This window comes from Athene noctua, chromosome 1 (genome assembly GCF_965140245.1).
Source record: "Athene noctua chromosome 1, bAthNoc1.hap1.1, whole genome shotgun sequence".
NCBI classification, from domain to species: domain Eukaryota; kingdom Metazoa; phylum Chordata; class Aves; order Strigiformes; family Strigidae; genus Athene; species Athene noctua.
This window is the reverse complement of record NC_134037.1, coordinates 190,563,511-190,680,626: the sequence shown is the minus strand read 5'-3', so window position 1 is coordinate 190,680,626 and position 117,116 is coordinate 190,563,511. Positions and strand designations below refer to the sequence as shown.

At 41.1% G+C, this 117,116-nt stretch overlaps 2 protein-coding genes across 8 annotated transcripts; one reads left to right on the top strand and one right to left on the bottom strand.

The window, feature by feature from the left end:
• Positions 1-3,010: 3,010 nt before the first annotated feature.
• Positions 3,011-77,976, bottom strand: SLC9A7 (solute carrier family 9 member A7). 5 transcript variants are annotated; one of them, XM_074908073.1, is made up of 17 exons: positions 77,603-77,976; positions 43,727-43,926; positions 42,325-42,402; positions 41,529-41,605; positions 40,424-40,536; positions 38,965-39,070; positions 38,547-38,688; positions 34,476-34,581; positions 34,023-34,111; positions 33,797-33,910; positions 31,285-31,396; positions 29,779-29,932; positions 20,748-20,807; positions 15,933-15,996; positions 13,327-13,409; positions 9,925-10,030; positions 3,011-4,111 (listed from the first exon to the last, which is right to left on the bottom strand). In XM_074908073.1, the coding sequence occupies exons 1-17, from the start codon at positions 77,868-77,870 to the stop codon at positions 3,863-3,865; spliced, it is 2,121 nt and encodes a 706-aa protein (XP_074764174.1). In that variant the 5' UTR covers positions 77,871-77,976; the 3' UTR covers positions 3,011-3,862. The 5 variants fall into 5 exon arrangements, with proteins under 5 accessions (XP_074764174.1, XP_074764182.1, XP_074764199.1 ...); XM_074908081.1 differs by having other exon boundaries at positions 34,476-34,589; positions 38,558-38,688; XM_074908098.1 differs by lacking the exons at positions 15,933-15,996; positions 20,748-20,807 and adding an exon at positions 24,647-24,677.
• A 243-nt stretch (positions 77,977-78,219) lies between these two features.
• RP2 (RP2 activator of ARL3 GTPase) lies at positions 78,220-113,437 on the top strand. Of its 3 annotated transcripts, none has more exons than XM_074908136.1 (6): positions 78,220-78,306; positions 101,442-101,544; positions 103,986-104,651; positions 106,255-106,369; positions 107,541-107,626; positions 110,840-113,437. In XM_074908136.1, the coding sequence occupies exons 2-6, from the start codon at positions 101,542-101,544 to the stop codon at positions 110,921-110,923; spliced, it is 954 nt and encodes a 317-aa protein (XP_074764237.1). In that variant the 5' UTR covers positions 78,220-78,306; positions 101,442-101,541; the 3' UTR covers positions 110,924-113,437. The 3 variants fall into 3 exon arrangements, with proteins under 3 accessions (XP_074764237.1, XP_074764220.1, XP_074764228.1); XM_074908127.1 differs by lacking the exon at positions 78,220-78,306 and adding an exon at positions 95,520-95,598; XM_074908119.1 differs by lacking the exons at positions 78,220-78,306; positions 101,442-101,544 and adding an exon at positions 95,385-95,598.
• Positions 113,438-117,116: the final 3,679 nt, after the last annotated feature.

The window sequence follows — 117,116 nt, the reverse complement described above, 5'->3', positions numbered from 1 at the left end:
CCAAAAAGCTTGCATCCTTGGAATAGGGCTAGACTTGGTCAAGTACCAAGTATGTGATACTTTGTCCTTGTTCAGTCTTTATCAGAAAAGGTATCTCACACTGTACCGTTCCTCTGCATAGCAAACACGTAACGTACAGCGTAAACACACTTGTCGTAGAGTTCCTCCTTTCTGATAACTTGAGATCAGAGTATCAGAGCTAACTAAGAAGCCACTGCAAACAGCACTTCAAACACCTCTCACAAAAAGCATCCTGAAAAATCCAGCGTTACGCCTGTGTTTGTAGTGAGGCTGCTATGGTGGTACTGCTCTTAGCAGTCACAGGATCTCCTCACAGCTACTTGAATTGATAAACTGCCAGTAGTCCCATGGAAGTTAAGAGAATTTGCTCTTTTGGACAAAACGTGCAGTGTTGTACAGCTGACTCAAAACATGGGAATTTCTCACACACACTGAATTAACTAGCAAGCAACGCACAAAAATACCAGTTTTCTAGATTTTTTTTGTGTTACTCCAAATTCTGTAAATGAGAATCTTTGCAGTTTCCACCTCCCACCTAGACATTATAGATGAACACACAGAAGGATTTAGGTACCTTTTTAGTCTGTTTAAATACCATGTTAGAGCACTGCTTGTGGATTGCTGTGGCCTTTAACACAAATAAATGAAAGACGCATTTGCATGGGAATTCAAGGAACTGCAGAACAGTCCTGCCTTCCTGTCAAGCACTGTGAAGCACTGAAATAAGATTAGGGACTTCATTTTGCACATGTCCAGGGACTGAACTTTGCGAATTCAGGTGAAGATTTTCAGCAGTAAGTTGACAATGCAGCAAACAAAAACAAGGACAAATCACTCAGTCCCAAGTACAAGGGCAGGCACATAAACTGCAACATCCTATCTTAGTATAGCAGTATAGCAATACATTTTGCAGTGAAGACCATAATCTTACAGGTTTTCTTTTTCTAGTTTGAAGAGGATACTTATATATATCAATTGCTGTTCATTACAGTCTTAAACTGTGTTTTCTATTCAAAACCTCACACCAAGTTTATAAGAAAATGCATATTTGCTGGTATGGTTCAGTTCTTGCCAGCTCAGGACCTTACTGGAAAGGAACTGAAATTATTAAACTATTCTTTCAAAGGGATACACACAGGAAAAAAGGATCTATTAGACAGTTGGTGAAATATGCAGTGTTTCAGGACAAGGAGGGGTTTTTTTTTGGTTTTCCCACTTTTTCAGTAAAAGAGTCCCTTGGGAATTTGGTACAAGGATTAGTGTCAGTAGTAAGAAGAGACTAGATGTTTTAGCTTACCTTTTGTTGGCAGTGAAGTCCAATTTTGGAAGGAGACTTAAAATGGAAAATAGATTTTTAAAAAAATCAAGGAATAAAATTCATTGTTGTAACATGAATAAAAATTAAGCCTGTGTATATGGGCCTCTCCTCAGCAGGTTGCATAAGCCTTAAGTAATTTTTGAATGTGAAGTTAGACTATTATATTCCTCCCTTCTCATCAATGATCCCTCTATTTTGGGCTTACTGGTGAATTTCATTCAAAATTTTTGCTATGGGAATTGAAAACACAAACAGAGAAGCATCTGTACTGGGATGGTTTATTGATGCTTTCAAGAGATTCAGTCTTCCTGAGGAAGTTAACAAAACAGAATTTCTACTTCCAGAATCTGTACCTGATCTTTCGTCCAAAGAACGGATCTCTTTCTGCATAAAGCTCTCTTTCAGCCAAAGTGATATGATAAGCTTCAGCTTCAAGCTGCACGTAAAAATTTGCCTCACTGTATTAAGTCCATTTATTTTGGGTAAGTTTCACTGTCTCAACCTAAAATTTGGTTCAGCTAATAATTCTAATTGTTGTAGAAGTCTCAAGTCCTCACTCAGCATTGACGGCATGATTTCCAAAGACTTGTCCAAAACGAACACAACTGTATTTGTAATTTAGGAGGAGTCTTACTTTTTCTGCTGCCAGCGCACTTAAAAAAAGCCATGTAAACACCATGGATCGTTACTATCAGCATTACCTTCCTTGAAAGCAGAGGAGAACTGAAAAGGAGTTGCTCTGCTCAGATCTTTGTCAGGGTTTGTTACTTTTCACCATTTAAGAACAGAGCTCAGACTGTATGCATCTTCCAACTTCTCCACAAAAAGGCTTCTGGTTTCCTCGTGTCTCTTTTCTTAATAGTGTCACACAGTCATTACATATCAATGCCCTTTACAAATTTACCTTGGAGGGACAGACAAGGAGGTAGATCATTCATTAGAGAACACATTTGAAAGAAAGCAGACTGGACAATATGACTGCAATGTTTCTCTGCAGCAGTAAGTTCTCGTACCAAAGTTAGCCCGTTAAGTTTAATAGTTAAGGAAAAACAGAGTAGGTATTTACTCACACACAATTTTATGAGGGGAACAACTGAATTGCAGCAAGAAAACCACACTTTTTAGACAAACTGAGATTACATCACATTAGTGGGCCACAGAACTTTTTAAAAAAATAAACCTTTTGAGACATGAGAATGAAATCACATTAGCATGCTTTAAATAGCTGAACTGCTCTTCAAAGCTTGTTTTCAGCTATTGGCAAAGACAATGATATCTCCTCGTTTGGAAATTAAAAAGCATTTAGCAATAAGTTAAAGCTAGCCTACATGTAAGTGGGCTAAATACTAGGCAAATATTTTTCCCTTTTCACATTTAACATGATACTACAGTTCATAATTTCTGTAGCTTATGTGTTGTTGTGCAACGCCCTACTGAAGTTTCACATCTACTCTCCAAAAGAGAACAAGAGTAAACATCTTTCTTTTAGGATAGTCACAAATGGTAAAGCCAGTAGTATTTGTTTGTCTGTTTAATTAGATGTTTGCTGTTTATCATACACAAGAACTGTAAGCAGAGTCCATGGATTCTTCCGAGCAATAGGAAACCTCATGGTTCCATGCGAGTTCAATACTGCCTCTTTACCCCACCCACCCACCCCCTCCTCCTCCTCTTATCTGCTGTTTTCCCCATCCCAGGATACATTTCCAACCATCTTCATCTGATTTTAAGAATCTTAAGGGAGAGAAAGTTTTACCTCATGACTTCTACCCAAGAGAGCCTGGCTCTGGGCTTGTGTTGGGTCAGGTAAGTCTCAGACCACAGGAAGCTGTATGTTTTTCTTTGAGGCACTAGAAGTTAGGCTAATAGGAATAGTCAAGTTGTCCAAAGCTAAAGGGACAAGTAGCTCTCATTGCCTTCCTAAACACATGGCCAGTGAAGTAATCATCTTTTCCCTTTTTTCCTCTGAAATGCATTAAGTACAGCTTGCAGTAACAGATTCCCCACAGTCTTGCGTTCATGCACCTGTAGTCCTAACGTACTGTCCCGTTTTACTTTAGTTTCCTCAGCCTCATGAGAGAAATTAACAATGGATCTCTCCACATTCAGATACACACACATCCTTATTTATCTCATAATAATCATCGTGTTTATATTTCTTCTTCCACATTCCCAAGCTAAGCCAAGACAAGCTCAGTTCTATGACAATGTTTTCATGTACCTCTCTTCAGAGAGAGCTGCTGCAGCTGAACAAGACAATTGCAGCATGCTAGTTATACTTGGATTCAATATGTGGTTGAAAAGAGGAGAATGACCAGTTTTCTCATTCATCTATTTTCAGACATTTAGAAAACCCCACTGTCAGCATCTTGAGTAAAAAATAGGTGACACCTTCAGAACCTAGTAAAACCACTTATGCATGTTAACTTGTTTAAATAAACATCCCCACCTCAAGTGACATAGTGGCCTGCAGTCTTCCTTGATCCATCCACAGAGCAAGAGTTATTTTTACTGAGTCAGTAATCATGCATTGTCTTCCAGAGGAAATACTAGCCGGGTACCCCTGCTTGTAACTTCATGATCTGCTGCTCCCAAATCACATTCCAGTGCTTCCTCTGATCTACTTTTTGTTCTCCTGCCATCAAGGCTAGTGGTTGCTGTATGGGGGCCAGAAGAACCGTTTGCAGTTATTGTTGTATCACCGTATGTCACAGTAAGGTCACCATCATTCAGAATAAAATCAGAATCCTCTTCTCTAAGCTGTTCTTGATTCTGGAAAAAAAAATAAAATAATCTTTGTACATTGCACAACATCTGGTCTTTGCCAAGAAGGTAACTGAACAGAAAAGTTTATCTATGTGTCAATATAGAACCAGTAAGCGGTAAAGTTCCACCTTAAGAAATGCTAAAAAATAACCTTGAACCCAGTGTCTGCAAATCAGCTTACTGATCCCTGTATAACTACTGCTATTGTGGAGAGATGAGGGGGACCTGAATCCAAAAACTCAATTATGAAACAGACAACCAGGGATTTAATAGCACTGGAAGTTTACCAGAAGTACAGAAGAGATAAGTAGTATACACTGCTTTTTGCATGACAATTTAGAAGACAGTACAGGAAAAAAGACTGGAGACCACACACAATTAAGTCACTCCAGATACCAAGTCAGTGACATCTGTTGCTAACTCGTCAAGTTCATTAGCAAAATCATGCAAACTCATAAGAACTCATTAGGCCCAAATTCTTTATATTCAACATTTCCTCAACAAATTTTTGTTCCATATTGGAAACCAGCCACACTCCTTTAAACTATCTGCTTAGCCTTACCTGGTAGTAAATAGAGAATTACTTGACCTAGTTCTTAGGAATGCTCCTGAGCTATAAAAGTGCCAAAGATTGATAGAAGAAAGTGTTTGCTTCATAGTTTTGTAACTAGTTCTGATGTGTTTTCTTTTCAAAATCATTTAAGGAATTGGCTCACGAAATGCTGTGAATTTATTTTAGCAGAGATGGGATGAAATACATGGTCAGAGACTAGAAATTGATTAAGTATAACAAAACATTTCTCTACACAGAATAATACAACAGCAAGCAATTACACCATGTTTCACTTCTGTTTAACATGGTCTTAGTAAAAGGCAAAACAGCTGAATTGGTCAGAAAATGGGACTTCCTCATATCTGAAGAAAATTCTATAAGCTTGCTTCCTTGCAACTGAAAGCAATTACTTCCCCATGTGAATAGCTCCATACTGCTTAGAAAGAGTTGAAATCTAGGTGTGTGTATTGCTTTTGTCCTCAGTAGACTGGATACCGATCAGGCTACATTCTCAAAATACATCTTTTTCTTTCACTTTGGCAAGGGAAGGGGGGCCCAGGCTATGAGAGATAGGATGCCTGTGATCAGCCTAACCAGAAAGCCCTACCTGTATTGCAGAACAGGATTTCAGGGCACTTGCTGATTAACCTGTCCATTATATAGAATGCAGTGCCTGACTAAATAAAACTTCCTGGGAAAGCTTTCTGTCATTATTTCAGAATGATAATCAGCCAAAATAAAGCAGCAGAAGCCTCTAGATGATACAGAATATTTAACTAACGGGACTGGAGGTTTCAGGAGTTTACCAAAACCCACGAAAGAAATGGTGCAGTTCAGCGCTGGGTGCAAGACAAGCCCTCCTTTGAATGAATGCTAATTTATCAGAATCTTCATGGCATCCAAATTTATCATGGCTTATTAGAGACAGGGTTACTGTGATAAAGAGTACTGTTCTCAAAGAGCAAGTGCAGTTTAGGACACTTGCTTTCTTTGATTGCAAAGAAAACACTGAACTACTGTCACTATCTTAAAAAGAAAAAAGGCAGAAACTAAAGGGTTCAGCCATAATTGGCAGAAACAGCCTTTCCAAGCTTTCCGTTCCAAAAAAGTGAAAGTTGGAGGGACAAAAGCCAAGATGATTAAAAAAGGTACACAAAATAATAGGCTATTTAAGAAAATCTGATATTCCTATATATTCTGTTTTTGAAGAAGACACATTTAAATAAAGACAAAATGCAGAAAACTGAGTAAGAAGCAGGCAGTTTGTGACTGTGGACTGGTTATGTTTTAAGAAGCTGAAGAAGCTGAGAAGCTCTATCACAAGTTGCCTTTCATGGTGTCTGCCCTTGGAGAAGCACCAAGGAGGGGAAGGCAGGGCTAACAGCACACCAGGAGGTATTGCGATACCAGGGCCACATGCGAAGCAACTGCAGCAAGCTCCCAAAGTACCTCCTGTCTCCACAATGCTATTTAATAGCAAATCCTTGCAGCCACCTATCAGATAAGAAACAGGTAAGAACACACACTACACGTGAGCCTCCCCAGAATGCCGAAAAGCTCTTAGAAGCATGATACTGAAAGGAGAGGGCCACAGTGTATGACATAGTCTTAACTCGGTCTTTGCTGGTTTGTCCCAGTACGGTACACTTACATATACATAAACATGATCAGTTCCAGAGAAAACACTGAGCTTTCTCAGCACATAGTGAACAAACATTGCCTTGTATGAGCCAAGTTCCACTTATTTATTTCACTTCTGAATAGCACTGCAAGCAGCAGGCAATTTATTTCATGTATTTCCCCAGAGTACATCCATGAACAATCCCATGTAGTATATGGATTTGCTATGTTTGCAGGCAGAGGATGGGTGAATAAACCTACTGTGCTTCATGCAGCATGAACAATTCTTTCAAGACAGACAGGAAACGTATCCAAGTAGATCCCCAGAGACTTGAAGTTCTTCCAAGAATAACCCTAAACTGGCCTCTGCAATCCCCTACAGTTCTGCAGGAATAGCTTCAATTCACTCAAAAAACATACGTCTGAACTTCACTACTTAAACTGACAAACTAGAATGGCTAAGTACCCAAAATCCAAAACGCTACAAAAGACTGAATTTTGCTTTGATGTACTGATCATAACCTTGAGGGACCTCACAGCATTCTGTCCATTTGTGATAAAATCTGCTCATGCTCCTAAGAATGCGTGCTGGAGATGTTAAAACAGCTAAAGCTTATTTAGAATTACTGCTTACAAAGCCAATCTTTATTGCCTCCTAAGGCAAAGCAAGACGAAACACATGGAAAGTACACCACACATACAAAATGATGGCAGTCATCACGTATGCTGATGGTGCTGAACACAACACAGGCATCACGGATGACAAAACTTGCATCAGAAGTTACTTATCTTGTGGCTCCAAAACAAAAGCATCAGGTAGTATGCATGCAAAATATATTACAACTTAAATCTGATGCTCCGCTTACCATTTCTCTATTGTCAGAAGAGTTAAAATTCATCAAGGAAACTAAACAATTTTTGTTTTGAAGCTAGAAACACTAAGAAAGGGGAGGGGAGGAAGCGCAGCTGAACAATTTTCTTACCAATTTTGAGAGTTACCTCGTCCAAGACTTACATAGATTGCAAATGAAATTTCTTTATTGGGTCTGTATATTTTGAAAAACAATTGAAGTCCTTCTACTTTCATACCATGTTGTCTCACTGTGTATGGTGAAGAACTAAATTCTCAAAGAAAAAAAAAAAGGTGGGATTGTGTAGGACACAAAACACACCCTTGAATAAACAAGAAAAAAAAAAAAAAGCCCCAGATGCTTCATGAGGAAGAGCAGGTGATAACCAGATAGTTCTTCCAAATGGGATAAATGGTTGATGAAACAGAACTACTAAAAGTTTCAAAAAGACATATCAAAAGGGAAGAAAGAAGTAACCTACATTAGTCTGGGATAAATTGGAAAGCCCTACCAAATGGTCATGCACTGCAGATAACACCAAGAAAGAAAAATAGTAATGAATTTTTGAAAATGATTGTTTTAAACACTAAATACAGCCGCATTTCATGCTTTTAAGTTCCAACTTAGATTCTGTTTGGGTGGGAAACAATGGTGAGCCTAGTGGCACAGTCTTAAAGCAGTGGGAGAACATCAGCAAGGATTAGTAGTGACAGCTCTGGAACAAATCCACTGTACCTCACCCCTGTGTGCTGACTAGAGAACCTTACATATACGCCATGCAAATTCAAGCTTAGAGGACACAGTCTTATACTTTGCAATAGGTTGTAGGTGGACTATATAATAAGATTATTTGACTTTCAGACTTTAATACACCCCTTTGGCATCTAATTAAAAAAAGATGTACTCCCACTCACAGAAGTGAAAATGAGTTCTAAATAAGGTTGTAATAAAGTCAGAGAATTAAAAAAAAAAAAAGATAACAAAAGCTGAAAACAATACACAACTCTATGGTCAGTACAGCCGCATACTTGTATGCCTTCTTCCTCTTCCTTCTCTAGGTAGAGTTCAGAACTTCAGAGAGGCACCTGAATGAGATCTAAGATTTACTACTTCTTTTTGAAACACATTTTCCAGCTATGTTACATTCTGTTGAGTATTCACAGATTTTTTTTTTTGCTTGCTTAATTCAGTCTTTAATTCTCTCTAATGTATCATTCAACTTTCCTGGAAATACCTTACAAAAGCACAACTATTCCAAGCAGTTTCTGTCCTGTCAAAGACATGGCTCTCTTACTTGCTTCACCTGCACTTAATAGGAAAGCAAAAATATTACACAGCTTTTTAACCAGTAATAAAATGGTATAGTCAAGAATTGTAGCAAAGCCAGCCATGCAAAGAAACAAGAAGTGGTAAAACAACTGCAGAGTTCAGAAATATTGAAAATAAACTAAAAATAAAATCTCAAAATTATATTCTTTCCTAAGACTAATGCAACAACACACTGAAATAGAAACAAAAAGATAGAATACAATGTCATAGTTCCACCTTATACACCTTAACAAAGTATAAAGCCTTACAAGCATTTTGAATTATGAAGTTAACATCCCATGTGTGTGCGTGTGTGACAAAACCAATCCAATTAAAGAATAAGTTTCCACAGTAACTAAGAATGAGGAGTAAAGAGAAAAAAAAAAAAAAAAGAGGCCGACTGGTGGAGAAAATGAAAGCCAAAGCTTGCATGTTCATTCTGGTTAGATCCTCAGTTACTGGATAATTTTATAAGATCATACACAGATAGACACATGGGCAACACACAAGTAGGGTAATTGGTCTGAGGGATTCTTTCCAGCCTAGATCTGTTTTAAGATCTCCAGTGGCATTGCAAAGATGGGAACAAGGCCAATTTCTTGCTCTGGAGCACTAATAGCTCCAAATAGGCAGCAGATATTTCAAATTTCTTTGAAATGTTACTACCAGGTAAAAGCAAGATGCTAATGATACCAGAAAGAAATGCAGGGGAGTATTTCAAAGTTGCAAGTGGAATTCATAACTGTCTAGGAAAAGATCAATAGAAATCTGGTCCAGGACTACTTCAACATAGCAGAGATGTTACCATTCCAGAGAACCTGCAAATTTGAGTGATTCGCCATAGTACTATGGTTTTATTTACAAGTGGCTCATAAAAAGTTGTAGATTTCAGAAGCACTGCACAGATGGGAATAATGTATCAGGATCCTGCAAGAGTAATAGGAGAATGAAGCATTAATTATTGCAAGACATGGCTGTAAAGACAGTATAGTGACCTGCTAGACTGAGATAAGTAACTGATTAACAGTTTCTGAAATGTGATCTCAAATTTCACAGTGGAAACACTGAAGGGAAACTCTACCAGATTTCTTTCTGGCATGGGTATACGTGTCAGTGTCTTCTCTGAAGGAGAACTCAATAGAACCTTAGCAGTAACAGGAAAACAATCTTGTCCAAAAGTGTTGAGAAGGGACTGAATATTTTTAAATGATTCACTGAACTGGTTTATTGACTAGGCCTGTAATTTTCCAATATCCTTGAAATGTTATTTTTTTAATGTAGTATTTGAACAATAAGATCATCTCTGATTTCTACTAACGTAAGCTGTTGCCTCAGAGGAGAGTATCTTAAATCTTTCCTGCCTAGGACAAACCAGCACTTTCTTGCAGTATGTATATCATGCCAACCTTTTACCAAAAAAGAAAAAACACTGCTTTACTGAAGTTAAATAAATAAAAAACACACAAGTATTGAGTCATTCTACTTACATCATAAACTTGGGGACTTGTCAGACAGCGGGCTAGCAGGCCACACCAGCTGGGTAGAGTTGTAGTTAATGGAGGGCCACTGTGAGTGAGAATTGGCTTTAAATAACTTAAGTAGTTAAGGAAAACACATCAGTGCTCAAAAACCACTACTGAAAATAAGAAAGACAATTATACATAAGCATGGCTCTGCCTTCTATCAATGTGCTGCTCAATACTTGTCTATAAAACAGCTACTGAAAAAAATCTGCATTTGTAAAAAAAAAAAAAAAAAAGAAAACATCTCCCCCCAACATTTTTCCCTTGATCTTTTTCAGGGCAATTTCTTTATCCACACATATACTGCAATGGGAACTAGCTACCTCGCAGTTGCAATGCTTCCAGCTTTTGGGCTCTCTGAAGCCAAAAGGAGCAAGCAGAGATACAAGCTCTTTAATGTTAATAGTTCTAAGTGTGTTTCTGCTCTGCAGATGGGAGCACAGTATAAAAATTACAAGCTAGAGGTGACAAGGTGACATACCTATGTGGCTCAACACAGGGAAATAAATAGTGTCCATCCAACATCCTCAAACAATGCAGCCACTTGAACTGCTAGCTGGTCACTAAGCCACAGAGATGCAACACTCTGGTAAGGCTCAAAGACATCCCTGCAGTGTACACATACATATACACACAGAGCCTCAGAAATGCAAAGGGAAAACTGTATGGCAAGAACCACGTAACACAGCGTGAAAGGAAAGAACATTACCTAGATTAAACTGAGGGGACATGGGGGTGGGAAAGGAAGGTGTCTTTACACCTCCTTTCATAGGTCTGTCTCCAGGTAAATCCATATTTGTTCACACTAGTACTCCAGACTGATGATATGCTTGAGGAAATGCTCAGGAGTCAAAAAAGGTGTCCCTGCTACAGAGCAGCATGCTGATCTTGAGTGGCACAAGAAAAGAGCTATGGAGGAGAGTGCTAAGGCTTCCAAACATCCTCTGAAAGCAGGGCCACAGGGTTATAGGCTGGGTTGTTTTGTTTTTTTAGTTGGTTGAAGTCAGTCTGATTACATTTAAAATAAATATATATTGCAGGTATTCTAGTTACTTCCTTAGGTCTCTAAGCACGGAGAGAATCAAGTCCATTTGTGAGTATAACTGTTTCCCTGATCCTCTGAACAGATCAATGTGCTTAGGGGAAAGAGTAGGGTTAAAAAGGGGCTGTTTTAGCAGAGATGTATCCCTCCCCTTTAGCAGGGCCTGGCACAGCATGTTTACTTGAACATATAATGGCATGATTATGCCACTGTAGAGTTATGTTTCCTCCTTCCCTCCTTCAGTAACAATGCAGCTACCCCCAGTCCTGGACAGAAATAAACTCTTCACCCTTACAGTAACCTACCAGCTTCCATATTGCCTCATGGCACACAGACAGCAATAATAAAACAAAGCCAGTAAAAGACATGTGGTACTTCATGGAAGTTGCAGTTTTCTTCATGTTTAACAATTGAGGCTAAATCCAGGGAATAGCCCACAACACTGATTGAACTCTGCGTTCCACAAGAATGAAGCTCCTGGTTATCCCTCCACAGAGCTCTGCAGGCAATAGCCAGCGTTGGAGCACACTGCCAATTGCATCTTACTCGCATCTTTTTCAAGTTAAGCTCCCTTGCAAAGAGTAAATTTTGACATAATCTGCCTTTCTACTCACAAACCAAGTGAACGCATCAGCAAAAAGACCTTTGACATTTAGCCATGGGCACAGAAGTGGCAATTCTAAAGGTCATCCCTTACGTGCAATTTAAGCCCACCCAGCTGATGTTTATCTGAACGCCTCCTTACAACAGAAGGAGCAAAATTTTACCTCTAAGAGACAGTAAGACATTTCTGCCTCTGGATGTCTGTTTCCCTGGCAAACTTCACAAAAACCTTCCCTAAAGACAGTCACCACTGAAAAACAGCTAATTAAGCTGTCATTTTCACCTAACACTTCCCACACCCCCGTCTCTGCCCTTGCTGCAGCTGCTGGGCACTGCACTTGTGCTAGCGTCAGCCGAGGGGAAGTCAGCACTGCCAACTACTCCTTTGTTCACAGGCACATCCCTTTTGAAAAGGCAGGGAAAGAGGATAACTCCGCTTCCTTCTTAAAAAGACGAAAAAGAAGCAGTCAGCCACAGCCAGATCCTTCCATGCTCTTACCACATAAATCTTTTTAAAATTTTTTTAAAGAACAAAAATTGAACGCAGCCACAACAACTCAAAAGGTTAACTTGAAATTACTAACATTTATGAGTATTTAAACAAGCACATACACTCCCTTCTCAGCTTTGGCCCAATACTACTGCATCTGAAAGCATCAATCTCAAACAAATTTTTTCCTAACAGGCAAGTGCTATTAAGATCTGAATGCTTTCAGCACTGTACCTGGGTCTCCCTAGGTGGGAAATCTTGATGCACAAGTGTGTTGGGTTTGTGTGTGGCGGGGCCAGGCCAGCAACCTCTCATCAACCAATGGCCCAGACCCCAGTGAAAAGACTGACTTCTCAGATGCAAGCTGCAACATGATTAAGGCCCTGTCACAGGTATTTACATATATTTAATTTCCCCAGAGATTACTAGGAATCAAGATCTGAAACTTTGAATTTCTGAGTATAAGTGATTTGCCATAACCACAAGATTATCTTTGCCATTTTCCATGAAGTGAGTGTAAGCTGTTAAAGGAAGGGCAACTCTGTAATATACTGATTAAGAATATGCTATGTAGGTTAAAAAAACACAAGCATGAAAGACAGGACAGCTACACAAAAATTGCTCAGAAGTTTAAACAAGGCTAACTAGTATAATAGCGTCAGAAAAGTTGTACAGTACTGTATACACGAGGGCACTCTCTGCTTTGACACCCATAGGAAGTTCTGGGTATAGTAAAGGGAATAACCTGGATCACACATAGATTTTTAGTTCCAGAACTTCCCATATCAGTGATGGGTTTCCAAAAAGGACTACATCACAAAAGCAGATGGCTCTTCAGTGCAGCAAGTCGGGGCTTAGACATGTACAATGAACTGGAAAACTTGTTTCTGCTATGAACATCAGTTAAATTGAGAACAGATTAATGGAACAAATCAGAGGATCTGAAATAGTTAATCGGCTGTCTTATTTTTTAGGAAGGAAATTCATCCAGGTCCTAGAACTGACTGGTTTCCATCCTCCAGCAAGCGTGACATGCCATGCATTAGAGAAAGGAAAGGTCCATCTTTTGAATCAGCAAGTTCAAGCATCAGTTCTGTGCCTTGAACCTATCAAATACTCAGTCTTTCTCCTGTTTGAGTCCCCAGTGCTTAAGGCTACATATGGGTATATGGAAAGGGAAAAAAGTGAACTTTGCATGCCTTGAAGTTAAGCTTTGTTTTCAAAAGGATACTTATGGTCGAAGCTATACCATAGCCTGAAAAGCCAAGCACTTTCCTGTTTTGTCCTGTTCCTTCTTTCAGAATCTGGGCCATCCTAAAAATAAGATAAAACATATTCAGTTATTTCAGGCAGGAAAAGAAAAAAAAAAAGAAAACCAAACAAATCATACATTCCAATCATTCATGTTAGAATGTCCTGTCCAAACCCCCTAAATTACTTCAATACCGTACTTGGACTGCAGAAGAAAGCTATTTAGAGACATGCTTAGACTGAGAAGGTTACTTCCCCTAAAAAGACCAGAAATTACTGCAGAGAAGGAGTAGGCCCTCTTCATTACCCTCAAGTTATCTAAACGAGCCCTCTACCACCAAGTTCCCTTGAGTCTAAAAGCTTATCACAGAGTTAGTGCAGTAATGGATACAGAAGTAAGTTCAAAACTGACAAATAAGCCTCATGGATGTCTCATCCCCATCCCCCTCCACAAATAAATGAAGTAGAATAACTGAGACTGATCCCTATTCATTGCTTGGTTGGCTTCCTTAAATCTAGGTCTATGTGATGTTCCTTCCTTAAGTCTATTGCTTCCTTGGAAGAACAAGGGAATTTACCATACCTGATAAAACTCTCACAAACCTGATGAAATATATCACCCTTAAAAGAAACATGCTTAACAGGGAATCCAGATAAAATCACAACTGAGGAAGGTCATGCAAATTTCTTAAGTGCTTGATCAACCTTAGAAGTGTTAAATATAATCCCTTTACTAGCTGTGCAGCAAGACATCGCACCAGCTGGTCTGCAGCTGCATTTGTTTTTACTTTTGTTACTGTTTTGGGTTTTTTGGGTGTTTTGGTTTGGGGTTTTTTTTGGCCAGAGACCAAAGTTAAACACAGGAAAACAGATTAAGTGAGAACGCCTTGTATGAATCATCTTCCAAACTACTGGAAAAGAACAAGACAGAATTGCCCTGTGCACTTCTGATCTGAAGAAAATCCATGATCCACCAAGAGTTAAAGCTTAGTACGTTTTCACCCCCCATCCCAACTGTTATATTTTCTTTAACTATGACATGCTGCTAATCTTGGCTTGGTGAAAGGAAGAGGAATCCAAAGGAAACTGACTTATGGACTCCATTAGGAATGCAATGCACAGCTAAAGAGGGAAACAAATGGGTAAATGCTTTATGTTTACATCGGAAAAAAGCAAACAAGGTATTTCCACCCAGGCACTGAATGAGAACAGAATACCCATGCTCTGTTTCCTGTTAAAGCAATTCCTCAAATACTGACAAGCTCAGTCTGAACCGGTCAAAGTCATCCTACTGTGATACCACTTCCTAACCTCGGTTTTATGGAGTAACTGTGGCCTTCATCTTAAAAGCTGTTTTGAGGACTGGCCTTCTAGTTGCTTCCAGATACATACAAAACCAAGTTCACCCTTTTTGGTACTCAAACCCACCATTTCAGGACCTATTTTGTGTGCTGGACACGGGCTTCTACAAAGAACACAGAGATGCCTAATGCAGTTTCTGCAATAAAAGAGATGCTTCCTGAGCAAGTAACTCTTATCTGTACAGCCTGTGACCTAAAAAAAAATAGGCATGAGAAACCACTAGTAAGAAAGCTTATCCCAAATACAGCAAGTATCCTATGCCTGTATCTGCAGCCAGCCTGACACCGCCATCGTACAACCTGAGGCTTACAAAGCAGAGTTCACACACCTGCACCCTAAGCATCCTCTGGGTTCAAAGCCATCTGTCTTTCTTGTCATTCACCTTCCTCTAGCAAGTTCCTACATGAGCAACCAGTTGTGCTACTGAACAATTAGTGTCAAGCAGTACTCTGGGAGAGTGTAAACTAAGGTCTGGACAGAGGAAGCTTCAAGTTAAGCCTCAGGAAATGTTGGGTTGTTTGGGTTTTTTTCCAGACCTTTCACTCCTCCTGAGAATTCACTCAGTTTATAGATGAGGAAAAGTGTTCTGCTGTGAACAACATTCTTTTTTGATAGTCTTGTTTGCCAATAGCGTGTTGCAGGGGAAAACGTCAACTCTTGGATTGTTACTGATGCATAGAAAGCTGCACTAAAGATTCACAGCAACAGTTCACTGAATACAAATGACAATTTTCCAGTGCTCCTTTTGCCTCATACAGGTGGTAGGTAGTAAAGACAAAATCCATCTGGCTTGTGGTACAGTATACAGGAGCTGAGATTAATGAACTTAATCTTTGATTCTAAGCAAGTCCAAACGCCAAAATTTGGTATCATTTATTGAACAGAAGAGGATTATCTCTGGGTCATTCTTGGGGAGGACTGTTTATGCTGTAAGGATGTTAAAAGTAAGCATGTTGGGTGGGTGGGGGAAGAGAAAACCACATGGTTAATTGAGCATATTAGTAGATCTGGGAAGGTTTTTGATGCCTTTGATACACGTGTATACAACGTGTATTACACCCAAAACCACAGAACATTTCTTGATGGGCATTGCTTGAATATTATAAAGTAAAATGCATTGCTGACTTGCCAGCTAGGAGAGAAACGCATAGAGCTTCTGCAGTTCTTTATTGTCTTAGCTATAAAATAAGATCAACCTAATAGAGAAGTTATGCAATTACTTACTCCTTGTAAGACTTGAAAGCTGTCATTAGTAGGTGGAGGATCCTGATCTGGGTCAACCCCAACCCTACAGAAACATTAGGAAAACAAAGCAAGTGGTGTTACTGAGGGTTGCAAATGTTGTAAGTTGGGCAGAATGAATTTTAAAAGCACTTTAAGCACCCAGCAAAGCTGCATTCAGAGAGGTTATAAGAATAGTTTGAAGAATAGTTTGAGGAAGAGATGTCCATTATTCCCCTGCAGTTACAAGGCTATAAACAAGATATTTTTTCACTCAAGCAGCAACTACCTGTAGATAAAAGCTTTAAGTCCATCTCAGCATCAACTTTAAATGCTTACCTTTGTTGCTAATTCTTTTAGGACACTGGCAAGTACTATTTTTGTCTTAAAAGGTGAACTGTGAGTGACCATCCTCTTCAGCTGAGAACATCCCTCATGTCCAGCAGCAAGAAATCAGAGACTAAGGATAAACCCAGCCCAAATATTTGACACAGCAAGTAGCTTAGCTGCCAGATAAGCCTGAGAATAGCTCTAATATGCAATTAAAAAAAGTCACACACACCCCAGGTTTTAATGCACTGTGTGAAACAACAAAAATACTTTATAAAGACTCATAGTATTAATTTGCTGCATGTCTCATTCACCAAATACAACACAGCCACAGTGAATTAACAAGTGGTCTGTCTAGTCCAGCCTCCCATCTGAGTGAGGGACGGTCTGTATGAGGTGGCGGATGGTTACAGAATAATATGTTAATAAGAAACTGTCTACTTGCTTTTGCATAGTTAGAGAGCATCTTATTACATACCCATCCTTTCACACATTGCTCCTATCCAAGATAGGTATTTAATCCTTATAATTATGTTCAGGTTTTTCTGGTCTGCTTTGGGGGTAGTTATTTGTTAAGATTAGACTTGTCTAGTTTTAAATCCTATTCATACCTTAATCTCTGTGCTCTCCTGTAGAACATAAACTTTTGACCTCAAATATTGGGTAAGATTGTCAGTCTCAAACATGTTGTGTTTTAGTCCTACCATGTTGCATAATAAGTGTAGGAAAATACATGGAATAACAAAAACATTGTCTGAAATGGCTAAATTCTTCATTTTCGCTCTCTTGGAAATGACTGAGGTGATTTAGTGCAATTTCTTTGTTATTTAGGCTTCATATCAGCTATTTCTAGCCATGGTGTTTATGCAACTGTTTATCCCTGAGAATCACCAGAAACCAACAGAACCTTGCTGGTTAATTCATATAATTTGTGTGTTCCAGGGACACGTGCCTGTATAAGGCAACCAGTGATCCAGACATGATTTACTGTCAGGCACAGAATAACTTCCCGGGCAGCACTTTCTAATAGAACAATAGAATAAGAGAAGTAGGCATTGAACTAAAGTTTTAAGTCAACCTTGTGGACTCACAGCCAACCCAAGGTCTCACATGACAATGTAGTTCAGGGAAAATCCAGGAGGCCACTCAAAGACAGCCTGCAGCAGCCTCGTATAAAGCTAGTGCTGACCCAGTCCACTGAGTCTCTTTTCTTTCTTCATCACTTCCTTTTTCCACATACAGAGTCATCATAATCCTTAGGCACATTTAGCCTGGGAATTCATTGGCACTGACCAGCTTCAAGGCTAAAACACTTCACCAGTTTAAGGGAACACTGGACAGACAGATTGGGTACTGGATTGTAACACATGCTAAAATAAAATACCACACAGAAGGGCTCTGAAAGGTTACAAGGGCTTAGGTGTAAATGCTCAGGCTATCACTAAGCAGCGAAGACATGATAAGAATGGTTTTCTGCAGACAAACTTGTTACCTAACGAAGTCTCACACATCAAGCTGGCAAGCAACATCAGGAAATCTGTGCAGTATGGCAATATGTATACAACTGCACATTCCTTTATAAATACATCCAAAAATAAAAAGATTTGTGCCGCTCCAAACTCCAGCTGCACATCGAGGAGGTTCAACACACCGTGCACGGTAACCATGTTCGTGTTAGCTGTGCAGCTGGCAATATCAACGGGGAGTTTAAGAAGCTTGTTCCAGATGAGCATAGCTCGCATTCCCAAAATAGTTTTAACTCACTGGGTTACTCATTCAGTCCACAGTACATAAGAAAACCAAACAATTTGAACATAACAGCTTTTACTTGACTTAAAAAGTTGTGCATTTGTTTTGGGGATTTTAACTCCCTTTAGGCAGGGAAGGGGGCTTAGGGGAAGACCAAAGCAGGATGACCATACTGTTCAATGAGAAGTTATAGTATGTCACCAGGTGTTTGGGCTCACTGTTGTGCTGAACTAAGAGGAAAAAGAGCTTTTCTCTGTCAAAACAGTTCAACTTGTAGAAAAAAATTCTTACTACAGACATTTATTTCAATATTGAAATAGTACATAGACACAGACTTGTCCATTTTTAATTTTTTTTCCAAGTTATTCTTCAGATGAGTTTATATTTGGAATATTTCTAATTAATTCTTTTCTATAAATCACATTTTTTTAAGTTCATGTTTCAAAGTGTGTTCCTCAGTTAACAGATTAACACAAAATACATTACTATTTTGAATTCCCATGACTTTTTGTAGCATACTGTGTCTCTTATGCTCTACTCCAGCATGAATTGTATAGGAAGTTTTATTTTTATGTTGCAAGTCTGTCTGTTTAAGTTTCAAGGTATATACACTCTGGTCTCACGACAAGCATCACGTTTTTGCAGGCCCTGCCCCCAAGTTTCTAAGGAAGCCCCATCTTTATCACCTGAAACAAAACAATAGCAAAACACAGTCAAGTCTTTTCCAACCTCCTTTACAGTAAAGAGAAGCACAGAAAGCATCTAGTTACTTCATCCTTACTTAATTACTTCCATAATTAAAAGTACAAGTAAAGCTGATCTATGTATGTCTTTACATAATGTTTTTCTCGTAGTCAAAAAAAAAAAAATCCATCTTACATCCTTAAGTACATTTAAAGAGCTTCCTGTAATTTAAATGTGCTGTAAAGGCCAATATCAGTTCTCATTTATTTATCTGGTGTTTTGCTCAACCCCCCTAGCAGAAAAGTAGGTGAGCAAGCTCTGGTTGAAAGCAGTGTTTTGCTGAAGAGACACAGTTTATGTGATGGGGACTGAGGGGCACGCTGGCTGTGGTACAGCCAAGACCAAGACAGTGCAGATGACAACAAGCATCTTCATTTTCCCCTCCAGCCTTTCTGAAAGCTCATCGCAGCAGTTGTGTGTGGATTCCCTGAGGGTGTCCAGTAGCAAATCAAACAAGTAATTCTTCAAAAGCAGATGTCCGATAAAGAATATGAGCAGTCTTTCAGCTATAACAATGCGCATATACCCCAAAACCAGTGAAAAATTCACCTATTCCCACCACTGGCATCAATTTGGTATTTGATAGATACCTTAACACTTTAGTACAGACAGTACATAAAGTTCAGCCAGCTATATTTCTGTCTTGGGAGGTTTACTGGAATCTGTAGACAAGAGCATGCTACAGTAAAAATTAATCCAATTTAAGTATATTTCTTCACTCCTCCCTAATTAAATTTTTTTTTTTTTTTAAGGCATAAAAGGTTTTTCATGCTTTAGGAGCTCTAATAAAGGGACTACCACTGAGCTCCTAACACCCAATACCAAAGCATTGCGTTTCTGTTCTTAACTGACTCCTGACCTTCTTGCTCCTTATCATACAGCTACAACTCCAGCATCACACATAGGAAAGCAGTTACTCAGATTTGATCCCTCAGATGCTGAGCTTATACATAATTCAGTAATTTAAACAGTCTGGTAGAAAATGGTGGAAAACAAAGTAGAAACTAAATATATGGAAAGGAAGGGTAAAAAAATAAGCCAGATAGTGGAGAACTTGAAGTAGTTCTATGTCATTTTAAATGAGTGGAACCATTTCTTCTGATACTTCAAAGATCTTTTCAAGGCCCTGCAATACATCGATGACAAACTACCAAAATACCAGGCTTTATTACATTCTAGTATATGTAATTACTATGGCAACAGCCAAGAATGACTGCAATAGGTAATCGTTCTCAGATTCTCTATACAAGCTAATATACTGCATCTCTGGCAAATTTAGTAGTTTGCTAGGAACCTGCAAGTGTGACAGGATATGTGAAAAACTTACCACCACCCCATCCTAAAGAGTTTTCTTTACATAAATATTCTGTATGTTTATATATACACACACACACACATTCTCCTACAGATGCCAGTTAAAGATTTGGTTTGAGGGTTTTTTTCTTCTTCTCTCTCTATCTGTGTATCAGTTCTGGAAACCATCAACCAGAAAAGACTAGGATTCTGGTTTATCTCCACTCTCATTAGCATCTTCCTATAAAGCAATGTGATAACTGTCACTTTTTAAAATACATCCCCAAAGAGGCTGGTTTAAATCATCTGTGAAGTCACTTCCAACCTGAACAGCTGTATGAAATAACCCCAAGGAATGCTTAAGAATACCTGTGTGATTAAGAATCATAGGATCGCATCCATGACTTCTTAGCTTTTAAGTCTTCCCAGGCCAGATATGCTAATTTTGCTTTGTTAGTTACCCATACACAGAGTTAAAGGATGTGGTGTTCTGTGGGTTTGTTTTAAGCTAAAGACACTATGTGTGATGCACACTCTCCAAGCTCAGCACAAACTCAGAATTGAGGAACATCTATGGCACTCTGCAGAAAAGGAGAAGCAGCAGCAGCATGCCATATATAGAAAGAGCACACACTTAGTGTTATAAAGATGAAGAAAGCCAATCATCAGGTTAATTTGGTATCAAGGAAAGCACAATGTCACCTGAAATACAGCCAGCGGCTTTCACTCATCTCTTCCACCGATGGAACATGGTCACCAACTCTGGTACAGTACAAGAATGCAACGTGAGTGACAAAATGCTCATGAGACAGTAGCTTTATAGAGCTCCCTAGCAGAACAAAGCAAATCAACAAAAAACCCAAACCCCTACCCAAACAAAAAAAGACAAAGCACACAACAATGACAAAGTGACAAAAATCATAAAAATTAACAAAGCAGCACTTTATAATTGAGATATCCAGTAATATTCTTCATTTCCTCAGATTCAGGCTGGCAAAACTCCTGTATTCATGACAGGCTACCTCCCCCAGACGATTAGATTCAGTAACTCTCAAGAGAGCTGCAACACAGAGACAGAGCCAATCTAAGGCAATTCCTACCATTTCGGACCTGCACATGGTTTAAAAGAGAAAAGGCCATTAGAAAGAATAATCACAGCAAGCTATTATGCATGTATCAAAGAGGCCATCAATGCTCCTTAGTTTTAGAGCAGGCCAAAACAGCTGGCAATACATACTAAATCACTCTGTTCATTTAACTAACAATCGACTAGCAATCTTTAACATAACTAATCTCCAGTCATAGAAGAGCGTGTTTTTACTCCCTGCCTTGCCTTTTTCAATTGTACTTTTAAAAAAGCAAAAACACAGGCAAAAGCACGTTTGATTTCTGGTATTGTCTATGTAAATTCCTTAGCAGCGTGTAGGTTTTTTTCCTGTTTTTCCATGAAGACACACTACATGAACTATATATTGCTTGTATGAAATAAAACCCCAGATGATCAGCAATCCACAGAAGCCTTACTTTACAAAGAGCAGGTGTACACACCCAGATTGCAGGCTGACATCTTGACAAACCAAATATTTAAGGCCATAACTTGTGCTACAAAGAACACACACTTATCTAATCCTTGAAAGCTGAAGGAAATATCAGATCTTGGAGAGCTTCATTTTGGATTCCTGGTTCAATAGCTCTTCTCCCATACCAACACCCACTCCAGGTCAGAGCACTTTGCTCCAAAAGGCCAACACTGAGACAGGTCTGCATATGCAGCAAAAAATAAAATTTAAAACTGCCCAGTAAGTTCCCTTCTATGACTTTTTTCTCTTTGCTGTATCTTTGCCAAGTTAGTATACTGAAGTTTTACCAGATGTCTATGAGTGCTGCAGTTTTGGAAAATTTTAGCTGTTTTAGAAGAGTTCAACTGTTTCTTGGAAGATGGCTGAGGAAGAAGAGAATTACCACCACGACATTTTAAAACAAAACAAAACCCAATCACTAAAAAGAACCCTGGAATAAGGAAAAGTGGTTTCAGGTTGGTTTTACGATGCCTTTGGGTATTTCTTTACTTGACCTAACAAAGATGATAACTCCTGAAACTGCCTGCTGAGGCTTGCCAGAGCTTGGCAGTTAAACCCACATCACCCATGTACTCCAGGCATATCTTAACCCAACTCCTACAGGATCTGGGCCTTCCCCACACTTTTCCCTCTTTGTTGTGAATTGCTATGTTTCAGAACACAAGAACAGAGATAAGGAAGTACCTCCTATGCTTACTTCCAGACATCCAAAAATGGAGGCAATCTCTTTCCTACCAAGGGAAAGACCCAGAGGGGTAAGGCTGCAGGTTCGGAGGCTGCACTGAGAGATTCAAGATCGATGATGAGAAACTAGAACTGGGAAAGGAGGAGGAAGATGGGAGAAACTAGATATGGAAAGATGACTGGAGAAAACAGTGCAGAAAAAGATATGGTAAAAGGAAAGAGCCCACAACAGAGGGCAAGGTACAGCACCCATGTCTGTGCATCTGCCCTTCAAGGGCAGCAGAGAGCAGCTAGAAGGCAGTGAAGTGATCTAAGTAGTAGAATAATGAAAACGGGCTGCAAAACAGAAGGATGTAACTTATCAGACATCCCCCACTCCAGTCCAGAACATAACAAAAGGCTGGATCTCAGCATCAACACTCGCCTCCTGTCATCACAGCACACTGAGGTATGGTATTTAAGAAATGCACATTTTATTGTTGGACCACCCTGGGTAAGATAATAGATTATAACCTGAGACTGTCACCAAGCTGTCACTTTTGCCACCATCCCAGACAGTTAGGTAGTTCACATAGAAGCTATATGAGAGTTAGTGTTTCCAGATTTCTTTTTCAGTTTGCTCATTTAAAGCAAAAAAAAAAAAAACCAAAACAACCCCAAACCAGTAAATAGGAAGCTCTTAAAATGATTGTATTTGTAAAGTCAGATATAAGGCAGTAAAAATCTAAGTTGGCATTGCCTGTGCAAACTTTAACTGTTATGGTAGACAGACACCTAAAATATTTTAAATTTAGATATATAATGCTTTAAGATTGCTAACTGTAATTGAAGTAGTTTCATTAAAATAAACATGAACTTCCTCATATGAAGCAGATTATGAAGGAGAGGAAGGCATTAATCTACATGTTGCTTCATTCAACATAAAAAAACCCAGGTTAATAACCTCTAATGAAAAATGGAAAAACCCCATTATTTTGCAATACAAACAGAGTTCCCTTTTTTCCTGTGACAGATAAAGGAAATGATAAGTCAGCTACTATTCTGCAAAGAGGAACTTTGCCAGTGGTTTTGATCTACAGGGCTCTTGAGTTTGCTGGAATTGTTAAAACTTCATGCAGGAAATTGCTTCTTTGGTTTAGTCTCAAAGGGTGAGACTATTTTTAATATCCAAGTCATGCTTTAGTTTCTAAGGAAAAAAAATAAATCTACTGCTAGACAAATATAATTGTTTACCACTAATGTGCTTGAATACATCTCACTGATAGACAGCCAAGAAATTCAACTACATGACATCATGGCTTTAATGCCACTTTCTGGTGTTAATATTTAACTTGTTCAGCATCAAGTATCAGAAGCCAAAAGCATCTAAAGACCCCATTATTTTTTACTCAGAGTTTACTGTCATGACCTCACTTTCCCAACCAGTTAACTTTAGTTTACTGCTTAAGTCTGCTACAAATCACAGGTCCTCTGCTTAACTTAAGCCTGATTGGTGGACTGTACACTGGTAACATACCCTATCTAGAAAGATACCTGCTCTTCTCATTACTTGAGACATTCAGAACAGAGCAAGGGGAGGCAGAGGGCATTATTGCCTATTTTCCTCTTTTTACTGCTTTTTACTTTACCAAAACTTAATTTTCATGTCAGCCTCTCCATCCTCCACCTATTTTTAATAAATTTCATATAATGGGAGGGAAGGGACCACCAGAAGTAAAGAACAAAGCATGCATCCTAACTGCCATGAAATTAATGGTGTGGCCAGAAGCATGTGCCTCTCCCTCTAAGCCACAGCAAAGCAATTCTGGATCCTTGTGTAGGCATTGCTCCACGCACACAGGCATGCAACTGCCTCCCCATGAACACAGTGGTACCAAACCAGGTTTAAAAGTCTTGGCTGGAGTCAGCTTTCTGGTACTGTTAAATCACGCAGGCAAAACCTTAAATAAGACCCTTTAGTGTTGATGGCAAGTCAGAAAAGCAACAGACTAGTACTACAGGCATGCACCTGCAAATCCTAGGGAAGAATTCCAGCCCATTGCAGCCCACAGGGACTATTGAAGGAGCCACCCAGAAACCCCACTAATGGGTAGACCAGTAACCACAGGATTATAGTAAGGCCACCCTGCCACACAATGACCAGGCAACCTAAACCAGCCTAAAGGGTCAATCAGCTTTGTCAATTCTTGGTTAAAGCAGGCCGTTGTCTTCTCCTCACCTCCACACTGCAGCAAGGCCAACTACTTCATGAGGACTTTGTAATGGCTGACTGGCTTTCTGTCTTTCCTTCCACAAAAGCCAAAATCAACCAGGACACAACTGGTGTGAACCTTGTACTAGAGCTGACTTGTAGGAGTCCACACAAATCCTGGCATTTAAGTCCAAGCACAAATGACATTAGTTTCTTAAGTCCCTTCACCTAATCTGGGAAGCAAGACACCTTTTATCTTTTAACCTCTTCTCTGCTAAGTAGTCCTGTATGGGAGCACTACTTAATTTCAGCCTCTTGCAATCCAACCTAATGGGCAAGTGCCAAGGCTCAGAAAGAATCCCAGGCCACCCCAGGAACAAGTTACCTACTGCACAGCCTCAGGACTGCATCAGCACTATACATGGTGCTGCTGAGCAAGGCACTGGGACAGCATCTCATCTTCATCTCCTCCTCCCTACCTCTTTCACTGGGTAGAAGGGGATGGAAAAGAGAAAAGCAGCATATTTCTAAAATTCAGCTGGAAACCAGTTTGTCCCTTTCTTAAATCTGTAAGGTCAGACTTGTGGGTGATGTGACGGTTGGTGGCAGTCTTGGACATAGTGATCGTGAAATGCTAACTTACAATTCTCGGAAAAGTGAGGAGGAAGGGGTCAGCAGAACTGCCACCTTGGACTTCCAAAGAGCAGACTTTGGCTTATTAAGGAGACTGTTTGACAGAGTATCTTGGGAGGCAGTCCTGAAGGACAAAAGACTCCAGGAAGGCTAGATGTTCTTCAAGAAGAAAATCTTAAAGGCGCAGAAGCAAGTCTTCCCCACGTGCTGAAAGACAAGCCAGCAGGGAAGACCATCAGCCAGGCTGAACAGTGAGCTTTGTCTGGAATTCAGGAAAAAAAGGAGAGTTTGTGGCCTTTGGAAGAAGGGGCAGGCAACTCAGTAGGACTTCAAGGATGTCTCGAGGCTATGCAGAGAGAAAATTAGAAGGGCCGAAGCCCAGCTAGAACTTAACCTGGTTACTGCCGTAAAAGACAATAAAAATGTTTCTACAAATACGTTAGCAACAAAAGAAGGGCTAAAGAGAATCTCTATCCTTCGTTGGATGTGAGGGGAAACAGTGACAAAGTATGAGGAAAGGCTGAGCTACTTAATAACTCCTTTGCCTCAGTCTTTCATATTAAGACCAGTTGTTCTCGGGGTACCCAGCCCCTTGAGCTGGAAGACACGGACAGGGAGCAGAATGAAGACCCCATAATCCAAGGGGAAATGATTAGCAACCTGCTATACCACTTTGACACACACAAGTCTATGGGGTTGGATGGGATCCACCCAAGGCTACCGAGGAAAGGTGGCAGAAGTGGTCACCAAGCCACTTTCAGTAATTTCTCAGCAGTGCTAGCTAACTGTGGAGGTCCCAGTTGACTGGAGGTTAGCAAGTGTGACACCTATCTGCAAGAAAGGCCGGAAGGAGGATCTGGGGAACTACAGGCCTGTCACTCTGACCTTGATGCCAGGGAAGGTTATGGAGCTGATCATCTTGAGTGCCATCATACAGCATATACAGGACCACCAGGTGATCAGGCCCAGTCAGCACGGGTTTATGAAAGGCAGGTCCTGCTTGACTAACCTGATCTCCTCCTATGACAAGGTGACCTACTTACTGGATGAGAGAAAGGCTGTGGATGTTGCCTACCTAGACTTTAGTAAAGCCTTTGACACTGTTTCCCACAGCATTCTCCTGGAAAAGCTGGCTGCTTATGGCTTGGATGGGCATATGCTTCGCTGGCTAAATGGCCAGGCCCAAGGAGTGGTAGTAAACGGCGTTAAGTCCAGTTGTTTGCTGGTCACAATTGGTGTTCCCCAGGGCTCAGTACTGGGGCCAACTCTATTTGATATCTTTATCAAGAATCTGGACAAGGAAATCAAGTGCTCCTGCAGACGACACCAAGTTGGGTGGGAGTGTTGATCTGCTTGAGGGGTAGAAAAGGCTCTGCAGAGGGATCTGGACAAGCTGGATCGCTGGGCCAACACCAGTTATATGAGGTTCCATGAGGCTAAATGCTGGGTCCTGCACTTGGGTTGCAACAGCCCCCAGCAGCGCTACAAGGCTTGGAGAAGGGTGGCTGGAGAGCTGCCTGGCAGAAAAGGACGTGGGTGTGTTGGTCAACAGCTGGCTCAATATGAGCCATCAGTGTGCCCAGGCGGCTAAGAAGGCCAATAGCATCCTGGCTTATATCAGAAACAGCATGACCAGCAGGGACAAGGAAGTGATTGTCCCCCTGTACTCAGCACTGGTGAGGCCCTTCACTACAAGACAGACACTGAGGTGCTGGAACATGTCAGAAGGGCAACAATGATGGTGAAAGGTCTAGAGCACAAGTTTTATGAAGAGCAGCTGAGGAAACTAGGTTTGTTTAGCCTGGAGAAAAGAAGGCTAAGGGGAGACTTTATTGCTTTTTACAACTACCTGAAAGGAGGTTATAGCAAGGTGGGTGACAGTCTCTTTTCCCAAGTAACAAGTGATAGGACAAGAGGAAATGGCATCAGGTTGCACCAGGGGAGGTTTAGAGTGGATATTAGGCAAAATTTATTCACCAAAGGGATTGTCAAACACTGGAACAAATTGCCTAGGGAAGTGGTTGAGTCACCATCCCTGGAGGTATTTAAAAAGACATGCAGACATGGCGCTTAGGGACATGATTTAGTGGTAGACTTGGCAGTGTTAGGTTAACAGTTAGCCTCAAAGACCTTAAAGGTCTTTTCCAACCTTAACAAGTCTACGATTCTATGACAGGACTTTTTGCTTTCCAGTGGAAAGGGCCCCACCACAAAGGGTGCTTTACCAGAATGAAGTTTCTAAGCCTCAATCATCTGTACACGGCTGCCACCTGCTGGCACAAATCTGATTTCATGTGGTCTCAAAAAGTGCAGTCTCCATCATTAGAGCAGTGCCTATCAAGGCAGCTGTAGCCAGACCCATTGCAATTCCCTAAAAATCTTCCTATGTAAAGTTCCCTTGCTTCCGTGATATCCTTCCCTTAACAGGGAAGTTAACCATTCTTTTCTGTGAACCATGCCAAACAAATAACAGTCAAAACAGGGAAAGCATTGCTACCTCAGAACTATTTTCCAGTTGGCCAGGAGCTGGGCCACATGGTAGAATTCAGTCCTGTCTTACTGCTGATGACTGAAGCAGCCCTGCGGCAGAGGTAATGGTTGACTGCTCTCAGAAGCTGCCTTCTAATACAGGCAGACTGAATACAATTCCTCTTCTCTTAGGTGGTCAGCAGTGCATCCTGCCCCTTGCTGGATGACAAGGTCTGAAGGAAATACCCAGATATACTCCCTCAACAAAAAAGGTGTAAGCAGCAGGGCAGAAGGGTCAGGATGCCAGTGCCTATGACAAGAGCTGTTAGAGTCTGTTATATTGGCCTGGTTGCAGCCACACTTCAGAAGATGCTTTGGAATCCACCCAATTGGAGCACAGACAAGAGATATCCTCGTGGTGGCCATTGCAGAGGCTGCAGGCAGATCTTGGCAGGCTTCGCTCAGCCACTGAAAGCAGACTGCAAGAAGTGTTCCTACCTGCATGCTGCTGGCCAGAACACGTCTCCTGCTCCCTGTTAACCCACGCCTCAGACAGTCTAAGCACACTGCCGGTTATGCAGACACCAGGCCTGCGGTGCTTGCCAAAGTGTATTAGTACAGTTGTTCCTTATATACCACTATCAGACAAAAATCTGCTTCTATTGCTAGAGTTGTCCAATGGAAAGCTGCATGTGGCACCTATTCCAGGTATCTTGTTAAAGGCATTACTTAGCTCTGGCATAGGAACAGAAACCAGGCAGGCTGGGCTTAGAAATATCGTTACAATGTGGTCTCTCATGATCATTAATGACACAACTGCACTGGAACTAATTTTTGATGTTGACTTCACACCAGGTGTTGTATAACCTGTTCTTAGTGACATGTCCTTCAGAGAGCTTGCTACATGGAAGTGATGCTTCTTTCTGGTGTACTAGCCAAACATCTGGAGCTTGCATGTAAGAAAGTGATACATGTAAGCAAGTGATGCACTTTTAAAGGACAGAAGTACATTTGTTTGGCACCAAGAAACCACAAACTGTGATTTCCCGATGTGTACTGTTAAACAAAGCTAAGATACTGTAAATCACTGATGTAACGACTGTCTCAGGCTAGAATTGTGCTGCCTTCAATGAGAAAAGTTCAGAAACATTTCTGAAAGTCCTATCCATTTTTTTTTTTCCCAACCTAGAAAGCACCTGCTATCTACTGCCACAAGTAGTTCACTTAAGTTTTCCAAAAGTGGCAAGAGTCCCTAAAAATGGTCAGTTCTTCTAAAGACTGAAACTGGTTTTACCAAAGATTGTTTTTTTCAATCCTATCACAAGACAATTGGGAGACAAATTCTGGTTAGCACAATTCAAAAGACAAAATAATCAAGTGTCAGAAAGCATGAATAATTTACATAAGAAAAATGCACAGAAGAGTTTGCACAGTGTATACTGTAATTCCACTCTATCTACCTTTGCCTCCCCACCAGCTGCCAAGACTTTCACTGAATGATAACACGTGGTCTTTAACAACGATTGATTTACTATTCTCTAGCACTTCTGTTGCTAAGTATCCTCAAACATGAATGTACTTGCAGCCCTGAAGTACCAAGTACTGGCCAGTATTTCCAGAGAAATGGTTATAATCACGCTGCTTACCCAGCTTCACAGGTCTTCTCAAAACTGGAGGAAACACACCCAGAAGACTAACAGGAACCCATTTATTCCAGTTGTTTAGGTAAAGTCATGTTTGTTTGGATAGATGTTTAAAGTACGTTCAGTTTAGCACCACCCACTAAAGACACTATTTAACTTGAAAAACAGAAGAGAGACATTACCAAAAGCAAGACAACAGGGAAATGTCTTAGTATAAGATGACAAGTTGATATGGGCCTAGATATGCTAATTATTTCTTTTCAATACATGTGCTGCTGTATCAGGCAATACTATTCCATATCCTCCTGGACTGACAAGGACCTAGGCACCTACTTGGAGAATATCAGAGAGCTTTGGGCTAAATCCCAGCAGCATCAGTACATTTTATTTACCAGCCTCCACTAGCACCTTCCTCTATAAAACATAATGTTCTAAATACCTAGAACACTTTAGGTGTTCTGTAGGGCTATTCCCAATTAGTACAGCTGTCATCTGAAAAGTGACACTTCCCAAGCATGCAGTTACATACTGACCTGATGTTCAGCCATGACAGCATGGGAGTTGTACCTCCACCAACAATCCACACAGTGAAAAAGACGATGAGGAGAGTTGTTGAGAACATCATTTGATGCGAGTAGGTAGCAGTATCCCGTATAGCCAGAGCAAATGCCATGGCTCCCCTGAGACCTATGCAAAATAACGAAATAGCAGAGCCTCAGAAGTACAACCATGCCTATGCATAATACAGCGCCTTTCCTTGCCCCCTCGCTGCCACAGGCACCAAGTGACAGGCAGAAACCACTGGGCTCCAGCGAGTTTTAATTCTTTCAGTTTCCTTGAGAAATTATGCCTTAGGATGATTTAGAACATTGTTTGCCCTAATAGTTTTCTGTGACTTATAAAATCCACAAGTGCTAAAAAAAAGGTGTAAATATATCCAGAAACAAACAGGAAAGAAATAAGTTGTGGACAACAGCAAAATGTATTACAGAAAATAGACCGCTTCCTGAATTCAAATCAAAATACACTTTTCCAGTTGATTCCATCACTGAAACTTAAGTTCTTGATATGAACCTGTTATATTCTGCCTGTGAGCTTTTTTCCAGCTGATATCCCCCCTGCCATCCCCTGCCCCCAATTATGAAACTACACTAGCAAGGACAAGCCATGGCATTTGGCCATCTGCAGACTTCCTTAGTAGGGGAATCACAGAATCACAGGATGGCTGAGGTTGGAAGGACCTTCGGAGGTCACCTGATCCAACCCCCCTGCTCAAGCCGGGCCACCTGGAGTAGGCTGCCCAAGACCACATCCAGGTAGCTTTTGAATATCTTCAAGGATGGAGACAACCACCTCTCTGGGGAGCCTATGTCAGTGTGTGGACACAGTAAAAAAGTGTTTTCTGATGTTCAGAGGGAAGATCCTGTGTTTCAGTTTGTGCCCATTGCTTCTGGTCCTGTCACTGGGCACCAATGAAAATAGCCTGGCTCCCTCTTCTTTACACCCTTCTATGTAAAGATGCATCCCTGGCACTTCTTGAGGATGCACATGTTTAAACACAGACACACACTCCATGATTTGCTTTAAATGACAGACTCAAACTCCTTTATGGCTTCTGTCACACAGATAACTGTTTAAGTCAAATACCTCACTTTCTCCAACTAAGCGGGAGAGGACACCCATAAATATGCCTCAATTTTCTCAGCAGATACCTGTTTCCGCACAACATGTACATCATCTCAGCTAGAAATAAATTTCTGGAAGAGATTCCAAATTCCCCCATCCCCTTCATGTGGATTTCAAATGAAAATACTGTATTCCCAACATGAGGTGACTGCTTGCTGCCAGTAGCTGGCATTTCAAGATGTCACTCTTTCCACATGACACATGTTCTGTAAAGGCTGAAAAATACATGAGGGCACACTGCAACAACCATTAAGTCTTCTATTCAGGAAGCATGCACAAGGATTATAAGAGCAGAAGGCAGTACTATAAATTGCTTAAGATTTTTTTGCTTTACCAGACATTTTTGCTTTTACCTGAAAACATCATCATGTGCTGAAAGTTCCAGCTGATCTTATGCCTTCTGCCCAGATTCAACAAGAAGGAGAGAGGGTAGATGTGTGCTGCTCTGCCCAAGAAGATTGCAATCTGTTCACAGCTCAGGGTTAAGGATTTCACTTGCCTGAGTACTCTTGAGTACCTGACTAACATGAAGCTTCTGTTTTAGTGAAAGATTTACATCATGATATCAAGTGTTCTTTTTATCTCTGTCTATATAAAACAGACTTTCACCAATTATGTGCAATACAGAACTCACTGCACAGAATGCAAATTTTAACTAATTTTTTAATATACAGTGAAATTATACCTAGTATTAAAAGTATCAGTTGTACAAATTAAGACTACTTTAAAAATTTGCACTTTAAACAGTTATCACCACCATCATTCAGTTCTGCCTTTCAGACCAACAGAAATGCAGTCCTACGTACAGAAGGGAAGCCAACATAAGACCACCGAGTGCCGACCCCATTACAGCGCCTACAGAGGCAAAATCTCCTACTAGCTGGCAAGAACTTAAGAGTACAGAGTTACTAAGATGATAAATCCAAAAACCACTTGCCAGCACTAGAAAAAGGAGTAGTAAAAGACTATTGCTGAAACTTATGACAGTAGGTGGTAAGCTCCTTCCTTCCCCTACTGTGGTATAAAACATCCAGGGGTTCCAGTGAAGAAGCAGAAAGATGAGTACACACTCCATCATCTAAGTAACACTTTGGGGCAAACCAAGTGATGTGCTGAAATCCTACAAAACATCAACACAACCAGAAGCCTACTAAACACTGATCATTTGCTGTAGGGATAACATTAGAAGAATGAAACAGCTCTCTTACAGAAAAGAAATAAAACCATATAAGAGCTCTAAACACAACTGTGTTATTGTCATAGCTTAAGTAAAGCAATACTGTCTGCAGGAAATCATGTCTCTAAAAAAGTAAGATTGATTATTTGTACAAAAAAACTTCATGTAATTATTCCAAACAACTTTATAGCAGTCCTTCTGAGGGCTGCAGAAATCAGACATCAGAAGTCATCACGACCAATGTACATAGCAATAACAGCTGGGATTTTGTCAATGACACCGAGGCTTTAGCTCTGCTTTTGCAGTCCAACCTTTCCCTTTCAACAGCTAATGATAACTCTATGTGTTACCCTCATAAGCTGTTAACTAATGGGGACAGTAGCTGTTGAGGCAAAATGTGGGTGGTGGTAATACTAGCTGCCCTCCTCACAAAGGCAGGAAAACACTCAAGAGGCAACAGAGGTTAAGTGCGGTGGTAGAAGATGTGAAAAAATGGAATAAAAGGTAGGTGGGTAGGAAGAGAAAGGAACAAAATAAATACTGAAAACAAATCCAAGACAGCGTAACCTGAGAGAGGATGGAAGGCCATGACAAAGATGAAAAATTATGATGCTTAGTATACCAGATACAACTATGCTGCTCATGTCTTTACCCAGTGACTGCAGGGCTCCAGAGCATTTTTTGGGTCAGAAGAACAGACGTGAGGAGACACAGGAGATGATGTATTACTGTTTCAGAAAAAAATAGATGGCCAAAGAAAAATAAAGATAACTGCGTTAAATCCCTAGAAGCAGTACAGAGATGAGAGAAAACAGTAGAAAGAAGGAGAGAAGTTAAGTACGTTCCAGATTAGGCCATCTTATATGTCCTTTCACTGAGTTTTATCTCCATCGCTGATAGCCCTACTCCTACAGCAGGCAGAGAGAAAGCAAGACTGGAAGACTAGTTCCCATTGCTTCATGCACACTTGCAATTGCTCTGAGTTGTCAAGCAGCAAGAAATGTAGTGAAGAAATATTTACATAAGCCATTTCAACAGAGGCAAGGTGCAGAGAGGAATATAGTGATCCCTAGCTCGTATGAGTGTGACTACTACTAAAGCATTCAGTTCTGAGGAATTCGAGATCCAGGTACCAAAGTCAGACAGGGACAGTGGGATCTGGATACCCACCTCCAACACCAGCACCTTTCAGCACTGTGTACCCTTCATGTCACAGTCTGCACCACAGCTCAGTTCCTTCCTCCTATTACCTGAGATCCTGACCTCTACCTTTGGGGCATTGCTCAAAGATAATCTGTGCACCCACAATCCTTTTTATTTACTTGAAGTTTGTTTGCTTTCTTCAAGGGACCATTGGAAGTGAAATTAATCCTTTCCTATGCCTCCCAAGTTCAAACCCAAGCACTGCTGCCTGTCAATAGCCAAGTCACACAGTAAAGGAAATTTATTTATTTATTGAAACTATATGATTTGTAGCACTTGCTCAGGTACAGGGCCAACAACTGTGTGGCACAGAGGCCTTTAAGCTCTGGTGTAAGGAGTAAACAAAGATTGTTCTCAAAATTATTGTGCCTGCAAGACATCAGGGAAACTCACGTCAGCCACCATCCTCTATTTGGTAAAGCCAACAGACATCACAATTTTCAGGCACATAAATGGAGAAATCTCACAAAGCAAAAAAAGGATACGAAAGCTCCAATGATGAAAACCGGGCTGAATATGTGTTTCTGGAAAGTAAACAGTGCCAAACCCATATAAGAAAATATGAAGTTCTCAGCCAGGAAGTGCAATACCTCAAAGAGCTAGGGAGAAAACAGTCACAGGTTAAAGGCCAAGCAATAAAGATGCTTTTCAAAAACAGTAGTACATGGACTACTACAGCAATATACTGTATGACAGGTGAAAAAGTCTTGCCTGCTTAGTACGACTTCTTGATTCAACTGACAAGTTATTGTATGTATAATGCGCCTGGGTAATTCCACAGAAGAGGACAGCCACCACACCTGTGAAGAGAATCACATGTAAAAGTCAGCCTGTTTACTCCGTGAGCTCCACACATTTTCCCTTCCCAAGTTCTATTAAATTTATACATCATCCTTAACCTTGAGATTTTATGAATCTTAATTTCAAGTGAGTTAGATTCCAGGTTGGGAAGGTGGTATTTTAACCAAACCATAGTTCTTAAAAGCCTTAACCACTGTTCTTAAAAGTGAGCTGCACCTTCAATGACATTGTACAGAACGTAAAAAAAAAGCTTTAAGTGCTAACATCATGTTTCTCATAGGAAAGTTTCAATGAGAAAGTAGAAAATGGCTGTTAAGATGGACAGGAGTTCTGTCCCCGTGTGCTTGAATCCCAACAACTCACCAGTAAATCCACATGCTTCTGCAAGCAAGAAAGTGCTCCAGGACATCAAGAAGAAGAGAGCCGTTTCCAGCAGGGGGAAGCAGTGCAACTTGGTAAACTTCGTCACGTTAAGTTATTTGTTAAGGGATCAAAAAAAAAAAAAAAAAAAAAAAAAAATCCTTTGCCTTCTCTGTACCTTGTATTTATGAAAAACACTTTAATTCACTAACCACCAATACTAGTTGGAAAACTTTCAGTGCTGAAATTCCATCACATCAAGACAAACTTCAGAATCAAGCCCTCTCCTTGCAACAGTCAGTTTGGGATATTTGTGCTGCATATCCATGGCATAACTGTGGCTCCATCTCTTTGAGGTAATGTCTTACTCTATGTCACATTTCCCTGCAAAGTGCTAGCAGAGAAGGAATATATACATTGGCATTACATTTAGATTGTGTGTCTTGGTTTCTTGAGGGGGTGTGTGCACATGTGTTTGCTTTGGGTTTTGTTCCTTCCCCAGTAAAGATCCCCCCCCATCTTTAAATAACGCATAAAATACATTCAGAATAATTTAATTCACAGGGCTGTTCTTGACTGCGGCCACCCTTCACAGGGCTGTTCTTGACTACAGCCACCCTAAGATGAAGCAGATTTATCAGAATTTTTCTGCCCAGATTTGTTGTAAGTCTCTTTCATCAAGCATGGCTACTTTTGTACTTTTGAGACAAAACAGGAATCCTGCCTACAACAAAATATATTTCCTTTTCTTGATGTGTTTTAGGTAAAAGCCAACTGAGAGCAGCTCAATCTTTCAATGGGAAGAAAAAACAAGTTTGATCTTCCACAGAAGAGCAAAACTTCAGGAACATCAAACACACTGAATTAACAGTTCATACAGCTACTGAAGAAGTAGACTAGATTCCCTAAGTGTTAAAGATAGGCCTTCACATACTACAAAAAAGTTGTTCACATATTTAGATTTTTAGTGCGTTTTTTTCCCCCTCAGCACTACTCTGGCAGCAGGTAAATACTGAACAGCTCACTGTACCTGAGGTGCAGACAGCTATACGCAACCCTACTAGGAGACACAGTAAGAAACCATGTGCTAACAGGGGTGATAGACAGATCCCTGCTCTTTCTGAAAGCTGACAACTAGCACAACTTATCTGAAACGCAAGTGGGAGGACAGTGAGAGCACAGAAAGGACACTTGAAACAGTAAGGTGGTAGCACTCTCCCCTGCTCATATGAAGGCAATTGGTATGTCAGCAGATGCACCATCATCCACTCTTGCTCTCCATGTGTAACACTGCCGTATCCTGGGCTCTCTGCAGAACCACACAGTTTAAAGCTAATTGGCAGCACTGCTGCTTGGGGAGTCATGGCTCAATATGGGATAGGGATGTTAAAAGCAATGAGCAGCACCACTATTCACAGGAAATCCACAGGTCCTGGGAGGTCTGGCGCTCACAGCACTCGTCTGCCTCCTGCAAGCAGCAGTCAGGTAGCCCAGAAAACTCACTGGAAACCATCTCCTGGGGGCTTTATCACAGAATACAGCATTCACAACAGGCCCCAAGTGATTGACACCAGAGGCAAACAGCTGGCAGTATTTCAATGGGAGCCTGGTTTAGGATGAAGCAAATTCTGAGGCCTGCTACCTGCTCTCCACCCACACCTACTTTTTGTTGGCATTCTCTGCTAACTTGGAGAAGGGCAAGGGCTCTGAAACACATACTCCAGCCACAGCTTCAGCTGCAACCCTACTTTGTCAGAAAAGTGCCCTCAAAATGAAAGAAAAAAAATTTATTCTCTATGACAGCTGGCATTACACCAAATACAAAACTTGGTAGTTTTTTAAACCACTGTTAATTCTCCACATAAACCATCTCTCTAAAACTTTTGAGGATGAACTGTTACACACAGCTGAATTTCCCCCGTCCCCAACAGACCTACAGTCATGCCTCTGAAACAGCAACATCCACTGTAACAACAATTAGAACCAGCCTTCCCCCAGAGCACTCAGATAATCCCACCAGAAATTATCCCAGTGCCTGGCTCAAAAGCTTTCATAGAGGCTTAGGAAACTGGACGGCCACAGTCACTCCACAGGAGAGGAAGAGGTTGAACCTTGTTCTCCTGAAGTTAGGCAAGGGTCTTTGCCAGAACCAGTTCCTCATTTCCAGTCTTTTCTGACAGCTTTGTGAAGCAAATTCCTTATTCTCCTTTCTGCTATTATAAGTAATCATACCAAAACATTTTGTTAAATCGGAAATGAAAACCTGTGCTCATCATTTTGGAGGAGATGAAGGTGAGAGAAGGAAAAAAAGCATTTTATTATTTCATATAATTGACCAAATTGAAGTATTAATTCAAATCAAGCTATTATTGTTGTTTTCTTAGATTGCTTTCTTTATTCCTCAGAGATGGCCTTCTGCTTCACTTCATTTCAACCAGCCAGATTCTGCAATTTAGAAAGAAAATACAAAGTGGTGCAATGCCTTAACTGTTATAAAAATAACCACAGATAGCGAGGTCAAGATAGGTTGCTGAAAGCCAGAACAAGTCCCTGTATATTGTCTGCATCATATCTGGAAGCTAAGGAGTCAGTCTGTTTTCAAAGGACAATGCATAACCACATGAAACCCCTCACTCAGAAGTACAGTTATAGGTACTTCACAGCTACAGGAATAACAGTCTACTAACTTCATTCATGACTTCAGTTATGGGATATAATCAGCTATGAAGAATAAAATGCAAATTTACAGTTTGCTTCATTAACTATTTTCTTTTGGAAAAAAATACTTAAAGTTGTATAATTGAGCAACAGTTTAAGGATTTTCTGTGTTGTTTTCTTTAAAAAACCCCACACCAAATAAAAACCCAAAACAAAACAAAATGAACCACCACAGAGGCTGTCTTCTGAACAGCCTCCCATCACCTTCCTGAACACAAACATTAGAAACAGCAAGAACCAACTGCTGCTTCAGAAGCATGATTTTACAAAATGGATCTGAATGCATTTCAGCTATAATCAGTAGCAAGCCAAAAACCACAGCAACAGCATTTAAGCTGCCAGAGCTATGGATGGCCAGTAGACTAAAAGCAAGATGAAGATTCATGGTTCTGGGTCACATTGGTGATCAGGGGAACTGGAAGGCAAACATTAAAGCATCAACAGCACCTCTTCTCCCTTATACCTGAAGGGTTTCCATTATGGGGGCATATCAGACAAATCTGCACAGTGTGGATATAACAAGACATGGCTGAGACATTATTGCTTAAGATGAAGAGTCACAGGTTCATGATTATTGTATAAAATACCACATTTCACCCCTTTTAGACCAGTGTTCAGAAGTCTAGCAAGATCAAAGCAATCTGGGATACATACAAATATGGTTATACTACTCAGTCTGAAAGCAAAGAATGTTAATCTTTTCCTGAAGAAGCATCACGATTTCTGTAGCAGGTCAGGCTTAAGGTCGACTATCTGAGCCCAAAATAAAACCCACATAAATTGCATGCTGAGTGCCTCAGAGCACTAATCAAATAGCAGCAGTAAGTTTCAAGAGAACACGACAGATCATGCAAAGCACATCATGTTATGATGTTAACTCTGGTAGAGATACAATCTTATCCAAGATGGATGACATCAGATTTCTGGCAAAAAGTTAAAATGCAGGATTCAAAGAACCCTGTGGGGTCAGAAATAGCTATTAATGACTTAGCTGAAGACAGAATCAAACACCAGTTATCACATGAGATGTCTTTCAAGCCTGATAATAAAAAACTATTTTCTGAATTTCATAAAATGAAACTGAACATTAGGACAAGCCCATTTAGGGCCTTCCCCTTGGCTTCCAGCATGCAGCAACATTACTGAAACTTCTACTGTGGCCACAGTTATAATGGAAAAAGTTGATTTCTCTGAGTACCTATAATGCTTTTCTATAGACACATGAATACTGATCACATCTTCACACTCCAATTAAAACAAGCTAGAGTCAATTTTGGTATAGCTGGAAACAGGAGAGCCCTGTTAATACCTAAATGTGGCACCTAGTCTGGAAGAGCTAAATGCGAAAAAGGATATCAGAGCTGTCACAACCCCCGTCACTGCTCCCATCATGAAAGAACCACTGAAAATCCCCAGGAAGACACCAACAGACTTGAAAAATGCTGCTGCATCAAAAGCATGGGTATTTTCACCTGTCGGCTGGTAGGCAACTATAGATCTAGAAAGAGAGTAGCACAATGGGAAATTAGAAGTGGCATCAGGAAAGTTTATTCCATAACAGCAACACAAGAGACAATCCCAGACTGAAGGCAAATTTGCCATTCTGGTGTATGTATGCATGAGGGATCTTGGCAAATGTTTGCAATGTTTATTAATTCAGTTCAAGACAATCCATTTAAATTTCAAATAACATTTCTCAGAAGAAGTATTTATTTTAGACAAATACCAAAAGCAATTAAATTATTTCAGAGTAGAAATTTTGGTAGTTACTTACGAAGATAATACAATGGCAACGGCGTCATTCAACACACTCTCCCCAAACAGAAGGGCATAGAGATCGACATCAGCATGCAGCTCATTAAATATTGCTAGCACAGTAACTACAGAAAGAAAAGAGAAAAACCACGCTTGCTGGCTTCAGGAACAAATGCGTGAGCTGACAGAGCAGACTTTCCGGTTTGCCTAAAGCAACAAAACCTAAGAACTGAAGTACAGAACTAAAAGTAAACTGGGAAACAGACTAATTAGGTTTATCTATAGGTAAGCAATTCCACCATCACTTTTCAGGCAGCTCCAGTAATAGGTGGCTCTGCTGATCTCCCATCTGCACAGTGTTTATAAGAAAGCTCCCATGATCAAGGGGCATGGGGCAGACAAAGCACTTCTACCAAAGGCCCAATGTTTTTTGTAGAACATGTTCCATATAAGATAATCAATAAAACATTGTGCAGCTCTTGCTACTTTTAAAGGGCTGTATGGTTGTTGACATAGCTTTATTATTTCAGCCAACAAAGTAGTGCTAATAATCTTAAGTGTTCCCCAAAGCATATACAATGCCACAGGAGCGTGCATTTGTGCAGAATTTGAAAAGGGAAAGACTGCTAAATATTTTTAACTACCTTTTCAAGAAACTTCAATCTGAGATGAAATACCATGATCTTGAAGATGTTCCCATATATGAGCTTCAAAAATTACACAGTGATTTTTTGCATAAACTGTATTCAACCACCAGCTGTTCAGAGCTCAGCTCAGTCACAGGAACTACTTCCCATTTTCACCAAATCACCACTGAACACCTCAGATAAGCTGTTTTAAATGTCAAGCTTTATACTACATCACTCCCTATCCCAGCCCCTGACACACATCAGCTCTCAGACTGACCTGTCAAGTAGACACCTATGTGAGCCTGCTGAACTTTGAAGGATGACTGGATTATTTTGGCAAAAGCTCAAATCACTTTGCCAGAAGAGCATTCTTCTGCTTAAACTTGTAAAACATGAAGGGCATTTGAAGGAGAAATATTAATTCCCCACACCTAAAAGCTTCAAATATTGCTCTTAAATTATCCAATGTCCCAAGCAATGTAGCTGAAGAAGGAAGTCCCGCTATCCAGACAAGGTAATAATTTCACCTAATAGCAGTCTTAAACTTAATGCACACTAAACAAAAAACCTACCAGGGGAAAAAAAAAAAAAATATATTTAAAGTATTTGAACACGAAAGTTACATTTTTCCCCAAACATACCATCATGTCACACCAGTCCAGCGCCAAACTGACAGAGAACAGCTTTCACAACACTCAGAATTTGCATGCATTTCAGAGAAGATGATCAGAGAGACTAGCGTGACATAACTGAAAATAAAGTGCTGTTAATATCTACAGGATAGGCAGCCAAAAATCCTAGCAATACAATTACTTTAGAAGGTTATTAAAAAAATGTTCAGCAAGCTACCTGGATCAGTGGCAGATATTATCGCTCCAAAGAGGAGGCAGTCTGTATAATAGAATTTATCAGAAAGTTGACCCACCAACTTCATTAGTTTCACAACCCCATACATGAGATTCCTGAAGAGAAAAAGGATAAAACAGTCCAAGTCAAACAAGTTGGTGCATTTCAGACAGGCAAAGGAAAAGCACAAGCAACAATATTTCAGGTGGGCTTGGTTATGGTACAGCTCTGGAGGACACTGCCACGGTTTAACACTAAGCTCTCAAAATTAATTTTCTTCTTTCCCTATGAACTGATTAAGCAATACATGATCCAGAAGATACCATTTAAAGCCAGTAAGCAAAGCATGAAATCTGTTCACACAACTAGTACACAGAATCTAGAAGTTGTTTCCCTTTTCTACCAAAGGGAACATTTCCCTGCTCAAAATTCTCCTCAGTATTCCTTCTCCCAATATAGTACATAGGCCAAAAGCTCTGAACTAAGAATAGCCTTCTAAGTATTTCTCTAGTGAAATTCTTTGAGATAAACCAAAGTCACTTAAGTAACTCGGAATTTCTGTATTTCAGAATATCCATACAGTAGACACGCTAATTTTAGCGGCGTATGAGATGGTATGAAAGTAAACCAACGTTAACTAGCTATCTTATACTAAATGTGTGTGCACACATACGCATAAAGTTATATATATACATACACATCTGCAGAGAAAGAAAGAGAGAGCATGCAAATGCAAATGGGACATCTCTAGAAGTCTGATAGCTAAAATTCTATTACAAGTAGCGTCCACAATTCAGGTTAGAGTCAATTCCAGTAAGACTCTAACAAGGTTTTGTTTTGGGCTGGACCATTATATCAAAAAACTCAATACCCTTCTTTAGCTTTGTGGACTTGTCAAGCGATTCAAACATATCAATGTAATTTCAAGAGACAGTATTGTTTAGAAGTGTGGTAAATCTCAGCAAAAGTTACATTCACATTTTGTCTGGAGGATGCACAAATAAAATCCTCAAACAAACAAATTACAAAAATTGAGGTACTCTGGAAGGTCACTTTATCAACCTAAACTTCAGTATAGAAAGAAACTGATATCACAGAGTTGACTTACCCAATAATAAAACAAGAGACTGCTGTTCCTAAAAATGCGTAAGCCAAAATGGACCCCAAATTCCTGAAAAAGTGTCTCTGCATAGAAAAAAGAGGTTTATATACTTATTTAAACCAAGTTATGTCACCTGTTCAAAAACATGCAGTGTACTACTATGCTTTCATTAATACACAGAAACACTCCTTCATTTCAGACAAACACTTCTGCTACTGCAATGGAAATTCTGTCCAACTTCAATAAATTGAATAAACCAAATCTGAACCATGTATTAAATCCTACGTGTAGCTTATTAACAGGAAGCTTTACACACAGGTATTTTCATAAGAGATGTAAGAGTTTGCTGCACAATTGAAAAACCAGCACCAATTTATGGCAGTTTCAAGCAAGAACAGAATCTGGACCCTTCTGATGTTCAAGATATGGCACATCCCCACTGGGATTCAGGTTTGGGTCCCCTTCTCAGCATAATCTACTGCATTTTACATATTTGAGGAGGACCAAAACAACTCACAGCAGGACATCTTTTACTTTGAATTTTGCCAGAGGTTTCATTTAAAGGAAAACAAATCAGACTCAATAGAGTTTAATGTGTTTATAGTAAAAAGTACATGTATTTTCTCTTGAAACAATATGACCTAAACATCTATGAAGGAAATTACATTTTTTCTTACTGCCATTAACAAGAAAATGCTTGAAATAGAGCCTGCGCTCCTGAACAAATCAGCAGTCTCACATTAAAAACAAACAAACAACAACATAAACCAAGGCTGCTCTCCTCAGAAATTATTATACTTACTTTCTTCAGGCTATAACCAGCATGAAAAATAATAGGAGGCAACAGAATGTTGAAAAAAACTTCCGGGTCAAAAGTTACCTAAAAAAATAAAACATGAAACTACAATTAGAAACAGAAATACACAAATTCTCATTTTCCTCTTTCATTTTCTGAAAACTACTATTATTTTCTGAAAACTACTATTTTCAGAAATAGCTAAGTTGACCCTCCAAAATACTGGCCAGCTCTATACGTACACAGCAAAAAGCTGCAGCTCTTCTTGGTAAACAGCATCTAGGAAAAACAGGCATTACATCCATCACCAGTGATATTCTTGCAGCAGTCCTAAACACAGTCCCCTTTTTTAAATTAAAAAAATCTAATAAAGGTTTCTCTGGAGAAGATATCTCTTAGTGTGGTACATCATATATCTGCAGATGAAATGCTATTTTAGCTTGTGGTTTTTTGCAAGTCTAGCCACTGCACAGTTATTGTAAGCCAGTCAAGTCAGATACAAGACTGGTTTTCAGGAACTGGTATCATATATCACTTCCATGCATTTCAGTAGAATCTTCAGGTATCCATGAAGGACTACACTACAGTAAGGAATGAAAAACAACACTTAAAATCCAAACAGAAGACCTGCACAGATGTGAAACTAACTAGGCTCTCTTCAACCCCTGTCTAAGCACAGGTTAGAAGACAATCACAAGTGTGCACTCCAAGAATAGGATTCATTTCAACTAACTTTAGCTATCTATAGCAGGCAGGTACATATAAACAGACACATAAGCTCTCTTTGTAGTCAGCAGAAAGAAGTATTTTTAGGTTACAAACCTTAAAGTCTCAATCTTATACTTCAGAATCTAGCTTTGATACACACTAAATGTGGTTAATTCCTGACACTGAATAGAACAAGTCAAATAGCAGATCTGGATAACAGTTGATAGATTAATTTCAATTCCAATACCAGACTGTCTCACTTGGGGGATTATAGGGATGTAAGCACTAACTATTTCCTGACAATAAACAGATCAAAAAAAACCCTAGGAAAAAATACCACTGAGAAACAACCACTTTTCACTAAGAACTGATCGTTTTCCTTGTATTACACAAAGCAGCATCAAGCTTTTTTGGTCCAGCTGGTCTTTGAATTCTACAGATGTCAGAAACATACATGAAGTCTTCAAACAGCAATCAAAGGCTTTGGGAAAGCACTACATACGTGTAACAAAGCACAGTATCGCCAGCAGCGGTATAATACAGCAGGTGCTTTTGAATTAAGCATTGAAGTGCTGTTACTATCAGGAATACAGATACTCGATACTACCTAACATTCAAATGGGACAGAATGGGGAGGAGGGACGGAAGCACAGACAGAAGAGAAACACTCAGCCAAGCACAAGAAATAGTCTACCCTCACCTTTCGCAACATGTCATTTTGCTCCACGTTGTGGATCTTCCCAGGGCTTATTTCCCCTTTGAGCGTATACTCAAAGAACTTCCCGCTGACGTTGACCAGCAGGGTTGTAAACGGCCTGTCCTCCTGTGAGCAGCTGAACGGTTTGTCGTGGCCGCTGGTAGAGGGAGTTCCATATCTCAAGATCACCCCAACTATGAGTCCTGGAAGAGAGTTAGAAAATCTATGAGGCCAATTTGCTACTCCTGTACCTAACTTTCTAGTTTCAAATAAAATCCAAGGTACAATGCATGAGCCTTACAAGCGTACATGCATCATAAACATTTTGCAGTGAATAGTTACTACCAGTTTCCTGCAGAGGAAGAGAGACCCCAAGCACATCAAAACTGCCACTGAATTTATAAAGGCTGATATCTGCCTGAAGTGACAACCAAAATACTCCATTTTTGTGTTTTGTCTTCCTCACCCTCATTCACACCTTTAACACATAAACCCTGAGTTGCATGAGAGGCTAAACACCAGGACACATGAAATACATCTCACCTGCCTAAGGACAGAGCTGAGTAGATACACCATTACTGGCAAATAATGACTACTGAAAACACGTGACCATAAATGAGCTGAAACAGTGATATTTGCCATAATATTTTACAGCTGCAGCAAGGGTGCAGATTTTTTGTCTGGGAATTCTAAGCAAGCAAACAATGCCCATTGCACATCCTCCTGTGTACTCTGCAAACCTCACAACTAAAATTTGGATGACGTGCACAAAGAAGCCAGCTATGTGTCTTTTCCACATTTCACAGAAACAAAAATAAATGTAAAAATTGGCAATCATAAGAGACCTAAGATTCAGGAATATATGAATTACTCAGCCAGCCTAGCTAAAATCCAACCAGAAAACACTATCAATAAGAGATGCAAACACAAGGACAAAGAAGTCATTTTTAACTTGATAGAAAGGCCATGCCAGGAGGCTGAAGAAGCACAAGGTTTTAACTGAGCACTGTTTCTTTTACAACATACTAAGAAAAAGACAAGACTCCAGTTCTGCAGAGAGAAAGTGTAAGAAGAGTCAATGTAGTTTTGGTCTGGTAAGTAAACAAATTGATACCCACTTATTAAAGGCTCCCCTGTCACCTTAGGATGGTCTGGTGATTTATTCTTCATTCCAGACAACTGCAAGATGAAGATTGATGTTTGACCCTTTTCTTGACAAGTCAGTAGTCAGTGCTGGTTTTGCTCCCTGTGACCCCTCACTCTGAATCCACAGATCTGTTTCCCCAGATGGTAAATGAAATTGACAGGTAATAACCAGAGAATAAATGAGGTATAACAAAGACAGAAATCCTACCACACACCACAAAAAACCTCTTAACAGACTTATCGTTGCGGCATAGTGTAAAGAGTAACCAAAATGTACCCCAGAAAGGCGAACCAAAAACCACACCTCATTCTTTTCAAGCTCAGAATGGGAAAATAGTTTTAATACAAAAAAAGGTAGAGCAGGTAGTAGCTGTGACACTAGTGGGCTGCTTGCTTCTGGCCCTCTTTCTCTACCATCAAGAGAACATAGCAGCAACAAAATCATTACAAAGTAACTGGAAGATTAAGAGGTATTTTATTTAGAAAAGAGAAGTACATACTCAAAGAGAACACAGGGGGAGAAACCCCCTCAGCAAGATAAATCTACTTACTGAAATCTCAAATGTAACAATTTAAATATGGAGGTTTATACAAGCATGCTCCTCATGGACCCAGAGCATTTTACAGCTATGCATGATGGATGTGTTGGAAACGCATCTCTGAACAAAGTGACAGGTTACAACCAGTCACTTCCAAGCCACTTACACTACCAGTTATGGCTACAGACACCTTCACCAACCCAGCCAGGCAAGAAGCCAAAGTTTTCTGCGGCTCTCACCCCCCCACACCTAGAAAGACTTAGGCTCACAGAATACATCGGGAAGACTGTCGATGTTAAAAAAGGATCTAACCAGCATCAGCCATAAATCCTGCAGTAAATCACAAGACAGAATGAAAACTGTACAGATGAGCTTATACATAGTAGTGGCACAAAGCCAGATCTATACTGCTACTAAGCTGAGAACAGAGAAGGGGACACCGATAGACGAAATAGTTTCTTAGGCTCACAGCCTTTCCGTTGTGAATTCACTGCAAAAACAGATGGGAAATCCCCATTGCTATCACATTAATAAAACGCACTGGAGAGCAGGATGTGATTGCATTATACAACTATAATCCACTTATACATTTCTCCCCCATAATAAAATACACCAGTTATTTTAAAATAAGTTTTGAAGCTATGCCAATTATATCCATAACTGATACATGGCATTTGAAGTGAAACATCCTTTAACCCTCAGTGTCTTTAACACAGCTACAAGGAAATGCCATTTTCATACACCTTCTACTGATAAAATACCAAACTGGACAACCTTTGCACCAAGCACCACACAGTTTCGGAACATCTAATCCCTGCTGCAGACTGCTGTATTCTTCCAGCAGGATGTAGCTGGGACCAGGGCAGCCAGTGTTGAAGCAAGAGGCCAGCAGAAGCAGTCAAGAGGCTAAAGCTACGCATGGCTCAGTCATTAAAAGAAATAGGTATGAAAACAAAGGGGCTCAAGGAAGCCATACAAATTTCATGACCAGCTTCATTAGCAAAAAATACTAGGCACCTGGTAGTTCAAATGATGAGTTAGAAGAAGGGAAAGTTCCTTCACCTTACAATGGTAGAGGCTATATTTGTCACACAGTCCCAAAATAACAGGTTTTGAATATTAAAGTGAAATGTGTCAGCTAGACACATTTGACAGAGAGATACGCTGCAGAAATCCTGAAGTCAATGTTCTTCTAATAAAATTTAAAGTCTTTATGGAAAACTGTATGGAAGTATTTTCAGTTTTCCAATGAACATCAAGTCTTTTCCACACTAAAACATTACTGGAGTTGTTAGATGATTTCTACATCCCACCACACCCGATAAAGCAATATTAACAAAGCTTATATATTTAGTCAGCCCCCAAGGTCCCCAAAAAACCTAAAGACCAAAGTGCTTTTCAGGCAGACCAAACAGCCCAATTTATAGCTTCAGAAACGATACCCTTCTACGCTGCCTGCCATTAAGTGTTACACAGAAGGCCAGGGCATCCTCTATAAATTCTCTCTGGATACTTGATTTCAACCATCATAGAAGAAAAAAAAAATGTGGAATTGCTCAATGAACAAACCTAGTGGGATACCCTAGACTTACTTCTACACTGTTAACACAAACATAAAATCAGTATAGCTCTGTTGCTTATTTGGAAGCAAGGGGAGGGGTGGATGCTGGAAGCTAGGAATAGATATGGAAGAATCACTACACAAGCTCTGTGTTTCTTCTGCACCACAGGGTCTCACTGGTGAAGAGTTTATTGAGAACCTGGATCTACGCAGCAAATATTTAACTGATTCCTTAAGAACATTTTATCTCTTAAAAAAAGTAACCTCTATGGCCACTAATCCAGTGCTGCCTTTTACTGCAAGACTGTGACAAGAGAAAAAAAGCTGGGAAAGGGCTACAAATACTTGAAAATTTGAGTAGAGCCTTACTTTCGAAGTTTTAGTTTGTGGTAAGAGTTGCAAGGGTAAGTTTACATCACTGCTCAAAGTCTCTCATGAAGGATAATCTCAAAAATTAATACTTAGTGCCCTGTATGCATGGCTTGCAACCTCACTTTTAACAGAGAACGCATTTATGCCAGTACCTTGTCTGTACAATACCAGTCACGCAGCTGGTACACAAAGAACATCTTACTAGAAATGAAGCATTAAAAATCCGGGAATATTTTTTCCCTTTTAAAAGAAATCACTACTGATAATAATAAACATTAGATTTCAGATACAGTCAACATAACTCCAACAATACACCATTTGAAATGGTATATTTACTTTTGGTTTTGTTTGAGGACAGAAGTCACTGAAGCAAGAATGTGATTTCAAATAGGCACATGCAACCACAAGCACCTGTCCCTGGTCAGAGCCATGGTCTGCGTGGTTTCCAGCCCAGTTCTTTGCTGAAGAAGTAGCCCTGAGGCTTCAGGGAGCTTCAGCAGGCAGCAGTCTGCAGGAACCAGAGGTATTTGCACTCCATGACACTCTGTTTAATCAGTGAATTCAAACTGTGAATCAGTGGACTGGATCAGTCTGTGAACTCAAACCCGTTTAGATATATTTTCTTTCGTACACTCCTGGTAAAGAGCCAGGCACCAAATGCTGAGAGTTCTTCTGTATGCAGTGCAGTTCGCATTAACCATGTTTCAGCCTGATACTCAGCAGAGATCTTACTGCTGTTTGCAGCTATCTACTGGGAAGAAAGAGGGGGACAGACTTCTGAAAAGCACATGGTGATTAAGACTAAAGTCAACAAACTTGTTGCAGTGCAGGGGGAAAAAAATAGGTAAGGTTTGTTTTTTAAACAATTAAGTGGCCAAGCACCAGAATAGACTGGCTGCTGGCCACAAAGGTTATATAATCTCCATGCTTGGGTATATCCAAAACTCATGTGAGTATGGCTCTGAAAGACCCAAGCTGTGGGGACCTGCTATGAGCAGAGGGCTGGACAAGATTACCTCCAGAGGTCCTTTCAGCCTATGTTATTTTGCGATGGATACTCTTTCCCATGAACATATGGATCCCTCAGACAGGTGCTTTATACTGCAAAGGTTTATTTAAAATCAACTTCGTTGATTCTTGGGTCAGTCTTGGAGATACCTGTTGGTTTGGAGTTGGATTTGGTTTTTTGTTTGGTCAAAATGACAGACTGCACTGCTGACTCTAAAACTACATCAGAGGAGAAGAAAAGGTAATGTAAGTGTCTAATCATGAAAGCCAAAGTGATCCAGCAAACCAAGAAGGAGATGATTTTACTTCCTCAGTTCACCCTGACATGCCCCCTGCCTGGGGCCACAACTCACCCTATGGAAAGTAGGCAGAGGGGGCGACTAGGAGATGTTCAACTACTGTTAATGCCGTGTAAACACAAAAAAGCAGATACCGTGATATCTGCAGATAGCAGAGAAAGTACTTGCTAGTAGCCTCCCCCCCCCCCCCCCCCTTATTTTTTAAACGTAAAAGTAATAAATTTTCAAAGCAACACTACAGCAAACCACTGACTGCTTTGTCAAGCTGGGCAGCAGCTCAGCAGTGAGACCCAGTCTCACCTGGGCACACAGACCATCTCCCCTTAGCCCAGCCCACAAAGAGAGGCAGAGTAGCACATTTTGAGTACTTGGACACCAGCTTCTTTGTGGTGCTAGGTGATGGGGAGTAAAATATCTGTTTGCTTTTGAAAAACCATGTAAAAGAGGATTTCTTACATTTGAAAGTCTAGACTTTTCCTCCCTACTCCCAAACTCAATTTTTTACCACCTTGAAGACAAAAAAAACAAGAACAAAGAAAAACATGGCAATAAGGATGAAAGAAAGTAATGTAAGTATTTTCGAGGCAAAAGTTTAATACTAATAATAGTTTATCACACAGCTTGTTTTACTATAGGATGTTTGTGTGCATCAAGATACCACAGCTGGTAAGTTTAAATAGCCTGAAACACCAACAAAGTATTTTTCCTAATACCGCATCAACCTTTGAAATTCACAGTCCACACCTTCAAATTTGACAGTGATTTATGAGGAAGTTTCAACACTTCTTATGAAGTAATTCAAGCATTTTTTTCTGATCCAGAACTGAGCCAGTAATGTTGCACATGGGGGAAAAAAACCCCAACAAATCAGATCAAATCTTACATACCACCTCCAGAAGTGCTAGCAACCCACACTCTATAGTATATGCTTGCCATGCACTGTACTATCTCATACAGGAGTGCAGAGGAACACCCCTATACGACCTCTTGAAGGAGAATTAAGCAAGTGACTGCAGAGCTCCAGACCTCCCTTAGCGTCCTGCACTCAGCATCACTAATCTATTAGCTACTTAATGGTGCAACATTGCCAGCATGGCATTCGTAAGCCTGTCACATTGCTACAGAAGATATGAGACTTGAAAAATGGGAAGCCTGTTTTGAAATTAATCCTCATCCTTGGCACTTCATGTTCAGCAGCATAAACACAAGACAAGTCCTCACCACCAGTAAAGAAAAAAAACCCACACCTTTTTTCAACAGCAAATGGAGGCAGGTGATGTCGATTCTTGAACTCTGAAGAAAATTTTGGGGATATTGAAAATGTGAAATGCTGAACAACAAATTCAATTGTCATTGCCTTAAGGCTATTTTACATAAGGAAGTTAAAGACCATAAATAAGCTGGTAATTCTTCCTTGTAGGCAAACATAGCAGTATGCTATCAAGGGCATCTTTGTAATAAGCATTTTATTCACTTTTTAAATAAGCCAAACTAAGCATAGTTGTCAATTTAAATAAACAGATTACTCAAAAAAAACCCAAACACTTACTGGGACACTGTGCAGAACCAAATGTAAAATAAACTTGCTGGCTCTGCACTGCTGGACACGCTTGCACTATGTGCACCCTCACCTTCTTGCAAGCCTTGGGTTCCAAAAAACCCAGACGAGTGTCTGTGATGGTCAGAAATGCCTCTGACTAACCATTGCTCTGTTTTTTCCTAGGGGAACTAATTCTTTTTCAGGTCATGTCATGTTAGTGTGATCTACATACTCATATGTACAGTAAAATGGTCCAAAAATTTTATGAACTACAGAAGCAGGCAAATACGTTTTATTCTGTGACACACATTCTTACTGGTGATGGGGTTAAAGAACAGGCTCGGGGTAGAAAAAACCCAAGTAATTTAAAAATACAACTATTGACAGATTTAAACAGAAGACTGCTTTGGAATTTCAGTAGTTAATTTCTGAATAATTATTTTCACATATAGCTTCACATTTTCACAGGAGAGTTATAACTCCAGAAAAATTTGCTCCAAGTAATTTGGAGGAATGAATAGACACTATTAGCAAGATCGCAACCACAGAAACATGATCATAAAGATGTGGCAAAATGATAACAATAAGAAAAAAAAACTGTTCCCTGTATTCTCTTGTAGAATCAAAAATCCAGAAGAAAAAAAGAGTTAAAAAAAAAAAAAAGACAACAAAAACAAAAAACCCCACACCAAACCACAAACTCACACCGTATATTGAGCAGCCTAAACTGAAGACTCAGCCCTGGAAGAAACTGCTCTCCTGTGGTAAGAACATGTGGCCTCTGGTCCAAGCACAGGACTGTGAGTCAAGGCTTCTGACCGAATTCCCAACTTCAGCAGTGACTCAGTAGAAGAGCTCAGAGCCACTTTCAATTTAGAAATAAGATACCACAGTTATAAAAAAAGACACAAGTACTTTTCAGAGATTACACAAAGGCCAGAGTCTGCCACTAATCTCAACTCAAATGTTTTCAAGATCATTTACCACATAACCATTGTTTCATGCAACAGATTTAGCAAAGCGTTTGCTGTTAAATATTTTATAAATAACATTTTACAAGATTCTTTATGTTTTCCAAAATATAAGTAATCCTCCTTGGCTATAAAACCCAAAGCAGTGAAATCCATAAACATACTAACACCACATGTGTTCCTAGGGGTGTGAACAGCAATGAGCAACCACAAAGACACTAACCTCTGCTCACTGTGGCTCCCTTTCCTTGCCCCATACAGAAGTGGCTCCCTCAGAGGGCACAGTCTCCCTGACTGTTCAGTCCCCTGTGGCAGGGGCAGAGCTGAAGCATTTCTTTCAACAGACTTCCAAACCAGATTAGGAAAAATCCCAAACACTGAGGTTCTTGCCCCCAGGCACATGTGTGACCACACTGGCAGGCACCTGAGGAAAAACAAACTGCAGCAGCAACTCTATGATATATAACAGAAAACCCATTTAATCATTGTGTTGTAAAATGCTAGAAATGCTCAGCATATCTCAAAACAGAAGGCCACAAGCTCCTCAGAATCCAAAAAAAGAATATGTCAAGCCACTTATTACTGTAAAGATTTCTGTAACATCAACTGGTTCAGGCACTAGCAAGAAATGAACCTTCCCAGTTTAAAAGAAAAAAGCCCAGACAATAATTATCCCCCCCCCCTCCCCCCGAACATACTGTAAAGCTTCAGCAGGAGTTATTAATCTGTCATTGCAGGGAGACAGGCTTCAATCTGCAACCCAATTGAAACGCATTAAGCAGCAGCAATCTCTTTGCTGACACTGTCATTTCATTTTGAAGGTTTGACATAAGGGGAGGATGAAGGGGAAAGGGGCAGGAAATGCATCTATCTCAGCACAGCTTTGGGTTCAAAGAGCCCACAATAGCTATAAGGAGAGCTGTTAACTATAGATAAACCTGTTTTCTTCCTATGGGGAGTTCTGCATCCCAGCCTCAGGCCTTAGATTATTTGAAGGATATTTAAAGTGACAGATGTGTGTGGAGGCCTTCGTTCTAAAAACTATTTCTGGGGGTTTCTGATTAGGACTGGGGCCCAAGCAAAGTCTTGGGAAGAAAAGAACAAACAGGAAGAACTTTGAGCAAGGTGAACGAATTGAAATCTGCATCAGAAAGGTTTCCACTCTTCTCGGGGAGAACTTCCCAGTACTTGCCTCTTCCAAAGGTCTTTTTGCACCAAGCCCCATCTATTTACTAACCTGTAGAACTGCAACAGGTTTCAGGTTGACTGAATTTTCAAGGAAATATTTTGTGCTGAGGTAAGCCCCACACTCTATAGCTGTTGGCAGAAGACCAACCGGCACTTGTAAACAGGGTGGTTTGTGGCTTACAGGGAAATGCACCAACTCAAGACAGAAATAGCAGCAATATGACAACTCCGTTTTCTGTGATCATCATGTCTGACCATGAAGGTCCTGTTATTGCAACATCCAAACCCATGCAGTCTCAACAGAAGAACTATCCCATCTCCTAGAGGCAACCTGCTACTTATAAACATCTCCCTGAGCAGATCTGAGAAGCCACATGTTCCCTCTGTTTCACCTTTCTAGGTGACAGCTCTAAGCATGGGCACTTTGGTGGCCATGGCCTTCCCACAAATGCACTACAATTCTCAGTTCCACTCTACAGCTGTTTAACCCCCTGACACAGCTATTCTGACATCCATCCCACTTTACATGCTGGGAACAAAAAAAGCCAAGAAATACTCTTCTAGGACCTTATGGACAGCTGAACAGAAGATCAAAGAAATCTACTATTATTTGCCCAAGACTGCCTTTTGTGCTTTCATATATAGCATAAAATTTAAGCAGTTGTTTTAGTACTAACTGCAGAAGCCAGGCAAATGACTGCTGCTGCAATCTGTGGTGCACAAGCAGTTTTGTGACACTTCTGTCTTCCTGACTGATTCCCACAAGCTAGAGAGGAAGAAGAAAGATTGCACTTCAAGCTGCAACAAGAAAAGGTAGCCAAAGCTCAGCCTGGTCCAAGCAGCACATTGTCCAGAAATCCCACAGCTGCAATTTCCAATCTCCTATGCAACCTGTTACCACCCTCCTTCTCCCTCCTGAATGAGTACAAGCTTTACCTTAGTTCAGCCAAACTCACCCTACAGTTCTTAGTCACTAACTTCTTGCTCTGCTCCCACTACAGACTGATGCCTCCTAGCCTCCTCTGGCCTGACATTCTTCCATCCCTTCCAGCCTTTTTAGCAGCAGCAGTGCCAGCACACCGTCTGAGCAACCACATCCACTTCACCTCTCCTCTGCATCCCACCTCAACTCTAACCCCAGCAAGTCTCACCAGTGACACTGATGTGGTTGGGAGCCTATGATTTCATGTCCACTCCTAGACCAAAGGTGCCAGCTGAATGCTAGTAAGATCAGATTTATTAGATATAAAGAGCATCCAATTCCCACTGTGTGGAATAATCTGACCCACTGACATCCAGAGCAGCTACTGATACCACAGGGGTTTGGTGTAAGACCCCTTGGCAGGACAGAAAAACGTAAGGAGTAAAACATCTTTCCAAAGAACAATCTCCCTTACGTGAGCAGAATCACTGCACATCCCATGAGCTTGCTCTTACCCTAGCCCTTTTAAGTGATAAAGCTATTTATTTATGCTGCCTTTTGGCCATTCACTCCTCTCCCCTGAACATTCTCTCAAACAAATACAATCTCAAGAGCAAACCTAAGAGATGTTCAGATTGAACCAGCAGGTTTTCCCACACAAACTGTTTCAACAGAACAACTCCCAAGTCTTGGGTTTAGACCCAAAATAATCACTATAAAGCAATTCTTGCATCCCAAGTTGGATGGATATCCTTTCAGGAAGATACCAAAGCCAAAAGAAGGATCTTTATTTCACTTGTCCCACAGCACTGAAGTTTCAGGGATGCTTCACATAAGCATAACCAAAATAGTCTCCAAACTTCCTTAAGCTGTTTCTCATAACATGATTTTTATTAATACAAGGGGTTAAATATGTCTAAACTACTTTGGTTAGAAAATTGGTTGTCAACTTGCTTTTAAAAGAGAATTAGCTGCACATGGTATGTATAAAAACCCAGAAACTTACACATTTGCCATCACAAGCAAAACCAGCTCCCACTTCCTATAAAACTAGAGGACAGGAGACAGACTCACACCCCCACACACAATGTAGCACAGAGAATAAGCAAGTGATGAAACCAAGCACTGCTGCTCACCATGCACGTCCTCTACCATTTTTGCATACACAAGTTTAAGCCATCAGCTACATTACTGCTCAGATGTAACCTTCATGGCCTTTTCTTTTTACTTTTCCATTTAGATTTTTCAAGTGAAATACAGCATAAGCTAATTCTGGCTTCACTTCACTTTCACTTCTCCAAAGATACTCTTTTGTTAGACTAAGAAAATGCTTGACAGAATAATACAAGTGCCAGTGACAAGAACATGCAATACAATGTAATGAATTTTGTCTAGTTTACAACTGCCATCCTAAACCTCAAAAAAGTACTTCATTTAATAGCGATGTGGCTGATAGTTTAAACTATATATCTGATACCAGAGCCCTAACAAAAAAAATTCCAAAACATTGGTTTGTGTAAACAGGTTACACCACCCTGCACTTAAGCACATCTGTCAACATTGCTCATCAGGAGAGAGCTACCCTCAGAGAACATGCAAGTCTCTACAACAAGATTTTTATTTTTAAAAATTACATGCTAGTACTATTGCTTTTGGACAATGTGGTTAAGAGATTATTATCTAGACACCTGGAAAAACACCTTTTGAAACTTTAAGAAGCACTTACTCCCAAGATTTGTTTCCATATTAATTTGCAGGTTAAATTGCAGTGTATGTGCACTTTACTAATACCCTCACAGCACGAAAGCTGGATCAGTAGCTAATACATAAAGACTGCAGATTTACTTCAGTGGAAGTATCTAGGGCAACTCATTACAAGCTTCTGTTTTTCCTCTACCAAGTTAGTTTTGGTACCATCACTCTACATACCTTGACATTTAGAGAAGCCACTAGGATAAGTGAATGGTTCTTGCCCAGAGCCAGCAGGAAACACAGCTGTCATCTCATACCCTCCTAAGCAGGTAAGCTTGCAAGTTAGAAAAGAAACCAGTCAATGCCTAGGCTTGCCTGTTCCTCCCATTAGTGCTCCGAGCTCCAAGTCAGAAGACAAATAACTTTTCCTTTCATCCCACTGCTTGAGGCTTCCAGCCCAACGGAGCATTTTCAGCCCAACATGATACTTCCTCCATCCCAGAAACTACTTTTTAATATGTCCCAAAGTATTAGAGTTGAGTTAATTTACACACCACTGGATCTCTTTTGTGCAACTCATGGTAAAAAAGCCACAGAAGTACTATAAATGAAGTTCATTTTTTGTGGACACTGAAAGTCCCTGGTGCACTTGAAGAGAATTCTGAATTAACGATTTGCCTTTAAAAAGCCATTAGCAGTCTGCGAGAGCTTCCACACATTCATCTTTCAGGTTGTTCATCAAAACAGGTGGGGAAAGAAGAACAGCATTTGACTGCAAACAAAACAAGTTACAATGTTGAAGTATAAGCACCAACTTAAGTCTGACAGACTTCTAAAGTTCAAGCTCAAGTTCAAAATCTAAAGATATTTTAGGACAAAAATGAGATGTTCTTACAAAGAATTTGCAACTTGCATAAGAGAAAAAAGAATTATCAAAATTTCACTCAAGATTCCAGGGGGAAAAGGAAAAAAAAAGAAAACACACTTTTTTGGCCCCCCTTCAGATGTCAGCTGAAAGTTACTTGTTAAAACCATTTTTGAGACTTAAAATAAGGCACTTCTGTGGGTTTAAAAACTGAAATTTTTTTTTTAATAGTTCTGGAAAACTCTCAAACCACAGAGTAGTGCTTTTCAATTTCAGCTACACAGCTTCTTACACAAAAATAATTCAAAGTGTTATCATGTTTATCATGGATTTCCTTGGTGAAACATGTCAATGTATGACAAATACTTTCAGTAATTTGTGCATGACATACTATTGGCTAAGGGTTTGCAGAAAGGAGGAAGTCACATTCTTTACTTAGGCTCCCTGAAAACCAGAAAAGGCAGCTGTTTCAATAGCAGCTTCCAACTCAAGCTAGCAAACTTGGAATACAAGGTGCAGATGATGAACACTTTCGTCTACCACAAATAAATTCAACTCCTTGGAACCTTCAGACAGTTCACAATCCTGAAAATCCTGTATCCAGAGACAAAACCAGATCTCAGATCGAAGTTTGGAAATGAAAGAGCCCTCATGCTCACAGATACTGCCTAACCAGTTTACTTAGACTGTATTTCACCAAGATTCCCCACAGCTTTTGGCAGGAGACAACAGAAAATAAGTTTGCCTTCACTGATCAGCCCCAGCTGCTCTTTTCTAGCACATCAGCAGACCTTTATCTGCTTCGACTGTTGCCATTTCACGGATGGATCCAGGCTGCATCTCTCATGCATCTCCTGTGCATTCAACAACCATCTCCCTCTGGAAAAGTCTAGGTCCCAGCAAGCCACTTGGCATCAAGTGAACAACCAGAACACACAGGCTGTAGCACTATCTGGACAAGCAGCCTCTGCCAAGTCACTTACCTCTTAATACTCACCCTCCTGAAAAGGCAGCCTAAGACTTCTGGCAGCTCCCACTGATCAGGAGCAAAATCAAGGTCCTGCTATGCTATACAAAGTATTCTTTCTGCCAACTGCTTAAAAGATTAATACAACATGAGTATGGAGCCATAGAATTGATGATTACTGCTTTATTCTCCAGACATGGTGTGGCAAGCATACCTCTGAACTTAAAAGAGCCTGGTGAGAACTCCAAAGGCACAAGGAAATTTTAAAATAACTGCTCTCACTCCAGAGATTGCAGGGTATCAGGCTTATTAAATATTAAGGCCAGACAAATTACAGAGATGTCAACAAGGCTCAAGACACTGCAATTCAACACTGACAGACTGTGTGGTCTCTGTGGTATCCTCACTTAATGTTGTTGCAGATTTTGCAGAAGGCATGCTTGCATAGAAGTAACTTGATTTTTTGTGGACTAGGAGTAGAAAATTTCTGTTAGAACAATGACATTTCACAGTTCCAGTTTCTGAGGAAATGTCTCATAAAAGCAAGGCAAGTTCTGTCAAATAAAATTTGTATGAGTTACTTTGCTAGGCTTAAGTCCTACCATTATTAATGCCTGTGCTTTAAAACAGATTTGCTGTAGAAGTCTAACTAAAGACCTCCACAAAAGTTTTTTTTGAAGGGGATTCAAAAAAGAAAGTCAAGACTTTAGAGAAAAAAAAAACAACTAAGCAGTGCAAAAAGACTGTATTGTAGCTGTTAAGACAATCACTCACTACTCCAGAGAGAAAAAAAAAATCAAACAAGTTAGGTTATGAGTATCTCCAAAGAGGCTTCCATCACAGTTCTGCCATTGGTTATGAAAAATTAGAAACAGTTTTGGGTATCTACCTAGTCTTCCACATCTACCTTAATCAGAACTACAGCACAAATTCATGGGACATCAGAAAAGCCACAGATGCTGGAGCAGGGAGTGCACCATGACATAATTCAGAGAGGGAGAAAGAAGGCTGGGTGATGACAGGTGTAGAAGCAAAACCAAAAACACTCACCAAGAAGCAAAGTGCAAAGAAGCTGTAACAAAAACTGCATGGAGCTGCATCCCCTGACTATTCTCTTCTCTCCATTACTGCTACCATTAATCTATCTTAACTCCAATAGCATGTTTTTGTGCAGAACACAATTTTCTAAAGCAAACTGAAGTGTCCCACTCTGCATATGCAGGACAATAAACTTCATTGAGATTTGCTTTAGAAAATTGCTCTCCACTCCCAGAAATCAGCAAGCAGAACACACGAACACTGCACTGGGTTAGACAGCTCAAATATGAAATCCAGCCTCATTCCAACACAAATCTTGGATTTACTCAAAGATTGGACTTGTTACAACTCACAGGAGGCTGCTTTGCACTAGGCCCATGTCCAGTTTGTTAAAATTTGGAAAGAATATCAGCAAGGTGGGTCTCTTCCAAGAGTGACAAAGCCTTGAAGTGAAGCCAGGCTATCTGCAGATCTGGATTCCCAGCTTGAGTCTGTAAGAGCTTCTGGGTGATGCAAACAACCACAAACCACTTTTCACAAGGGGACATGACTTGGCATTCTTGAACAAGTAAGTATTTAGCAGTTTGCTTTGCAAGAGTAGTAGGATTTCCAAGCTTCACTGATACAGAAGAGTGTATCTGGGAGCATAAAAAGAGAGAAAATCCCAATTGCAGGCATCGAAATGGACAACTAAAAGAGATTCAGTGAATGCTTTTGATCTTGTTCCTTGTCACTACTCCTTACCTGCAAGATGGAGTCATAGCAATTCACTGCAAACACATCACAGAATTTAACAGTTCTGTGAACCCCCAGAGAGTAGCAATCATGTTCCCAATAATAGGAAAAGGAAGGAAGAAAACTTTACAGAGACATGTTACATGCTAACAGCTCCATATACCACACCCAAGCTCTGTTCCAGAAGCTAAGAGGTAACACTGTAAGCAGGCCTTTCAGGTTGACTGTGTGAGGTCATTTACTGTTTTGGACACCCTCTGTCTCCAACAATACCTAGGAATTGACCTCCACTGCTGCTAGAAACACAGTATCCTTGAGCTCAAGGTAAAGCACAAGTTGGGCTAGTGCTGCTAAAGCTGAAGCATGGGTGGGCAAGGTACACTGACACAAAAATCACAATGCATTTTTCTTAGAGTGGACACACACAGAGCACAGGTTGGTCTAGTACACTTCTGGAGTGTGACAGTTATTGCTTCTTCGGTTTCCAAAAGACCTGATGAAATGTCCTAGGAATCCACATGATCATGGGATATATAATAACAAATGGACATTGTTATTTGAATTTCTGTGCCAGAAGTAGCATGGAAGCTGGTTCATACAAATGTACTACACGGCCTAGTTCCTTCAGTGTGACCTATCAAAATTATCAAATAGCAACATGAAAAAAAAAAAATTCTGACATGACTATAGCAATGCAAATACAGCCTGACAGATAACAGCTGGGCAACCAATGCCTATCAAAGTACAAATATTCAATTAACAACTTCTATCAGCAATAATCACAGATGTCCTGATGTCAGGAAATGCAGTCACACCAATTCCCAGCAAACCGGGAAACACACATACATTAGCAGGGCTCGACAAAAAAAGCACATCGCTGCGTGCTCAAGTCTACTACTATTAAATATCCTAAAGATGGCAAGTGTGTGCAAACTAATTTCACCGAAAACCTAAAAAAACCAATATTCAAAATATGCACCCAGATGGCTTATATAGTGCTATGTCTTCCTCAAGGGAAAATCTCTCCCCACTCGATTCCCTCCCTCTAAGTATGTGTATATATATAAATATACACACACACACACACACACATCTTAAACAGCTACTATTTTGAAGCTCTTAGTTTGCTATTCAGAGGCTTTTTATGCAAGACTTGTTATTAGTAACAAACTGTCACTAGCAAAATACCATTGAGGAAAGATTACCTCTAACTCATAGGTGTCTTCAAAAAGCACCACTAACACTTGCCACTTCAGTAGCTGTATGAAAGTCTCCAGGTTTGCTTGTTGACTCAACAAAAACAGATTCTATAGTGAAAAGTCACAGGTCCTTCAGACCAGAATATTTATACTGTGCGCAATAAATAACGGTCACGTAAGTGCTATGTTTTTTGCACAATATTAACAGGTGTTAGATTTGGTTTGTGTGGTTGCTAAACCAGCTAGTACCAATGGAATCAGAAGCCCCCATCAGTCACAAGACGTGTCCATTCTGATCTGCACAGTCAGTGCCAGGTACTCTAGGTATCCATACCCTGCAAAACACTTTACCAAACAATTTCATTCTAAATCTTTCTTTTACATGACACTGTACTGGCTTCCCAATGTTTTATCTATTTAAAAAGCATCGGTTGTAGTTGAACCAGATTGTTGTACCAAGAGCAAACTGGTAACATGAGATGTTATTTAGTTGCTCTGGTACTGGAGCTTTGCAAAGTGCTGCATGCTACGTAGAAGTACAGCAACTGCCCGGTGACGACTTACTCCTGATTAACACTGTATTTATAGACTAGTATCACTGAGAATAGAACCGCTACAAGGCTCTATCAGAACACCATGGAAAACTTGCATTTACTACCACTCACCACAACAGGGGCAAAATGGAATCTGAAGGCACACAATAGTATTTATATTTGTGAACACAGGGAACACGTCAGACTCCAGAATCAACTCTGATCTTCAGCCAGAATCAACTCTGATCTTCAGCCAGAATCAACTCTGATCTTCAGCCAGAATCAACTCTGATCTTCAGCCAGAATCAACTCTGATCTTCAGCCAGTACAAGATCTTCCTTCTTCAGTGTTCCTGGCATAACACAAGGCAGCATCCCACTTGGAATTGCAAGTACCTTTTTGATAAGATTTCTCCAATAAGACAAGCTCAGCTAGCAATGGAAAGTAGAATTAAAATCTAAAGTTACAAACTTTTAGTGAGAAATCACTCACTCACACTTAAGAAGAGAGATACAGTAATACATCATATGCTGTCTTGGAATACACTCTGAGTACTCTACTGTGCTTTTAATAAAACTAGTATGTTACCCAAAGCTAACATTTTTTGCCAGCCCAAATACTTCACAATATACTGACAACTGAACGAATGACTGGGACAATTTGCCTATTCATGACCACTGGACTTCATCATTCCTACTTATTCTTCATCCTTCGCAGATGCAGTAAACCTTATGAATGTAGGCTTTCTTTAGATTGTAAAGAACAGCAATAGGGCCATAATGAAAATCCAGCCAAATAAAAAACAAGCTTTCAGAGCAGACACTGAAGATTTGCTGATATGTAGAACGGTCAGCTAGAAAACGTACGTACCCTTCAAAACCAAAGAGGAAAATGGGAAATTGAGGCAAAAAGGATTTATAAAGCACTACATCATTCAGATGCAGTATTTCAAAAGCTTCAAAGTGTTTCTGTATATAGTTGTTTCACAGCATCCTTCCTCCCAAATACACAGAAAGACTACCTTTTGCCACTCTTTTGTGTCTAGGGATCAATAACTCACAGCAAGAAGGAATGACAAAAATAAAATGAGGTTACAGATATGCTGAAACACTGTTTCAGGCACTGTGGAGCATTCTGCTGCTTCTGTACAAAGCATATGTTCATGTCAGCTCCTGACAATGATACGTTCTGAAGCTGTAGCAATTAAAGTAGTTGTTGAGAAAAGAAAAATTACTGCTGCGATGCCTATTCATGCCAAGGACCTCAAGAGAATTACCGCTTCAGAGAGCCTTCCCTCAGTAGCAGGCAAACCAGCTGCATAGTGCTTTTGCTGTAACCCAGTGTGAATAAAGAATTGCCTCCCAAACTCTAAAATTAGATTACACAATAGATAATGCAACCCAGTAAATACAGATTCATTGCATTTGGGGTTTTTTTTTTTCCTTTGCAAAGCTTTGAACAAGCTATATCAATTTAAGCAAGAGGACTTGTTATGAAATGTAAGCAGTTTAAGCAGCAAATAAAAGGAAGATCAAATTGGATAACTGCTCCTTACAGTAAAGTGTTACCTAGCCATTAGATCCATGGGTATAAACAATCAGTTGGGATTGGAGCTAAATACCATAAGGAACCAAGTGGACTATTGAGCCTATCATTTTCTTCTGGCATAAATAACTAATATTTCAGAAGAACCAGCAGAACTTTGAGGACAAGTACAGCATTACTGTTGTTCCCATAACATTTCAGGTTATGAGTTCCAGATGAGTGCAGGAGAAAGTGTCACCTTCTGGACTGTTATAATAGCAAAGCACAGACAAAAGTTGTGCCCAGTTACTCATGCTAAATGCTGACAGACTGAACTGCCAGATCATTGGGAAAACACTCAGACTGCAAGCAGCCAAGTTTTAGACCACAAACATAACAATAAAAAAAAATTGGCAGATAATATACTTAAATGTATAAAATCTACATATTCAAAAATATGTAATAATATATAAGCCAACATAATGACTGGGCAGTGCTAAAAGATTTATTTTGAGCACTGGGTTCAGCTTTTGTTACTCTCTGAGGAAAAGATCATCTTTTCCAGCAGTCTAAGTGGCGGATTTATCACTAAACTCAACTGAAAGTTAAAAAGGTGTGCAACAATTCTGTCACAAGAGTAAAAAATCTTGCTTCTGTTTGATTCAGTGCAAAGTACTGAGCAGATCTTACAAGATGAGCAATGCACACAGTGCCCAATGCTATGACACTCACAGTAAACACCAAAAACCCCATAAAAAGCCCAGGAAACTCCTCTGTTCGCTATTTTACCAATACTCAGACACCCATAAAACAAACAAACAAAAAAATATCATCTCTCCTTTTAATTGTTGGCTAGAACAAAAGGCAGAGGAAGCCACTCACATGCTTCCATGCCAGGTTAAGACTGAGCAATGGGGAAGGAGCACTCCAGCACCTGCACGCTCTCTGGCACTCACGCTTCTTCTATGAGGGACACAGCAGCCTGCCTGCTTCGCATGGCAAGTCATGGGCATGTTACAGGCACAGTTAAGGTATGCAAAGTCAGATCTTGTTTAACTGGGGCCCTGTATGATTGGTACGGGAGCAAAGTGCGTGCACAGCACTGACTGCAGAGTGGAGGGTTCTGCTTTTCCAACTGAACATAAGAGATAATGTTGGTGGAAATTACTGAGTAAGAACAGAATCAAAACTCATGATAGGAGTTCAGCAGTGAGTTTCCTGAGCAGCCTTGAGCAAACTGTTCCTGTTGCATACTTCAGATCCAGTACTATTCTCCATCTTTAAAGAGACAAAAGCTATTAAGGCTTTACAATGCTAATATGGTATTTCATGGATCTGTAAATACATACACACCTTTGTTTTTTTCATCCCACAAACATGTATAAAACATTGTGAAGAGAATTGGATCCCAACTTTAGGCTGATGAGCAGCAGTGGCCCAACCATTCCCCTGCTCCCTGTTATCACACCATCCCTTCATGTGTGCTAGGTGTGCGAAGAACAAAGCAGTGCCATAAGCAGGCGACTAAAAACATTTTTATGGGCTGAGCAATATAGTTGTGGTGGTTCAGATATGGTGCAACTCACACTGATTTTTGAGAATGTATACCACATCGCTCAACAGCCTAACCCCAGCCACAGCCAGAAGTTCCCTCCCCAGTTAAGTTCCTGAGGGAAACTGTTCTTTTTCAGGATTTCCTATTTATCACCTCAAAGACTTGAGGTTACTGGACTGTGACCCACAGACTACGTAGAAAGGTCTGCCAAAGAGGACAGGAATATAGCAATGAAAAGCCTAGACCAGTAATCAGAATATTTTTCTTCCTTGCAGAAAAGCTTCTACTTTTTCCAGCCATTTTTTGTCACCCTTTAAAAAAATTTAATATGCCCACAGAACACTTGTGTCTTCCCAGAGTCAGTCTCTCAACCCATATCAATTAACTTAACTGAATCTGATGCTTTCTCCTCGGTTAAATCTCCCTTTGCAGATAAAACTCAGCCAAGCGTTTCTCCTTGGGGTACCTGTTGCCCCAGCAATTTGTTCTGCAACTTCTTCCAGACAGGGTAGGTGATTTCTTCAGTACTTGCTGATCTCCTGCTCACTGAAGCCGACAACAAAACTGCTTGATCCTCAAGCACATCAAACCCTAAGTCATAAATAAATTTTCCTGGTCAATGCAGCCACTTGCCTAGGAGAACATGTCCTGCAAATATGGTATCCCAGTAGTAACTCCAAGTCTATGGAGCTTGGTTAGTTTAAGTTACAGTACAAAAGTGAGCTTTTTATCAGACATTTTAAAAATAGGTTATTGTTTTCAATTTAATGTTCCTTAACTTTGAATGGACCTCCGGCAAACTGGTGCTAACAGGATTCAGCAACATCTTCCCAATCTTTTTTACCAACCCCAGAACACCTTCCTGATCACATCAATCCACAGACTCTGGACCATGTAAAACCTCTGACTGCTCAGAAACCTCTTGTAAATCCATACGTGTCAACAAGCTGCTATTTCAAGTTTCTCAACTAGTAAGGCAAATACAACGTAACAGGTAAATCACCTATAGTAAGAATTGTCAAATTTAGGACTATACCTAAAGATTACTTAATGTGCATCAAATGGCCATTGATCATATACTTATTTCAATATATGATTCATAGACCTTTTATGTTCTCCATACAATATACCCTCAGTTTGTGTTTCAGGACAATAGAAAGAGGGCACCTAACTTGCTTTAGTTGACAAGTTTTTCTGGTATCATTAGAAAAAAACCCACCATCTCCACATGTGAAATGTTATATTTTCTATACCAAATCAAATCTCTGCGTGCTTAGAGTATTACACAAGAACAGGATAGTCTAGAAAGCAAATAATTCAACTCTGAGGCATGCATGTTGTATATGAGTGACCACACGTGAGTCAGAAATGTGACCACTTCAAGGATCAAATTATCCAGAAAACACCATACAGATATTGCATCATTTGAATTCTGGCACTTTGCCATAATTGCAAAAGCTGCCAACTTTTGTTCTTAAGCATTGCCCTTTTCTGCAAATAAGCATTCTGAAGATCTCAGAAGATTAGATTCACTAAAAGACTATTTTTTACAAATTCATTACAATCTAATGTTACAAACTGAGTTAATTTCCTCACTCACCATTCCAAGAAAGTTTTTATAACATAACCCCGGTAATAAATACCCATCAGTGGTCCAAATTGGCTTCTTATAGCTGAGCAATCTGTATTTTGCCTACAAGTCAAACTTTAATCCTTCTTTGGAAGTCCAAGGACTGATAAGTAGGCCTTGGTTTTGACACAGACTATTAGCAAGTTAAATAATCTTTGTTTAATTCTTGCTATAATTCAATATTCCTAGAGACAGTGGCAATCTTTACCTTTCACTTCACAAAAACACTGATTTGCACAGCATTAATTAAAAAAATCTAAAACAATACCCACAGAACCTGGAGGACAGCTGAGAACACAACAAAGCAAAAGAGAGTTGAGGAAAAAAGTTACTTAACACAAACAGCAAAGGTTTAATCTGAACACAATTCTTCTCCCATGTTTTGAGAAGCAGAAGGTTGAAGGAGTCAATGTTGCAATGAAAGCCCAGACTGCAGCTGTGTAGAAAAAGTCAGGAATTAATATCATACATATGTTACCTAGAAAGGACCTGCACATCTTAAACAGCTCACAGGTAAAGCCAAGGTATAGATGATTTCAGCAGTGCTTGGGGAACTAGCCCTAAAAGATGGACAAGACAGGAGGAAGAAAAAAAATTACAATAAGTTATTTCAGCCATTCTGAACTTCAACCCATTCCCACACATTTCCAAGAGGCAGGGAAGCGAGCAAAGATTTTTAGTTTAGGCTGGGGGGGGGGGGGGATGAAAGTAGGTCCGGTATACGGAGAGGAATCCAGGTTGTCAGCATCAATATAAGCTATTGGGTGTGCCTTGGGAGAAGCAGAGAAATGACAAAGGAAGAGTTTTAGGAGATTCCCACAAAAAAGCGGGCAGGCAGAATAAGTACAGTACTTGTTTTAAGAGAGCTAAAAGGCATTGCCAGAAAAGAATAGTCAAACCCACAGGAATCATTGGAGGGCAAGATTTATCTTTATCTGTGCCAGCAATTCATGTATGAAGAAGGGGGAAAGGAGGCTACTGAAACTCACATAGACATTGTTGTACAAATTTCTGAGAGCCCCTAGTTTCTCTTGAGCTGTGGTAGAGGTGGCACCTAATGCAGAAAACCAGCTTGTGGTCTGACAACAGAGAAAAGAGAACTTATGGCTTTGGACAGCGAGTGTAGCAAACCAAATGCTTCAGGACAGTTTTTGGTTTTGTTTGTCTGATTCTGTTTGTAAGAACATAACTGTAAGTTTAAGCAATACCTAAAAGATTAAGGCCCTGATGGGGGTGGGAGGGTGGGGTGTGTCTTAGCTTCAACAGGCTAGGAAGAATGTCTTCATAAACATGAAGTAGATTGTGCTTACACCTGTCCTGACCTTCCAGCCTTTACAACAGGGTCTCTGTCACACGTACACATAATATGTAATGCAAAGTTTCCTCTATCCCTAATTAGGGTTGAAAAACACATATCTGACATCATAAGCACCTGATGCAATGAGAAGATTAGGTATTTGTGTCTGAAGCACAGGGAACAAGAAATATAACTGTCCTATGTTTTACATTTTGGAAGAGATCCCAAAACCATTAGGGTCAAAACCCAAAAATGTTGAAATAAATATTCAAGCATTTGTCAGCAAGAAAAATAAACTCTTTTTATGGTTCTCTGAGGCTAATGTATGGGTAAGGGGAGGGCATAATCAAATACTTGGTATCACCAGCATATCTATGTTGACATTTCTCTTTCATGCAGGCACACATAAAAACTGAGTATGCTGCAATTCAATTTAGTTATTGCAGCTTAACAAGCAAGTCACCAGCAGGAAATCACTCACTAGCTCTTCAGTCACACAGTGCTGAGGAAAAGATTAATTTTATATCCATGAATCTCTGTAAAAAAAAAAAAAAAAAAAAAAATCATTAGGAGGATGGTCACCCACTGGATTTTTTAGAAGTTCAAGAAACCTGTGTGTTTTCTAAGGAGGCTCCTTCTCTCAGAGAGGGAGATTTGGGAGCAGCAAACTCACCAAGAACCTGGTAAGTCAGAACTTCAGAGAAGAATTGAACTTGATACAGAAGCACAACCTTTCCATTCAAGCGCCTGAAGTCTGAAGAACGTGTCTGGGACTGAGCAGATAAACACATTACTCTGATACATGTGAATGCGGTTGAAAAAAGGTTAAAAGTTTTTAAGAGATAAAAATGAGCTTCATAAACAAAATATTTGCCAAGTTAAATATACTACCATGCAGCAATGAAAAGTTGGAATGGTTAGGCTGAAACATTGTACTGGCATTCAGTTGCCAATGTGAAAGTCTATTCCAGAGTTCGGGCTGCTTCACTCACACCATGTCTCCAAAATACTCACCGCCCTACGAGAACTATTCACTGTAAACAGCGTCTGGTGGGAATATGCTCCCTGCAAGACACTAGTATTGCAGATCGGGATGACAAAAGACAAGTATGACCTTTTACGCTGTGGAGCAGTCATGACCACCAAAGTATAAAGCTCAGAGACAAGCTAAACAAGCAGAAGTGCCCACTTCAGTTCTGTGAGCCAGAAAAGGATGCTACAGCCAACCTTACCAGGCATGTCTGCAGAAAGTCACATATAGTCACCCTCCTCCCTCTTAATATAAAACATTACATAATAGCCAACCAGAATATCAAAGATAACCCAGGAGGAACAATCAGGTGACACTGCCATAAGTGCAATAAGCCTTACACGAGGCTTTTTCTTCCATGCTTATCCCTGTGTTTTCCAGCCATTGCAGAACTGTAGCATAGTTGGGATGCCAACTCCACACACTGCTTGATGTCTCCTGTGAATGCCCCTTCCACCTCAAGTGGCATATCCCTCCTGACTAGCCAAGGAGATCCCTGCGTGTGCCAATTGAAACTTCTTTATTGAGCCCAGCTTCTAGAGGCTACTTAGAAACTGACTCAATTACATAACCAGCTGGAACAAGTTGGTATTTCAGGCCAAGAATAACAAGTTTAAATACAGTATCTACTAACAAACACAAATAAAGCATGAATTGTACTCTCTCTCAACCACTTTCTGTTATCAACTTCATTGCTCGTACACAGACAAGCAAATACAGTATCAATTGGGTAGAACCTAGCTAGGTCTCTGATGATTGCCGTTATACAAAAAAGTCAACCCAGATCACTTTCAAACACGCCCAGATGAAGTCTCTACTTCTCCAAATGTAATTTTTTAAGAATACTTCACAGTGTATAAAAGTAGAGTTTGTAACTCACCTAGAAAACCAGCTGGATCCTAAGACTGCAAGGAACAGTGCTGGCCATACAGTAAATGTAAATACATAATCTCTGGCCTCAGCAGAGGTTTGGATGGGGCAAGCCTCCAGCTCCATAGCAGGTGACCTGTATGTTCAGCAAAGGTTGTAAAGCAAGTTCTCTAGCTGCAGAAGAAGGTGGATTCTAGGGCTGAACACTAACAATTCACTCACTAAGAAGGCAATTTAAGAAAGAACAGTCAAGCTGTCTCATGGATAAGGAAACTAATCCCAGGAGAAAGCTCATTACACAATCAGTAATCATAATGAAGACAGATGTGAAGGAAGGCACAAATAGGCAGGACTGTGCAGCAGTAAAACAACAGCAGAGGGGTGTATGACACTTTAAATGCAGGTCCCCCTTCACTGCTGAAGGACTTGATATTAAGTGCTAAGAAAAAGGAAGGGAAAAAATAATGATTTCTCAGAATTGGTGTGGAAACAGATCGTATCCATTCTAATGGATTCAAAGAGTACAAATCAAAAGCTAGTCATATCCTTTTGGGACACTTGGTATTTTTAAACTATCATCAGTTATAAAATCTTTCTATTAGTATCTCACATTCAAAGCCATGCGAAAGGTTAACAGCAGTTTTCATATTTAATCCAATTCTTGAATTAACAGAGTAACACCCAAGCCTCAGAAGCAATGACTACACTCACAGTGTGTTGGCACTGAGCATGGCCACAGCATGTCCTGCTGCAGAGCCAACAGAGAGAAGAACCTCACACATAGGGAACACCAAGCCCCACAAGCAGCTTTCTCTTCAGCTAACTACCGATAGGAAGAGCCACAAGTGCAGCCACACACAGTCAGCACCTTGAAGACTATCATCTTACACACAGAAAAGTCAGTGGCATTTTAGAATACATTTATGCCATGCTTCTTTGTTTCCATCCTTTTTTTTTGTTAAGAATAGTCACCCAACTTCATAATGAAAGAGCAAGAAAACAAGTCAAAGAGCACCCACTTAAAAGTCTCAGTACTAATTATTTTTTTAAGCATAAGCAAGAAGGGAAGACAACTATGGAAAGGCATGGCATTCAGATTAAGAATACCACTTTAAACATTTCCAGGAAGCCAGCACACCAAGCTGCCCATCAGACTCACAGCTCTGCTGTTCAAACTGTCCCCTCCAAGGGGCTTACAAGGTAACAGAGGAGGAACCGCTAATACACTCATTATGTGAACTTCAAGTTTGCATCAGGTATTTCAGTGGTTCCCAGATGCCTTTAAAACCTGTTTCAGCAGGGTGGGGGTATTTTGAAAACCCCGCAAGCAGAAAAAGTGGCAGCTATGGAGAAGTAGCCCAGACTACAGCAGACCTACAAGCCCCACCAGCATGGCTTTACAGGCTGGACCCTCCAGTGGCAGCAGAGCTCCTCCACTGTTGGGCCATGCTAGATACCAGTGCTGGTAAGCCCACAAACACCTTCTGGCAGCAGTGCTACAAGAACTTTGCCAGGACAGACCTACCAGGTGGGGATGTGATCTTTTTCTGTGCATCACTGACACATATGGCTTTATCAAGAGAAATGCAGAGCTTAAACCCAGCCTTTGAAACTGAACATGAAATACTGAAGCCCAGAAGAAAGCACAGAAATCACACACCTCCCCTGACTAAGCACAGTTCATCTCCTCTACTCTAATTGAAGAGGAGCTTTCAACTATATCTCCCTGAAAAAAAAACACAGCTTCTTCCACCATAGCTTTCAAGGGCCTTTAGGCACTTCTAAAGTAAAGTGAATTGTCTGATTTCTGGGCATGAAAAAAAAAAAAAGGCAGTTTTATACCATTTCTCTTTTCTTCCTTCACACTCAGTTAATTGCAGGCTGAAGTGCTTTTTAATAGGTGGGGGTGGGAGGGGGAAGCAGTGCATTTGAGCTAAATTACCCATCTCTGCTAGACACAGAAAAGATCTGATCTGCTGAGTACACCTGTGTATTTTTTACAACACTAGTAAAGCCCCCTTCAAAATAAATACCCTTCTAAAAAAATAATTGCTTGTATCACATCCTTTCAATATAGACACCACTTAGCCTAAAGCAGTGGGAGAAAGGCTGTACTCAGTATAAAATGGGGCTAAAGCATTAATCCTGAGTCACAAATAAGGACTCTGTTGGGAAAAAAAAAAGTCTACAAGCCGGTATTTCTGGCTGTCAGAGTGGAAACAAGAGCCTTCAGTTAAATACTGAGGCTGTCTCCTGAACACACAGGGACAGCTCAGCAGCTCAGTGCCAGACTCACAGCAGTCAGCACATAAGCAAGGAAAGAGCATCCACGGTACACAGCACCTGTTAAAGGGTTAGATAGGAACTGCAAAATATTTTTAGTTATGGCCCCGAAGAGGCCAAGATACATAATTCTGAATGGCAGAAGGTGTCCTATAACACACCACAGCTCCAAAGCTTATCTTTGAGGGGTTTTAATTGTTTTGTTTATTTGTTTGTTTCCAAATGATGGATTACCTAGGGTTCCTGCTTCAGATTTGTTGTTTCTATATGAGTAGCAGGGTGAATACTGCCACCTCTGCCTAATGGAGAGAATGGTTGTTCAGCCAGCAGGGGATGGGGGTGGAAATATCTCCCTACCAGAAGCAAGGGAAAGGTTTCACCCCGGTCTTTAAGATGTTGTCTTGAACTACTCTGTACAGTAGGTTGGTACAGGGAGGTCAACTTTCAGAAGAAGGATGGGGAAAAAGGGCTACCATGCACCCACAGAGTGAAGTTTGTGAAAACAAAGGACACAAGAGAAGCATAACTAGCTGAACTATGACACTTTTCTGTCACAGGGAATCAAGCCTTGTCGTCTCTGCTTCCAGAACTGTCTTGTGTGTGCTGCAGGACACCACTCAGGCCTGGAGGCAAGGCCAGTGCCCAAAGAAGGGAGTCTCTGGGCCCCAGCAAGTCAGAGGCAAGGCTTACGCCTGCTTCCAGTTGTGCTGGGAGCACACACAGCAAAAGTCTAGAGTGTCACCTCTGTCAGGACACGCAGTAGTTTAGAAAGGCATTTCACAGGTTGCACTTCTGCACCCAAATGCTGCCCAGGACTGGTTGTACAGATGAGCCAGAGGCCCTCCCTGCTGTGCCAGTAACTGCTTTGGGTGAAGGTGATTTCAATGTTAAGATGCTCTAATCCTTCTACAGCGCAGAAACTGAGAAAGGTCTACAAAAGCTACAGCTATAATCACTTCAGTCCAGCACAGCGTTTTTAAAATTAAATATCAGAAAGAACTATATCTGAATTGTTCATTCTGTTTTGCACAAGGTATAAGCTGATGCAGTATTATGAAATCCAGAGATAAGATTACATGCCAGCTGATGCATAGGTTTTTGTTAACATAGCCAAGGAAATGCTCCCTATGCTCCTTCTATGACTGTCTATGACACAAAGGCCTACCTTACCAGACAGAAAGGAGACAGCTGAAAACCCAGACCTAATTTGTCCCATCCATCTTCTCCCCAAAACATATAGAACCTCAATAACTAAGTAGAGCAGCACTGAGATGGGGACACCATCAGCACTTGAGAAGCATCCTGTAGGACTTGACAGCTTTTATACTCTCCTTCACCATCCCCTTTTCAGTTTTTTCACCTGCACCAAGAACAAAACCCACACTCTTCATCTACAGAGGAGCTCAATCCTTGTGGTTTTAGGAAGATTCATTGGAGGACCTGTTTAGAGTCATAATTCTATTGCAAGGTATCAAAGAAAAATTGGGAACGGTTGCAAAAATGTCTTCTGAAATGGACTAAGGAAAGCCTCAAGTTCCTTCAGGGCCCAGACAAGAGCAACCCTAACCTGTCATGCACTGCAGAACCACCACCCTGTCTGACAAGAAGCTTATGCACCAGACATCATGTTACCTACCCTCAGTTCAGCACGTTCCTACCAACACAACCATCTGTTTGTGATAACTGTCTAATTCAGATGAAAATTATAGTATATGCAAAGGAACACCTTCCCCTTCAGCCTCCACCTGGTTCCTACAACTGTGTAATGTTGTAGAGCAGTACCAGCTAGTTGTGTCACCAAAGGCTTCCTCATGTAGAGGTAATCCAGGGTTGCCATTTGCCTCTTTTGGCTCCTGACAGTGATCAGAAGGGTATTCTGGTGATGATTTGATAGACATCTCATGAAGCTGACATTAAACATAAAAATGAACCCATTTATCTTAATTGTTATCAAAACCACTGCCCTTCCTAAAAAAAAAAAAACACACCCCAACCAACCCATAGACAGAAAAACCCACACAAAATCACTGCTCTGAGGACTACGGCTGAATTGTACTCTAAAGACATTTCAGAAACATTAGTAATTTATAAGCTATCCAACTATCCCACCCAAAGAGCAAATCCAAAATACAGGTAGATTAATAACAGAGACATAGCAGTTCTTCCAAAATCTCTCAGAAGATAAAATGGTAAAATCCATCCAGTCACAGGGCACAAAGCAAGCTTACAGACAGGATTTGCAATACAATGTCCTGAGCAGCCAACAAACTGAGGAAGACTCACTTCCAAAGTCTGTTACCAAGTGATTTATAAGAATATCCAGGAAGAACAAATGGGTTGCCAGATAATCTCAAAACTGTGTGCTCAGAGTTACGTTCTTAAGTCTAGCATTAAAAGATTTATGTGAAAGTGGCTTATTAAATACCAACACTGCCATTATTTTGATGGCTGTGGAGATGCAATAGGTCATCTCTAGCACGTGCAGAGACTAGAATTGTAACAGCAACTGTAACACTGCAGACAGAGGAGCTACAAATAGGCCCTTTATGTACTCTCTAGCTACAGAAACTTAGTCTGATACAGTTTATTTCAGAACAAATATGATGTTTTTAATCCTGAACATTTACCTCATCTCTCATTTCTGATCCACAAAAGGTTATATAAGTTTTATATGCCTCTTCTTACATTGTTCCTCTTTCTCTGTACCCAAGTCCAGTTTTGCTTTTACTTTTGCCTCCAGCGCTAGCACATGTGGCTCCCAGGCAGTTCCAGAACAACCCCACAGTTGAGAAGGCACCAGGTAGGACTGACACCCATGCTGATGTATGGGTTGACAGTTACCCAAGTTATCACTTCTGAAAGGGGACAAAGTAATTGCTTGATGGAGGTGATACCACTAGATCTACACACATCTGCTTCATAAGGAGCCGAGTGCTGGGAAGCCACAGTCACTTCCCATCCTTAAGCTATTCCCTGAGCTCAAGGTGCGCAGTCCACATCCTGTGGCTCCCTACCGCATGGGGATGCTCCTCAAGAGAGGGTGAGGAAACCTGCCAGACACAGAGTTGTCATATGGAGTTGAAACTCTTCTGGAAAAATACAGCCCAGAACACCCTTGGGAGTCAGACCAGCACAAAGAAAAGTGAGCATCACGATCACTATCACAAGTTGGAATACGTGTGTCTGCAAAGTCTTAATTCCTTAATGGTTCTGTTGTGAGTTGTTGTTTGGTTGGGTTTTTTTAATTGCTCCATAATGACTTGCATTAGTAATACTGTTGCTGAAGCAGCTGCAGAACATTTGCAAGTATTTAACTTCCACAGAGCAACACACTTGTTAGAGTTTCAAGATCAGAATTCAATTGTATATAGAGCTTTATAAGCCAAAGGCATCTTGTGGAATAACGTGCAGATCACAGCACACTGACATGGTACATAATTGATTCAAATCAACATTGTGCCTGAACCTGCAGCTCTAGGTGCAAAGTATTATAAGACATTCAAAAAAGTCAGGTCACTTCCTCTTCTGCGTACACACTTGTCAGGTCTAGCATGTGCAGCTGAGGTCTGTAACTTTCATATTGCTTCATCAAAAATAATATTTTAAGTTGCACATTGGAAAAAAAAAAGCAGCACTATTAGTCAGTAGACATTCATGTAAACTTCATGTTATTCCACATTTTAACAGATGTTGCCAGAAAAAGAATTAACACATCAGAATAATACAGACAGACAAGCAGTGGCTGTTGAAGAGACAGTGGCAACACAGGAAATAAGAAACGTGGAAAGACTACATAATTATTTTAATGACTTTTAAATCTTCAAAGAAGCTAGCATGATGAAGTTACATAAAACACAGTAAACCTGGACCTGCCAGTAGCCTTTGTTCTGCAGAGAGCTGGGTTAGACCACCACACTGAAACTGTCAGGCATGGTAGATGCCTCTCATTCCACAGGCAGCAGAAAACACGATACTCAAAGTCTGGAAGAAATTCAGACTTTGGCAGCACTAGCAGTACTTGGGCCACGGGTCTTTTTAGCCGGGTAAAACCCATGGTGTCTTAAACAGAAACAGATCAAATCAACAGCAGAGACATCATGAAAGTAGAACAGGATGTGCTTGTATCGGCGTTCACAGAAAAGTTAAGTGAGAAGTGTTTGTTAAAGCTCTGGCTGGAGGCAGCGTCTCTGCTCACCACTGCAAGCCATGTCATGCCAAGTGATTCCTAGTGCACTCAAGGAAAAGAGGTCTCATTGCACATTACTGTAAATTAACGTGGCTAGATAAGAAAAAAAGAAATCCAGCTTCATCACCTCTACTTAAAGAGCAAAAGAAGCAAGCAACTATCAAGACCTGCAGTTGTAACTAGCTCAGGTCAAACATACATTTGATCTGATACAATCACCCAAAGATTCATCACTTTGAAACCATTGGTTTTGGAGGAGGTTTAGGTGCAATAAGACAGTTTTTCCTAGCTCACTGTCTCCACACATTCAAAATTAATCAGCACTGAAGTGCTAGCTTACTTCTGTAAATGAAAGCCACTTACTCCGGTAGCATTGAAAACTGCTGTGATAAAAACACTTTGATTTTTTCTGTTAGAAAAATTGAATGCATATGATGCAAGTGTTGTAGACTTGACCACAAAGCCATGTGAAAGTTACCTAGTGTTGATTTTGGAGCCTATACCAATAACATATTATGAAATACATCCTTATGAGAGCACCTAGACTGTTTCACGCTAGATAGTTGTGTTTTTAGGACTACAAACTGGTTGAAAATACCGCCTTATGATTTTGTGTTTGTCAGACAGATCAAACATATGCGTATGCATGCAGTTTGAAAAAAATGTGCATTTCTCAGATACCAAGTTATCAGCAAAATTAGAAACCCATCTCTCTGTTTAGCTGCTATCCTTTAAGTGACAAAGAAGGAAGAGGAGACACTCCTATTTGAAGAATAAAGCCTGGTTATCAGAAGTATAACAGACAGTTACTACGACACTTGCTATGCTGTTTTGTTTGCTCTAAAGTAAGTCTGCAAAATGCTTAAGTGAGGCCAGGCCTCAGCAGAGCTTTACTGCTGTGAAGGCTAACCACGTTCGAAAGGAACTGAACACACTGAATGTGTTTCCTCGGGTGTTCGCCATGGCATGCTAAGAGTCAGTTTGTTTGGGAGGGAGAAGAGCACGCATTTTCGTATACTAAAAGGGCTTATTTAGAAAGACAGTGTATTGAGCAATAACCTGTGGGAAAAAAAAAAAAAATAAGTAAGGGCACACCAAGAACATGCAGTGGTTTGAGCCAATCATTCTTTCAGCAGTGCTGCCTGTGGGGCAGAAAGGGCTGTAGCATAATGCCTTTCCTAATACACAATTTCAGCACTTGTATGTCAGATTGGGAATCTAACAACCATTCCATATATCAGAAACTGGGTAGACTAATTTGAGCTTAATGAGAGGTAAAATTTCTCCAAGTTGAACAGTTTCTTATTTCCCACACAGCTCATCAAAACACATATCCTAATGCCCTTGTTGCCCTGGTACTTGTATTGCATACATTAGCGCTCCCACATACGCAAGATTTCCACCGTAAAGTAAAGCACCTAAATGACTGAAACGGTCTTAAAACGTGAGTGAACTTTCTAAAGGTGACAACACCAGGGTAATACCTAAACAACATCTTCAATTCAACCTTACACTGCCTCTTCCACTCAGCACAGATACGGTTAATCTACCATCACCTGAGCACTAGTCAGCTGTTAGGCACTATCATGCTAGGGCATAACTTACTTAAATGCCCAATCATTAATTTGTCAGTTTTCAGCATCAAGCATAGGTGAAATACACAGCAATGCAGCAAAGAGATCAGTGACTAAGAGCAAACTGGGATGGTTTAAGAGAAGCATCAGCAGAGGAAAATTCCACTGCTTCACAAGCAGTCTCGTAGCTCTCAAGAGCCGTAGTACTACTCATCAGGGAGGAAACGGTTCGCTTTTCCCCTCCCCTTGAGTGCCGAATTTCTCATCTGCGGTTACCCTCAATACGCTTCTCCCGACCAACATCGGGGCAGGTGTTTCACACCGTTCAGCAGGAACCGATTCAGCTCACGGAGAAGTGCCCCTCGCCACTACAGCAGTAGCCAATCCCCGTCAGAAAATTTTTTTTTTTTTTTTTTAAACGGCTGGCTGTTTCTCATCACAACTGTTTATGCTCTGCGTAGCAAACCGCGCAGGGGATACAACCGCGCGAGTTCGCGGAGGAGCGAGTACTCCGCGCGTGGGTTCGGGCTCCCCTGCGCCAGCCCTTAGCGGCCCCAGCACAGAGCCCAGCTCCTCCGAACCACCCGCCCCAGGACGCGGGGGAGAGCACCGCTTCTGCGGGGAGACTATCTGTACCTTCCCTTTGCTCACCGCGGGCGAGGGGACCGGAGGGGACAACCGCCGCTCAGCCCTGCGCTCGTTGCGCCAGGCGGGCGCAAGGAGAGGCCCCCCCGCGGGCGCTGCCGGGGGTGTCACCGCAGTCAGTCGGCGACCAGGGAAGCGGCAGCGGCCGGGCGGCAGGCAGCGAGCGAACCCCGGCGCATCGAAGTTGAAACGCGCTCCCTTCGTACGCGCTGCGCGCCACGGCGCGGCGGCCGCATAACGCTTTCTGACACCGTTACCGCGACGACCGGCGTGGCCAGGCTCCCTACAGCGGGGCGGACTACCGGAACGCCGCGTCTTGCCAGCGCGGCCGCCCCAGCGCCGGGGGACGGCGGCAGGACAGCGCACCTTTGCGCGGGACAGCCGCTCCGCCACCGCCCCGCGGGAGGCCCCGGGCCGTACGCCCCCCTCCTGCCGCCCCCGGCCCGCAGACAGCCGCCGGTGCGGGGCCGGGCGGGGATCCAGGCGCACCGGCACGGCCGGGCTCCCTCTCCCCCCCGGGACGCGGCCTACCCCTGCGCCACCGCCGCCCGCCCGCGCCTCGCCTCAGGGCACCGGGGGCGCGGCCGAGCACCGGGGCCCCGCCGCCGCCCCTGCCGGTACCTGCCGGCGGTGACACCGGCCCTCGGAGAGCCGCCTGCCGCGGGGGGGAGGGAGCCTGAGGCGCGGTGCCGCGCCCGGGGGGGACTCACCGTAAATCATGGCCAGACCGGTCTCGTGGAGGAAGCGGACGCGGCGGTGCTTGAAAAGCCAGATGGTGAGGATGGTGAGGGTGAGGAGCAGGATGAAGGTGAGGAGGCTCACGCTGTCCTGCCGGTGGCTCTCCTCCGCCTCCTTCTCGGTGGCGAGCTCCTCCATGGCGCTGCTGCTGCCGCCGCTCCGCTCCGCCGCCCGCAGCCCGCCGGCCGCCAGCAGGAGAAGCGGGAGCACCGGCAGCCGGCGGCGCAGGGGCAGCGCCATAGTTGCGGGCGGGCTGCTGCCGCCGCTCCCCGTCCCACGGCTGCGGCGGCCCGCGGGCACTGCCCACCGCCCGCCCGGCCGGCGGGGAGAGAGGAAGGGAAGGAGGGAGGGAGGGAAAGAAGGGAAGGGGGGACGGCGGGGGGAGCGGCCCCGGCGCGCAGGAACCCGCCCGCCGCCACTGCCGCCTCCCCCGGCCCCTTAAAGGCGCAGCCCCGGCGGCAGCCTTGGCCGCGGAGCCGGCGGGCACAGCGTCCTTCCTCGTCCGGGCACGGTGAAGCGGTGGGAGGCGCCGGCGTGGGTGAGAGCTGCCCCGCCCGCCGCGGGGCCGGTTTTGCTTCGGGGACCCCAGGTGCCGCTTCGGCGGCGCGGGCAGCGCTCCGCTCCCGGTCCTGCTCTCGGTCCCGGTTCCGATGTCCCCGCGTCGGCCAGCAAGCCGGTAAGCTGCTGATACACGGGTGCGGTCTTGAAAATCATCGCCCTAGAGCCGGCTGTGCCCTTGTCCAGGGGCTGATGGACTCCGTGAGACCTGGAAGGGAATGAACGCAGGCACTGGTTGCTCTGGGTCTCCGCGAATCTTCAAAAGTTCTCCCAAAAGACTCAGAATATGCTTACTCGAGTGTTTTCCCGTGTGGGTTTTTTTCATTTGTTTTGTTTTGGTCTGTGGGGGGTTGGGGGGGGGGGGTGTTTTGTGTTGTTGTTGGTTTTTGTTTTCCCCAGATATAGGAAAACTTACTAAATGCAAATTGCTAATTTGGGGTTTTCTATCCAAACACATCCTACTGGAAATTTGCTTATAGGAAGCAAGACAATTGTAGGAAATTAATAGACTAGTCAGTATTTTCATTTGACATTTCTTTACTGAAATAAAAAAAAACGGGCATGCACCTACTGTTTTAAAATCATCTTGAGTTGGGGGAAAGAAAAGTCGCTTAGTGCTTTGTGCAAGCAAGCCAAAATCAGAACTTTCTCCTTTAGCTTTTTTTTTTTTTTTCCTTGAATGAATCACAAACATTAAGGGGAAAAAAAAAAAAAAAAAAAAAAAAAAGAAGAACAGAAAACCAGAAAACCCAGAGAATTTCGAGTAATGAAAATGTTTGGTTTTAAAGAAATACAAACCCCTGTAAAACTCGGGTTTGTGGATTTTTTTTATCAACTTCAGCAGGAGTGTGCTTTGCCTTTGGCTACCAGAGGAATTCCCTCCCAGTTTCGAGTGGTGGTGTGAGCAGTGCTGACATTTCTGTTCCTGTGACATTTTTCCCAGAATTGCTATTTTCTATCACAACTTCTAACATGTATTTTAGTCATCGTTTTGCAGAAAAAGAAAGCAGAATACCTTTGGCCACATGTTTGATTAGTTATACGGCAGATTCTCATTTAGTGCTGTTCTTTTTCTTAATGTTGTTGCCTGGCGGTTTCTGAGGTTATTTATGGAGGTGCTCTAGTTACAAGGGTCTCTCTACCAAACTTCTTCTCCTCCTGCTAGTGGCTCCGGAATTGTCTCTTATCACATACGCTTCTGTTTAGGAAAGTCCTCTTTAGAAACACTTCAAGATGACAGCGATGTAAAACCACATTTTTATTTATATGTAGTCCTTTTAAATACGGTATTTATGCAAAGTCCTCAACAACCTTCAAAATCTGGTATAATTATGTGCAATTACCTTTAAATATTTGCTTGTGCAGGGCTCAAAGTTTACATTGATAGTGCCGTCATTTGTAAACCTCTTAGAGATGAAAAGCATTAATTTGCCCTGAAGACCTAGCTCTTAAACCTACGTGAACCATTAAAAATTACTGCCTCAAGACTGCCTTATGTTAAATCTTGCATTCAAAATTAACATTTCTGGTATAATGAGAGCCTTATACCACTAAATCTTTATTGTATATCTTTAGGATATACAACCCACATACTATATAATTTATGACTTTAGGATATAACAACCTACAGGCCTCACAGCAGACTACAGGTATGCAATACAGTTCTAAGTATGTGTAATGTTGATAAAGTTATAAAATAAAAAGCTGAATGGCAATAACAGGCTCTCTTCTGGGGATGGATTTTTTTTTATTGTGTGCTTCATAGTGCTGGGTAAAGTCTGTTGCTAAGTGTATGGTGGCTCTTTTTAAGAAGACAATTTCCATGCACATTGTAATTTCATCTACCTCTCAGCTGAGCTGCAGTCAGCATCTTAAGTTACTTTCTGCAAAGTCTTCTACCAGTAACCTGTGTTGCATCCTTCAGCACTGGCACAGTTCACTGTGCAATATGCCTCTTGCTCACCAGGCAACAATGAGAAATATCCAGACAGTTCTTCTAATAGTTAAGTATAATAGCCCAGGGGTTTTTTTGTTTTTTGTTTTTTGGGTTTTTTTCAGCTGAACTATGTTATTTGTGGAGAAAAGCATTCATCCATAGTTTGTGTGTCAGTGCTACCATCAGCACAAGCTTTAAAAGTCCACATTCACATTTACGGGGGTTTTCACTGCTGCCTTCCCCATGTAGCCTCTGCACAGGTATCCCCTTATCCTAGGAGCACCTCCACTGAAATCAATACATCAGTAGGTACTGTCCCCAAAAATTCACCACTGTTGCGCACAGAATCAGGCATAACTCATCATTATTCTGGGCTATGTGGATGTAACTAAATCCCATACACAAATTGGTGATGGGAGAATGATTATTTCTGTCAGTTTAGGGCATCAAAATTTAATAGCGATGAATTAGTTCTTCTCAACTCGGTGTTCTGTCTAATATGTTGTTGCTAGGGAATTTGATATGCAGAGTGTATTTGGTTCATACTGGCCAAAGTTTGCTGTCTCTTCACACTCACGGGTTGGTATGGTGGTGCATGAATAGTTTAACTGATTTAAATGGGAGTGTATGTTCTCAAATAAGAAAAAAGTTATCAAGTCGAGCTTGCCTATACGTCCCTGTATACTAGGCTGCATCCTTGTAAGAGAGCTGTGTTCACACAGCTCAGTTCCTTACAGCGATGTAGCTAGCAGATTGCTGTGGTGTTTTCAGTCTGTTAGGAACATCAGTAATTTCACCCCAGGGGGTAGCTCTGTCACTGTAATAACCCTGCAGTTACAGTTTGTGCTCCAAACTTTTCCTGGCAGGCCTCCACCTCCCTTCCCGAGCTGTTCTGCACTAGACCTCCTTTGTGTTCTCTACAGAAGGGACCTGAATATTACCTCTGCCTGGCAGCCACCGTGTTGCAGAAGTCAGCTGGATTCCTGCTTAGCAGAACTATCACTTTGTTCTGTTCCTGATTTCTTCCCATTTGTTATTTTTTATCTGGTCCCAGGCAGAGGTCTTTGATCTGCTTGCAGTTTGAGAGGCCATGCTTGAGGCAAAAACAAAGATGTGTGCTTAGGGAGATGGAAGGCAATGGCCTAGTGGGATCACAACAGAGGTATCAAAGGCTCAAAACTAAAGCTATGAGATGGCATTGAAACAGAAGGACAAAACCTAGCCATTCAACAGAGTTCAGCCATACCTGGAGGAATGCAGGAGGATTTTGGTATTAAATGCTAATAAAAATGTGCATTTGCATGTGGGTGATGATAACTTGTGGGATTGGTTCACATGAGCCAGACCAAAACACCATAGAGATAGGTACCTGGATGAGCCCACCCCATTCCTTTTGCCTACCAGTCTTCTCTTATTAAAAGGTTCATCCTGCCAGAAGCATCATCAAACACTCCATTCAGCATTTTTATAATTTTCTTTGTTATGAAAGTCATTGTTATCACATGAACTCACTTCAGGGTTATTCTTATTCCCAGAGTTGAATAATGTGCGGCAAATGCGAGGTCCTATTTTCAAGCCCAGCTTTCCCTCTGAGTTATTGGTGGTAACATTGTCTATTCCTTGTCAGTAACGCTGCAGAGCTGGCACTCTATTGAGACCTCTTCTGTATTACACAAGTCTGTTGAGGCTGACCCTTTGTGCTGATGAAAGCAGCAGGTTTGAAATTTTCACTGATCTAACATGTCATTGTAGGACTGGTTCTGGTAGAGAAAGGCCTCACAGTTGCTTGTGCTTATAACAAACTGCAAAAATCAAACAAAGCCTTATCATAATATGTGGCAGGTTTATGCAACTTCCCTCACATGCCCAAATTTTCTAGCACATTATTCCAGAATGCAGTAGCAAGTTGATTAGCAGGCAGGTCAACCTTGCAGAGCGGCTAGCATGTCAGACACTATCCTTAATGCCTCACCTTCTTTCTCCTCTCTTCCTCTTTAAGCCAAAACCTGCCATCATTGTGTTTTAAAATGCCAATCCATTTTAAACCCATAGCCAGCTCTGGCAATGGTAGGATTGTCTTGTGGGCTACTCTCCTGTGTCTGTGTAAGATACCCCTACAGCCCAGGATCCTGTAAAACATGCCCTATTGCAGACATGAGTTTAAAGACAACTAAGTGTTCTGCAATTAAATTTTGAAGAACGTGTCATGTTTTTACTGAAAACCAAATTTGTTAAAATCTCCAGTTTGTTGGAATTGCTAACAATTGTGACACACTTCTCTGTTAGTACCAGTTCTGCAGAGGTGTCATATAGCCAAGAAAATGTCAGATCTGCCATTTTCTACCAGTGCAAATGCGGAAATCAACATAAGCCTTTCTGGTAGACAAAAGTCTAGCGAGAGTTAAAGCTGCTCTGTGCTATTCACAAGGTGCAAAAGTCACTCACTGTGCAGCTGCATCTCTCAGCTTTTATATCATGGTAAAATTTCAAAGTGTCTGAGAGGGACATGACTAGAAATTTTACCTACAGAAGGGTGCTCTGCCACCTCCCTTATACCCAAACAGATTGCTTTCCCCGTCTAGCTGTATGTGATATTAGGAAGTGTCATTCTACAAGGGACGAAGCAGGTTTTCTCTTATTCCTCAGAAGAAGGCAGCTCATTACCCTTTGCAGGTGCAAATCATGGTTGTAACTTCCAGTGTTACAATTGCTCAAAGGAGCAACTAAGTGATCGCTGTTCTCATCACTCATCACTCCCCACCGCATTCCCTGTAAATATTTAAACAAGTGAATATCTTCATGCCACGGCTCAGCTGGCACCAGAAAAGTCTGAAAAAGTTATGGAAAAGGGCAAATGAGCCTTGGTTGAGGCACATGAATTAAAATTTGACCTCCACAAAATTAATCTTGTCTAGTGCTGTGAGGAGTTACGTGAACATAATTTGAAACTGCAAGCACACACATGGGTGCTCTGTTACCATCATCTGTCATTTGGCCACTACCAGAAACGGTGCCTACCGAAGGTTTTCTCAAACACAGCTTTAAAGCACAAAGTGGGAAAGATTGGGGAAAATGTGGGTACAGTGTTGCAGTATTCAAATTAGTTATATTTATATTCTGTATTTGTACAATTATACCAAATCTTTGGACAAAGCTCTCCTGGAAGAGCCAGTTGTTCTGTTCTTGGCAGAGAAACAGAAAGTCAAACCTACATTTCATTGAATCTTGATTATGCTCAATATGCTATGGCTGTAAGCATTGCATAGGCTAGAAAGTGACTTTGTAAGTAAAGTTACGCGAAACATCTTGGCTTCACCTGACTTAGGCAGCCCAGAGGCATGGCTAGACATATGAAAAAAAGGTTAGCTCTATCTTGAGAAGATATGTCTGAAGGTACATGTTTTTGCTCTTCTGGAAAAAAGTCAGGAAACTTCTAGTTTTTTCTATAGGAAAACAAACTCTCCTGTAAATACTAGATTCTAAGACATCCATGGAGAAGTGGGCTTGAGTGATAAATGGCTCCCATCATTCTGGACACTGCTCTGTAGTTCTGAAAGAAGCCTAGTGGTTTGATAAGAAGGTCTAACTTGCCCACCATATTTCCACAGGTTCTTTTTCTGCTGAAAGGGCTGAATTATTAACAACATACTAACACAGTCAATTTGTGTAATCTAAGCAATCTCCTACATATATAATAAATAACTTACTAAGAGAGTGACAGAATGACAGTTAGCTGGTCAGTATTCACAGGATAGTTGAGGTTGGAAAGGACCTCTGGAGGCCATCTGGTCCAACCCCCCTGCTCAGTCAGGGCCGCCTAGAGTCAGCTGCCCAGTCTGAATGGCTTTTGAATATCTCCAAGCATGAAGACTCCACAACCTCCCTGGGCAGCCTGTGGCAGTGCTCAGTCACCCTCACAGTGAAAAAGTGTTTCCTGATGGTCAGAGGGAAGCTCATGTGTTTCATTTTGTGCCTGTTGCCTCTGGAACTGTCACTGGGCACCACTGAGCAGAGCCTGGGTCCATCATCTTTAGACCCTCCCTTGAGGTTTTTATATACACTGATGCAATTATCAATGTATGATAAAATGAGATCAGATTATCAATGATGACATTATGAATGTAATATCTAGTTTAGTAACAATACTTATCACTGGAGTTTTCCAGACTGGCAGAAGTCTAAGACAGGGCTTCTCAACATTTGCTTCATCCCAGACCCCCTTTAAATACCTTTCGTGGCCACAGACCACTGAGACTTAAGATTTAAAGCACTAGACTGCATCAAATATTTATTTCAGTTTTCTCATGAAGGGTCTTCAAATTTGGAGAGAAGGAGGGAGGAGCTTGAGTATGAGAGGAGCATTGAGAGGAGGGAGCTGCAGGAAAAGGAGGTGCAGTGCTTGCTGCAAGCCAGACCAAATGTTTCCTGACTAGACATTCCGCACCCCTGCTTTAAACCTTCACAGACCCCCTGTGATGACATCACAGCCCTCCCAGGGCTGTGATCTAAGAGAACAGTGCTTCAAAAGGATGAAACAATTTAATAGTAAATTTTTATTAGTATGGAAGCCAAACAGCTGATTGACTATGACTGATCTCATTTTACAGGGTCTGCCCAACCATGTAGGAAATTTGGAGATATGATTTTCAAAAGGTTACACCTTTTGGCAACCAGTTCCCCACAACCAGGGAGAACCCTGAGTCAGGGAGGCAGAAAGAGATGCCTAGCTGAAAGATGAGGATCAAACATAAGTGCAGAATAAGTTCAGGTGATGCCAGTTCTGGGAGCTGGTCGTTCTTTTCCAAGAATAAGCAAGGTTGGGCAGGTGAGGGCAGTGCCACTGGGCAAGTTTTAGCTCCTGATGGACCCTGGCTAATATCAATGGCAAGCTCTAAGGGAAAACATGCTGGTTCCAACAGCTGAGCCCTCTCACAACAGATCCACACCTCCTGCAAAAATTATGATAGAAGGGCTGGGCCAAGCTGTGACAGAATGTGAAGTCTGACAGCTCCCTAAAAGCATGTCTCTTCGAGGTGGAGCTGGATGTGGATGATACAGATAGGGGTGATTTTTGTTTGGTTGACCGCTAGGCTGTTGGCCAAAGGCAAAGAGGAGAAAGACACCAAAAGGCTTGGAATCAAAAGACAGAGAGCAGTTGTCAGCTGCTTCAAGATGCAATCATTATTATCTCAAGCTGTACCCTCAAGACAGGAAAAGCTCAAGGCAGATACCTTAGCGGAATCAGCATCGCAGCAGTCAGGTCAGACACAAGCCACCACTTGTGCTTTTGTAATGAAGGTTTTGATCTTATACTGCACTGTCTTTCCCTGATTGTTCTTTATTTTAGTGGATAGGATATTTCATTCTATAAAGGGCTTTCATGCTAATATTATTTACATATTCCCAATTCCTCATCCTTCATTAATTGTGTGCTATTCGAGATAAATCCCAGGTTCGAGCAATAGAATGGTTGAGGTGATTTCTTGTGGCATGGTTGTTACATGGATACAAAGCAGGGACATCTAGAGGCCAAAGCACTGTCTGCAAATACAGTCAGTACAATTACATCTACTAGATATGGAGTATTAGAGCATTTTTCAAAAGCAGCTTAGATAATAAGTACATTGCATGACCTCTAGTGGTATTAAACCAAAGGCACTGTCAAACTCACTCATAGCAGTCTGATACGGTTGGGGAAAAGCCAAGATTACACAGAAACTATCACGTACATGCTAGTTCTGTGCTGCTGTACCCCACCTTACTGCCAGCTTTAGGGCAGCCCAAATTTTGTACCACTACCAGGATAAGATTGAAAAAAGTGCTTAGTTCAGCGGAAAGTGCAAATACTCAGCAGAGCAAATGTCTTGCAGTGATTCTTTTATTGTCAATTATTCACACATTGTCATTAATATTTCCTGCTATTGTCTTCATGGAGAGAGGTAAGGAACCCAGCAACACTTGTGCAAGAAGGAATGGCAATGAGAACTGGGAGGCAGAATCAGCAAAGTCTTCTCTGCAGTGACTCAGAAAGTCAAAGAGGAGTAACACTCTTAACATCAGCAGGAGAATGATGTTCTGTTTCCCTGTTTTTGTGGGTCCTATTCCCTTGAAGAGGTGAAGCCATTATTGCTAACATCCCCTTAGAGAGCCTGGAGTCCCCACAGCAAGAGAAGGAGGCTAGGAATGACCCCCTGCCTGGGATGCTGACTTTGGCATCAGGGAGAGGTAGGACCAGGGCTGCTAGAAAGAAGCTACAGGAACAAAGACGAGGTGGAAATGACAACAAATGTGGTAAGAGAAAATGCTGAACCTGACTGTGTGATTAGGAAACCAGGCTTTCCCACAGGACTGATAGGAGAAGACCAGTGTTCCCATAGGTGCAGCCTCTTGGCAAGACAGCCAACAGGTTGCAGGACACCCTGAGACAGACAACTTACATTCTTTAGAGTTATGGGGCCTGTTCCCATGGTTTCCCTTCTCACCCAACATATTCTGCAGCCTCTGAGCCATGCTGAGTGTGCAATGAGTCAGTCCCCAACACTCCATCAGTGGGAAGTATTTCAGTGCTCTGCCGCAACTGAGAGGTGCATGGACATTTTGACAAAGCGCAATTGCTCCTTATGGAAGTCATAGTTTGTTTTATTTGCACTTATGTCCTGTTTCGCTCACATTCTGGGGTTTGGGGCCTTTCTCTAGTGCACTTCCTTTACATTTATGGCACCTAGATGTATTTTTGATATTTTCTAATTATTTGCTTGTTGTTTTCTACTATTTGCTCTTTAGTCCTTTGGTGTGTAAATAGCTGTGAAATAAAGAGAAGAACTTCAAAGCAAATAATTTTAAAAAGGAATCATTTTAAATAACTAATATAAAAATTGACCACAAACCAGTTTAATCCAGGAAATTAACAGTATGTTTGCTTTATTTTACAAAACTATTTAAATTGGAACCTCTTTCATACACCTGAATAAGATTTTTAATGGATTTGGTTCAGGGTACGATCCAGGGTAATTTACTCACTATATTTATCTAAATAGATACATCACCTTCATAATCAACAAGTGAGTATAATTTAGCCCGTTGTTTGAAGCTGAGTTGTTATAGCAGGCACCTCTTTAATGTGTTTGTAAGCTGATTTAGTTTAGCTGCTTTCCAGATGCAAGCCCTTTGTGACATGGACTAACTTAAAAAGACCTGCTGGAAATAATCAGTGATAAACAGTTCCTCATAAAAAGTGTGATTTACTTAAAACAGCTTTACAAGGTCAGCTTTAGACAGCTGATGTCTGAGTTCATCACCCTTCATTGACTTTAGTTAACAAAGAAAAACAGACGACACAGACAGGTTGGGTCAGCTACCATCCAAAAGTGCTTATGATTAATTTCAGTCGCAAAGATTTTTTCCACTGCCTACAAAGAGATTGCTTCAGGTGACAAACAGTTACATATTTAACTAGTAGACCTACTATGCTAGGGCTAAGGAAACCTACCCACAGATCTAGTTTGTTTGGCAGCAGTGGATCCCAGTGAGTACTGTGAACTCAAAAAGACACAAACTTTTTGATAGTTTGCCTGTACTGAAGATGTGCAGTCACTTACAGAAGTAGAGACAGTTTTTTTCTTATCTGATTAAAACCACAGACAGTTAATAGACTGTTTTGCTGGGGACATAGATCCTGCTCAGTAGGTCTGAAACATAGTAGAGTATGAGTCCCGAAGCAAGGCATCATTATTGGACTTTGGTTCTTTTTTCATTTGGCCTTGTCTTGATGCCTCTGTCGCTGAAAAATTTTTAGAGAGGTTACTGCAGTTTGAATAGCTCCTGAGCTCCTGGAAAGAGAGGGACTGAAATTCATCAAAACAGTACAGTGTTGAATGAGAGGAGACTTCATTTGCCTTAACTCAAAGACATTTCCCCTTTTCCCATTGCTCATCAGCCAGCTCTGCACCAAGTTCTCATGGCATGGCTGTGCTTCCCTTCTTTGGACCTTTAGATCAAGATCCAATTGCCTAAAGTATATGTAGCTTTCATGGAGTGTACTTACCCCTGTATATGATTGTGGAATTCCTTTGGGATTTCACCTTACAGGATTAAAATCTGTACTCCTATCTGTCTGGACTGAGAGAAATGTCTTTCCACACATCAGATTTGTCTAATTCATACCTCTTGCTGGTGAATGGGCCTATTTTGCAAGAGAACATATATTTCATTCCACCCCAGTTCCTCTCCATCTGACCATTTTAATTTATTGATTTCTGTACTGAATATTTTTGCCCCTTCAGTGCAAATGACTTTATTTGAAAACCAGTTTTAGTGCAATGAGTCCGCCTAACATGCAACCAAGCTTCAGAGTTTAAACTCTTCCAAATAATAATCACTTCAGTATTTCCTTTCCATCATCTCTCTCCGCAGAATCCCTTGCTATTTTGTGTTACCAACAGTTTAACTAATTTATTCCTCAGAGTCTTACAGTGACATAGAAGTATTTCCAAAAACAGTGTCTAGAATGTTACTGCACATTCTGCTGAAAGACCTTTAGAAAGGGAAGAAAAGACAAAACAAATGGAATCCTGTGTTTACTTTAACAGCAGGCCTTTTTTACAGTTAGCACTGAATATTTAAATGTGCAGTTTAGATCTGATTCACTGCCTTATTATGATGCTGATGAAGTTTGATAAAAATCTTGTCCTGTGTGGGGATTGTTCAGGGCTACAGATTCCTTGTAATTCCCTAAAGTTAATGTAGGCAGAATCCAGCGGAGCTGCAGCCCTGAGCATATTTTGCCAGGATTCCACAAAAGTCCAGATAAGTGATGTCTCCTACACTTTTGCTGGACATCCCACTTTTCTCACTTTTCCCCAGTCTCCCTGGGAGCATAAGGCAGCTACTGTTCTCACCCACAAGGACAGAATCACAGAATCAGAGAATCAAAGAATCATTCAGGTTGGAAAAGACCCTTGGGATCATCAAGTCCAACCGTCATTCCTACTCTACAAAGATCTCCCCTACACCATATCCCCCAACATCTCATCTAAATGACCCTTACACACATCCAGGGATGGTGACTCCACCACCTCCCTGGGCAGCCTATTCCACTGTCTGACCACTCTTTCTGTGAAAATTTTTTTCCTAATGTCCAGTCTGAACCTCCCCTGTTGCAGTTTAAGAACAATACGCATGGCAAGTTGGCACCATAGATGAATCCACCCCACAAAATTAATGTGAAGAGCCTGAAATTGCAGAGCATCAATAGACTGTGCAACAATGTAAAATAAGACTTAAGATAGACAAATTCTGATGAAATGTGAGATAGCAAATGAATATGTTGCTACCTCCCACTACCCATCTTTAATGGTCTGCTGCACCAGAATTAGGAGCGCAGTGTCTACCCCAGGCCTCAGCAATCCCTCTCCTGTGCCATAGCAGCAGCTCAAACTAACAGTGAAAGAGGATTGAAACTGTGTCTGTCACTAAGCAAGAAAAAAAACCCAACAAAACAACTCAGAATCTCTATCCTTCTACAGTCAAAGAGTTACCTAGTCTCTAAAAATTGCAAGGTATTAAGCGATAAGAACAAGCAACCCATGTTCAGTGCATTCTTGGCTTTCCTTTTCCACATTAGGACTGTGACAGGACTGTGACAGAGCAAAACTTTCTAAGACTCCACCTTTGGAATAGTGCTTCACTGAGCACCCCAACATCAGGTGCTAGATACCTGGATGAAGGATAAAGAGATGTAACTGGAGGCAGATGATCTTGTCAATTTTAACTAGGTTGCAAAGGGAGTTAGAATGCCTCTTTAGAACAGAAGAGGCCTGTAAGCTTAGGGAAGAAAGTAAGGGCTGCTGGTCTATGATGCAGCAAGCTGTCAAAGCTCATCTTAATTTTAACTATGTGACTAACTTTGCTCTTGCTTAATTCCCACTCAAATATGTAGGTTTTAGCATGTGCATACATGCCTTGCTGAATCAGCATTGCAGCTTTTTATCTGAATTGCTGCCCTATTAAACATAAAGCATAAAAGATACACTCCATAAACTTTATTGTCATTACATTAGCTTTTCATTTAACATTAAACTGAAGAGTCTGTCTGCCTCAGAGGCTCAGGTGGAACACAAGCTTTTCTGGCAGACTGGATGTTGGGCAACACCCTGGTTATGGCAGCTCTCTTCATATCATGAAAAAGGATCTGGGATCTAGATTCTTGTGTAAGGTCGATGAACATCTAAATGCTAAACAAGAATATGCTTTAGAGCCAAAAAATTAATTGTGCTCTGTTTGAGTAAGTGCACTCACTACATTAGCAGCCCTTAAGCAGATTGTGACCCTCTCAGCTACAGAATTTCTGTCACAGAGATGGCTTGTGGCAAAGTACAGAACTAATGTGGGGTTTGTATCATACATTATGCTGCCCATTATGCTAATATTAGGTTCTGTACTTCAATATTATGGGATAAAATATATTATAGTCTACTTTCAAATTATTTTTTCATTCATTTAATATTTAATGTATGCCTTTTTAAAATTATTGACTATTTAGATCTTCAGTAAAAAACTTCTGAAATGACTTGTAGTTCTGTGTAGTGCCTTTTAAAAACAATTTTTAAAAGTATGCTCTCTGTCTGCGTCTCATGTACTGCACAGAACTCTGGTCATCTTTGTCACAAACACCAACAACAGAAAAAGATGTGTAGACATGATATAATTTCTTACAGGGAAGGTAATTTACATTGAGAGTATGTGGAAGGTAATTTCTGAACAAATGAATTAGCAAATGTGAATTATTCGGTTTTGCTGTTTGTACTTTTACTTGTCATAGCATGTAAGTTCACAGTAACCTGGGACACAGGCACACCTGTCCATTGTTCCCACTTAAACAACCCCAGCATTAAAGCTGTATATTGCAGTTAACAAACTATGCTGGGGACAGCTACAAAAAAATGCACTCCCTTGTTGACCAGCAGTAGCATGGTTCAGCAAAGTTACTGGTGACCAGGATGAAGTTCTATATGCAAGGAGATGCTGGAAAGCCCTCTACTGCTTGAAAAACAGGAGGACTTTAGTAAAAAAAAAACCATCAATAGCAATGCAAAACAGATTCTAGTACATTTTATCATAAAATTAGCCATATTACTTGTTCTGCCTGGTCTCATGTTCCAGATTAGCTTCTGTTGGTGTTCAGTCTGGCAAGACTCTCTGGCAGTATAGAGTCTGCTAGAGAGACCAAAAAAAGGCCAATGTGATCTCAGAGTATGTGATGACTGCTGTGTGAAAATACTATTCAGTATATGTCATCTGCTTCTGCAAAAAAAGGGTGTCTGTATGAGACACAAATGCACAGATGTCTAATTGAGATGGTTGTTTTCACATTCATCAGTTCCCCAACACAGTTTACCACATGTCTGTACAAACATTTGTGCTGTCCCACCGCATAGGTGGTTGGGGATTTAAATAAGCAGCTGGAGGCAAGAGATGCTTTCTGTAACAGTTCCGTCTTAAACATGTGTCAGAACATAGCCTCAGAGAGAGAACCCAGCAGGTCCTTTCTGTTGAATACTACATAAGGAATTGCCACTGTCAGGTGTAATTTGTCTCATCTGTAATTCACTATTTCATATGAGCATAGGTGAACCTAATCTTAACTAGGAATCCTTTTCAAAGCTTTACACCAATTCCAGATAAGTTGCCAAGATCTCAAGTGCAGGCTTTAAAACCTTTCCTAATAGAAAACATGAAATGAGCTTTTAGAAATTGGTAGCATTTAAGTTCTTTTGTTTTGTCTTCTTGATTTTCATGTCTTAGAGGTTGTATTTTCAAGGTCTTCTCTATAACCAAAAGAATTAAAAACCTCCTTTAAACAAGACACCCTTCAGATTTTTGTCACAAAGATATGATTCAGGAGCTTTAAGAGACACACACAGAGAACACAATGAGTGTTGTTAAGAAGAAGATTGTGAAAGTTTGACTTTGTGTGTCTTGGCAAAGCTTCCAACAGCACAGAGTGAACCTGATTTTACCTGGTGTTGGGAGAAGCACAGATGTGCACACGAGCTTTCGCCTCCTTACGCTGCTGGTCGAAGACCTGGGCGGACTTCCAGGTCCTGAAGTTTACCAAGAACAGCTCCTTTCCCTGTGCCTCTGGGGTGATGCACAAGAATGTCCAGCAAGAGAAGGAGGAAAAGCCTGTGGGTAAGCAGGCACTGCAAAGCTATGTGGGGATAAAAGCCAGCCCATACAGAGACACAGCCCATGCAAGTGATTTGCACATCTCTGCCTGAGAGGGACTCCTCTCTTGCTGAAACAGAATCCTGGGGAGGGCAGCAGAGCTCTGAAAGGTTCCTTGTGAGCTGCATGTGCCCAGAAGCTATGGATATGGCAAGTCCCTTTCACCGGATCCTTTAGAATATAACCTTTACAATGAAATGTTTTATTTTTCAGTTACCTAGAAACTACTGTCTGGGGATCACAAAGCTCCATATTAGACTGTAATTAGATATATTTCGCAACATCCCCATGAGGGAAATCACTAATTACAGCAGTTTGTTGGAATTAAAGTAAGTATAATAATGGTTGGTAGTAACTATGATATTATTGCAATCTTGTATTACTACACTTCAGGCTATGATTGTATCAAATCTCATAAGCCAAGAGGGTTGGGTCTGCTGGCATATGAATAGAGAATGAAGAACTGAACTAGGCATTTGAAATTTCTTAAGAAGTCACATGTTCATAAATCACAAGTCATATTAATTTGGTCTGGAATAAATATTCTGGTGCTTTGGTGTCGAGAAACACCCTGGAGCTTGAGAGGTTATGTTGTGACAGAGAGATAAAACCTACAGCCTGTCCTGATCAGCTGTAGCCATATAAAAATCCTGTATTTTTAGGGGACTGATAATTTTTCAGCACAAATATATTGGTGATGGCAGCATGGAAAAATTCCAACTCAGAAACTTGCATTTGCCTTGCATCTGCTCATTGGAAATGTTAAAGTTACTTTCTTCTCTTTCATTTAAATACCTTTGTGAAGCATTACTGACATCGGTGATGAGGTATTTCCACCGTGGATCTGGCTGTATCTCAGTAGGGGAAGAAGCCTCTTTACACACCTGGACTATGAAATCCTCTGTTAAAACAGAAGGTTTTTGTTGTGGTTTTTTTTTTTTGTTTGTTTTTGGTTTTGGTTTTGGTTTTTTTTAATGGATGTACAGAAAGAGGAGTCTCGTTGCCAAAAGACTGCAGAACTTTGTGAATCTGTATAAATTACACAGTGGTCTGGGAGGACTGTTAAGACTTCAAGAAAGTGAGCTAGAAGAGGTGAGGGCATATCAAACTCCCTGCAGTTGCAAACTGTCTCCAACTTGCCTAGCTGGACATGGCATGGAAAGAGATGGTGCACAGAGGACTCAGTGAAAGACCAGGATCCAGCCAACCAGTATTCAAGAAACCCAGAGGAGCAGCTCATAGAGTAAATCCGCATTGTAGCTGAGTCGTAAAACTGTACTTTGTGTTGTTTGTAGGGCTGGCTGAGCTGTTGACTTGAACTGTAGTTATCAAAAGCTCAGAGCAGTCTTCACATCTGCCCAGGCATAAGGTTTCGCAGTACAGCTGATGCCAAAAAGGGTGTCAGTCACCACCTTCCTTAGCAACAATTTCTGGCCAGTTGGTCTTGCTTCCTCCTTTCTGCTGTACCCGGGGCCCTGAACCGGGCAAGCCTTACAGCCTGCTCAACTAGCAGAGCACTGCTCTCCTACTTTTTTGGGGCTTCTTCTCTCTCCTTCCTTTTCTGCTCCTACAGCAGGAATGTCATCCTTTATTTTACATGAAATGTCTCTAAAGTTCTGTAAGTGGGTATGTATTGGGTGTAGGTGCCCAGGTGCTGGCAGTGGGGTGCTGCAGGGCCCTCTGTGAGGAGAGGCCGGGGGCTGCCCCATGCCAGGGACAGCCACTTCCAGACAGCTCCAACAGACCTACCACAGAGCATGGCTGAGCCCCTCAACGACACCGGGGTCACCTCTGGGAAAACATATTTAAGGAAGGGCAAAACCACTGTGTAGCAGTGTAAGAGGAGTGAGGAGAAGAAGCGAGAAACAGCAGTGTGAACACCAAGGTCAGAGAAGAAGGAAGGGATGGAGGTGCTGCAGGTGCTGGAGCAAGGATTTCCCTGCAGCCCATGGAGAGGACCTCAGTGGAGCAGATAACCACACTGCAGCCCCACAATGGAGGAGGTGGGTATTTTTTGAAGGAACTGCAGCCCCACAATAGAGGAGGTGGATATTTTTTGAAGGAACTGCAGCCCCTGAAGAGCCTGTGCTAGAGTAGTTCGTGAAGGACTGCAGCTCGTGGAAAGATCCACAAAGCGTGTGGAGGAAGGAGCAGCGAAGAGGGGTAGTTATGGACTGACTGCAGTCCCCATTCCCCAACTCCTCTGCACTGCTTGGGGGGGGGTGGGGGGTGGGGTGGGGAGGTAGAGGAGTTGGAAATGGAGGGAACTTGATCCAGGAAACTGGGGGGGAAAAGGTGTTTTCATTTAGTCTTTGTTTCTCACCATCCAACTCTATTTTTGATTGGAAAAAAAAAAATCCCTAAGTCAAATCTGTTTTGTCTCTGATAGTAAATGGTAAGCGATCTCCCTTTCATTTGACCCACAAGCTTCTCCGTCTCTTCTCTCCCTGTCCTCCACCGAGGAGGGGCAGTGAGCGAGTAGCTGGGTGGGCAGGTGGCCAAGGTCAACCCACCGCCGGGTAACAGAGCGTCATCGACAATTCTGAAGTCTTTCCCCTCTACCCCCAGGAATCGTAAGTGTAAAATCTTGGGGAAAATGTCTTTGACTGGCTGGACGGTCTGATAAAGACTGTGATTTTTATTTTTTTATTTTTTCTCGAAGGGAAAAAAACCCAAACCCGAACAACAAACTGCAACCCGCACGGAAAACCCGACGGTTTGCAAAGGCAGTCGCGGAGCGGCAGGACGCGGCGGGCTCTGAGGCGGCCGCTCGCTGCCGGCGCTCCCGCGGGACGGGGGCCGGACGCGCAGTCACTACGCACCGACCCGCCTTCGCCCGCTTCCCCCCGTTCCCCTCAGCCGCGGGGCTGCGCCGCCGCCTCCCGCTCCCGCCGGGCCCCTCCCCCGCCCCGCCCCGCCCCGCCCCGCCCGCCGGCGGGAGGTGCCTCCCCGGGGCTGCCCGGTGACGGGCGGGGCGGGGGCTGAAGTGTCGCGGTCGCTACGGGAAACGGGGGAAAACCGGAAGCGGGCGGGGCGGGGCGGCGAGGCGGCGGCGGTGGTGTGCGCTGCCAGGCTCTCCCCGCCGGGCGGTCGGGGCCCGGCGCCATGGGCTGCTTCTTCTCCCGCCGCAGGAAGCCGGCCCAGGGCGGCCAGCAGCAGCACCAGCAGCAAGCGGCGGCGGGAACGGGCCAAGACGCGGCGGCCGGCGAAGAGAAGGCGCCGCAGTACAGCTGGGACCAGCGAGCCAAGGTACCGCCCCGGCCGTCGCCCCCCGGCCGCGGGCAGCCGGGACCGGGGCTGGGCGGGGGGTATCGGCTGTCTTGGCGGCAGCGCCCCGCCCGCTCCTGCCGCCCGGGGTTTGCGGGCTTGCAGCCGTGGCAGGGCCCCTGCGCCGGGCGGTGGCCGCTCGCCACGGCGGGGGGCGGGTGCGGGCCGCACTCCGGCAGGGAGCAGCGAGCTCCCCCCGTACCCCTGTTACGGCTCGGTCCCTGCGGTTAAGTGCGTTTATTTAAAAAAAAAAAAACAAAACAAAAAACAAACACCCCCCCCCCCAAAAAAAAAAAACCAAACCCCAAAGCAAAACCGAAACAAAGCCAAAACCAAAAAGTATTTAGCCTAAGGATTTTACCAGGCAGTCGCGAATTGTGCAAGCGGAGAGGGAGGCACAGCGGTTCTGTGACCGCCGCCCGTGCGAGCGCCGGTGCCCGGTCAGGCTGTAACCTGGCGGCCCCGCTGCGGCTGGCCGGGGGCTGGCGGCGGGAGCTGTGGTGTAGCGCGGAGCCCCCCGGGTGCGGGTGTCACCTGAGGAGACCGGGGCGGGGGCAGTCGGCGGGGGGCTGCTTGGCGCCTCACTGAGCCCAAGGCCCTGCACCCGGTGCTTCAGCGGACATAGTCTGTGCCCTGGCTGTCAATAATACTTAATCTTCCTCCTTGGCTGTTTGGGTTGTTGGGACTTTTTTTGTTGTTTAGGTTATGTTTTTTGGGTGGTGGGTTGGGTTGTGGGTTTTTTTTTTTAAAAGCTATAGGAACCAGAACTGGCCTGTCCATCCCTGAAGTGACAGATGAAGACAAATCCTTCCCAGTGCTGTTTCCTGACCCATTGGAGGCAATTGTGAAGTCTCAAGCAGGCAAGCACTTCAGTGCTGGATGAAATATTGTTTCCTCCCACCCTCGTTCCAAGTTTCACTTCCTAAATATAGCATGACATCATAACCTTGCTAGGTCTCCCATCCTTTCCAGCTGCCTTTGGGTGGGGGAAGGAGAAAACAGGGCAGGCCATAAACTTAATTGATGTGGTTTTAAAAAACGAAATCCCCAAACCTTTAGGCCATATTTTACAAGTATAGAAAAGAAAATGTGTGAACTTATTTGAATGCTTAGCATGTTTGTTTTTTAAACTTGGCCAGGTGCTCTAGGGTGTCCCTTAAGTCTTCCAAGCAGATTAAGACAAGCTTAGATGGAGATGAGCTAGAGAGCCTGCGCATGGCCCAGAGGAATCAGTTCCTTGAGGACAAAGGCAGTTGATCTGTGTTGGGCTTGTTGGTTTGACTTGCTAGTGGATATTTGCAGTGCTGTGTTGGAGAGAGAAAGGGAGGATGGCAGCCTGTTACTTGCATGGAGACTGTTCTCATAGGGAGGGGGATGTGCCAAAACATATTTTACAGTAGCAGAAGAAATAACTCTGTGCAAAAGGAAATTACTAAATGATCACTTAAAACTATATTATTTCATTTTAGAGCAAATTCATCAGCTAAAGCTCAACTGATGTGATAGTTTTTACTCAATCTGCTTATATGGTTCTAACTTCTAAAACTAAAAGAACAAAAATCAGAACATAGGAGCAATTCAGAGAACCGCCAGCTTTGTTGCTAAGGAGGTGGCTGTTGTTAACGTCCTGGAAGTAGGCTCAAGATAACACATGAGGCTGTTACAGCACCAACAACCAACCCATCTCTGTAGAGAAAAAAAAACCCCAGCCTGTAATGTATTGCATGCACAGCAACTTCCTCCTTTTCTATAAAAACTTAGTCTTAGAAACTAGAAAAATCAGTGAGTTTGTGCTGTGCTACTGCAGTGTGGAAGCTGTCAAATTAGCTGCTTAATTTTGTACTGTACAGCTCAAGAAGAGCTATTTAATGTTTAAGCCCACTTCTCTTGCTCTTTCATTGGGCTTTTGGATATAAGCTTAGTACATTAAACCAGGAAAGCAGTACTGAGATGCCTGGTCTTAGATAAAGGAATACTGAGCACTTAGTGTGATAAACTTGTTGATCCCAGCTTGTATTATGTGATATGAAGTCAGTGTTGATGTAGTAGCTTTTAAGTATTGTCTGATATGTTACCCTGTTGTCTATTGCTTTCTTACTTCTCCTGCACCACAAGTATTATACTTATTTCACAATTTGTGTTTGTACACAAAGTTAGATTGGAGTCAGTCAGAAAACTTGTGGCTATTAGACTCATTTTGGTTCATTAAGTGCATTGAATTGTGCATTGAAACCAGAAAACCTGAACTTTGTCAACGGATGTGTCGCAGTCTTTTGATACTAATTTCCTGTTACTTCTAATAGTGTGTCGTCGAACCATTAGGGCTGGGGGTGTGTTCCTAATTTTAGGCTGTCCTACTCGGTGATGCAGTTCTGGTTATATAGTGCAGTTCTGCAAGCAGGTTTGGCAATTGTTTGCAGTTCTCGTAAGCTCTCCTCTGTTTTCTCTCAGCCAAGTGAGTCTTGCTGCTCAGACACTCTGGCTGTCTCCCTGTAAACTAATGCGATGCTGACACTCTCACTGTAGGCAGAGAAATGTAGGCACACTCGTGTGCGTGCTTGTCTGAATAGGGATGTGAGGAAAGGTGACTGCTAGCTGACAGCTGTGCTGGAAGATGCTCTGAACCTTAAGAGTTCCTTCAGTGAAACTATTTCTTCTGCTGCCAAAAGACAGCATTACTAGTGTAGTCTATTTTAATTATGCTCTGGTGGCAAAAGATGTTTAGTATTGGATACTGTCTGCTAGTGTAGACCTAGCCAATACAACGATATCCTAGTGACCATGTAACACTTGTATAATAGTGCCAAAAATGGACCGTGTGGTAGAAGACTCTAAATGCAAACTATTATAAGGTGCTGATAGTTGAATTGACTTTAAGAAAAGTATATGAATTTGAGGGGCCTTTTCAGATTTCTATGTGACCTCATTTAAGTGAGGATAGAAGTCTCTGTTTTTAAGGTATGCAAAAATCGATCAAATATAGATTGCATCGTAAGTCTGTTGGGATCTCTGTAACGTCTGCTGACCATTGGGTTCAGAGAACTTTGTGAAGATTACCTGTGGTGCAGTAGAAGAATCAAAGGATCAGCTTACATTGAAAGCAGAAGAAAAGGATGAGATTCAGTTTCTTGCTGCTCTGGGATTCTTAGTCCAGGAGAATAAGTAGAGTACAGTTTATTACAGAGCCTGTTATCGCTGCACCACATCCTGGGGACTTGTTATATATTGATGTCATTGGGCTGTCGTGAGAGTCACCTTCTGACCAAGTGTGGGAGAGGAACTTGGTGGTGCTCAGCCCTCCTCACCCTTCTTCATCAAGGTTTCTGCCTGAAATGTAAGGTTGTATTTCTGCTCCTCATTTCCCTTTTCCTTTCCTACCTTATTGCCTTCTGTGTGACTAATGTTGTTTACATGCGTGGCCAGCAGTTACTGAATATGGATACATATAGACAGGAGCTGGGGTTTTGTATCTGGTGATGGTCGATACATCCATGTGGTGTGACCTCTGCAGAAGAAACACAAAAGCTATATCATCTTTTCTGCTGTTGTCTCATGTTCAAAGAAGTAGAATTAGATTAATTATGATCACAATAGTGTTTAAAGCTTAGAGGGACTTTCCTTCCCAGATGATTTTTCCTTTTACAAGGAACAAGTAAGGTTTCGTTCTATGTCAGTTGACTTGCAACTTAACATTTAGTTGATAGGAAGCACACAGCTATCATTGCTAAATTGGGCTGTGATGGCTGTATTCAAACAGTTCAAAAAACCTCTGAGGTTTAGCGTTCTATATAAATCACAGATAGTCTTTTGCTAGTTATCTTACATTTGAGGATTTTGGTAGAATGATCTGAGCTAATGTGGCTGTCTTGAACTATCTAGATCTCATTTAGGTAGCCACTTTATATTTTATTTTGGAATAGAAATAAAATCACTTTTTTCTTGTTCTAACTAAACAATGAAATGTTTTGTCCTTAGATTCAATGCATCTCCCTTCAGCTTCCCAGTGCACCAGAAGAACTATTGCTGTATTTCTCAAAACGCATTCTGTCAACTGAGAAACAGTCAGCAGGTTCACACTGAACAGTATTTCCAGTTAAATCAGCTATAGGCGTGCAGTAGTTTCTTTTCTTCTTCCTCTTCTCCTGTCTGCAGTATTTGGCAATGATTTGCTGCTCAGAAGACTATGAAAATGACTGTTCTTTGCTATTACGGGTACCCTCAAAGAGGAGGAATTTAACAAAAAACAGAATGAAATGTGCCTTCAGACTGTTATATTGGCCACATTTAAAGTCAGGGTGTGCAGGAGGTGCACCGGGATGAAAAACTGCATAGTGGTGACTGGAATCTGCGCATACTGTTCCTCTTTCCACACTTTGTTGTTGCCTAAGAATCTAGAAATCTGCCAGAGATTAATAACTTCAACCATGTGTCTCCAGAGAATGTTGCAACTCAGTACTTAAGGGCACCAAATCCATGCAGAAGTGTTTAGGCCCGGAAATGCACTTGTCTTGCTTACTTCCTTCCTGTCAATTCTCCTACTGACAAAAATAGTATGTAAAGCCTCTTACGTTTGTGTGCCTACCCTAGAGCTGCAGCTTTTAAAGTCACTGGGTCAGGAGCCAACTCTTGTACATCGTCAACTCTATTTAGGTCCATAGCTGAACCACTATGTGTTGTGATTTAGAGAGAGAGGGAATGACTTTTTGAGAATTATATTTAAAAGATAAGACCTTAGTGTAAGTATTTTAGAAAGACTTCACAAATTATTGTTTGGTCTAAACCCAGGGGAGAACTGTAATCCATCAAGAACAGCAGTACCTTCTCATGTTTGTGGTGGCTGACTAAAACCCCTTTCCTGATGGATCCAGTGAAAAAGTCTTGTTAAGACATGAACATGTACCAGAAAGAGTTCAAAAAGCTGTTGCGGTCCTTGGTGATTCTAGGCACAGTTATTAGTAAAAACTGTGAGGGTCTAGTACTTCTAAGTCTTCTTCCAAATGGGAGCTGCCTAGTCGTGGTGCTAGTAAATGGGATAATGATGACTGAAGAGACGTACATCATCTGCAGCCTTCATATCTGGCCTCTGACCTTCTTGCGAGACAAGTGTTTGCAAGAAGGAAGGCTGCTTAACGCATCTTGCAGTTGTTGCAGCAGAACTTTCTAGATTTCAAAGCAACCATGACAAACTTTTGTTTGCCTTCACTTCTCTCCTTTCTTTAAAATTCCTGCTCTTTACAATTTGTTCTGCAGTCTTTTGTAACAGACATCACTGATGTCATCACTGATAACCAGAGGTGAGACTTCTCTACCTCTGTTGAGAGGAAGGAGTATTGTGTAAGCAGGGATTACTTTTTTGGTAGCATATCTCGTTATTTTAGGTCACTCTATGGAGTGATTCCTGAACCTGCACATAGTACTTCTGTTAGAAGGTTTCAGCTCGTGAGCTGTGTCCATATCTATTAATGCAAGACTCATATCTACTCCAAAAACTCTTTAAAATCAGCTGAAAGCATTAAAATTGTCTCAATAAATGCTGTCATCATTTGGCCTTATACCATCCTGGGGGAAAAAAGATGTTTAGAAATGTATTAAGGCATAGAGAGTGAAGCATCTGTCTGGGTAAGATTGGTGGATTTGGACAAAGTTCTTTGAAGCTTTATCCAAATGCAAAGGATAAATAGACAGGTTTTTTACAGCAGAAGTTGCAGCAGGTTAACCAGCAGAGAAATCTACATAGCCCTCGTTATGGTTTTATGAGGCTGCTGATGTTACCTTCTTCTCTCTTGCTTTTGGTTTTCCTAGCCTCCTTTTTTGCTATGTTGCAGAGACAGAGCTGAATAAACAGTTAGTGCTGACTGTCAGGGGAAGGAAGGTGGACGCACTGATTCAATATTAACCTGTTGAGGATAGCTGCAGACTTCAGAGATGGTGAGCATGAAACTCCTCAATTAGCATATTAGCAGCTTTTGGATGCATCCTCAAAATCGCAGTTCTGGCTTCTCGCTCCTTTCTCTGGCGTGTTTCTTTTACCCAGGGGAAGTGAAACATTCAGATCTGCTAGTCTCTTGGGTTACCCCCTCCCCATGGGCAATAATCAGGTGGGGAGGGAGAGTGTTAAAACTATTTCTTTCAGTCCCTCCACTCAGTACGGCAGTGTTAGTCGATAAATACTATCGGTCTTTAAAAGGAAAATTGCAGAGTAAAATGAAAGGGAATTGGCAAACTCCCTAGTGTTGTGAACAAATGGAGAAATAAAAGTTGTGTCAGAGCAGAACTCTCAGAACTCACGTCAGGGAAATAAAATTGAGCTCCTGAATTTGTTAATAAGCTGACTTCTTTTATCATTAAACTTTACTACTACTCTTTCTCAAACACACTCGTTTGAAACTGTCTGTAAGCTGTGGGTCAGCTGACTAAGCAGTGTTTTTCACCTAGGCCTAAATAAAATTGCAAGGTGAAGTTGAAGTTTCACACATCTGTGTAAAGGCCACTGTGTTGGACAAGCTAGTGCTGCTTCAGAGGCTTTAGAGCAGAGCATTTTAGAAGCACGTGCTTAGGGGTAAACTTTCAAAAAAGCTGTAAGTTCTGGAAAGTCTGAACTTCTCCTTCCTAAGAGAAGTAACTGTTCCTCTGTACCTGTTTTAAAGGAAGTAAGCCTGTCTCCCAAGGTTATTAAAAAAACCCTGTTAGCACACACATATATATACACACACATGTACACATAAATGTTCTAGGAGATGCCTGGGAAGAACATATCCCAAAGCAATTTTGATACTTATATTCTCAAGTAGGAGAGAATATGAGTATAAATATCTTATATATGGACCAAATATGTCAGTACATGAGACTTAAGACTGTAGAGGGTTTGAATTCTAATCATACTATGTGTCTGAGTCTCCTTGCTGTGTCCCTTATCATTTGAGCCTCCCAGCTAACTTTCCTGAATGTGTACTAGTGCTATTAAATATGATTGAGGGGACACTTCTAGGAAGCCATCTTCATTGTCTCAAACTTGCATTTTATTTGGAAGATTGATCAGCTGCAAACGTCCTTTCCTGTCTGGAGGTCAGATATGTTGTATATAAAGGAACACATTTTATTGGTTGGTAGAGACTTTAGCTTCCAGGAGCTGTTCTGGACAAAAGCTACCTAGGCTGAGCTGGTTTAGTGAATGTCTGGCACTAACCTATCCTGGCTTATGTTTTTTTCTGTTATCTAAATCTCATGTGAATGTTTGAAATGCTGGGGGGGAGGGGGGGGGGGGGGGAGGAGGAGGAAGAGGAGTTTCTTACAAATCGGGCTATACAGAAACTGTTGTAATGCGTTAACACTGATTATGATGAAGCAAACTTTAGGGCCCTTGGGCTGATAATCAAATAGCAGGTTTGTGAAGTGATCTTATGTTAGACTAGTTCAGGTACGTGTATACTTCTAAGTGCTATTTTAATAAGCTTTCACAAGAGGGCAGAGTAGAATTTGCTCAGGGAATTGTAGTTGTCTTGAGACACATATATCTAGAAATGAGCCAGCTTGGATTCCTTTGGTGTTACGACAGCATAGGCTGTATTATTCATGCTGGCCACCTGTATTGCATACCATCCTGGGCACTGTGTGGCTGCTCCCCAACAGAGTCCCAGGGAAAGCCACAGTCTCAAGTGTCCTCCCCCGGCAAGGGAATGCTGGAGTGTGGAGGGGGAGAGGTCTGTAAATGTGCTCCTTGCACCACCACTGTCGGTGTTTGCTTGTTGTTCATAGCTAAAACAATCACATAGCTGTTGTTAGCACAAAAACCTTGGTAGTTGCTAGCACAAGGTAATGCTGTGGCACAGATAAGTGAGATTTTTGTAGTTTGTGAACATAGTAAAAGAGATGCTGCTTGGAAGCAGCAAGGTTTCCTTGCAACATGTTGAGGTGTGGTAAAATGACCAAGAAAACTACTTGAAAAGGAAATACTGTGTATCTCTAGCTTTATGAATCTTTAAGTATGTTGGCAAATTCATTTATTACAGTTACTACAATAACAGAACCATCATCTTTTTTGAAACGCTTTAGAGTCTGTAGAGAAAGCTAGCTCCCTTCATCCCCCTTCTTTATTAGAGAACAAACTGAGTTAGTTTTTTCCTGGAGCATCTCAGAAGTATGCTTTCAATTCTTTGTTGTACCTCAGTACTGTGCATTCCAGTAGTTTAGCTAAAAGAGCTGCTTCTGATCTTTCATCACGCTTTGAAGAGTTTTCTGGCCGGTTACCCCATACAATTCAGTGCTACTTCAATTAATGCAAATTAGTTGACATTTAGCATTATAGTATTCTCTGTATGTGAAGACTTTAATCTTCTTTTTTTTTTTTTTTTTTTTCTTTCCTTCTTCAGATTGACCCCAAAGATTACACTTTTTCTGGACTTAAAGATGAAACTGTGGGTCGACTGCCTGGAAAAGTAGCAGGGCAACAATTTGTCATTCAGGACTGTGAGAACTGTAGTATCTACATATTTGACCATTCTGCTACAATCACTGTTGATGACTGTGTAAACTGCCAAATCTTTTTAGGACCAATAAAAGGCAGTGTGTTTTTCCGTGACTGCAAAGATTGTAAATGCATAGTGGCCTGTCAACAGTTTCGCACTCGGGACTGCAGGAAACTGGAGGTATTCTTGTGCTGTGCCACCCAGCCCATTATTGAGTCCTCCACAGGTATGAAGTTCGGATGTTTCCAGTACTATTATCCTGAGCTTGCTTTGCAGTTTAAAGATGCTGGACTGAGTATCTTCAATAACACATGGAGCAACATCCATGACTTTACCCCTGTGTCAGGAGAAAATAACTGGGGCCTTTTGCCTGAGAATGCTGTAGTCCAAGATTATGTTCCTCTGCCCAGCTCTGAGGAGTTGAAAGCTGTTAGAATTTCTACTGATGCTACGAGGAGCATAATACCAATAACTCGAGGGCGGAGACAGAAAAGCAGCGATGAATCATGTTTGGCCGTGTTTTTTGCTGGTGACTACACAACTGCAAATGCCAGGAAGTTAATTGATGAGGTAAGCAACCTTGCTCTGCATTCAGCTTTTTGAATTTCTAATTGAACTTTTCTCTGGACAGCCTTTGGTGCTCTCTGAAGGGAGAACACAGAGGCTCTGCTTGTCTACTAACCGTACTGATCAACTGCACTGTTTAAAACCTTAAAACAAGGTAAGAGACTGGAGCTCATCTGATCAGACAGTTGTTTTACAGCGAACATCCTGTGATTGGCACATCTATCCCCTAGTAGTTCCAGTGCACTTTTCCATCATGGCACACCAAAGCTCTGTTCTGAAGAAAATACCTAGTTGATGTGATAAACTTAGCCAAAAGTAGAGTAAGTGATTGGCAAAACTTGTGAAAGGGGTATAGTCAATTACCTTGCTAGTTTATCATCCTGACAATCACAGCTAACAAAACAGTATGTCCTGAAAGTTTTTGGAGGACTAACAGAGACTTTTTTTATAAAAAAAAAAGTTACATTGCATCCCCCTTGCCACCCAGTATTGGAATTTTTTTCTGGAAGAGGCAGTGAATGTTTGTCACAGCTGGTCAGCTGTCTTTGATTACTTAAATAGCTGGTGCTGTCTTTTTTTTTTTTTCTTTCCTGTGAGGCAGCAGCTCCTAAACTTGGCTGAGTTTGGGCTTTCCTGGGGCTAAAATCTGGGAGTGGCTGGCTGCTTTTAGCACCCCAGAGTGCCAGGGATGACAGAGCAGAGCCAGAAACCATGAGCTACGGCTTCTGAGAAGTTATATTCTTTTGCTATCTGCAAAAGCTGCTGATCCCAGTGTTGTATGATCAGCAAAATAACGGATGGAGCTCTCTCCCTTGGGTTGTTAACTGCAAGGAAAGAAAGCTATAGGGTGTTTCCATGTTCCCACTACTGCCTGGTTGGAATTTTTTGGAATTGAGTTACTAACAAGTACTTGAGTAAAGGGAGATAATGATACTTATGGGTTGTTTTTTTTCTGAAGAAGGAATAGCTGCCATAAAGAGGATGTGTTAGTAGCGCTTTAGAAGTTAGAGTTCAGAAGACAGTAAAAGGCTAGTTAGTGAGAATCTGTGGAAATATTACTGCTGTATAGATTAATGGATTCAAATTAATGTGATACAAATACAGTTGTTCCTCTCCACATGCTTTTAGAGTTGTATTAGATTTGAAGTAAAAAGCTGTGTGTATTCTAAGGTTTGTAATTATTTTTCCAAAATGGAAAAATTCAGCAGTGGATAGATGAGAGTTTCAACTAATGCTTGACTGAACTATTGCAGACTAATGAGAACTGCTTGACTCCAGATGCTGAATGCTTTTAAATCCCATTAGTTTCAGCTTGTGAGGGATTGTGGGGAAAAAAACCACAACCCTGGGCTGTAATATAAAATAAAAACATTCACATTTACTCCTCTAGGTGCACTAGGGCAGAGGAGAAAGTCTGGATGAATGGAATAAAAATAAACAGAAATGTAGAAAGAGCAAATGGTCTTTGAAAAGAGCAAAAAGGGTCACTTTGCTCTGTGGCTTAATGTGTATGGGGAAAATGGGTCTATTCCAGTGTAACCTGGATACTCAAGCTGAATTCTTGCCTTAGAAGCATTTCTAACATGAACTCTTTCTCTGTTAACAGATGACTGGTAAAGGCTTTCAGCTGGTACAGACTAAAGAAGTCTCAATGAAGGCAGAGGATGCTCATAGAGTTTTCCAGCAGAGCGCATCAGAATTCATTCCACTGCTTGAAAAAGGTGAGTTTATGTTGTTTTCTTTCTCTTGATATAGAAATCTGGTTGTCATTAGAGAATTCTGGAGAAGAAAGGGGAACGAAGGAGAAATTTGTGTTCCAAGGCCATAGTGTAAAGCCAGTTGAGATGAGTTTTGGAAGCCTCAGCGAGGCCCTAAACAGCCAAAACTCCTAAAGGCATCAGAAGAGAGCTATTCCACATGTATTTTGTGGTTCTGCCCCCCCTCTAGTGGTCCAGCTACATAGTCCAGGACCAGTGGCAGATGCAGATCTGTCTGTGGTGGTCAGAAGAAGCTTCTGCTTTTAGACTGTTTCGAACTTATCACCACTGCTGCTCAACCACCTCGATGTTCAGTGTTTGTGTATACATATTTAAGCAAATCGGTATAGATCTGTATAAAGCAGGCAAGTGTTAATTTCTTGTTTGTCACTGGTGTACTGTCAGAGTATTTCAAAAGCCTTTTTATTGATCTGACTAATTGGTTTTTGTCTCTTCCTGAAGAAGTACTGACATCTTGCCATCTGTTACATGCTAAAGCTCAATACATGCTCCCAAACTTAGTAGCAACATGCGGGTTTTTTTAGAGTAAGATAAGAGGTCTGTGGTGCTCATGGCAAGAATAGGATAAGAGTTATTGTACTTATCAGACAGGAGTCTAGCTTAAGGGTTAATTTGAGCCCATGTGGGAAGAAATAGCGTGTTCAGAACGAAACCAGAGAAAGGGGATCTGCAAAGAGTGGGTGAGAACAGGTTTAAAAATCAGGCAGTTTGCTATATTAGGACTGAGGCAAAAATGCCTGAATGACTCAGTCCTACTCCAGATGTCTGTGAAATGGCTCACTATTTGAGCAATATAGTCTGACTCACTTCCATGATGCCCTGCACTCCTTAGAATTTTGGTGTCATTGCTGCCTTTCCAGAAGTAAACCTGGAATCCTGCCAGGATCTCTGCAAAAATGATCATGGAATTCCAGATAATTTATTCTTTGGTAACACTGTACTTTGAAGATATGGTTAAGTGTTTTTAATTCTTTATCCTGCATGAATCTGGCAGCTCAAGTGAAAAACATAAAATGCTTCTTGCAAGCTTCACAATTCCCTATGGGTTGAGAGATCTACTGTTTCAATGCCAAGCTTAAAAGTAGTATTGATTCTAGATGAAACTGTCTTCTAGGTCCAGTGGTTGCTTTGGAGTTCGATGGAGATGGTGCTGTGGAAGGATGTCAAAGCATTATAAATGATGTTTTTAGTGGGACCAAGGTAAGTTGATGCATTGCTTTTATTGGCAGAAAATTTTACAGAGTGTCTAGGATGTTTCATGGTCAAGCTGTAGTGTTGATGTACTGCACCATCTTTTTAGGTTTCTGAATAGTGAAATCTGAATATCCTATTTTTTTGTTGTTGTTTTGTTTGTTATTTTTGTACTCTAAACTCAAGTTGCTTGTCAGAGAAGAAAAATTGCCCCAGGAAAGAGTACTAAATCCCCATTTCCATTGAAGAATAGAAGATTTCCACTTGAAACTGTTATTTCACGTAATAGTAAAAACAAGTTCAGTAAATATAGTGGAGGAAAGCTCTGCTCCAAGTCTTATACTGGAGTCTGCTTTGTGATGTCCTAGCCTATTAAAGCCCAATAAAGATAATATGATGGGATTTTTTTCATGGTTTACTTTTGTAAAAGTGTAGGGTATTGCAGAATGCCTTCCTTCAAAGGCATTTTTCTTTTTTCTTCTTTTTTCTTGTTTCACTAACTTCTTTACACCACACCTCTTCTTTGCTTGCTGTCTCCATTCCTCTGAATGGCATTGGTTTTGACAGAGTTTCTGTAAACAATTAGAGCACCCTGATAACAAAGTGACAAACCCTTCCCTTTCAAGTAGCTGTTCAAAGAACACTAGAATGTCTTTGAGACATAGTGTCCATACAGGTCCTTGCTGTCTTTCCTTTCTAAAGAGTTGCTCGGAACTATATTGCCCAGTTTGTGGAAAACAGTTGCCTTGTAATAAGTCATCTCAAAGGCAGCCAATGTTTGCTTTTTTCGCATTTGCTATTTCACCGGCAAAAACCTGACGTGTAGTAGGCCTTAATTCGGTGCTCTGAGTCTGCAGAAAACTAGAACTGGGCAGTGTTGTGATATTACTGATTATTCTTGTATCTCAAAAGTCATCACTGCAGATTTTACCATAAAACTGGGCTCTTTAAGCAGGAGCTTCCAGTGGCTTTTTTTAGTGTGGTTAACATTTTTTGTTTTCATACAGAACAAAGCTGATACGCATAGGTAATTAACTGGTTCATCTAGAACTTTTTCTCTATTCAGAGACTGAAGTGATATTAATTAGTAGAACAAATAAAACTTTGTATTTTCCTCTCTAAAATGACTGGTATCTGTTGTTATAACACTGAATGGCCTAATCTGCAATGCATCCAGAAACTTGCGACTGTGTGCTTCATGCTTTGAAGTAAACATTGTTCTTGGAGGTGATCTGTAGAGTTTGGATTCAGTTCCAAACATGAAATTATTTACTGCATCCGGATTTAAAACCTCTGTTTACAGCCTGTTTCCATAGGAAAATCCACCTTGCTTATTAAACACTTTCTGCACGGAATTAAGAAGCAGAATCTTGGGTTTCCTGAGAAACATATATCTTTATTTAGACTAAATGTAACTCCAAAACTTCTGATAAACACAAGGCTTGGGTGTGTATGCCTAGATAACTGAATATCATGAATATACTTTTATTTTTAAAAAATGTATTTCTTTCTTGGGACATAATTTAGAAGCAATTTCAGGAGTATAACAAACTTCAGATTTATTACTACCAGAAGGTTCAGGAATGCTCTATTAAATAGTTTCACCTCATTGCTGACTGCCCTTATCATGCTTGAGAGTTGTTATAGTGCTCAAAGAATTACAGGTATCCTTGATCGAGAAACAATGGCAGAAGCACTTAGGAAGACATGTATCCTGTAAGACTTTGCAGGAGATTAATCTGCTTTTCAGCAGGTGGCTACATTTGCATTTGAAAACCACAGTTAAAAATTTTTCATCTGTTAATAACCTTCATTTCACCAGGTTTTTGTTTCTGAAATAAATGTGATAACTCTAGATACTCTAATAACAGTAGAAAAGTTCTTCAGCAGTAGCACCACCATAGTTTTTTGAGCTGTTTGGTAGAAACGATGTGTTACAAGGAGAGCTCTATGCTGTGCACTTAAGCAGACTGCCTGTTTGTGTGGACTAGGTAGGTCTGCACTCTTTACTTCTGACATTCTTTATGATGTGACTTTTTTGGCGTGCTTTCTAGTGGTGTTCCTCCATCTCATCACTTATACATACAATTTACATTTTGCAGGTTATTTTAATATTCTGGTAGGGAAGGATGGTGAAAGAAGTTATTTAATTGTTGTGACCATGGTACTAGTCGCTGTCATGCTAAACAACTGCCAGATAATTAGTAGATGTTTTCAAGCCCCTTCAAACAGGAGTCTACCATGTGTCCAAGCAACAGTCTAGGAAACTACTTGCTTTGTGATGACACTTTTTTAAATCAGAAATTTACTGGACAACAGGACATTCATTTTAAAACACAGTTTAATTAAAACAATTCAAGGAACTGTCATAGTTTACACTGACATGGTATTCTAAGCTGAAGCAGAAAAGTGGTGACTGTAGGAGCATAGTCATCTGGAATAACCCATTCCTACAGCCCTGGTGCACTTCAATTGGCTCAGTTGGCTGTGCTGACACTGATATGCTGAGACAGTGATGATTTCCTCCTGAGGTATAGAAAACAGAAGATAGTAAGAACTTGAATTTTTGATTGAGGCTATCACTTGCATGTTCAGATTGATGAACTGTTGCACTGAACTATTTGAGCATTGCCTAAGGCATTTGTAGTTGAATTGCTGAAAGCTTTCAAAGATGACTGTCCTAGAGCTTGGACTTTCACATGCAATGATCAATTTTACAAAATGCAAATATAATTGAAGTTGTTTAAAAAAAAAAATCTGATGAAGAAGCAACTACATTTTTTGAGGGGAATATAGTGCAAGTGAGTCTTTCTTATAAACCCTGCCTTTCTGTTAAAGGAAATCTTAATGGCAGTCTGAAATTTTTGTGTGTTTTTCCGCTCCACTCCTGGACAGTTTGACTTTACCAAGCAAAATGCATCTAAATGGACACTAGCTGAAGCTGTGACCCCTGAATGATGGAGCGCAAAACTTTTAGTTCCCATCAGTGGAAGGCTAGGGTTACTGCAGCTAGGATGTCTGCTTGGAACAGGTGACCGTAACAAAGGGTGTATCAAGGCAGAGAGAATTCTAAGACTACTCTGTGATGCAGTGAAAACCAGCAGAGTTGTGCCTCTCATGAAATCCCAAAATAAAAATAACCATTACTGGCTCTGAATGAGCAAAGATTACTTGAACTTCTTTATTACTGATGCATAACTATTTTCTTGTTTAATAAAACAGGTTTTTGTATCAGAGAGCAAGGCATCAGCGTCTCAAGATGTGGACAATTTCTACAACTTTGCTGACATGCAGATGGGAATGTGAGATTTAACACGAAGGTGTTCACATACGGTTTGTCTCAGAACTTGGATGTCACTTAGCTTGAATATTGCATTAGTATCTGATAAGTTTTGTCATTTGGTTTTGTATTTCTCATATATCCCTTTTATAAAGCTATTGGTGGTTTTAATACCATATTACCTGAACTGGAGTAAATGGCATAGCTTCCCATGTGCGTTGTGTTTGAAACTTTCAACTCGAAAAACAATGGAGGTTTTCTACTAACTTTTCACAGTGATTTCTAAACTTCTGTTCACACTTGAATATTTCTTGTCAACACCTAATGGTAATATATATTTGAAAAGTGCGATGTTGATCCAAATGTGATGCAGTACTAATTTTTAACTTGGACACATTGTTTAGAAAGTGTGTGTATGTGGAACTCGCTGTTCAGAACTTTCCCACATGCAAATTTGTCTTCGCTGGGGGCCAGGGAGGAAGCTGTAGCCGTTGACTTTTTCTGAAAACCTAGTCTGAAATGAATTCTCCTTACACCATGCTTTCAGAAGCAGTGCGTGACTTAAAATGTACATCTGGCTTACTCTGCTTCAGCATATTTTTTGAATAAAGTTGTTTGCAACAGCATTTATGATGAAAGTTGTCATAACAGCATTCTGGTAAGTGAGCACTTGCCAGGCTCTTCAGCTTTGAGGTGAACTCTGAGCATGAGTGCTCTGCTGGAGATCCTCTGAGGTTCACTCAAGGTCTCTGGCGATACAGCTGCCTCTGATACTCCTAAGTCACATATGGGATATACATGAGGCTCCCTTGGATTCGGAGCAGTAAGTCGCTGGCATTGTTGTTCTTTGCTAGAAAGGACATATAGCAATCAGGTGTCAAAGAAGGGCTCTGATGGTGTTAAAAAACCCTCTTCCTCGCTAGACCTCAGGAGAAGGGTTTTACACTCAGTAGTAGTACTGAAAATTTGGCTGTGAAGTACTATACGCTACTGTAGGGTTTATTTTGGGTTAATTCTAAAAACAGACTGAGGAAGTGCTACTAGCATTTTGGAAGATGCATTTGAATAGTGATCAGCAAGGATGCTTATTGCTATATAGTGCATATTAGAATGCAAATCTATATGGATATTAAATACATGATTGATTTATTTTTGCATATTACATCATTACTGATTTTTTTACATGAACTTAAAGCTTATGTCCAGGTTTACAAGCCTTCTCTAATACTTGAACAGATTGTGCATGCAGATGCACAAAACCAAATTTATTAATTAAAACTGTGGCTTGCCAGTTTATGTAGCCTTTACAATCCATTGAACAGACTGGGGCTGTGTTGAGGTGCTAAAGCAATAATTTTGTCATTATAGTCATCAGTCAAAAGGGAAGATCTTGTGCATCTTAGCTGAAAATGAGTCTCGACTCATCAGTTTCGCAGCTCTGGAGCTCCAACAGTGGGTGGCTAAAAACACATCTCTTTCTAAGTTTTTAGAATTAGCATATGAAAGAATCAGTTCTCTTGAAATTCATAATTCTGTCATGTCCAAGAGATGTTCTGAGCTGTTACTTTGTTGCTACTAGGCAAATGCTTGCCCTGAGTTTAAACTATGTACCTAGAATATGCCCTTAGGACTTCTTGCTAAAGTTATGCATAGATTAAATATGGAAGAGTGTCTCCTGAAGTCACTAAACCACTGGTGTACTGAAGGTAAGAAAAACGTCACTCCTGTGAAATGTTTTTATTTGACAAAGTGAAATAAAATAAAACTGCCACCAGAATCTGACTGGTAGTGGAAATTACCACTTATTTGCACTTAGCCAGCCAGGATTTTTTTTGTATGTGTGAGGCAAGGCTGTGAAAACACCAAAAAGGCTTAGATTGATCAAAGTACTAGTGCAACTCATTGATGAATATTTGCAGGATTTATTCTAGACATGTACAGTAAATGTATCTTTCTGGTATGGACAGTGCATTAAAATCGTGTAATGTACTTCAGAATTGTCATTGTGTAATTTATCTAAGCAGTGCATATATTGGACCATCTTGGTCTTCAAACTTTTATGTGTAATATTTCCAAACTTATAGGCTGACACATGATTATATGTATGTCTATAGTTTATTTTTTGTATCATCAACATACTCTGGAAACGAAGTGCTAAATTGATTTTTGTGACTACTTTTGCTGGAGGACAGGATGATTAATTGAAAATTAATCTAGGCGTGAAACAGAGGAAAAACTTTTCTACATGCCAGGAAAGAGCAGAGTGTTGCTTTTTTTTTTTTTTTTTTACATTGATAGCCTGCTTACCAACAAAGAGTTTTAATAATAAAAACCTGAATAATGAAGGAGTTTCTCAAGCCAATTATTTAACTTTTTTGACTTCAATTTCTTGCTAACAGATGTTAAGAACACTTCTAGCCTAAGCATTGGTACGCGTTACAGAATGGTACATGCTTCGTGTAGTCTTTGTATGTTTGTTGTATAGCTTTTTATGTAATTTGTATTGCACTGTGAATGTGATTGATAATAAACATTGAAAAATTAAACTGGATTCTGGAAGACTTTTTAAAATCATGAAATATTGCAAAGCATAATTACATTCTAAAGTATAAAAGTTGAATTTCATGTTTAAACAGGGACTTTAAGTAGATATTCACAGCTAATTGAAAATAAGTTTTAAATCTGCAGTCATCCGTGCTCCAGAAAAGGTGAATTTTTGACAGCAGGGATTTTTCCCCAGAGTCACTGCAGATATGATTAACTTTACACAGTAGTCTTCCTAGTAAAATATGGCAGAAGGTATTCACATATCAATCTGTAGAGATACAGGTACAGAGATTCCTTGATGGAGACTGTTAAAGCACTTCTCCCTAATTTGTGTGTGCATCTGGCTGTTTCCTTTTGTTTTGTTTTTTAACTTGTTAAAGTTTTGTGCTTTTTAACTGTGCTTACCTCACTGGGTACTAGATGCATGCTACTGATGTGCTCACTGCAAAAATAGATTGTGGTGGTTATACTAGTTCAGTTAGAAAGCAGTTCCTTTGTATATGCCATCTAACATCTGAAAATCGGTAAACAGATAATAAATTCCCAAACTCGGCTTTAAACTGGTCAGAAACGAGTCTTCCATCTAGGGATGGTGTAGGGTAACTCTCATGACATGTAAATGTTTGCTAAGAACATGACAGACTGTATCAATATAATTTTCTTTGGAATATTTTGAGTAAAATGGTGAAACTTTAAAGAAATTAAGCTTTCAGTTTACACTTAATTATTTATTGTGCAATTATTATTAAATTATTGTGCAAATTACAGTTTAAAAAAAAAATCTTGTACCCCAGTTGGATCTGAGTTGCCTAGTAATCATTTTGATGTAGTATCTAAGTCATAGCGAAGCTGTCCTTAGGTATTTTTAGAATTTTTACCAATCATATCCTCAAATATGAACATGCAGAAGCTTTGTGTCTGTGGCCCAATTGCTAGGAAGTTACCCACTTTGTTGTATCAAATACATGCATTTTATACATGATTATTAAAGTCATCCACATACTAGGCTGCACTTACATAACTGGGACAGATTTATTTTTTTAATTCCAAAAAGCAGCCTGAAACTTTTAATGACAAAATATGTGCTTCAGTCATTCTAATAGGGACAAAAAAAGGAGTTTTACTGACTGAAGCATGAGTGAGAACTCTGTAGCTGAATATCTTCTCCTAAATACTGGCTTCTAAGTGTTTAGGCTTTATTCATACAGCATTCAGCTTTCTGTGCATATTTAAATTAGCATTACTGATAATATCGTATAGAAGGTGTCAATTCCCCAGGCTTTTTTACTAAAGATTTAATAGAACCTTGTGTGAAATTGATCTTTTAAGACCTTGTAGCCGCCCAGGTACCTACCTGAGTAGTTCCAAAACTCTAGGATTTTTGCTCTCAAGTTCCTTGTTGACTCCTTTGGACCTTTGTGCCATTTCTTTTTTGAATTAATGTGAGTAAGCCTTCTGAATCCATAAGGGTGACAGGTCTTTGGAGGTCTGCAGGAGCAGTTCTTCCAAGGCATGTTTAAACCTGATCTAAACCACGTAAATTCTACTCAAACAGTATTAAAAGCTATGAATAAGTGCCGATTGTAGGTATTGTCTCTAGCATGCATGGACTTGAGTGGGATGGTGCAAGTGGGCTGTAGCACTTCATTGTGTGCTGTAGTACTGCATTATTGCTGCAGCATGTGTTGGAAGGCAGCTTTGTGGTGGTCCACCCCGTTCCCTGGACACTGCAGAGCTCACACTATAAGCTATAGCAATTTGCTGAGGGTAACAATTTCTGAAAAATAATAACTTGCTGTATTGCCGGCCTGGAAGTTTTCCTTGAAGCTCTCTAGTCTGACTTCTGTCTCTCAACGCAACCGTCTACGTATGGGAAAATTTTACAAGCATCAAGCCTGGTAAAAGCAGGATGTATAGGAGGCTTCACTGAGTGTTTGGGAGTCAAGATGTGTTAACAGACCAGACATTAATATCTTGGTGTCCAGTTTGATAGAAGAACGCTTTTTACTGCTTTCATCTCTTCAGAATGCCTGGTTGCCATAAGACTGTTGCTGGTAACGTTTGCGGTCATGCAGTCTTCCTGATGCATATGTAGTCATCACTGGTTCTGAGTGAGAGAGAAGAAAAGCAGGGGGAAGTGAGAGAAGCTTTTAAAAAAGCTCTACAGTTTTCTGAGTACACAAAGAAAAATGTGCAACCGCTCATTCCTTTATATTTTTTTTATGCATCTAGGATAATCCCCAGGTATGTATTGTACAATTTCACGGCTAGAGTATCTGAGTATCTTCCCAGAATATATTCAGCAATGTGACCAGCATCTGTCAAGTACAAGTCATCCTCTTTCCAGTTGCACAAGGATTTAAAATTGCCAGTGTTGTCAAGGGTCTAGAGATCTTCCAAATACATATGGATTTCCCTCGCATCCTTCTATTAAAATGGCTATAGAAAGTTTGTCCTTAAAAGCATCAGATAAAGTTAATAGGTAGGGAATTACAGTGAGGTTAAGAGGCTCTTGAACACCGATTAAATGAGTGTGTGTTTGATGTTCGCAAGCTGCAAAGGCTAAAAGCAACATGCTGTTACAGATTCTACCCAAATGAGGCTAAATTTAAGGCTAGGCACCTCTGCAGCACTGGGAGCTAAAAGGACTCTGTCTGGATGACAGTGGTACATATCTCTGCTTTTCTGTTTTCATTTTATCACAAGTATTGTGGTGATGAAGTCCCAGTTCATAGAGTCATGTGAGAGTCTCCACTTCCATTTTTAGGTACCTTTTGTCCTTGTGGTAGTGAAGAAAACTTGAAAAGCCTTTAAACTCAATGTCTCAAAAATAAAAAAAAATCGAAACAAACTTTTGAAGGGGTGGGGGAGGGTGGAGTGACCGTTGACTTGTGATTTCTGAGCACTGAAGGGAGCAGCAGACTTACTTCCCCCTACTTACTGGATGCTGACTGCTGTAGGGGAGATTTCCCCCCAACTGCACATACGGCAGCGTGGAGGCAGATAACTTTCAACTCTTTTAGGCAAGATACACAATTTGTTTCCCCACTAATACAAGTGTAAGATGCATTCTTTCATTCTTTTTTATTAGGTAGGTACTTGCATGCGTTTAAGGTACAGAGCGGTAATACTGATAGGTTTTGAAAGCTGCTGGCAGTCCTCTCCGTTCTGTGTTACTGTCTTAGAAGGAGAAAGATAAATCGAAGATCTCCCTAAGCACAAAACTTTGAACTTGTCAGATCCTGGGAAGTGAAGCTGGCACATTTTGCTCTAAAGAGTAAATGTTTCATGATTGTGGAAGTACTATTTTTTTTTTTTTTTTTTTTCCTGTCTGAATGTGCTGATCGTTTTATGAGGGGAGACCTTCCCCCCCTTTTCTGAAGTTCCTCCATAAAAACCACTTCAGGGGCTTTTTTTTAAAGGGTTCTGGAGATTAAATGGAAGGGCTGTGCTATGACCTGAGGGCATCTTTTGATAGCTGCCCCAACAGGTGCTAAAGGATTGGATTCAGTGTTAGAGGTAAAGACAATCTTTTGAAGCTCTGAATGCTTTTTGCTTCTATTTCTAATAGTATCAGAAACATTTTTAGTCACGAGAGGGTTTAAAAAGACAGCTAGCCATCCCTAGATGAGATTCTGCTTTGCATTTTTTCCACAGAAGAATAAAAGTTAC

Excerpts from the sequence above, each read along its gene's own strand:
- SLC9A7 (XM_074908073.1), bottom strand. The coding sequence starts at position 77,870 with ATGGCGCTGCCCCTGCGCCGCCGGCTGCCGGTGCTCCCGCTTCTCCTG. Across the intron at positions 41,606-42,324 it reads CTGGTTATAGCCTGAAGAAA|AGACACTTTTTCAGGAATTT; the intron begins GTAAGTATAATA and ends TTTTCTATGCAG. Across the intron at positions 20,808-29,778 it reads CTGTCATGGCTGAACATCAG|AGTTGGTGACCATGTTCCAT; the intron begins GTCAGTATGTAA and ends GTACTGTACCAG.
- RP2 (XM_074908119.1), top strand. The coding sequence starts at position 95,455 with ATGGGCTGCTTCTTCTCCCGCCGCAGGAAGCCGGCCCAGGGCGGCCAG. Across the intron at positions 95,599-103,985 it reads GCTGGGACCAGCGAGCCAAG|ATTGACCCCAAAGATTACAC; the intron begins GTACCGCCCCGG and ends TTCCTTCTTCAG. Across the intron at positions 104,652-106,254 it reads CCAGGAAGTTAATTGATGAG|ATGACTGGTAAAGGCTTTCA; the intron begins GTAAGCAACCTT and ends CTCTGTTAACAG.